A 144179-nucleotide genomic window follows, 5' to 3' on the forward strand; every position below is an offset into this window, starting at 1 on the left:
AGAGTCTCAGAGTCATTACTGTGCAATAACATCCTGCTCTCCACACCTTTTAAAAATGTGTCTACACTGTTTGTACTACTATGTGTCCTCTCTGCATCCATTGCAGCCTTGTCATCCTGGATAAGGGACCTTCCCATCTGTGGTCTCTTCTCAAGGTTTCTCATTTCCCCTAGCTGGAGTTTTGAGTTTTCCTTGCCCTTTTGGGAGTTTAAGATCAGGGGATGTTTGAGAATATTTGCCATTTTCACATGTCCTGAGTGTTGTTAGTCACCTAAATGTTGAACAGAGGGTGTGATTTACCGAAGTCAAATTCCTTGTTTGGCACGCTCAAACATGGTGAATAAAAAAAATCTTGAATCTTGAATTTCAGCTTGGAGCTGCTTCACTTTATCAGCGCGGTTACTCCCTGTTAGCTTGTCGTATGTGTCAGCATGTTTAGTCTACTAGTGTCTCTTTAGGTTGAAATCCTTAAACAAGGCAACGGTCTCTTTAGAAATTAGACAAACACAATTGCCTTGATTTTCAGCGAAGAAGTATTGTAATTCCCATTTCTCTTGAAAGCGACGGCCCTCAATGTCAACTGTCCTCGTTTTCTTTGCAGTCGCCATGGCAGAAATGAGCGGCGAGGGGTGGTGCTGCCACCCTTTGGTAATAGGAGGAATTACAGGTTCAAGTTTCATTTTTTTTTTTTATATATTCAGTTTGACAGTGCAGGCGGCCCATAAATAATACATTATAAGACCGAAGCTGCGGGCCATATGAAATCTGATCGGGGGCCGGATTTGGCCCGCGGGCCGGACTTTGGACATGGCTGGGCTAAACGATAGGTATGCTAACGTGACATAAACACAAACGAAGAGCTGAGAACGGGCCTGACGTAACATTCAGAGTTATTCAAATAACTATTACATAAATAACACGTTTATAAAACCACTCCAATTCATTAAATCCATCGATCGTCCTTTATGGAAACGATGCCGCGTATGCGCCGCGCCGCTGACGTCTAAATATTCTAAATATTCCACAGAGACCCATATAACGATATATAAAGTATATATCAAATAACTATCACATAAACAACAATATTATCAAACCATCTGTGTCACTCCAAATCATTAAGTCCATCGATCAAATTCCTCGTCCGCTGACGTCACTTGAAATTCAAATACAGTAATCCCTTGCTACATCGCGGTTCGTTTATCGCAGTTTAACTTTTTTATTTTTTTTTATTTTGAAAATTTGTGAAAAAATTCACGTATAAGTCGCCCCCCCACCCAAACTATGAAAAAAACCGCAAATCCGAAAATTACGGTACACAGCAGTTTTTTTTAAACTTCATCCACGAATGAACTGGACCGACTCTTTTTTCCTTTTGTTTTCCACTCATCTCTTACAGTCTGACAGGTACATGATACATAAGAATAGTTTTGTAGTTCGTGCATTTACAAACAATTACAGTAATTTACACTTGCATGTATCCATGAATATGTGACTGATAGCTTTGTGTTGCACTGGCTATACTGTGCATATATTAGGATGATTAATGGGCTGGTGGCTTTCAAAAAAGGCGCTTGGTAGTGACACGCGATGATGCTGCTGAAGCCGCGCACTCGCGGTGAGAGAGCAGGACATGCATCTCAAGCACGCAGTCAATCCGGCCACGCTCTTGCGTGCAAACTCGTCCGATTTTGCCCCCAGATGAGCGATTAGGAAGGAAGCAAGACGGTGAGGAGGAGGAGGAGGAGGAGAAGGGGGAGGAGCGAGCAGCATCTGCGAACAAACTGGATCTTTTGGTCCATTGCCTCTTTTGGGAGGCTGGCTGCGGCCTGTGGATTGTCAACGGAAGCCTCGAGCTGGATTGGAAATGTCACAACAGCGACGTGCTAGCTGGTGAGTCTGCACGAGCTGCTGTGCTTGTGCACACAGCAGACGTAGAAGCTGGCTTGTGACCAACGAGACAATTCAGGCACATTTGCACAGACTTGTTGGAGCTGATTGCTGACGGTGATGACTGGCTAATCAATCATCTGGAGCGCGATATGCTACTCCACTAGTTGTGATGATGCTTTTGAACCCATAGCTCCATTCCACAGCTGCTTTGTGACGGTAAAAAAAAATATCCAACAGTTAAATGCAAGCGTACGACGGTTGCTTTTGCATGTCATGAAATGGAGCTGCGACGTTGGATTCATTTGATCTGCAGCCATCACGCAGCGCCGCTTGCACGGCAATGCCACATCGCTGAACCAGGAGCAAAACAAAACATGACATTTATTTCATGTCATTGCCAAGTTTCAACTTAAATTTGTAGTTTAGCAACAGTTTTGTAGCTAGTGATTCTAATGGAGGGAATGCTTTTATGTGACCTAACGATAATACGTAAGGTTTCCTTTGATAGACAGTCATGCAGGTTTATTGTGGGGGGCATTTGCCGCCCGCCGTCCACTTTTTAGCGGCTGGCAATATTCTCAAAAAATAGGTAGCCGTAGAAAATGTCGAGATGTGAAAAATAAAGACTATCATGACTAGTACTAATAAAGTTTTATAGATAAGCAACACACTATTACAGGACTCGATGTATCAGTTTTTCAAAATGAATAAATTCAATGTATAATTGCTTGCTTGATTAATTAACTTTAATTAAAGTCAAACAAATTGGCTCCAGTTCACCTAATCCAAATATCATGAAAAGCCTGTTCTTCCTTGTGTTTTCTTAGTGAGACCAAGAGGTGATGGCAGTCCAGACTGAGCTTCACCACGACGATCATCTGTCCCCGATGATGGTCGCCCTCCCTGCACACACCTGAGCCTTCACTCTATGCTTTCCCTCCATCCCCTCCTCCCGTACCTCCTTTCCTTGCCCCTCCTCCTCCAATAACTTAACTCATCCTGCTTCTGTGTGTTCAATCACCCTCCTTGATTATGGCCTGCTGCGGGCGCTCTCTGGGTTCCCCGTGCACACTGGCCTTGCTGGTGGGCTTCCAGTTTGCCTTTGTGCTCTATTTCTCCCTTGGGGGCTTCAAAGGTTTGGTGTCCGTCTTGGTGCACACCACAGAGCAAGAGTTTGACTATTCGCGACCCCACGACGTCTACACCAACCTCAGTCATCTGAGAGCACCGCCTCCCCCACCTCGCAATGCTGGCACTGGACCTCCTGTGACGGGGCCACCGCTAGCAAGCTGCCAGATTGTGTCCCCGCTGTTAGGTGAGGAAGCAAATATACCAAACATGCCTTGAGATACGACGAGTTATACGACTTAAGTGTTTGTTGTGATATAAGCAGATGATTGGACAGTTTTTTGCTTTGACCTGCAAACTTGAGAAACATGCGCTGTATAGTGGCAGGCACTTGCAGAGCTAGAGGGGGATCACGAGGGCACTGCCCCCCTCCTCCCAAAATATGCTTGGAGGATCATATGTCACTTTATGAAACTTTTCCTATCCCCACAGTTGGGCCCGTATCTGTCCATCTTTCCTCACCTCTGACATTGGAGGAGATCAGAATAAAGAACCCATTGGTGTTGCCAGGCGGACACTACCGTCCACCAGACTGTGCACCCCGGCACCACACTGCCATCGTGGTCCCATACCGAAACCGGCAGACACACCTCCGTGCTCTCCTCTACCACCTCCATCCTTTCCTGCAGAGGCAACAAATCCACTACAGCATCTACATCGTACATCAGGTCAGGAGAATGACTTTGCGATGCATATTGTTAAATGAAATCATTGCATCATTAATTGAAGGTTATTCTGCACATCTTTGAAATCATGTTTTGATTGCTTTTGATAGAATTTGAACTATTATGTCTGTTTCTGTCTTGCAGTGGGGGAATGGTACATTCAACCGAGCCAAGCTGCTGAATGTCGGTGTGCGGGAAGCCCTTCGAGATGAGGAATGGAGCTGCATTTTCCTCCATGATGTTGACCTGCTGCCTGAGAACGACCACAATACCTACACTTGCCACAAGCAGTTTCCAACACACCTGTCTGTGGCCATGGACAAGTTCAAATACAGGTAGGCACAGTCCATTTGCCCACCATGCATAAATATTTGCAAGAAATGATTTTCAAGTCGTTATCGTGAGGAACTCGGAGGGTAATTATTTAGTCTCCGTCTTGCTACAATCTCCACAAATGCATCCGAATGACAGACTGATACAAAATTTGGCCGCAGGCCACATCTGGCCTTTCTACAGTCTGACAGTTGATCAAAGTCAAACTAAACTGGAAAAGATTACAGGGCTTTTTTTTAATTTTGAAACCTTTTGAGGAGCTACAACTGTCTGCAGTTGTTGCCAACTTGGTAACTTTTGTGATCTGACCCCATTTTTTTAATGAGTCTAGTGACATTGATTGATTAATTCAGGAGTCCTGATAAAGAATGGCTAATGAGTTGGTGGCTCAAAATATCAGCGCACATTAAATGTACAAAATAATTCAGCACGTTGTAGACATGATTTTGTAAATGATGATAAAAAAGTGACAATGTTCTTTCACAAGTAAGCTACTTTTAATGACTACCGTATTTTCCGGACTATAAGTTGCTCCAGAAGTACAAGTCGAACCAGCCATAAAATGCATAATAAAGAAGAAAAAAACATATAAGTCGCACCGGAGTACAAATCACATTTTTGGGGGAACTTTATTTGACAAAATCCAACACCAAGAACAGACATTAAAAGGCAACAACAGGCTAAACGATACGGTATGCTAACATTACATAAACACAAACGAGGAACTGAGAACGTGCCTGACGTAACATACTAACAGTTATTCAAATAACTATAACATAAATAACTCCGGAAGCACATGCGGCGCTGACGTCGGACTCATCGACGGTGTTATTTGTTTTGTTTTGTTTTGTTTTTTTCTTTTTTGTTTTGGATGTTCGAAATAAAGATATCAATCAATCAATCAATCAATCAATCAATCAATCAATCAATCAATCAATCGTCAGTTGCCGTTCCAGTTATTTCACAGGTTATATAACTACATAAACTATATATCAAATAACTATAACATAAATAACAATTTTATCGAACCGTCCGTGTCACTCCAAATCATTAAATCCATTGAAATCTTCGTCCTCTGTGTCACTTAAAAAAACGCAGCTGCTGACTCCGGAAGTACATGTGGTGCTGACGTCAGACTCATCGTTAGTTATGGTTCCAATTATTCCACAGACCTATATAACTACATATAAACTATATATCAAATAACTATAACATAAATAACATCTATATAATAACATTTATTATCAAACCATCCGTGTCACTCCAAATGATTAAATCCATCGAAATCTTTGTCCTCCGTTTCACTTATAAACAATGCCGCTGCTGACTCCGGAAGTACATTGGCGCTGACGTCGGACTCATCGTCAGTTGCGGTCCCAATTATTCCACAGACCTACCGTATTGGCCCGCATATAAGACAACCCTGATTATAAGACGACCCCCTCTTTTTCAAGACTCAAGGTTGAAAAAAGACTTTTTGAACATGAAATTAAATTTTTATACAGAAAATGATTACATCTGAAACAAATGATTATAACAATATATTCGAGAGAAAAAGCAGGTTATTTTGCCTCATTCAAATCATGCAAAAACTGTCTATCACATATTAATATCTGAACATTTAAATATGTAAACTAAAGTGCAATCACATTTGTAAATTAATGGCCTCTGGTTTTTGAAATGTAAATAAACCAATCTACTGTGATAAAACAACAAAATTGCAATAACTGCATTAACCATCAAAGTGAAGTCCAACTGTAACTGTAGTCTTGAAACAAATCTGAATAAGGAAAAACAGTAAAATAATGCAAACTGCTACTGCTATTATTGGGGAGCCTGAGGACTGTATAAGGGATTGGCTCGGATGGTTATGCTCTTTTTGCCCCCGGGTGTCGGTCAGAACACGGGAGGGAAGATGTGGTTCAGTTTTGATTGCTTTCCTGAATTATTGGCAAAAAAGTAACAGGCACTGTGGCTCATAGGGGCATACAGGCAAACTGGCAAAAGGGTATAGGGACACGTTTGGTCATCAGGATGTGAGAGCAGGTATGTATAGTGTACATGGCTGAGTCTTTGGGTGTGTGAATGTGATTCTTGTGTGTGTGATTATTGTATGAAGCGTGTGAAGGGTGTGTGGGGTGTGTGTGTGTGTGTGTGTGTGTGTGTGGTTCTGCAACAGACAGAAATACAGCATGTAAGTCAACGCTCAACTTCTGACGTCACACAACACTAGTAGCCGGCACACATTACATAACTTACTGCGCGTAACGGTTCCGCCATACTAAATAACCATAAATGAAATACTCTCGGCAACACACCAAACATAAGTCATTGAGACAACAAAATACATTTGCTGGCGACCGTTAGTCGCCGTGCCGCTGCATAACGGCTACTCGTACGATGCGAGGCAAACTTTAAGGAGCGCGACGGAGCTGTCAATCAAATGGCGCGCACACGAAGCAAACCGCGATCGGACAAACGGCACAACAGTGGACAGTAGTAACAATTAAATGTATATACCAGGGGTCGGCAACCCATGGCTCCGGCTCCCTGTGACTTTGGAAAATAATGAGTATTTTATAAAAAATTAAATTTTATTTTAGTTTGTTCATTTTAAAATATAATTCTGAATTCGAAGATTATGGTAAACTTGTAACATTAAAATTAAACATTTTTAATATTTTTACCGCCCAAAATATGCGTCACATCCGCCGATGTGCGACATTCGAATTCCTGGCGTCCCTCACGTCTGGCAGCCGGCGTTTTTCCAGCACACTACCAGCGTGATAACTATATATTAAGTGAAGTAGTCCTTTTTTTTTAATTCAGGAGGACAACTGGCTGCACACGCGACGGGACAGAAGCAGACTGCGCATTTTTTTGGTTTGCATTGTTCGTTCCGTGCTGGTGGATAATATTTGGATAAGTTTGGATTTTTATCTCATAAATAAGAGGACAGGTGACTGCAGGCTGTTTGCATTTTTTGTTCAGTGGGTTGGGTAAGTTTGGATTTTTATTTCTTAAATACGAGGACTCAAACAGACACCGGGTATTTTATTTGAAATTAAGCATCAACCAAGTGTAAAATGCTTTTTATTACATGCAGAAATAAAATTCTGTGTTCTCTGCAGCAGTTCGTTGATTTCATTTTCATAAATGCAATAGTTTTTTGTACATAGCATAATATATACGTACATGCATAATATATATAATGATGTCAAAATGGGTTGTGGCTCCGGGTGCTTTCTTTTCATTGGGGGGCGGTCCCAAATGGCTCTTTGAGTAAAAAAGGTTGCCGACCCCTGGTATATACTCACTTTGTGTCAAAGACGCACACGATCACTGCAACATACTCAGTCGATACCAGCAACCTTTAACTTACCGCTGCACACAAGTGAATGGGTATAATGTCTAGACCCCGAATGTAAGACGACCCCCACTTTTTCAGTATTATTTCAATGCAAAAAACATCATCTTATATTCGGGCCAACACGGTAGATAACTATATATAAATTACATATGAAATAACTATAACATAAATAACAATTTTATCAAACCATCCCTGTCACTCCAAATCATTAAATCCATCGAAATCTTCGTCCTCCCTGTCACTTATAAACAATGCCGCTGCTGACTCCAGAAGTACATGAGGCGCTGACGTCAGACTCATTGTCTCTTGCGTTTCCAATTATTCCACAGGCCTAGTGCGCCCTTATGTGGTTTAAAGTGAAAATAACATGTGAAGTGATCAACTAAGGCAGTAATGTGTTAATGATCAAGTAATAATGCGTTAATAATTTCACATATAAGTCGCTCCTGATTATAAGTCGCACCCCCGGACAAACTGAAAAAAAAATCGTGATTTATAGTCCGGAAAATACGGTACTTGTAATTTTGTTTATTGATATTTTTTCTTTCAGTACAGTACTTTTTAAAATTATAAGAATATACTTTTATGTGTGAAAAGCATAAAAATACAATCTTCTCTAGGATTTCAACAACTTGGCCCTGAGGTGTTCTAACTAAGCTCTTGTGTGACCCTCCCAGGCTACCATACCCACAGTATTTCGGTGGGGTTTCTGCAGTGACTCCAGACCAGTACATGAAGATGAACGGCTTCCCCAATCAATATTGGGGCTGGGGGGGAGAGGATGACGATATCGCGGCAAGGTAAAAGTGTGCTCCATCCATCATGAGCTTCTTGTCACTCATCACAGTCTTCTGTTTTCTACTTGCACTTCTGCATCTTTCTTGGTTTGCATGTTTCATTTTTTCATTCTCTCATCTTCACATCACCTAGCACTGCTGCGGCTTTGATGGGCGCAGTGAGTAAGTTTGCATGGACAAGCTCCCTTCCACTAATTCCTGTTAGGAGACACGCTGAATGCGTCACATCCAAACGTACGGTGGTCGCTAGGCAAGAGCAGCCAAGTGTCAGCGGGCAAACGTTTCTAGGCAGTTGATAAAACCAGCCTAGCTTTTCAATCTTACATAATAGCACAAGCACAAAGACTGAATGACAGTCGGCAATAAATCCAACTAAGAACAAACCAAATAACAGTTGGCAGAAAATGAGGGCAGCTGGAGAGCAAATCTACCAAAACTAAATATCTGAATCCAAAACTGTAAATATCAACAATTCATGTGGGACCACCAGAAGCCTCGCATCTTTGATTGCAGTTGCAAATTTGATCAGTCTTCATATTGACCACGCTGAAACAGAACAATACAGAACCCCACATGAGATAGCAATTTGGCCTCGAATTAAATAAAAACAACTGATCTTTAACAGGAAGTACCATGAACCTGAGAGTTAGTGCCCAGAGAAATGTAGGGAGATGTCACAATAGCAAATAGTGCACTTAGATATTGTGGTGCCAATAGTAGAGATAGCAGCTATTGAGGAATTTATTTTCAAACTTATTGACTGATTTTCCACGAGTGTTCATTTTCTGTCTTTTTCGATTGTCTGCTGCTCAACCAGAGTGCGTCTGTCTGGCATGAAAATTGTGCGCCCCCCAGTGGCCGTTGGTCATTACAAAATGATCAGGCATAGAGGAGACCAAGGGAATGAGCAAAACCCACACAGGTACGTGAGTACATACGGCTGCAGTAGTCTGGTCTTTATCAGCATAAAAAATGCCTCATCATGAAAATGTTGCGGGATAATCAATCTGTGAATTTTAAGTTGCCATATATTTGCACACATTCCAGTGAAATTTTATTTTACGCCTTTGTTTTTAATATGACATATGTGATTTTAGCATGAGCTAGACCAGTGGTGTCAAACACGACCCGCAGGCGGAAACCGGCCCGCAAGGAGGTTCGATCAGGCCCGCGTTCGATCAGGCCCGTAGGATAATTCGAATTATTTATTCGTGGAGTTGATGAGACATTGACTGTTACTGAATAGTTTCTTAAGTTGGTGCCAATGATGGACACCACAACAGCCGAAGACATGCAGATTGGGGTACCCTACTACCAGGGTACCCCAAATTAACAGCCCTGGCTGCTAAAGGCTAAAGGCATGTTTGGGACAACCTACCTCTGTGAACAAATTTTCTCAGTAATGAATATCAATAAAACAAAAATGCGTTCAAGGCTCACAAACAAGCACTTAAATGACATTCTGAAAGTGACAGCTAGTCAGGACATGGCACCTGGTATTGATGCACTTGTACAGGCCAAAAGATGCCAAGTATCGGGAACAAAAACAAGTCTAGACTAGTCTAATGCCTTTAAAATGCTGCCTTAGATACTGTTTGCATTGAAAAAATACAGCTCTGTGAAGATGAATCCTTACTGTGGTGATTAAAAAAGTGTGCAGTTTAATCTTAGTCAGGAACTTCACTACAAAAAAGTATGGTGGATTTCTACTGTTCATGCAACTCTATGAATGTTCAATATGTATTGTATGTGTATGTGTGTTTCATGTATGAAGTTTCCACATTTACAGGACATGTGAATCCTTTCTTCTTTACACATTTAATAGCACTCTTCTTAGTTTGTAAGGTGTAGGCAGGGATTAAATTTTGATTTTATATGGACATGTGTAAATGGTTTAAAAATTATTTTCTTTATAAATCTCGTTCAATCTTAAAGTGCATTACTGTTAATGTTTTAAGTTATGTTAATGTAATGTTTTGTAAAAGGAATGTTCATTAAATTTCAAAATTTTCCTAATGTTCTTGTGCTTCTTTACACCCAAAAAAAATAAATAAAAAGGAAAGATATATTTTGGTTATTTATAGCAGAGTATGGTATAATATTAACGGTCCGGCCCACTTGACATCTACCGAGGCCGTATGTGGCCCACAATGTGAAATGAGTTTGACACCCCTGAGCTAGACTATGTGGAAGTGGTTAAATCATTGCATGGTTTTAATGTCCAAAAGTCACTTTAATAATGTAGCAAATGTTCTATCTTTTTATCATATTGAACATTTTGCATGTGTCCCATCTATTGATATTGAAATATCAATTAATTTATGATAAATATTTTTTCATATTTTCATAAATTCAAAATATATTTGTCAAACAGTATAATTTCAGCTTTCTAACTGAAATGTATGCTCATAAAATGCTAATATTAGCCAAAAATGTTCACCATGTCAGCAAGTTCACTTATTCTCTTTACATATATTCTCTGCTTGCATTTATTTTGTTTCAAAGTGTCAGAACATTGCTTGTGTGCATTTCTAACAGTATCGAGTTAATACAGAACCGACTCAGTTGTATTCCAACCCTTGCAAACCTCATTATTGCTTTTCTATTTAAACATTCTAGATTTGACCTCCTGAAAAGGACCAGACTCAACTGGCGCTCTGACGGCTTCAACTCCCTGACTTATGAACTCCTCTCTAAAGAGGAGGAACCTCTCTACACTAACCTCACTGTCAACATCGGAGAAGAGCCCCACCACCCTCAGGGGAAAACGGCCACCCCTGTGCATCTACGTAGCGCCTCCAAGACGGAAGCCACAGATAATCGGGAGCCCAAGACTCCAGAGAGTAAAAGACCTGTGGTCCTAAATGTCACTGTAACAAGACCTGATGGCATGAAGGCAGAAGCGCCTCAGACAAAGGCAGCTATTGAAATGACCCAGGAGAAAACAAAAGTGCATGCGTCTCACCTGTAGCACTGAATGGCTTTTTTCTTCGTGGCTTTTCGTGGGAATGCTTGCAGGATGCCACTTGGTTTTCACTTTGGACTTTCACGAACGAGACTGGGTTCAACAAGTCAAATCTACCACGAGTGAATAACCCACAACTTCATTCGGTGTGCTGCGAATAAACTTGTGCCTTCTCTTATAACGCGCTTTTATAAACTAATATCAACCTGAGATTTATTTGACCTCTCCCACCTTATGGCAAATGTTCAAAAGCAGGGAGGCGCAATTTCAAAGATTACATATCACTGGCGGAGCTAGAAGGGGGGGGCCGCAGGGGCACTGGCCCCTTTGAAATATGGTTGGACCCCAATTTTCAAGGAATTTTTATCCACATTACCACCCATTCCCCGTTGGGAACATATACTCAATCTTTGTCAGCATTTTCTGAAGAATACTTTGGGTTTGTAAAATAAATGTTTTGCAAACCCTTTGAGATACGCCCCCCCCCACCCCACCCCCCCAAGGAAAAAAAAAACTAGCTCCTCCAGTGCTACATATTTGTTCCAGGATTCCTGTTTTCTATCAATGTGCATCAAGGTCACTACAGATTATATTTATATAGAGAAACATTTTTATTTGTTTACCAGTTTCTATTTTCTTTGTTTGGTGCCTCTCTCTTTGAGTTTTGTTTTCTAGACAATCAAACCACGTAAATACATAGTTTATGGAAACAGATCTTTATTGGATGACTCGGCATATAATAGCTATCATGACTGTCAGATAATCATATGTTGAGCATGATGCTGTAATTGTTATTGATTCTACTCCTGTTACACGGAGTAATGATCTTTGATATTGTAGTGTTCTTCTATTACCGGGAATGAAAAAAAGAAACCAACCTTGCAGATAATATTTAAGGTGTATCACTACCTGGTGTCTATAGTGTGAAGTGGCTATAGTGACAATTAAACACTGTATAAACTCAGATTAATTCGTAGAGAGAAACTGTTATATTATAATTAACCAGAAGCATCTAATTGTGTAGATGAGTTTACGATTGTTTTCATTCATTCATTGAAATGGAGGACATTTTAGAAGGAAGATATTGTACTCAGAGGATAGAATTTTATATTTTAATTCAGCCATTTTGAATGTATCTCAGCAGTTTGACGAGGGGACGTGAACTATACGTGTGTGCGTGTGTGTGAGGGGGTGTGAATTGAATGTGCTTGTTGCATCTATTGCTGCTCTAAATAGTGATTTACATCAAGATATCAGTTAAAATATGCTTTTATTTAAAATGTGCAGTTAAGAATATAATACAGATAGAAATTTGAATGTAATTGTTTATCAGTCGCTCATGAGCTAAATGGTTTGTTTGATGGTAGACTATGTCTGTATCTCATTGTGCCTACGTCCATCGCTCTCGTCGTGCGAAACTCAAAGGCGCGCCGATGGCACAGTGCCGAGCGAAGCCGAGGAATGAATGAAAGTGCGGTGTGTGTGACTTGAATGTTAAGTATTAATGTTCACCATTCACAGGAGTCAGCCAATCAAAGGTGCGCATTGCTCTGCCTGGAGGGTTTCTCAGATCCTGACAGTTTAAAGGCGCGCATCTTCATTTTGCAACAGGCTAGACATCAGATAATCAGTGGATGTAATTGCATAAAAGAGAGATGTTTATTGAGTAGTATCTATTTAAAAGCAGAGACCATTACATAGTGTTATATAAAATACTCATTTCTCAGCCTTTACCAACATAATGATTTTAGTTACATAATGTTTAATAATACAGAAGGCATTTATTGTAGGATGTCAATAAATCTCAGCAGTGCTATTTGCAAATTTTCAGTTTATGTTGGAATTGTCCTATTAACAAGTGTGATTTCTTTTACATCATGTAGAACTTGCTATGAAGCTCACCGGCTAGAACATTAAGTACACCTGCACTGTTTAATAAAAGCCATTGATGGAAATTGTGATTAAGACTATGCTTGGACCATATAGTATGTTTCTATTTGTGGTTAGTTTGTAGTGGAGGACCCACTTTACTGCATCATACTGAGAATTAGTTCTCCCCTTTTGCTCCGTTACCTGTACAAAATATCAGAAACAGCTTTCATGAGTTCTACCGACCTGCAGACAATGTAAAGTACGCAAACCCATAATAATAAAACTCGTCAACAGCACATTGTAATTAGAGATGGCTTTATGCATTTTATAAATTTTTTCCTTAGCACATCAGGTTTTACAATATTAGGATGCGCTGATAAAAACGTTCCACCTAAATTTAATTAATTAATGTTATAAATATTTAAATATGTACATTATATTATTTTCACTGTATTATATTCATTATTATTATTTATTTTTTCTTTAGCACAACAGGTTTTACGAAATTACGATGCGCTGTAAAAAATTCCACCTAACATTAATTCATAAATGTTGTAAATATACGAATATTTAAATATATACCTTATATTATTTCTGCCGTATTATATTTATTGTTATATTATTATTATCATTATGAAAATCAAGTAAAAGACAAGGGCAGATTTGGAATCATCGTCCAAGTGATTCGTCAAAAAAAAACTATGCGCATCTCCGACTTCAAAAATATGGTAAAAATTTCTTGACCGACTGGTGTAAATATCAATCTGTTGAATCTCTGACAGTGATCTGACAGCATTATGATTCTTTTATCCAGCTGTTGAATTGACACTGCAAAGCGGAGCAAATAAATAGTAATTCTATTCTAAAAGTACGTGCAGTGTGTGCGTGTCATCACAAGAACATCTAAAGCAATGTCACTTTGTCACCCTTCACATTCACCCACACTTATAGCCTCATTGTTGCACATGGGCAGCGAAAGGCACCGAACCTCCCACACCAACCGAGTGTGAACGTTGATGACGACAAATGGTCATTAGAAGATTAGCAGTCACGTATTAATAACACATTGCTGTGAAACGGCACAAACCTGTTATATCACCACTAGCACGAGTGTTGTGTGTGGGTATGAAGAGCGGGATTAAAAAAAAAAAAAAGTTGGATATGAGATCATACCTATAAATAGACAGTGACCCCCCTCGGCCTTTTATGTTCGATCTGTTTCATAATCACGAATGCTGCATGATTCATTGAGACAAGGCCAAATACAAAGTTGGGTGAACAAAAGTAGAAGCTAGGTGCAACATAAACAAATAGCAAAATGGGAACGCAAAGCAAATGTAAGCGTTTTGTTTGTGGGGGAATATTCCGGTTCCACCTGGATGTTTTCAAGCGTGCTTCCTGTCGATCTGCGCTGACAGCGGTGACGGTCTGCTTTACACGTAGCAGACTGACACCGTGGCCGGTTGAAGTGACTGCGGCAGGCTGAGACAGCCTTTAGTCACTTCCTGTTACTGTGAGCCCTGCGAGACACAGATGACCCGTCTTGGCCTGTGCGACATCTCCAGCCTCAAATTTTTTAGCCTATATGTTATCGTTTGACAGTTTTGAAATTGCGGTTTCTTCAACTGTGTCGATAATGGATGTTATTATGTCACGAAATGTGAATGGACTTTAAATTGTAGTTTAAGTGAAGAAGTGATTCTGATGACTTTTGATTTTGTCACCGGAATGACGCTCAGGAGAGTCCAGAAGTTGAAATCCTAAATTGGCTGAGTACCAAATTTTATATGCACTGATTTGTTCTTAAGGATTCATCATCATGTTTTTATTTCTCCCGAGTGAGCTTGATGGACTCACAAATGACACAGAAATCAATCTGCTATTTTCTTTTTAACTTCAAAGTGGGGATCTTGTAAGCTGAAATGTGGAATCATTTTTAGGCAGTCAAACGGTATTAGCGGTTCTTTTTTTGTAGTCTTCAAGGAAAACACAGATGATGTGTTGTGGCTTTTCTGACTGAGTATTGCGAATTCCTTCTATTGTTTCTACAATATTTCACGTAAATTAATCTGAAAACTTTTCTTCTGTGTGGAGCCGCATAGTATTTGAATGCCTGGCAGAATTTTCTTATTTTTTTTATTTTAGGCAGCTGGCTCCTTCCTCAACAGCACTGAACACTAATTTATTCACTTTGGCTTTTGACTCAGCATGATACTTGGTTTTATTTATTGTTTTGATAATATCTGACCATTGCATATCTTTATTCAAAGGATGAAGAAGCACTACTCTTGTGAGAGAAAAACGACAGACGGTGTGACTCACTTGCCATGCATCGATGAGGAAAATCTCCCACAATAGTAGGTCAACATTTTTCTTATATAACCACTCTTGCTATTACACTCATTGCATATGGAAATGCAAGTGAGATCTTAGCAACCTCAAGACAGATGAGCACCTAGGCGGAAATTGAAACACCGGTCGGGGTCACCGGGGGTCCGACCTTTCCTCCTGTCTCGTCCCACCGCTGCTCAGCTGCTGCTGTCATCCATATTTGCAGCCTCAGTGGACAATTTCCTCCGCTGCGGGCTCGCAACAACGCATAGATCAAGTGAATTAATTCTGCTTTTGTGGCAGCACACTGGAGATCTAGGTCATGCAGTCGTGGCTCTGCCCCCCCACCCCCCTTGTCAACATCCTCCCATCTCCCTCTGTGATCTGACCTTGACTTTCACAGGTTTTTGCGTGTGTGCCCTCTCTTACGACTCCGTATGTGTGTGGTTGTGTGTGCGCAAACGTTGACGATGACATTGGAGACAGCAAAAGTATGATGGGATGGGAAATACAGCGAGATGCTTCCTAAATGTGGGACTGGCCTGCAGCTACCTGTGTATATGCCAGAGGCAGAGTGGATGGAGAGCACAGGAGTGGAGGTGGGAGGGTGGCAGAGGAAGAAGAGAGGGAGGGGGGTGCAGCGAGGGAACTGTGACGCACGCCGATGCTCTGTGCCGGCCGCTGATTGGCCGCGGCGAGTGCCGCTCACAAGAACTGGGAGCCAGGCGGCCGCTTGGAGAGCAGATTATGAAGCGGCGCTCCAGCAGCGGCAGTCTCCTCTCATTGTCTCAATGGCTGCACACGCATTCCTCCTGTGCTCCATCGCTTTGCTGTCTGCTCTCAGCCGGCCTGCTCTGACTCTGTCCGATGAAGAGCTGCAGCCAGGGCTCACCTACGATGAAGTGCCTGATATCTTGGACAGAAGGTAAAGACATTCTCTTCTCCATCGCTATGACCACAAGAGGTGTGTGTGTGTGTGTGTTTGTGTAGTGGGAAAGCAAGGTTCATTCTATCTTTTGTATTCCTCCCCTTTGTCTTGCTTCACCTTGGCGGTCTCGTAAATACCGAAGCTTGTCCGCATGTGTTTGGAGAGGGCTGCACCGCAAGCCTTTGTTTGCCTCACTGTTGGGGACTGCATCAGACGCCACTCATCGATCACAGATGAGGCTGTTGTCTATATTAGAGTAGTGTCGGTCCGAAACGAGGACACCGAATAAGGCTAGGGATGGGGGGGGCGTTCAAGTGGGTTGATGAGGACATAGAATGGGAGAGTGGGACATGGAGGGAAGGTAAACAAGGATGGGACAGGGAGGAGAGGATGCATCACTGGTGGTCTGCTGGAGTCAATTTACTGATGCAGTCATTGAGAGAGAGCGGGCGGGCAGGAGGGAGGGAGGGAGGGAGGAGGAGTGGCGGAGGGGGTGACAAAATGAGAGAGGGGGAGATTGGGGAAGGGAATTGTAGCCAGACGTGTCTGCATGTTGCAGTCCTGCAGGTCAAATTTGGATCAAGCATTCAGGGGCCATGGAAAGAAGCACTCACAACAAACAGTGTTACGAGGGCGAGACTGAGCCGGCAGCTATAGGCCTCGCTTGCTCATACTCATCACAGACACCACCAATAGTATTGAACCAAAGCCATGTTAGGCTTCAAAAACTATGTCACGCTATGCATGATGTCCGACAACTATTCTGATCTGTAGTCTTGAGCTTTGGAAGTAGAGGGTCATGGTCTGAGTCCCCCCTGTGGACCCAAAAACTGCAACTCCTGGTGTTGCGCTTCAAATTGCTGACAGGCTAGTGTGAGATGAATTCCCAGTCAATGCTTTTTCATATCGTTGCTTACTTGCGATTAAATCCTGGAAACTTTAAAATATGAATGAGTCACATTCATGACGACATTGTTAGTTAGGTTGGTTTCAAAACAATTTGCTGGAGTGTTTGTACTTCTATTTTTAAGTTGGGGGTTAAAATAAGAGAAAGGTAGTCCTCTTTACTCATATTTCTTTGTTGTGAAATGCGGGAAAGCCAGTTTTCACAGCAGCAAAACTTAAAATATTTTATTGACTTGCCTGACCTAAATTTGATCAAAATTCTGCTGTCTTGAAGATTTGAGTTCACCCAGCTTTTTTTTTTTTTTTTTTTTGATTGACTCACAAATGCAAAAAAACAACAAGGACTTGAAGGACTAATGTAGAAATGGGATTTTATTTATTCATTTATTTGTTTATTTATGTATTCGTTTTATTTATTTGGGCATCATAAATTTAATGACTAATAATTGCCCTTTTCGATTGGTTGTGAGAAATGATGAATTTTTCTGCACTGCTCTAATTACGCCTCCAGCTAATCTGTTTTTAACTTTCACATCCATCCACTATGATAGAAAAGGGTCTGCCTTACTTCCATCTGATCCCATTTGGTCAGGATCAAACTTTATACATAACCTACTAAGTAATGTGAGAGCTCATTGTCAGCTCCCCAAGTTGGAGCATCATTTTCAGCTCTGACACACTCACCATGTTGTTATGTAAGAGCAGCCTTTTATGGCTGGCTTTTTCTAAAAACTTCCAAATAGCATCTCATTGGCTGAAAGAGGAGATGGGGCAAAACAACTTTCACTATTATGCAGAATGCCTCTTGAACTATAACCATCCAATATGTGACAAATAATGTAATTGCACGTATAGTCAATCAATCCAAATTATTCATCGCATGGCATAAAAAGTACTAATATAAACAGATTAAACTTTTCAAATTTAATTGAGTATGTTACCACATACACCTGTACACATACAACTATACTTTCTGAACACAAATGCAATACTAAAGTATAATGTAAGCAAAATAAGTTAACTAGTACTACTACTACAAATATTGGGTTTCTCATATACATATATTACGGCAATCCCCCAGAGGAAAGTGATGAGCCAAAGAACTTTGTGTGACATGACTTGCAAATGCAGACTTCTTCATGCATGCCCTTGTTGCAAAGGAACAAAGTGACGCTGCGTCAGGATTAAGGGCTCCACTGTCATGACTAGGGCAAGTCTGTCACAAGATGCAGTCCAAGTGTGCGCATAGTGGGACTTTTTTTTTCTTTTGGCGTTTTCCTAGACAGGAGCCGTTTGAAATGGACATTTGTGCCGTTGTAGGACTGAACACAGCCATTTTAACTCCTCCCCCATATTTCCACCAGTGGATGGGAATGTCAAAATGGGCTTAAATATATCCTTGAATTTTTGAAACACTTTGAGCTAAATATAGAAATTGATTATGAGCAAAATATCTTGGAAGAGAAGATTAATCAAGGATGAACGTAAACAACATTCATAAGAGCAAATAATCTGTTTATATTAAATTCTTACTCTACGGATCTAAAAACTAATGAGTCATGCGTTTAAAATCCAAAATTTCATTTGATCTCTGAAGCATATGATGTTCTCATCAGTTTCGACACTTGACCAGCAGTTAAATTAGAAGCTGTAATCAAACCTCCACAAAAATGGCAACAGGGACGGACGGGCAACACCTCAGATCAATCTGCTCGAAGGAATCTATTCATAGGCCTGCCTGCATCTACTCAGCGTGGGATTGAGTCAGATTTTCTTTCACCAATTATTTATTCCGAATGATGCCTCTAACCACAGGATTGTCTTTTATATGATACATGCTGATTATTTTATCAACATAGTAATCGATTATTGTTAAAATAAAGTGTATTGCAGTAAACTTTATTGCAATTGGGAATTCTTACAGTGAATGCTTTGAACTCCTGTTTCAATGCCAGTGTTTTATGAAGCAAAAAAGTGTCACCCACAACAGTTGCGGCTCACCTGGGTACTTCGTGCACGTCGTTGCACTTCCCGTAGGTGTCCTCAGTTTATGATGACCTACGACCTTTTAAGATTGCGAGCTAGTTTGTGCACCAGTGTTCAGCGTTATTGTCCTACTTGCAACTTTTTATTTACAATTATTTACAATTATTTTATTATTATTTTATTATTGGTTTACACTAGAATTTTCTTTCCTACATTTTACATCAATGATAGACAATGGCAACAAATTTGGATTACGTAATTGTTTTTGTTTTTTATAGAATCCCATGTCTACATTTTTACAGTTTAATGTTTTAATGTCATTATAGTGATATTTGGAGAGCCAAATATTTTCTTGAGCTGGTGCATAGTGAAAAATACCCCACTACAATAGACTGACTCAATTGTTTCCGCCTTCTGATCTCCACCTGTGTGACAAAAGCCAGTCGTGTGTTAAATGTGATGTTTTGTGAATATGCACACTTGTACTGTATTCATACAACATGAACGTGCACGCTATGAGACTATGCAGTCCCTCAGAGTGCTTTGTGCTCAAATCATAACATCCTCATGACATCAGGTGGCACATTGGCGGGCGGGCGTGATCAAATTTATGAGACATATCAAGAGGGAGTGAGGTGAGCCAAAAGGGCTCCATTATACAGGTCCATTATATAAAAAGGCATGTTCAGCACTCGGGCACCCGTGTGACAGGCTCAGCCAATGACGCGGCCTCAGCAGTCCCGGGTTGCTGACCTCACCAAATTGGCACAGGAACAAACGCCAGGGCTTTAGCTAGCACTTGCGCACTCCTCTGGTCCTTTTCGACCAGATGAGGCCTAGTTAGCTACAATAGATGGAGCATGTGCAAGATATTATTCTTTTCTTTCTTCAAGTCAGCACTGTTCATCATGCTGCAGAATCTGACTCGATTAATCTCATCATTTGTGCTTGTGGCCTTTGTCTCCACGCGGTCAGACTCCAGCCGACCTGTGTTCGCCGCTAATCCTAATCCACCTGGCACCAAACCACATAACATTGTCCAGGTAGAAACTGCACCAGATGGGTGGATAGCAGCTCCAGACAGCTGAAACTCTTACATAAATACATTGGCAACCTGCAGTACTGTTTACAGTTCTTTCAGAAGGGCAGCCATGCCTGATGTCAATTATGAACAGAAGCAAAAAAACTTCAGGCTTCTGCTCACAAACATATTTTTTCTTAAATCAACTCTTACACAAAGAAAATAAATAACGACGTCGAGAAATGTATAAAATCATGAAGCCCAGTCCTTTTGATCTATTCTATGGTTAAATATCAACTCTCCCTATCCCAGAATGAAATACTGAGATTTATTTAGTGTGTTGGGCGGGCGCCAATCATGTAAACCGTGTCTGTGCAATTGTGCACAGCACTTGGATGCAAGAGCCAGGAAAAACAAGCCTTTGGGCAACAACTACCACCTGAAAGAATAGGCTGAACATCTCACTGACGTCAAGACTTTCTCCTCCATGAATGTGGCTCCAGCCCAACCCAACTGCTTCAAATTTTCAGCTTGACTGGCTCATAGCAATGCATGAATGGAGAAAGTAACTGCACCAAAAATATTTTTAGGATGTAGCATATGCTTGTTCTCTGAACAGCAGGATGACTATTAATTAAACGCTTGAACTGGACATGGATATTTATTCCACGGAGTTTAAGCAATGCATCCCGACAAGTAGAACGGGCCCATCCGCCGCTGCCCAGTAAGCCAATTTCCTCTGTATGACGTCTTTTATTGGACAGTTAAAAGGAGCAGCAGTTAGCTTGACTGCAGCGGCGCAGGATTGCCCAAGAGGGAGTGCGGAGCAGCTGCTGGCTCGGGTCTCACACGTGAAGGAAATGCGTGTCCAATATATGGGTCAATACCACATCAGTGATTCACATTCCACCAGAGACTCAGGGGCTAACTGTGCACATGGCTGATTACAGAGCATTATTTTCAACTACAATGTGTGATTTCTTGCCGTAAGCTTTTGAGCTCACGTTGTCTTGTCTTTTCTTTTTCTCCACAGCAGAGAGAACCCCAAACAAGCCACAAGAGTCACATCAAGTAAGTGAGTGACAAACATGGCATGATGGAAGGCCTGATTCAATCAAGCTGACCATGCTGACATGCATTTTGCTCCTGACCCACATCTTTTCTTCACTCTTATGCAAAGACAAGTGGGATCCTGGTTTTTTTTTGCACTGCAAATCTGACAGATGTGCGGATATGTTTAGATGGGTTTACAAAAAAAAAAAAGACAGATAATCACTGCTCCGATTTAGAGGATGTTGTGATGCAATGTAATGTGGGATGTTTGTAAATACTAATGAATGGTGTTACTGCAAATACAAAATAAAAACGCTGATGAGTCAGTCACAGGGATGACGCAAAACTACTGGAAATAGAAAGGATCTTGAGCGCGGAGGTGTAGGCAGGATCTATTTGTGCATGTGTGTGTCAGAAGCGTGTGTGCATGCATGTGTGTGTGTGTGTGTGTGTGTGTGTGTTTGTGCGAAAGGGGGCTGAACTTTTATGATTACATTGCAATCTCCGCAGCAGTATCGGGATCAGCTTAATGTGTATGCTGATGTAACCTTTCCCTACCAAACGCAACTGTACATTTTTAGGTCAGGATGGAGAATACGGCTTAGAAAGCGAAGAGGTTATTTTAACGCCTGAAGATGAAAACCCACTCAGGAGAATCCTGCAGGTACGCACGTGCACTTTTGCTTCTCCATTGACATTGTGTCTTCAGCTGCACATTACACTTGTGCATACACGTCGTGTGTGCGGATGAAAACCAAACGAGGCACTCTGCCGCTGTGCGTGACCTTGGATGTGGGAATATTCTGGTGTCACATTCACCAGAGGAAATCACACACACACATGCACACACACACTCACACACACGCAGCACCATTCTATATATTACACATCTGTGTGACCATATGCTACAGATGCAGTCAGACATGCTTCAATCTGTTTCATTTAGATTAAAGTATCCTATGTCCTCTCTGCTTCTTTTTCAAATTGTGGCTATTCCAGGCATGGAGAAAAACGGTATAAGCCATATATGTCAACCACTAGTGGGTTATAAATGATGACCCAAAAAAAAAAAAAGTCACTCAGAGTAAATGTCTTGTAATACATTGCTGGATTAGCACAAATGCCTTCCAATGTGATGTAGTCTCAGAGCAAAGAGATTAAAAAGATGGAGGAGCTCCTGGTATAGACTACTGTACATCATCTTGTCCTCAAAGCGCACATCTGCCACTGACTGACTCAAATTCAACTCGGGCTACATCACTCTTGCAACAATTTTAGAACAGGGGTGACAATTACTAAAGACACAAAGGTTGTACGTCATGAAATTGTAAATTGCAAATATGGTTTTAGTGTTTGTTGTGGTTTCACCTACTGTCTCCCTCTAGTGGACAAAGTGTGGTCAGACAGTGTTTCTGCTTGCCAGAGCCATTACGACGCGTAACTTTTTCTTTTTTTTTTTTCATTCTGCAAATGTCTTTTTTTCCCCTGCCAGCCTTTCAAGTGGCATCATGCCGGGATCTCTCACAGCAAGAGGAAGCTACTTCAGTCGCTGATGGGACCATACGGCCCCTTGAGTGTGTCCTACAACGGCAAGACGTGCATTCTATTCAAAGCAAAGCGGCTGGCTATCCGCTACCGGAACCACACCTTCATTGATCTAACTGAGAAAGTATTCAACGCCAACTCACCTGTAGATACCAAAGGCTCCGTTTGCACCAAGGAGAAGGCCACGTAAGTAACAACATCTTGAAACATCTTGGAGCGCCACTCATTGCACAGCAGACTATCCAAATTTAGTTGAATAAATCTATCACCAGGTTTTAACTATGGAAAAACAACATTTTCTAAACAGTCCTGTGCTGTACTTAGTAACATTTTAAATTTTAAATTAACATTTTAATGTTCTTCTACAGGCTTTCGTTAAAGTTTGGTGATGTAGAAGACTTGCGAGGTCTAGTAATCAGGTAATTTTGGTGTTCTTTCTTGGAATGTGTTCAACAATCAGCACCTTTTACATTATTACATTTTATGTATATAAAAATACACAGCACTAACAAACTCACATGCACAGGAGGTATGTGGTCCAATGTGAGCCCCAGGTAGCACTGAAAAACATTTTTATAATCTAAATTGCCCATTCCTGACATAGCATGTCTCCTACTGATATAGTCCAATTGTGTCACATAGCCTCACAGAATCCAAAGCAGAATCCACAACAAAACTATGGTCTTCTCCGCCAGGCTTCAGATGTCCAACACCTTCTACGAGGCAGCAGGTCAAAACTGGTTCACCCTGGACAGTGTGCACATCCACTACAACTGGACTCAGGAGGCCACGTTCAACGCCAGCGAGGTTTACGCTCCCGCTACGTCGTCCTATCACTGCCAGCACGTCAGCAGTCTGCACAAATACGACACTCTCCTGGTGCCCAGTTCCCACACTGACACGTCCGCCAACTGGCACATCACTTTCACCGATTTCCAGGTACAGTCTCTAAAAGGTGTAGTAACCTCCGGCTACTTCCAGTGTCTGTCAATGACAGCAGTTATTATTTATTTTGTCACGTAGCGGAGGCTGCGCTTGCTGATACAGCTCATTCAAATTACAGAAAAGTCATCATTTTATCTGCTTGGCTTAAGGATTTTTGTCCTGGGGGCAGGTATCAGCATGAGGAGGGAGGGTTCCATTATTTATTTATTTATTTATTTATTTATTTATTCACAAATCCCAAACATTCTTGAGAAAACATTGACAAACATTGCTGGCCTAGCACATGGGAGGGAGTCCAATCATATTTCAAGTGGGCAATGCCCCCGCGACTCCGTTGTAGCGCCGCTGGTGCTTTGATCCATATCATGACTCATTTTGTATATTTGTGTTGATAAGCAATTCAAATGTGATAAAAAAAAATCGGCATTGTTATTTTCAGGGATATGACTTTACTTTTCATGGTCTTGCCTCGTTAATATCATAAAATCCCTATTTCACAATAACACTGCTCCTTTTTTTTCATTCCATTTTTACTTGGGTGCATGTCCTTGTTTGCCAGCCATTTCTTTTAGTGTGCCATCAGTCTGTTATAGCGTATGTTTGCCAGTCTGTTGGCCTGTCTGTACTCTGTGTGCTTGGCCATCTGCTAGGCTGTCTCAACCTGTGTGTGCTAAACCCAGTAAGAGCTACTTGTCCTCTTTAATTCTGCCTAATCTCTGCTTCCTGACTTCCTTTTCAGATTCAAGCCTTCAATGTGCAGTCGGACAAGTTTGCGTCGGCCAGTGACTGTGCCACTTTCCTGACGCCGGCCATTCTTATGGGCTTGGTGACGTCTCTGATCCTGCTCCTGGTCCTGGCCTACGCACTGCACATGGTGGTTCACCTCAAGCACATCGACCGCTATGAAGAGCACAAGGCGACCGTCTACTTCCCCCGGAGTCCAGAGGCTGAACTGCCGGACAAGAATAGCCTGTGAGCAAAGAGGACGGGCAGAGAGAGAGAAAAAGCAAGGCAGCGGCAGAAAGCAAGTCACGGAAAAAGTATCCTCCACAATGTACTTCTTTAACAAAATGCCTGTTCACGTGAATACCTTGTAAATCACTCGTACCTAAATGCAGGATACTTTTTCCTCATTGACTTGTATCTTGGCATCCGGTGCCTGGATGCGCAAGCCTCTCCTGGGCCTACAGTTCATGATCCAAATGTCAAAAAGGTTAAGGACAGCAGTCCTGAGGCCCTGAGGGGCGACAAGCGGCCTTTACCCCAGCCAGCCATGAGTCCCTTATCAGGCTATCCGTCACTGACGCAGCTAACATCAGATGCTCTCGATTAAATGTAAGTAGTACATGGGTCACTCACAAGTGTCATATCACAAGCTTCCGTCACTCATCATCTTTCCAGCTTTCTCGAAGATATCCTTTGTCCTACTTGCTGCAACAACTATACGCTTCAAAAAGCCAGTTTTAACACTGGAATAGTCGTGTTAGCTGCATGCCATTAAAAAAAAAAAACAAGCTGGTCAATCTGAGCTCGTGCAGTGTTTCCTGATCATCAGAAAGTGTTGCATGAAGTGCAGTTTAAAATAAGCAAGTGAGGCACACACGAAAAAAAGAAAAAAGCTTCAGAGCCAGAGCGAACGGGAACATAAGGAAACTCTGGTCTCGCATCTGGCTGGAGTGAACGGCCCTTCTGAGCCTTCCATGTCTCTCACCCCGTCCGGAAAACAAGACTGCTGCTTGGGATTTAACTGTGAAATGGCCTTTTATGGACCCACTGGATGAAGACGAGTGGAGAGGGGTTCTACAAACTAGCACAACATTGGTTAGTCGCAAAAGCACTGACCACCAGACTTTAAAAACTATACGAGGAACAATGGTGCAAACGACGACCCGCCTGAGGGTGACACGGAAGTGCATCGCTCTGATGAAATGACTCTCAGAGAGTCAAGATTTTGGACAAGGGAGGCCGTGGGACCTCCCGCCGAGACACTGGGTGTGACTGCCAAAGTTGAAGCTTCAAAAGGTGTTGCCATAAAATATGGTGAGTGACATATTGTGAAGAAGAGCTAACCGTTTCAGCTACAGTATGTGCAAAACAAATACATGTACAGAAGTCTCACTCTGCAGAGGTCTTTTTTTCTTTGTCTTTTTTTACATAGTACAGGACAACGATAACTGCTCATCTTCATAATAACAAACGTTTTCGCTACATCCGGCTCTCTTTCCAACATCAATTTACTTCAAATATAAGAAGCATAATTACAATACATTGTGTAGTAAGATGAGGTCTAGTGATATGATTTGCGTCCCCTTCAAAAAATGTCGACTTGTTTTAAAATCGGGTCTGATGAAGTCAAGTCCAGTCAAACAAACAGTAAATCCAATTTCCAACCATAGAGGGACAATACTAGGATTTATGGATGCCATTATTATGCCAGAAGCCACCCTAGCAGCAGTGACAGCATCAGTCAGTCATCACCACTGAAAAGAAAAAGAGTCAGCATGACAATAAGTAGATATCTTAACATTCGATATGGCAGTTCTGTCAATCTGTAGCAGTGTCAAATGTGTTCTTTGGTCATAAGTGTATCCTACAAACTATAAAATGAGTGCGGGGAGTTTGTCCAAGGACCAACTGACTGAACAATAAATGATATTTAGAGGAGAATGTGTGCTGTGTTGATATGTGGAGGAGCGCTGTTACTATTCAGCAAAGGTTATACGATTATCTTAAAATCCCACCAATGTAAAACGGAGAATACAGAGTGATATTCGTATTTAATTGGCACGAATAAATGATAAATACTTCAAAAAAAATATTTTCGTCTTTGATTAACCCTACACAAAAAAACAAAGTGTAATTTCATAGCATAACCAGGAGAAGGCAGAATACGAACGTCTCGCAATGGAAGACAAAAGATGCTCTTGCAGTCAAATTATTTGTGGTTATCTATTGTCAACTTTTTTAGTGCCACAATCACGTCAAATAGCCCAGTTAGCATTCGAATACGTTTGGAATAACCAACCATTTGCCGATTAATGGTGTGATACAATATTACAGCCTCTAGATAGCAGTGTTTGATTTTCTTGGAATCGTCTGCCATTGGTTCTGCCAGGCCAATGGAGAACTCAAATGCCTACAATATAACAATGACTCAAAGAGTGACAAAAAGATTAATTAGGAAATGCAAGTCAACAAATATTCCAGGAAGACTACTAATGATTCATCAGCGCTTCTTACAGCCGGGCAGAGATTCTTTATGATGACCTCAAACATCAATCAGTGAGTCCTAAATAAGCTGCTTTGCATTGTGGGAGCTCATGAGATCAGCAGGACGGTTCCTCGGGTTCGTCTTCACATTATTTCAAATGTCGGCTTTATTAAAAAAAAAAAAAAAAAAAGCAATTGCTGAAGTTCTCTCTTCCTCTTGTCTAAGATAACATCGTTCACACTAACTGCTGTTATACTGCCAATTATTGTTTTGCTCTAATGGCGTTTTTTTTAATGGCTGTTGAGACTTGGTGAGTCAACTTTTGATTGGACTTTGCAGTCAAGACAACCGCGGACTCCAAATTTCTGCTCCCCTATCAGCATAGCCAGCATGGAGGACCTAATTTTAGCCCTTAGGCATGTTATTATTGCAAATGAGGTGCTAATCAACAAGCCTGTGGGCCAGCGGCGAATATGAATTCCATGGCTGGAACATGGTGTTCTGCATATGCTGCTCCACACTCAGAAATATAAATATTTTTGTAGGCATTGTAGAACAAAGTTATTAATGAAATGCTTGAGATGTTTCATATGTGACATAATCAGATGAAAGTGGATGGGAGAAAAATAAGTGAGGCAAAAATAATGAGGTGAGAGGCAAACGAAAGAGTTGAATTGAAAATGGAACTGGAAATGATTTGTGCGGAATAAGGAGTCCTTGTGAACAGAAGAAAATACAAAGGGAATTAATAAGTTGCCTGCTTGTTATTGCTTCCCATGATAACGACACAGCTCTCCCGCATATTGGTTTCTTTCACACCATTTGATGGAGCATTTAGTTTTGCTGACTAAACTTTGTATTGCCCCAACCAAATCCATTTTAAAGTCCCACGAAGACGTGGGCCAGCACTAGTACGTTTATTGTTTATTCTTTGGGCAGCTATGGCAGGGGCTTCAATCTTAAGGAAATAGCGACATCTAGTGGATACTGCAATCAATGCATCCAATCTGACAAAATGAATTGTCTGCAAAATTAATTTAATTTCAACCTTCTATGTATGCTTGATATTGTTTGTACGATAATAAAATACCGTTTTATTAACAGCACATGGTCAATGGGTTTAATGTATGTCTGCATGAACTATTTAGTTGCTGCTGTTTAGTACTATTGATAACTCTTCGTGTCATCGTTACAGCTTGACACGAGTGGAAAAAGCTCAAGCGGAACAACATGTATTTTTTGAAGGCATAATAAATCGTCTTGATTTAACTTGTATGAAACTTGGTTGTGACAAAAAACTGGAAATGGACGGGTGAGCCAAGTAGAGATCTCTAAACACACAAAAAAGATGCTTAGAACCAAAATCACCCAAAAAGATTCAATTAAGCTTCACTGTCAAATAAACTACTTGCAGCCATGGCTAGCTTTGTTGTTTGGCCAAGATCAGAGATCAAATGGATGGTTCAAGGGCACGATCCACTTCTGGAGCAAAGCCCAATAAATGTTCTCCTGATCAATTACACAAACAAGTGACAATGAGGAAACTATTGGCTGCTTTAAAGACTTCATGAACACAATGACCACTCTGATGATCAAATCAGTACACCTAATTATGTTTTAAAGTTGTTGAAAGTCTGCAATATGGTTTGACATGAATGAATGAGAATTCATCGATGTAAATCATTGGATCAGCATTCTGTCAAGGCAACCTCCCCCTTGTGGTTTTTTTGTTTCATCTAAGTTGACCTTGATGCTAATGAACAGCTGGGAAAAAAAGAAGAGCACAACACAAGGCAAAGTCGACATTTGGACATGTTTTTTTTCCCTTTTACTTATTTTATTTCATTTTACTTTACGATATTTGTCCGTGAGCATAACATTATTGATATTTTCCTCTGATCATCATAATTATGGAATCCAATCGCTGGCCGGATTGGACAATTGATGATCCTTGCTCTACAGGGCCCTGCAGTGTGCAGATATTCACTTCTGCTGATCCCTTCACAGAACATTACCAGAATCATTGCAGCTCCAAGAGAAATTCGAGCTGTCACATGGGATACGTCGCCGGAAGGCTTCTCATCATCTTTCACCCACCATATGCTCACACGTTGCTAGTGCCACGTCGCCCGAAAGGGGGACTTGGGTGCAACAAAAATGTCATGTCATCACCCATCTACCAGAAAGCTGGACAATACAAAACCTCTTTTTATATGCAGCCACTCCAGTCTTTTTCATCAGCACTTTGTCAGTAATCTGCTTCAGTGAACTGCCATATAGTGCATGACTTGATGTGACATGAAAGCTTAAGGACAGCTATTAAAGCCCTGTAATAAAGATTGTGTGTGTGCTTGTGCGTGCGTATGCGTGAGAACGTGTGTGTGTGTGTGTGTGGGGGGGGGGGGGGACTTGGGTCAGAAGTATGGCGTAATTCAACAACAGCATCCTCTGTAGCCAATCCTAAAATGCCGTGAGAGCGAGCGAGCGAGCGAGGGAGAGGAAGAGAGGGAGTGCGTTTTTTCGGCACCACCTGAAAGCCACTCCTCATTCTTCTCCTCCGTTGCTCAGAACTGTCAATAACGCAAAGGCAGCGGACTTTTCGTTCCGGTGATGTGCAAGCTCGACTTTCACATCCTAGACGTGTGACAGAACCGGCGTCGCACTTTCGACTTGTCCCGCTGCGTTTGCGCGTCGCCACACATATTGTCCACCATGCATCAAGCCAGGAAGCTTGGTTAATTTTCCCGATTTTTATTTATTTTTTGTTCATTGTTAATTCTCTGGAGGGGGGTCCACAGTGGCTGCGTAAATCCAACAAGCACGGTGCGTCGGAAACGACCAAAATGCAGGTTGATCGGAGCAAGGTCCGTGCTTGGAGCGCATGTTTTTTATTACTTTCTTCAACTCTAAGTTACGGCATAATCGAGGTTGGAGGATTTCATCAAAGCATCCCTCCGTCAGTGTGAGTAAATGCTTTCCATTTTTGTAACGGTACTTCTGTCAGAGAAAGTTGACGATTTGTAACCCTTGTTAACAATCACATTTGCTAAGATATGTAAGTTTTTTTCAATTCTAAAATTATGCCTTTACAATCATACATTTGAACCTGCAGAGTGAAGCTATGGGCTTCAGCATTTGGTGGGGAGATGAAGTCAATCTCTGCAAAGTACTCAGGCTCCCAGCTGCTGCAGAAGGTTAGTCGGCATCAGATGCACTTTTTCAAATGTTACCCCCATTGTTGCTGTACAATTCAGGGGTGTCAAACTCATTTTTTCCGCGGGCCGCATTGTAGTCATAGCTTCTTTCGGAGGGCCATTATGACTGTCAACCCAAATAAATGTATGAGCACCTCATATTATAAACAGTAAAAGCTATAAAACAAACCGACAAATAACTCCTTTTCAAATCAGACGAGTAAAAACTGGTCAAATATTAAAAAAAAAAAAAAGATATTAAAAGTGAAGGCAATTTGCAATTCTAGTAATGACACACGAATTTGATGCACAATTTGTCTTCACGGGCCACATAAAATGATGTGGCGGGCCGTATCTGGCCCCCGGGCCTTGAGTTTGACACCTGTGCTGTACATTAACTTATGTTGTTTGCCTCATTTGTAGCTACACGATTTAGCTAATGAGAATAATGTACTTCTCAGTATATACAGACACGGCTTCCAACTACAATATAATGTTGTGGAACATGCATGGCTGGAACATGTGCTTTTTATTTTTTTAGTCATCTAATGAAGGTATATTGGGATAACTACTTATAGAACACAATTTCAAAGCATATTCTGAAAATGCATTCAGTCAGGATGCAACTTTCTGTACATCCATTTGTCTTAAAACATTTCTTATTTGAAGTCTTAAAAAATAATTTAAAATTCAATACAAGCAATGTGTATATTACATTATGTAACAACTTAATAGATTTAAATTTATAAATTTCTAGCTTATCGTCCACTAAACCAAACAATAAATGTGTGAATGGTTTGAGAAAGCGGCTAAATGTTTTCAGTGCATATTTCATGTGTGTGTAGCTTGACAATTTGTAGAGTACATCGTTTCAGGGGTTAGTACTTGTGTAAGTCCTTTTACCGAAGCAGTGAGGCTCAAGTTATAGCCATCCTCGGAAATTGTACTTCGACATATAGGGTTCTTTATTTATCCATAATGCTTGACAGCTAACTTTTGACTTTGCTCTACTGCTATTTCCCATTTCTATATTTCATCATTTGCACCCTGCAAATTAAAAGCCATTACCTCAAGAACAAAACACATTTCTTCACATCAGTCTTCCTCTGCATTTGTAGCATTTTCGAAAGTGGTGAAATGCAAATCCTCCCCAAAGAGGGTCAGGCAATGAGCAAAGAATAAAAGCTGTTGAATACATATCGGGGGATTGTTCAGGGTCGCACGGTCAGACCCACCGGTGTCGCGTTGCTGCCGCCGGTTGCGGTGCGTGAACACGACGGCACACCGTATATTCACATGCGCAATCACGCATATCCACTGTACGCCTCAGGCGTGGATTTCATCATCCGCTGATAAGCCTGAGTCAGGGTGTTATCTTTCTGACAGGATAAAAACTCTTCCCCCTTCTCATCTTTTGCCACCCCCAACGAGGAGATAACCCTCCTCACAGAGTGACGACCTCCTTCTAAAATGCAAATGAAGGCCACAGGGTTAACTGAGCAAAGAGGAGATTGCAGTCATTGCTGGAAAAAATGTATCGTGTAACACCAACTGGAAGCATTGAGTGGTGCTCACCTTTCCCGCTGAATGCAGAGCTTTGTTTGATTTGCGCTTTTTGTCTTCTGGCTTTGACGCCGCGTAAAACATGGAACGATGAAGACCAACAATGAATTCCTTGAAGACCAATGTAGATGTGGACAAAATTGTCTGTTAAAGAATAGTGACCAGAATATTTTGATGAGACGGGAATTTGGCGAAATGCATATTGGAAAGCCTGGAGGCTTCTCCAAGAATGTCCTTTAGATAGATGAGATAAAAGTGGAGGATTTTTTTTTTTGTGTGTGTGTCACATCTGATCCATGATTACACACACCAATTTGGCAACCCTAGCAATGATGTCCACCATTACGCCTGGGCCACAGACAAGGGAGTTTCATCAATGATAAATACATTTGGATTCAAGGATGATTTTTTTGATGAATCTGCAAAAGAGATATGATTGAAAATGAAAGATAAGGCACACAAAAACTCCTTCAAATTTAGGTAAAAAACAACAACAACACATTCTTCTAAATGTGTATTCATTTCAGACGTATAAATTGTTGCTTATTTTTTAGAGATGTAAACGATGAGATCATGTACTTCTTTCATTGTATGAGCAGTGTAAAAATATTTTAATCAACAATGTGTAACTGAGCAAGATATTATGACTTGATCTAACCAAGTAATGACTTAACTCCTCTTGCTTGAAATTTGGTGGTGACTTGACCTGACTGATTGCCCCCCCCCCCCCCCCCCCCACTCACACACACATACTCACAATAACTTGGGGTAACCAGTTGCGACTTATGGGAAATTCATAGGATTCCTGTAAAAACTCAATCTCTCTTCCATATTTTGACGCAGCTGAAAGAATCCTCAATCTCGAAACCATCGTGTCCCCTTTCACTCTGTCCTTATTTGCCCCCCTTCTCCAGTTCCTGCCTCCATCTCACAGCTCGCATTTCAAGGTTATATTAATAAAGGAATATGTGTGTGTGAGTTCCTGTACAATAACACCCCGATCAATAACTTTTTTTTTTCACTGCATACAGTGCGTCACATTCAAACTGCAGCTTATAGATTTTCAAATCATTAAACATCACCCACTGATTGTCACAATGAGCTCTGTGTATTTTACCCCCTTCACCGCTAGTCTGCTGAATTCTTTAATTTCATGAATCATTGAACAAAGTTGTCTCTAGTCTATGTGTGTGTGAACTGGTTTTCAGCTCACTGACATTACAACCAATCACAATAGTGGGACATTTTTCCACAGTGCAATAATTTTAAGCCCCCCTCGTGATGAAAGGTACACTTCAAATTACCACACTAGAAAGCCAAAGCTCTGTAATGACCAAGGGACTTTGTCAAATGAATGCATACAAATATGGACAAAAGTATTGATACACTATTGACGAGGGTTGGCTGTGGTTTGGATAAAAATGCTACATATTTGTATCGCATCTGTACAAATGGTAATAAGTACCTTGTATGGTTGTTTGGGTACATATATGCAATTTGAGCGATGTTATTTTGCTAACAATATACAACAAAAATATTTTCAATATTTACAAATTATATTTTCATTGCCTCCATATGGCATGTTTTTTCAACTATTAACATGCACTGTCAAAGAGTGCAAGCCCTTTGATTGGTCAAAAATGTCTAAAAATAACACTCGTGTGGATTGGCTAATATAGATTTGATGAGAATTATGGATAATGCATAGTATACACTAGAGGTGTCCAAACGTTTTGCAAGGAAGGCCAGATTTGATAAAGTGATGGGGCCCGGGGGCCAATAGTTTTTCGGACATTTTTTAACTACAAAAATTTCATGCAAATACACACCGTTATCAAACAATTTTCATTGTCACAATTCTATTTATTTTTCAAATGACAAAATAAAGAAATATAAGTCATGTGAACGACTCTAAAAACACAAATTCTGCCTTTCATTCATATCTGAAGAGTCGGATAACATTGAACAAACAGTATGAAATACCTTAAATTTACATGAGTTTAAACATATTTTTGCCTCATGAACATTTTAAACAAGAATTAGAAGTAATGCAAAGTTGTCTGTTATTATTAAAACTTAAAACAAGTGATAAACAAGTGAAAAACCATTTTCATAAAACAGTCTGATAAATGTTCCTTCAGTAAAAGGTTTGCCATGTTTAGCTATTAACATGGCCACTTTGTAGCTTGCTTTAGTAATATTTACTTTTGACTCACAGCCCCGCGTGAAGAATCGCTGTTGTGATGCCAGTTCAGCTTGGAGCTGCTTCACTTTATCAGCACGGTCATTCCCTGTTAGCTTGTCGTATGTGTTAGCTGCATGTTTAGTCTGGTAGTGTCTCTTTAGGTTGAAAACCTTAAACAAGGCAACCGTCTCTTTACAAATTAGACAAACACAATTACCTTGATTTTCAGTGAAGAAGTATTGTAATTCCCATTTCTCTTGAAAGCAACGGCCCTCAATGTCAACTTTCCTCGTTTTGTTTGCAGTCGGCATGACAGAAATGAGCGGAGAGGGGTTCGGGGCATGGATGCAGACTGATATTATTAAAGTGGTGCTGCCACCTTTCGGTAGAATGAGGAATTACAGTTTCAAGTTTCGTGATTTGTTTTTATTATTCAGTTTGACAGTGCAGGGGGACCATAAATAAAACATTATAAGACCGAAGCTGCGAGCCGTATGAAATCTGACCGAGGGCCGGACTTGGCCCACGGGCCGGACTTTGGACATGCCTGGTATACACTAACATGCATACAACTATCCATCCATTTTCTATTTCGCTTGTCCCCACGGGGGTCACGGGCGTGCTGGAGCCTATCCCAGCAGTCATTGGGCAGTGGGCGGGGGACACCCTGAACCAGTTGCCAGCCAATCGCAGGGCACACAGAGACGAACAACCATCCGCACAAGATTTTACTCGTGAGCAGCATCGTGTTGTAACGTTTGTTGTTTTTATGTCTTAAGACTCTCAGGATTGTGTTATTTTCATAAAATTTTTGTTCTGGTTACAAAGTGTCTGCACCTACGGGCAATTTGGAGTGCTCAATTGGGCTAGCAAGCATGTTTTTTATTGAGATGTGGGAGGAAACTGGAGTGCCAGGAAAAAACCCACGCGGGCATGAGAACATGCAAACTCCACACAGGGAGGGCCGGAGGTGGAATCGAACCTGTACCCTCCTCCTAACTCTGAGGCCGACGTGCTAACCAGTGGTCCACCTATACATACAACTAGTTACACAAATTTATATTATATGAGGAAGTGTTCACCTTACTGCCTTCACTCCCTGATGTCATCGTCCTTCTTAATGAGTTTCAGTAATTCAGTAATCCTGCTGGCACTAATGTCAGAGATTTCCAACTTCTTGTTACACTCATTAAAGAATCTGAACTTCATCATCAAGAAAATCTTCCTTTTTGAACACAGCCTCAATGTTGCAACATTATTTTTTCTCAATGTCCTCAATAATTGTCCCTGTTGCTTTTAATGGCCCTCATACTAATTTTGTGCATTATTGTGTGAGAGTTTGTTCATCGACAAGGCTTTTCTCATACACACGGGGGAGCATTAGAGAGCAAAAGGCAAGGGGACGATGAGAAGGTGTAATGATGTGTGACAGCTATGCAGGAATCCATTTGGCTGAATATCGTATTTTTCGGACTATAAGCCGCGGTTTTTTTCCATAGTTTGGGTGGGGGGGCGATTTATACTGAGGAGCGACTTATACGTGATTTTTTTCACAAATTTTCAAAATTAAAAAAAAAAAAGTGAAACCGCGATAAACGAACCGCGATGTAGCAAGGGATTACTGTAGTTTGAACTGCAAGTGACGTCAGCGGCGCGGCGGTTGTATACATAAAGGACAAAGGATTCGATCATGGGATGACGAAGATGACGAAGGGCTCCACGTACTACCGGCATCATTAGCGGCTTTGTTTGTAAGTGACACGGAGGACGAAGAGTTTGAAGGATTTAATGATTTGGAGTGACACAGAAGGCTTGAAAAACTATTATGGCTTTTACGCACGCCTGGTCCTACTCTACGGAGCTCTCTTTCACCTCCGTGGATGGAAGTCGGAGGCCAGCGCTCGGCCGGGTGGCTGTCCGGGGATGGTGGATGGGGGTCGGACATGGCTTTTACGCACGCCCGGTCCTATTCTATGGAGCTCTCTTCCACCTCTGTGACTGGAAGTGCCACCTCCGGGGATGGAAGTCCACGCCGCCACACGCCTGGAAGTCGACGCCGGTGCTTGGGGCCGTGTGGCGGTGAACTATTTATGTTATAGTTATTTGATATATTTTATTTTGTGTAGCAACTTGTATATGTTTTTATCGTTACAGTTCAGTAGTTGTTGGCTCGTTGAACTCTTGTTTTGTTAAATAAAGAGACGTTTACCAAACCCACGTCTTTCCTGGTACTTTGTTAACGCTACAATTAGTTTAGTTTAGTTTAGTTTATTGTTTAGCACATATTATTATAACAAATAACAGTGCAGGGAGGGAGACGAAGCCTAGGGCTTGTAAGGAGCTCCACTCCTGTATAATCAAAGTGCACAACAAACAAAGTGCTGTGACATCAAATATTATTCAAGTGTTTAAGAAAGAAAAAAAATAATAATAATATATATATATATATATAAATGAATAAACATCAATGAATAAACACAAGCATAACTAGCTAAATATTAAATCGTCATATTTATATATGCATATATACGAAAGTGAACGTATACATACATAAACAAATACACTATACAAAATGAGAAACAAGAGAAACAAAATTTGACACTTTAGTGATGTTGAAACAATCAAAAAACACCAGGTAAGAAAATAGCTGAGCGGAAGCAGAAGAACTGCAAACAGAAAATAACAAAACAAGGAAGAATCAGGGTATAAATAGTGGTTTAAGTTGATGTTCTTAGTATGGATCAGCTGAGTGCGGTGGAGTAATTTTGGACTGGTAGGATCATGAGTGGAGAAGGTGGTGTTTCAGGTGCTTTCTAAAAGCAACCTGTGAAGATATGGATCGAATATGGATTGGTAGCTCATTCCAGAGTGAGGGCCCTCTAAAATGGATATTGTATTGATGGCGTGATGTTCGACAGGACGGTGGGTGGAGATTGTCCCCCTGTCTTGTAGGATAAGAATGTAATTCCGATACAAATGCGAAGAAATTATGAAAAGTGGCTGGAAGACAGTGTTTCCTGTATATATATTTATGGGTGAGTAGACAGGTTTGATGAATATTTACTTTATCAATTGGCAGTAATGAATAGTTTCTAAACAATGGTGCCGATGGTTCATATCTATTTGAAAAAGAGATCATTTTTAGGAACTTCTTTTGTATGATGAGTAATTTGCTGAGGTATGTTGGATATGTAGCTGCCCAGACTATGTTGCAGTAATTGAGTAAAGGAAAGAGGAAACTATAATACAGAGTGAGATGAGCAGACGGATGGACCAAGGGACAAACTTTTCGTAAGATACCTAGCGTTTTCATGGATCTTTTGCAAACCAAATCAATGTGTTCAGACCAGTTTAAGTGTTTATCTACTATAACTCCTAGGAATTTAGTGCTAGTAACTTGATGGATTTCGTTATTATTTATGTAAATTTTGGCCTGTTCTTTGGGGTAAGATTTATTTATATTGCAGAAGATCATGAAGTTACATTTGTTTATATTGAGTGACAACTTATTTATTTTGAACCATTTTGTAACAGCGTGCAACTCAGTATTCACACGTGCAATGAGGAAATTAAAATCCTCGTGGGTGGCAATGAGATTGGTATCATCCGCAAATAACAAAGGAAGAAAATTTGAACAAGACATGGAAAAATCATTTATGTACACCAAAAATAATAGAGGACCCAATATTGAGCCCTGCGGGACCCCAAATAGTATTTTAGATCTGTTGGAAGAACAACCATTTATATATACATATTGTTCTCTGTTGGCGAGATAGTTTGTGAACCATTTCAGGGCAGAATCGTTCACTCCATATCTCTCTAGCTTAGCGATGAGGATCTTATGGTCGACAGTATCAAATGCTTTGCTTAAATCTAGAAAGACACCAAGAGCGAATTTCTTATTGTCAAGAGCCGTTGAGATGTGGTTGGCAAGCTGAAGCAGTGCATGCTCAGTAGAAAACTTTTGCGGAAACCGTATTGATGTTTATAGAGAATATTGTTTGTTTCTAGGTGCTTTGCCAATCTTGAGTAAACCAGTTTTTCTAGAATCTTGGAGAAGCAAGGAAGTACGGATATAGGTCGATAATTACCATATTCATTAGTCTCACCAGCTTTGAAGATAGGAATGACTTTAGCAATTTTTAATTCTTGGGGTACAATGCCAAATTTTAAAGATAAGGAGAAAATGTGTGTTAGTGGAATTATTATTGAATGAATAATTTTCTTAATAAGTATGCTTCTGATCTCATCATGGCCAGGGGCCGAGTTTTTCAAGCTCATGACGATGTTGTAAACTTCCTCAACACTAGGAGGGTCAAGAATGGAGAGTGAAGGAAACTGCCCTTTAATAAGGCAACAGGGGCTTGTATCAGAGGTTGAGAAGCTAGATGCCAAGGTAGCGCCAACATTTACAAAGAAATCATTGAAACCATTAGAAATATCTATTGGGTTTGAATGAGCTCTATTCTTCCCCAGCATCTCATTTGGGGTCGATGTTTTTGATTTCTTGCGATGTAATAAATGGTTGATAAGATTCCACGTTGTTTTGATGTCACCGGAGGCTTGTGTAAATTTATCAGCATAGTAAGTTTGTTTGGTTTTCCTTAGTAAAGCTGTAAATCTGTTTTTATATTTCTTGTATGTTTCTATATTTATAGGGATGGGATTTGCAATAGATTTTCTATATAGTTTATTTTTTTTACGTGAAGATTTTTTTAGTTCATCCGTTATCCATGGTTTCCCCTTAGAGTTATTTTTACGACTAGAAGTTAAAGGAAAGGAGAACTCTAATGCATTTGTGAGTATTGTTAGAAGGGAGTGATAGGCTTTGTTGACATCTTGCAACAGGATAACCTCATCCCATGACACAGAGCTGATGATAGATATAAAAGATACCATGTTTTTCTCAGTAAATTTGCGGAATTTCATTTGATCTCCAATATGATCTTTGATTTCAGGACTACTATCATTGTGGATGAGATGGAAGACAGGTAGATGGTCGGATACATCACAGATCAAAAGGCCAGATGTTATCTTGTAGTCTAGAGAATTAAATAGGATATTGTCTATGAGAGTGGCCGTTGAGCTTGTGATCCTGGAGGGTTTGTTGATAAGAGGGAAAAAGTTTCTGGAATATAATGTATTAAGGAAGTCTGCTGTATGTGACTGCTTAGATTCAAGCAAATTAATATTATAGTCACCAAGTAAGACACATAATTTGTTTTCTTTGTTTATAATTTCTAGAGTAGAGTCGAGGGCTTCATTGAAGGTGATTTTATCAGAGTCTGGTGGTCTATATATACATCCAATTATCACATTTTTGTTGTTTATAAGTGAGCAAGAGGAGAGTTCTATAAACACAGATTCTACTACAGTCATGTCAAAATTGACACTTAAATCCTTTCTGGGAGAGAAATTTAAGTTATCAATCACATACAGTGAGACTCCTCCACCTTGCTTGTTTGGTCTACAGGAATGTATAGGAGTGTAGTGAGAGAGAGGATAGCTAGATGTATTATCAACCATCCAAGTTTCAGTAAGAGCTATTACTGAAAAAGAATGTGTTAAGGTTGATAAATAGGTTTTTAGACCATCATAATTTTTAGAGATACTCCGTACATTGAAGTGGACAGTGGAGAATACATTTGTTTGGCAGTGGCCAGGAGGAGTATTGCACAGTTTGTTAAACATATCTTCAGAAAAATATTCACATGACATTTCAACAGATTTTAAGGGAGTGTAATTTGTATCTGGGTTAAGGAAGGACTCATAGATACCAGCATTAGCATTCTCTAGGTCAAATGAATTAAATAGTAAAGAGTCAAGATTCGGTGGGACAGAAATTCCTGCATTTGTGAGAATGTCACTGGATGGCATGAAAAGTGTAGGGGAACTGTCTACCTGAGATGGATGTCCTCCCTGCCAGTCTCTGTTTGCCTTGTTGTACTTCGCTGTAATCCATTATTTTCGTCCGGAGGGTCCATAGGTACCAGTTAATGGTCATTAGTTCAGCCATTGTAAATGTTTGGTTCCCCCACCACCAGGCCACATTTCTTCAGTTCCTCCAGTTCACTCACAACGAGAGTTTTGACATCTTCTGGTGTTGCTCCGTTTGTTTTAATCCATATTTTACAGTTCCTGACCCACGTTGCGAGAATCTTGTTTTCCTTCTTCAGTTTGCGTGCGTTCCAGGCTATCTCAGCATTCTTCTTAGTGAGGTGCTCATTTAGGTAAACACCCGTTCCTTGTAGCTTCCTCCCTTGCTTCAAAAGATCCACTTTATGTTTCCTATTTGCGAACCGAATGATAATTTTCGGAGGATCCAGTGGTCGTTTTCGGTTTCTTGGGAGTGTGTGACAAGCGGCAATGTTTCCTTTCTGGAGTTCCATGTGCTTACTCTCGAAAAACTGTACTACCTGATCTTCGAGCGTTGACAGCTCGTCCGATGGAGAGTCATCTGTCGAGGGATCCGAAGGACCCGCCGCCCTGGCGTAGGAGCGGTGAGATGTTTTTAGACCCGTGATTATGAGGTCTTCTTGTCGGGAGTACTGCTCCAGTGCATCTACTCTCCGTTCAAGCGACAGGATTTTCTCGTCTTTCTCCTTCGATAAGTTCTTAAGCTCCGTTAGCTCAGACGTTAGCTGGAGCAGGGTGGCTTGCTGCTCTAAAAGTGTGGTAATGTCTTGCCGTATCAGGTCAATGGATGATTTAAGTTCATCGTAACCCTCATTTTTTTTGGAGGGCGGCATAGCGTAAAGTTCGAAAAAGTTAGGCTCTATAAAGTTCAGTTATCAAAACAATTCGGTCACCCGAAGTAGTGCAAAAGTTTCCCTCCATAACAATATTGTTATATACTAGATATGTGGAACAACGACGAGGCTGACGTCAGCGGCGCACGCGCGGCGTTGTTGTTTGTACGATAGTTATTTGATATATACTTTATACATCGTTATATGGGTCTGTGGAATACTTAGAATATTTGGACGTCAGTGGCGCGGCGCATCGTTTCCATAAAGGACGATGATGGATTTAATGAATTGGAGTGACACAGATAGTTTGATAAACGTGTTATTTATGTAATAGTTATTTGAATAACTCTGACTGTTACGTCAGGCCCGTTCTCAGCTCTTCGTTTGTGTTTATGTCACGTTAGCATACCTATCATTTACCCTGTTGTTGCTCATTCATGTCTGTTCTTGATGTTGGATTTTGTCGAATAAATTTCCCCCAAAATGCGACTTATACTCCGGAGCGACTGATATATGTTTTTTTTTCACTTTATTGTGCATTTTATGGCTAATGCGACGTATATTCCGGAGCGACTTTTAGTCCGGAAAATACGGTAGTACTGAAGAAGAGCATTTGTGTATAGTTTAACACGTATAAACGGTATGCTCTTTGTATGATATATAGTATGTATATATATCTGGCCGAATTAATAATGAGCTTTGTCTGCCGAAATTACAAACCTGATGCTCATTTTACTCAGTGAGTGATTTAACAGCATCGAAAGGTACTGTCGTCCACTGAGAGCTGTTTTTATACATGTTTATACATCTTCCTTTAAGGAATCAACACTTCAGATGTTCAAGTGTGAAAAATGCCGGCCAATTGCTCTCAGTTTGTGTGAAAACAGTGAACAGCAGACTATTTTACACCTATGAAGTATTTTGTTTTTATACCTTTTTCTCTTTGCCTTCTATAGAGTGAGATGACTTAGTGTGAGTGTGGGATGTGTGATGATGCCAATCTGCTGCCGATGATGGGTGACGTTTGAGGCGTTCCACCGTTGCTCGGTGTCAGCACAGGGGAGACAGCCGCAGATTAGATTTAGTTTTGGGGAAATTGACTTGCTGTCAGGTGCCGTTCAGCCTGACTGATGATGAGTTGAGGCGAAAGTGTGTGTAATGATGTGTATTGCCCTTCTCTTACCTAAAACACTCACTCACTTGTTCTCATCCACCAAAAAATTATCTTGCAGAATTTTTACCGCTTTTTGTCTGTGTGTAAATGAGACACAAAGAGCAAAGTGCAATGTCGAGTTAATTACAAAGTCAGCCGGAAGGAGTACAGTAATCCCTCGTTTATCGCGGATAATTGGTTCCAAGACCACCCGCGACAGGTGAAAATCTGCGATGGAGAGAAAATATATTGCTACAATATCCATAAGAGACTTTTATGAACCTTTATTGTATTTTATTGTATTTTTAAACACTGTACTTTGTACTTTTGAATGTTTTTTGTAGTCTTAAAAACTTTAGTAAACATTTTAAAGTCAAACTGATTTTCATAAACATTCTTTATTGAAATAAATAGAGAAATAAAGAAAACAAATAAGAATAAATATATACAACATCCACACAAGACTTTTATGAACCTTTATTGTAGTTTTATACAGTTTATTGTTTTTTTAAAATTATTTCTGTATTTTTAAACACTTTTGTAAATTTTTTAAAGTCAAACTGACCTGCAGAAACATTCTTATTTGTTTAAATAAATGAGGAAAATAATATGAGTAAATATATTGTTACAATACAGAGATGGGACCAAGTCACACATGTGCAAGTCTCAAGTGAGTCTCAAGTCTTAACCTTCAAGTCTCAAGTAAGTCCCAAGTCATTTTTTTCTTGGGCAAGTCAAGTCAAGTCAAGTCCTTAAATAGGTCAAGTCAAGTCCTTAAATAGGTCAAGTCAAGTCCAAGTCAAGTCACCTTATTATTGCAATTTTACCTGCAGAATCTGATCTTAGTAATGTGAAAAGACAAGATATAAGTAACTTTAAGTAACCATCATTGTCTAATGTGTCTAACCTGTTTAAAAAATATGACAATAATTTGGATTTGCACTGTAATTACTGATATTCAGTAAAATACACCATGGGATCAAACAAAAAAGAAATTACCTCCTACAATGATTGACAGCTCAATCTAAACAAATGAACGTCTGCCGACAGTGTCTGACACATTTGAGTTGCAAATATGAAAAAATAATCTGAAAAAAATCTGAAAGAAGAAACACATTAAAGAGCATTGGAAACATTTTATGTTTCATCTGTAACATCTGGAGACACCAGAGCTCTATAAACTTCAAACGGACAAGTCGTCTGGCTGTCTGAAATGTTTCTGTTGCATATCTTGCACTGTGCTGTCCGTCTTTTGCCGTCATAAGGTAATTACGATAGCCGAAGGTACCGCTCCCGCTGACATGTTTGTGCATGTCTGATATAAAAGGCCGTGATTCTCCAATAAAAATGTTAGGTATGTAGAGAAGGCACGACTGATTGATTGACAGGGTAGCGATCCAATCATGACAACGCCATTCTCAGCCCGCGCTCCTACCGTGTTATCGATATTACTTTTTTAAAAGTATTATTAATTTTATATTCAAACTGAAAACATAAACTAAATAACACGGAAGTCATTCAAGTCATCGTGTCTCAAGTCAAGTAAAGTCCCGAGTCTTTAACTTCCAAGTCGAAGTCGAGTCTCAAGTTTTTTTATTTTCATGTTTTTTTATGTCAAGTCACAAGTCATCAAAACAGCGACTCGAGTCGACTCGAGTCCAAGTCACAGTGACTCGAGTCCCCATCCCTGTTACAATATACACACAAGACTTTTATGAACCTTTTTTGAAGTGTAAACGTGTCTGGCTCCTCTCTGCTCTTGCGTGCTGGCTGGCTGACGCGCCCCCGCGGCCCAGCGCGAGCGCATCCGCGCAAGACTTTTATGATTTTATTTTTATACACTATTGTACTTTTAGATACGTTATTGTATTAAAAACACTTTTTAAAACATTTTAAAGTGTCACGCATCCTCTCTGCTCTTGCGTGCTGGCCGACTGACACACCCCCGCGGCCCAGCGCTAGCGCATCCGCAGAAGACTTTTTTATAATTTTATTTTTAAACAGTTTATTGTATTTTTTAAACATTTTAAAGTGTAAATGTGTCATGGCTCCGCTTTGCTCTTGTAGTGGTGACCGGCTGACACACCCCGGCAGCCCAGCGCGAGGGCATCCACACATTGCTCAGCGGCACGCCCTGCACGTAATGCTCATTGCCGGCCGCTGTCCCAAATCCTGGACGACAGTGCTTTTTTTCTACATGCGCGGTTACGCTCACTGCCGTTGTCCTGACTGTTTCGGCACGGTGGTGCATTTTTCCTTTGTCCTTTCCGCTCTCGCCCTGCTGGCCTATGGCATCACGCGATAGGCGTGAGTCGCCAATACGGAACTGCTAATCGTCAGTCCTCACAGTTTTGTCTGTTTTGACACGCACGCCTAGCACCTGATTCTCGTGTGCCTGACCCGCTGTGATACGAGATGCCTGCACGACACGAGCTCGCTGACCGGCTCGTCATTTTAAAATGTAAACGTGCAATGACTCCGCTCTGCTCATGCCATGCTGACCAGCTGTCGCGCCCCCACTGCCCAGCGCGAGGGCATCCGTGCAAGACTTTTTAGAATTTTATGACGGGCAAACAGGACGATCCGATCAGGAGTGACAAGCAGACAAACAGTTTTACTCCGGTTGGCAATCGAGGAGCGGAAACGTGATAGTATGTGTGTAATGAAGTGCAAATCTGAGGTGCTGCTGATATGTTGATGCAGACGGAGTGAATAAAGTGCGGGAGGCTGAGATAAAATGTTGTTAGAACTGCTAAGCCAAACCACTGCAAGGACACAGATCAACAAGTCCCCAATGCCCATTAGTGTCATATGGGCAGACAAAGCCCCACCATCGGTGGTGTAGTAATCCACGATAGAGTGAGGCCGCGATAGGTGAAGCGTGAAGTAGCGAGGGATTACTGTATGGCCTGTGCCATGCCGCTTTTAACGTTTGAGCAAGGCAGCTTTGTTAACGCAACAGCCTACTCATAATGTAATTAGTGCTTTGTTTGTGAGAAAAGCCACCGCGAATCAAACGCCGCACGGCCTTTGGCCACCGGATTAAAGTATTTCGATCGCATGCGCTGACGCTGTATTTGTGTACTTGGAAATATCAATCACTTTTGATGCCTTGTTCTGCTGTGTGCCTCTTTGATTTACTGCCAGTTTCTCTGTCAAAGCGTGAAGTGTTTGTTTTAGTGGCTAATTTGTTTTTGTATGGTGTTTTTTCCCCCATTCACATCCACAGTTAATCTTTTTTTTTTTTTGCAAACCAGGCATGCAAGCAAAACTTGGCATGCAGTCTCGTCTTACACAGACACAAAAGACGAATTTACTCTGTTGTCAGGCATCGGCAACTCAGGTGTGCCTCAGATGGCCGGCAGATAAAGTGCATGTCAACTTGCAGCAGCACAGGTCACCAGGCACATTTTTACTATCACACACACACATACATAAGCACCTTTGATCTATCACATTAAGTTTCTGTGATGATGACGAATAGCTCACTGTCATTGTTCCAGCAGCACAGTAAACAATGGCCAGCTTTGTAAATGGAGGGACTTGAAGTACTGAATATGTGCAGCTTGGTGTGAAGGACTGTCAGTGACTTGCTGCTTCTCAGATCCATCATACTCAAGTTTTTAGAAAACGTCTTGCAAGTAAAGGTGGATCGGCAACTGACAGCAAGTGGCACAATGTGTTTTTAAAATAATAATGATCAAATTAATCAAATAAATATCGCTTTAATTCTTGAAAGAGAAAAGGTAAAACTTTGCTCTGGCTGCTACCTTGATTTGAAATGTTCAGCATTGTCCAATTATTTGACTACTTTTCAAAATGCCTCCTCTTCCCACGCCATCACTTTGTTTTAATAATAGATAGTGTGCAGCTCTGGCACTAAAGAATACATGGAAGGGGATCTGGGGACAGGATTGCACAGGTACACACAGAGGCCTCGCTAAACTGTCATCGTGCTGGGCCAGCACAATATGGCGTCACTCTCACGGGGGTCACAATAAGTCAACCGCTACGTCGTTGTCATGCACATCGACACCAATGCTTTTATTTTGACTCTGCTTCACTCCGCCTCTTTTGCACATCACTTGGCAGCGGAGAGAGCTTCCAGATGAGTGGACGACTGCTGCTTTCTGCTCACGACCTTCACCCGTACTTGCTTGCGTCTCGCATTAACAACACATTCTGAACTTGTGCTACAGTGGCCGTGAAGGACCGGAGATTTTTTTCTCTCCTAGAGTAATAAACTGGTTGACTGTAATATTGACTGTGGGAAGATCTTATGAGAGAATTATTGAATCTTTAATGACAGGAAGATGAAGCTCCATTTGAGAGAAGAGGAGAAAAAAAATTCTACCAGACAAGCTTGTTTTATTATCTAGACATTGTTTTTCTATTGATAACATTGCTGATGGGTATTATGAGTGACACTCGACTAGTTTTGTCCAAAGTAATAACAATGATAGCCTCATCAGTTTAGTTAACCCCCCCCTTTTTTGTTTTGTTTTCTCGCATACATAAAGTTTCCAAAGCCATCAGGAGATGAGGAGCCATTATGATCTCATTGCATGTGAAGACATGGCAGCCATTAGAGAGAGCAAGAATTTGGCTTCGGCTCTTACGGGCAATGGTGCATACCTAACAGACGCCGTGCACACTGGGAAACATTCCGAGCTCCTTTGAGCAGCCATGCTATAAGGCCTTCCACGAACGGTGCATGCTCATGTTAGTCTACAGCTGTTATTCTACGCTTCCACTCAATAAGCCTCAGGCGACATTTAAATCGACAGTAACACACACAGGAGGTCTGGGTGACTTTGCAGCCTAATGGATATTGGGGCATATTTGGGAAATTATAAAAAACAAGAGCAGTATGGGTTTGAGCAGCCTGGATTGTAGTTTCTGTTCAGGTCTGCTGCTGCTGTTAATGTTAACATGTGATTTATCCGTCATATAGTCCAGGGGTCACCACTCAACGACCTTTTTGAAACTGAAAGCTGCAGTGAGACGCTTCTGAAATAACACATGTGCTCAAAATTCCTTTAATTACTGTTTATGTTAACATGAATAAATGATATGAATCTATTTCAAGATTTGAACAATAATGATCAAACATGTTTTAATTAGGTAGGGAACAGAAATGTCAATATGAAACACTATACCTATAAATCTCTGTGTTTGGATTTTGAAATGACTGATTACTCCTGAAATTTAGGAAGTCATCAGAGATGAGGGACACGAGTAAAATAAATTGACTTGAGTCGGACTCAAATTGCTATTTTCAGGCTTCATGACTTGCTTGGATGTTTAAACATTGGGGTGTCGATATGTCCATTTGGCGACAACAAGACACCCAAGGCCACATTTTAATGATCGACTTTGTAGTCGCGTCATCAAATTTGCGGCTGCATGTCTTGGACACTTGGCAAAAAGAGGGGCGGAGTTATCAATCGAACACTTCCTGTTTGGCTTCAATATTACACCCTCAATGTTACACCCTCCTGACCCTGTGGCCTGGAAGAAAATGTAGGATCATAATAATAATAATATTAATAATAATAAAAAAATAAAATGAGTAAATCAATAAAATAAAAAAGTAAACATAAAAAATAAAAATGTATTGGTTCATTATGGTTCAATGCTGATTTTTAGATTTTTGTCGAGGTACCGTTTCAGTACCGGTATTGCAGATATAGTACCAAAGTCAAAAAGTTAGTACCGTGACAACACTAGTTTTCAGAATGTGTGTTAAGTTAAATGTGATGCCCGTGTAAGGGATTTCTACACAATCCTCCATCTCTGTGGCAGCAGATACGAACTCGGACCAACCTGCTTTTGAGGCAGCCTGGACAAGCGTGAAATTAATTGTTCCACTTCGTCTCCGGTCAGCGCTCTTCTTTTGAGGGACCAATTTGTCGCCTGGCGCACAAGGGAACCTATGAAAGAAGGAGGGCAGAGCAATGATTTGCTATTTTGGAGAGTTTCCGTCATACGGGAGTGGTTTCCCTGGCGTGGCTTCTGCCCACCAACTTTCATAGGAATACAACATTAGTTGATGTGTAGTTGTGGTCACCCTCTCAGACACAATTATTCACGGAAAAATGTGACAAAACCAAATCAACCTGAACCAAGAGATGCCTTTGGGTCTTAATCATCATCTCATGTTCCCCGCTCCTGCCAGCTACTGGAAGTTTTTTCCCCTCCATTAAGCACTTTATCATCAAACCCCAAGAGGCTAATGGACATTGTCACAAATGCATATGATGCAACTGCCTTGTCTATGCGCTAACACGCCACATTGAATAGAACAAAAGGGGGGGAACAGATCTCAAATTCCAAATCATGTCCTTTCTTATTGGAAGATGCAGCCTGTGAGTTTGAACACAATATTTATATTATAAATATATTATATATTTATATATAATTCAATTTGTTCAGATTTTGAATCTATTAAAACATGACCACACTCTGGTATAGATAATACAATATAAACTTGTTTTCAACAGTTATGCAATGTGGCCAACTAAATGTAGTTTTCTGGCTTCCCAATGACTATTTATGCTAGCTGACTGTAGCTATCCGATTAATTATCAAAATAGGTTAACTCCACAATTGCATTTTTCTTCCTACCATTAAATTTCTCTTAGCTGATGTCATAACCAACATTCTTCCACAAATGTTAGCGCTAAGTTTTGCGCTTCTTAAATTATCTTCTAACCTTTGCAAATACTGACAATTAAGCATTGAAAAGAAACATGGCTTTGTTTTGGTCCAACCGGTGTTTCCGAGGCCCAATATCATTTTGTGCCACACTCCTCAGCAGGACATCTTGCTTGACTGCTCAAAATGAACAGATGCTCCATTTTAACTCAAGATACTACAGCCAAAGTATAGATGTGTGTACTTAATGACTAATAATATTAAACTCATTTTACGCGACACTAGTGAGGACAAGCGGATCGGAAAATAGATGATTGAATAAATTATAACACTACGGGCTTGTAAAAAAATATATAAAATACTTTATATTGGTGTTACTAATGTGACCTCACATGATGTTATTGTAGGTATGATTGTAACAAAAAAAGACAAAACAAGTGCTTTGTTTTGAACTGGACCTTATAGAAGAAACCTGAAACCCCAAAACATGACTTGACAGCCTCGCTCCCAGCACCCCCACTCCCCCACCTCCCTCCCCCACTCAGTTGTGAAGTGTTGCAGTCGTCACCTGGTAAAAGGGATTATTGCCATGATTTCATGAGGATGAAGCTGCCACAATTTTGCCTGCTGAATCACCAGTCACAATGTGTCTGAAAATGCATGTATATATTTTATAGGACAAGTGTTTGTGATGGAAAAAAGAGCAGCCCATTTTGAAGAGCTTTTTACGCTTTCTCACTTGTGCACTTTTTGAATCTTACTAGAAGGAATTGGAATTATAGTCAGCAAAACATAATTCGACAGGTATCACCATCAGTGCCTTTCAAAGCCTTTATTTTGTCCTTTGAAGAGGCAATGCCTTGCGGCAATACTACGGCGATAATGACAGAAATCCTTTGACATGAACATTTACAAACACTGGGGTTTTATTCGCCTTCCGTCATACTGCAAGTTGCAAAGTGCCCTAAGGAATTCAACTCACTTTCCTTTAATCTCGGTAATTGCTCTAAAATTCTTATCTACTTTGGAAACTTTAATTGATTTAATAGTCTGTTCTCAGGCCCGCATACTGTCTGAACATTGATGCTATTGGTTTATGTAGCTGTCTGCCTGTATTTCTGTCCGTCCGTCTGTCTAAATGCCTTAACTGTCTCTTTCCATAGTGCTGCTTTACACCGCCCGACTAAATTCATCCGAGCACAATCTGCTCCCTCTCACCCAATTACTTAAACCTCAAAACCTGCTAGACCATTTCCTTCCCTCCCATGAACTTGTCTCTCCCGTCACCTTGCTCTTTTGTCTGGTACCGTGCAGGAGCAGCTAAGAGCATGTGCCCAGAAGAGGCGAGGGCACACCATATGATATGACCGTAATCTCCCGTATAATCCCCTCAAGAGTGAAAAATCTCTACCAGGAGCTTTACACAAATTTTAGAAAAACGTAAAAACTATACTCCCTTGCTTAAATCACCTGTGTGCTTGTGTGTATAAAAATGTGATCAGGTATTCCTTATATTATGGGGACATGGATCTGTCGGTATGGTTCTTGGAATTAACCAGACTTAATGTCGGCGTCCCGAGTTAAGGTGCGACTAATGGCAAGCATGTGTGAATGGATTTATAGTGAGATAATAGGATTTCACGTGTGGAAGTGAGCGAGGGAAGTCATGTGTCACTGCCACTTCCTGTGTGGTTGCTAAAATGTGAAGGTGGCTCACAAATGTCATAGCTTAAGCTCCTTGGTTTTGTACATTTGCGTACTTGTAGATCAAGGTGAAGAATTAAAACTGGATATCGCAAACGCTACAGAAATACAGTTTTAGTTTTAGGTACTCCCTGTCTTACCCACCTGCCCACAAAAAAGTTTCAAATGATTAATCATTCCTTAAAAAGATATTAAAATACTGTGTGATAAATCATATTATCTAGCTCATTTGTCTGATATAAATAAAATATTAACAGTGACGACATTGCAAATGTTCTCCTAATGGTGTTAATGGTGCACCATTTTCTCCCCCCTGCAGAAATACAAGGAGTTCGACAGGGCCGTGCGTGTGGAGGAGATTGATGGGCTGCGTCTCGTGAAAAAACTGGCTGAGAACATGGAGGAGATGTTTCACAAGAAAGCCCAAGCAATGAAGGTACGACACAGACTGGAGCAGATGATGGCTATATTATACAGTAAATTAATTCCACCCCTACTATGTCCAGTCACATCCTGGCATTTGCACAATTCCAAGTGTGTCAGGCGGAAGGTGACAGAGTGTAAAGGTTGTTTCACTTTATTGATCTAAAAGTACACTGAGCAAGCATCAGTATCTTAATGGGTCCTTCAGGACTCATCTTATGTGATTTTCTGTGGAGTAGTGGCAGTACTTTATTACAGTAATAAATATCACTTTATCTACTGTGGAATATAGACAAGGCTTGCTGATACTTGAGGCATACTAGATACATTCAGCAGAAGTTGTCTGGAGTCAGTCCAACGTTCCAGGAAACCTTCAAGTTTCAATACTTCCTGGAGCAAAATCTTCTGCCCAGTGTCGCAATTCTCCGAACTGGCCTTAAATTAGGACCGATAAGTGGATGAAAATAAATAAATAAATAAATAAATAAATAAATAAATAAATAAATGGATGGATGGATGGATGGATGGATGGATGGATGGATGGATGGATGGATGGATGAATAAATAAATAAACAAATAAATAAATATAATTTTCAAATGCTTTCACTATCTTTTTTTTATCAGTGACATGCATTTTGAGTCTGTTGCCACTGGGAGATAAATGTGCCTTGTGACAAGCATCATTTTCTTTTAACTCAATGATAAGATGCATTGACTTCACTAATATACTGTGAGTCTCTTTGTGTGTCATCTCCCGGAGAGTGCGTTAAAGCCCCGAAGATATAAGGACTTTGTGGGCTAATAGCTCCTCTCATGACCTCTTCTTGAATGCAGAATGCCTCATAATTGTTCATTGTGAATGTGACGTACGTGTTCCATCCATGTCAGAAGATTCACACAGGGACATTGATTAGGTTATTCATATGGCACCAGAACAAAGGTTTACACTGGAGTTCCATTTATTTTTTTTAAATCCAACCTGGGCCACTTTCATATATGGTCTTGATATTTTGCACCATTATGGACGTTGACTCGAAAAACGAATAGAAGAAAAGGTAATGGAAGGCTATATGACCTAAATGGATGGAGAATTTACTCCTTATCAGAAGCTATCATTTTTCCACTTCATTGCCACCTTTTTCATTTCTTCACCTTTGGCTGACTTATTAGTCAGGAACGTACAATGGAAGTCCCCTCTCTTCATCTCACTTTCAATCCAATTTCCCTCTGCCTATATTAGCCAAACTCTCGTGTCAGGCCAAGCGTGCACACTCGCAGCTGTCCTCAAAAATCCCTCTCTCTTTTGTCTGCTTCATCTCTCTCTCTTCTTTCTCGCCAAGCCACCTCTCCCATCTCTGCTGTTTCCTTTTTTTTTGTATGCGGCACTCCAGAGATTCAATTTCCGTGCAGGCGCTCAGCCCTGTCCGTCATCGTGGTTTTATCTCCCAGTGTCTGTGTCAGTTCCCCCTCTTTATCGCTCGCTGCCACCTGCTGAGAAGCAAGAGCTGCACCTGTAAATATACTTCTTTTAAAGTCTCTTTAGGTCAAACAAAGAGGTTTGATTTTGTGTTACAGTTATGTAGAATACAAATCAACTGTTCATATATTTATGCAAACGCATGCTTAGAAGGAACCAGCGACTGTTCTGTTATTCAAGTTAAAATGGAGCTGTTGCAACTCGCTTTGAAGTTGAGCTTTTCACGATGCACTTCAAAAGCCTTCAAATTTTCGCTCTGTTTCTCCGTTAATGGCACATTTTCTTCACCGAGTCCTCACCTGCTGATATCGCTTTACCTGTGGCAGTCGCTGCTCTGTAGTTGGGAATGCGCGGCGATATGTGAAAAATAAAAGCACACGCAACTACTTCAAATGCAATTTTGCTTTCTGTGCACTTAAGTTTCCAATTATTGCAGCGGGGGCAAAGAACATTTTTTTAACTATTGTATCATCACCTGCAGGCTAATATTTGAATACAGTTTGTAAATAAACTGTAGTCTATTTGCAAATTCAGACTATTAATGTGCTTGGACTCATCACCTCCTACACCCAAAGCTATGTACATTCTGCTTGTTCTGTCAGTACCCACCAAATTCTTCTGACAGGCCCAAAACACCTTTTAAATTTTCCAGCACACCACCAGGTGTTGACAGCTTTGCTCTTCTCTTTATGAGTGTTCAAGACATGCAAGTCCAATGACATGGCCTCAAAACTGATCATCAAACTGCGCCCTCGGCTGTCCTGGTCCCAAGTGGGACACCTTTGTGTTTGTTATGGAGGATCCGTGATCAGAACGTAAGTCCAATAACGTACCACTCTGGTTCAGATTGGGGGAGTTACCATTCTTCCCAATTGCACCCTTTCAGGTCTCACGGCCATTGCTCAGATGAGAATCGGAGTACCCCAGAATGTGGCTGTGGGTCCTCAGTAACAGCCAATCCAATCCAATCCCCCAAGATGAATGGAATTTTCTTGAAGAATCAAAAGTAGATGCATTCATGTATGAACATGATGCATGGAAAATACAGAAATCAACATGAGTCAAAATGTATTGTGAACTTTGAAAGGCAAATGATGAAATGCAGGACCTGCTGTTTGGCTTTCTCGTTCCCTTTATTACTGGCTCACCACCGTAGTTTTGTCCATGTGGCTGTGAGCCAGCGCCAATGAGCCAAGCACAGACAGCAAGGTGTCACTGAGCCCTTTTCCGTTTTGTTGAGGCTGCAACTCTCCCCCTGTATCGCTGGCAATGGTAATTGCTGTCCTATTGACCAGCTGATGTGAGCCGACCCCCGGTGCAGCTCAGCCCGTAAGCCAAACATCAAATTTGAGGCAAAAGACCTTGAGGACCAAGCCTGATCCATCTTAGCTTGCTTTTGTTTTTCTCGGGGTGGCAGAGCATCCGTGTCTTGAAAACAATCAGCCAATCAAGTTGACGGCTCAAAACGGGAGTCTCATTTGAATTTCAAAAGTGTGTCCAATCAAAGGCCTTGATCAGACAAATTGTAATCGCAGGTTGTCACACAATCAAAGGCCCAAATGAGTGCAACATGTCAGAGGAATTTACTTGGTTTTGTGGTAAGGGTGACATAAAAATGATGCAATGGGAAATATGTTTCATTGAAGGGCAAATAATGGCTTCAGGTTAGAAAATTGTATAGTATTGTGCAATAATTATGCATGTCAATGATGGATCTGTTTTCAAATAAGATATTTTTACTTGTTGTACTAAGTTCATTTTGTCTTCACTTATGTCAACTAAAAGATATTTTTACTTTGGGAAACAATGACCATCAATCCTACTGGTATGATATTTGTTCCTCGGTTGTTTTTTAATCACTAAACAACACTGAACAAAATAATGAAATAAAATAAATAAATAACAATAATAATAAAGTAATTGTTTAATAATCACTAATCAGGAAAAAATATTTTAATACTTTTTATTGCAAATAAAATTCCATCTGATTATTCGATTAATCGATAGAATATTAGATTCAGAAAATATTTGATGATGACAGCCCTAGTGTGAAGTTTGAGCCTTCGCTAAATAACTGATGATAGTTTTTCTCTCATTTACATTTCGCAAATTATACAATGTGTAAGGACTGCAATTTAAAAAGACCACAAAGTCTGCTCGCTACCAGTAATACACGGGGACACGCAACACACAACTCCGTCCACCCACAACAAGTCAGCACACACTTAAAGACTAACACATCAGAAGTGCTCGTCCTTTTAATGTAGTGGGAATGAAATTCACAGAAGTGAAGAGCACTTAGAGAACCAACTGCTCATCTGTTTTTTCCAACCTCCTCCTTCTTTGCAAATTATTTCACTCCCTCGGTTTAAAAAACATTGTACATTTTATTTTGTATCTATTTTATCAAACAATTCCTGTCAAACTGGTTGCATACATATCGTGACATTTGCAAGAAAAAAATGGCCACAGTACAGAGAATAGTTGAAAAAAGCCTTAAAATGTTCCAAAATGAAAAACACAATAAGACACGTTCAATCTATCAGCCACTCAAACCTCCAAACGTCTTGAAAAGTGTTTGTTTTGACATCGACTTCTCACGTGGTGCCTGACATTTTGCTGGGAGTGTGAAGTTAAGTGTTCAGACCTTTTGAGAAAGCGACTTTCTTATTCCATTCTCATCCTCTCCTCGCTCTACTGTCCTGGTCTTTGTTTGTTCCAAAGCCATTCTTTTCCAGCTCTCAGGCAGATGCACAAGCTACCTCTCCATGTCCTTTTGCACAAGTGTTTAGTGTGTGATTTTAGAGTTTAAAATAGAAAAGGGGAAGTTTTAGATGGTCAGAAGCACAGCAGACTGAATGCAGAAATTAATAAATAACCTTTTGGGACCAACTGCAGCATATAATGCAGCAATATTCAATAGCCAGGTGGGTTGCTGTGGTTAAAAAAAAAACGGCCAGAATTCACTTAGCATGCTTGCATCCCAAATCACTCGATGAGCAATAGCAAACAGACATAGCACAGGTGAAGATTGCGCTAGCTTTACCAATGAAATCATTTGGATGGAAATGGAATGAAAGTCAGTCACCAGCTGTGATCCATGGACAGCCAGGCCAGTGTGTGTATGTGTGTAATCCCTCAGTCGCCCATAAGTAGACATTAGCAACCAGTAGCCGATGCTAGTGCGAGAGTGGATGTCGCAAAGACACGTGTAAAACAACACCCGGCGATGATTGAGTTTGTTTTTATGGGGGTCCACTGACTCCGACTTTGCTCTTACCTCCGCTGTCGAACCATTTAGGAAAATAGCCTCTTTTCACAAGATGGCCAAAATGGCTGCCAGCTTTATGCTTGTCCTGAGGGCTTTTTCTATTGATCGAGCACTAACAGCTGTGAAGATTTGTAAAGTGACTTTTTGCACGTTGTTAAGATGTCATTAAATGATATCCAAAATGGCAAAGAGAGATGAAGTCAAAGTACATGTTTACACTGCCCATCTTGTGGTAGGAATAGAAAATACTGCCTTGCTGTGGTATTTGATCCACAATGTTTGCCGCGAGTGGGGGTCAAGGTCACTTTTAGTATTGATTACTTTGTATACTCAGCATCCCTGACTCTGCCGCTATTGTACACATAACAATCAAGGTTAATCTGGTTGCTGCACGTATACATAATCTGCATATTTTTCAGTTTCTTGGCCGATTATATTCTGCTTTAACACTGGCTCGTTGTCTTCCACTTTACCAGAGACTTGTAGTGGCAGCAGAGGAAGCCCACCTACAGCACGAGGAGGATCCAGACCTGCTGGTGAGCAAGCCCGCTTCCTGCCATCACCGCACAGTTTTTATTAAATATTTTATTCAACATTGAAAGTATAACATCAAAGATTACATTTTGTTCCGTATTTAGCCTCCAACTCGTACAAATGCTAGCCTCATTTTCGACTTTTTGAGAAAGTCACTGTGCTCTTTACCTAAGATTGAACTACACGTGGGAGGAAAGTCATCAATTTTCTCACAGGAGAATAAATTAATGGGAACATTATTTGCTGATAAAATTTACATGAATCATGAATTAATAACAATTTGACATCCCTGTCATGTAAATTCTCAAAGACGTAACCAAACCGCTTCCTCCCCTCTCACCGTTGTGGCCCAAATCGATTTGAGCAGCTTTAACTTATAGCGCTATCATGCTTCATGAATGCGTGTACTTTGTATGTGCAAATGCCGGCAGGAGCAAGACAACATGGTGCGGGTGGTTGTCTGGCTCTTTTTTGACTTAGCGAACATCTCAGACTGGAGTTTCGAAAAGTAGGAGGAGACACAGCAGGAAGTTGACTTTTAAATGGGAATGTGATGCAAAGCCGACTTGGGAGGAATCGCTACTCAGCTAGTTTTTGAATCCGGGGAAGTTACAGTGAATTTGTGTCGTGATGCTGTCAGCTTTGGAAGGTATCAGAGTCAGTGCACTGGTAGTATTTTATGCTCATGCTGGTAGTTGTGCTGTTCTGAATTTCTCTTACGTGTATTCACTCTGTTGTAAAGATTTATAGGCATGTTGTTTTTAAACATTTATTTATTTGAAATAGGCCTGTGCAATTAATCGAAATTCAATTACGATTCACCACAATGACCAATTATGGATAATTGTAAGAAAAGCGATTATTAATATACATTATATCCTTTGTACAATGTTTGTTGATACCAGGAAACTATTCTTGAATTTATACAGTGCATTTGCAATGTTATAAAAAATGTTGGGTCCATTAAGGACCTTACATAATTATTGTGTTTCAAAGAAATTTGTCTTAATCTTTTTTTTTGTACCAAAAAATAAACATAATATGCACTTTTCGATCTCTTGCAAGCACACCAGTTTGTCCATTTACACTTCCGCCACGTCCACATGTCTATTCTGCGCCGATTATAAAAGGAATGAGAGAAAATGCTTCCATTAGGCAGGAAGCAAGTCGATGTGTTCGCTCCCACTACAGTGCAAACGTCCGTTTTTTTACAAGAATACCAAAAGAGGGAAAATTCCAGTTTGGATTAAGTCATGAAATTGTATAGACAAAATATTTTGATTTGATTCAAGTCAATAGTTTTACTAATAGAATGGTAGTCATTTCATTTGAGAAGAACTGCTGAACCCTGATACTTTCTATTTTTGCTGTATTTCCACAACCTGCAAAGGTTTGAATTTTTGTGTCACACAGCTCCGACGGTGTTAGTTCTGATTTTGCTTTTTATTACAGACCACGTTGAATAATACACGGTAATTATCAGTGGCTGGGTTAAAAATACCCATCCACCCTGTAGGGTGAAACCTCCTCCATCACTATTCAGGGTGTATTTGTGTTTTTTTGGCGGGGGACTACTGGATACATATTTGGCTGGCAGGGGTTTGCTTGGAATTTCCTTATCTATCCATTCCAGAGCTCTTCTGCTTCCAAGAGAAATTGGCACGGTAATCTGCTCCGATTTGCCTCCCTCGCTCTTTTACCCGCATTGCTCACGCACTGTAAATAGGAAAGCAGGGCGCAGTCTCCCATGCCCTCTGCAGCCGGTGAAGACCATCCACGGAGAATGGCAAAGCCCAATGCTGCTTCCAGAAAATGTAATCCCGCTCAGAGGTGGGGGGAAAAACTCCTGGTGTTTTTGTGCTTCCGTGATCATATCTCGGCTGTGCACAGAAGAGGCCTCGTGCTTGTAGATTTGCCAGTTTGTTTGTTTTTCTTTATCAAAGCATATTTGACCTGCTGACTGCATAATCAGTTCATCTTCTGCTTCACTGGCCTGTCTAGGTGCACACAATTTCTATGAAAATGATTACGTGTTGCATTCTGAGACTGTGCTTTCAGTATAATGCTGTGTGCAACACCGCAGTTTGTGTTTTCTACGCAAGTAACTTTTAGCTTGATGCAAAGTAAATAATATTTTACCATACATAAAATTCGGCAAGGAAATTCAGCTTTATTTATATATTCATACACAAGCTAACTAACTCTGTATGCTTCATATAATTAAAAGTATAATTTATACACCAAGGTATTAAGGTCATCTTGAAGCAAATTAAAAAAAATAAAAAGTCTAATAAAAATTACTAAAATGTTATAAACAAAAATGTAAGAGCAAGATTATTTTGAAAATGGCCTCCGTGATAAGGGAAAAAAATGGTCTATTGATTACTTAGTAAAACATACTACAAAAAATGCTCACTAATACTCGAAAGAAATCCATGTGAATAAAATGTTCAAGCTCTATTTACAATTGTGCAATCTCATACCATGTCTTTTTAGATATGTTTGGACAAGTACTGCTTGTTACCTGGCCTGACATGCCTTGTTGCCGGTACATTTCCTCTTCACAGCTCAGTCTTGAGTCAAGAGAGCATCTGGGGAGATAATTATCCACTAATTAAGTACATTACTAATTTCCTGTGGACGGAACATGAGATGCTGAAAGATGATGATGATGAGTAATAATGACGTTTACCTCTATGTAACTAGATCTGTTTGCTAATGTTCCCAATCTTGGTGTCACAGTGTAATTGATGTCATACTATTCATATAAATATTCAACATTAGTTGTGCACACTTCAGGAGTTCCAAGACTTTCAAATTAGTAAACCCATGTTGGACCTACCCACTACCCAGTCTTGGAAATAAATAAATAAAAAATAGTCTAACCACTGATGCAGTCACAGTATTTTTCACAATTTTTTTTCACTGAAGCCTACCTTTTAAAACTTTTTTTTTGCACAATGAAGTGTTGAGTACAACTCTTGGCTCCCCCCTTCGGGTTATTTCTTACACTGTTGTGTTTACCCCCAAATTACCTGTATCCATGCCCCCAGTTGTTTTCCAGTCTTATTTCCACACCCGGAGAGTGATGAAAGTTGAAAGTGAACTCCAGAGGGTTGAAGCGTCACGGTTCTTTTTGGTGCGCTATCGCCTTCCTCCTTGTGGCTGTGACTCAATTTTATGCTTTTGTGTGTGTGTGTGTGTGTGTGTGTGTGCACGCGCGCGTGTGTGTGTGTGTGTGTGCGTGCGTGCGTGCGTGTGTGTGTGTGTGTGTGTGTGTGTGTGTGAAACCATTAGCAAGAGTTGTATGCTTGTATAAAATGTGCGCATTCAACTTGTGTGTTTCTTAAAAGAGGGAATATGAACTTTTTTGTCTTTGAACTGTGAAGTCTTTTCGGATATCTAGCCACATTCTATTACATATTTTTTGGGCCATAGGCAAACCGGCACATAATTGTGCCACATAACAAATAGAGAAGTGACAGGGACAACCTTTCTGCTTGTGTTTACAATTTGACGCAATATCAAATACTTCAATCAACAGCCAGTGTGATGAATCTTTTCGACAATATTAATGACATATACGAATTTCACACTATCAACTGACATAACACACAACTCGCATTTTGGACGAGTATGACAACCTCATTTTCGAAAAGGGGAACTAAGATATGCTGCTCTACCTACTTGCTCTCGTAGCCCTCCTCATCCTCTCGTCTTCTCTCGAGCCCACACTGAGTGGGTGCTGATGGTGCAAACGCGGTCTTTCGGCATAAAGATCAGCTTGTGAACACCGTGATCAGGGACTGCATTAGTGGCACTGGGCACTCCTTTTGTGAGTGTACTACTGGAATTACATAATTGACTTAACACACACACCTACACGTGTGCTTTAACACAGATGCACAGGACCTTGCACAGATGCAAAGGCACACATTTACACGCCCACATGCACTCCAAAAGTGCTGGAACTCTCAGGCTAATGGGTGCAATTTTAATCAAAATTGAAGCCCACATGCTGTGAATTTAAATAGCTAAGTCATTAACCACTGTTTTGTTGTATTTCTTTCATCTAACTGTCACCTCGCTATCCAATATTTTATACAGTATTGTTTAATTTTACATTTATTGGGAGTTAGGATGCACTGGATTATATTCATTGCATTTTCATTTATATGCGCATATTTTACACTAACTAACTAACTAACTAACTAACTAACTAACTAACTAACTAACTAACTAACTAACTAACTAACTAACTATTCCGGAAGACCATGTACATCGACAAGTCCTACAAAGGAAGAAAGAGTACTTGAAAGTCTGTGTGAACAGTTCCATCATTCGAGTGATGGTAACTCGTGTTGGTGGTTCTTTATGAAACATCCTCGTAAATTGTCTTTGCACTTCTACTGCGATTTCATGCTTCGAGTAACATTTCAGAATAAATTTTCTTTCTTCAGAGTTTAGTCTGGCTGCCATCATTTGGATCGATGGGTTTAATCTGCAAAGAAAAAACGAACTTTTGAGTTATCAGCTGCTAAAAGGTGTATACATCTTTTTGGGACACCCTGTATTGACAGACATTTGCATATCAGAGGTCATCTGCACAGGAAAAAAATGAAAAGGTTTTTGTTTGAATTTGCTAAATTTTATTTTGTCAAGGGTTTGCATAAAATAAAGTAATTTACCAATTTTAAGTCGATGTGTATTCAGTGAATGTAACATCATTTGTCCATTAGCAGTGAAGCCAGTGTTTGTGAAAGGAAAAACAACAGAAGAGCAATCCAATTTCAAGATCGTCATTTTAAATTCAGAATGGTTTGAATTTAACCAAGCAATACTCAAATCAAATGTGAGTTAAAACTACATTGAATTAAATGGAGTTTTAAAATGAGAACACTTGTCTCCTGCACAGCAAACTTTAAAAGACAGTCCAGTAATAATGTCTGTGCTGCACTAATTAATTTCATCATGATGAAATGGAAAAAAAAGTTTGCGACACAAAACTGGGGATAGTACGGAAGAGGATTAGGGCCAGTGAAGAAAAAAAAAAACGAAGGGTGACAGGATTCTGACTTTTTTTCTCAGAATTCTGACTTTATTCTCAGAATTCTGACTTTATTCTCAGAATTCTGACTTTAAAGTCAGAATTCCCACTTTAAAGTCAGAATTCTGAGAATAAAGTCAGAATTCCCAATTTCTGACTTTAAACTCAGAATTCTGACTTTATTCTCAGAATTCTGAGTTTAAAGTCGGAATTCTGACTTTATTCTCAGAATTCTGACTTTAAAGTCGGAATTCTGACTTTAAAGTCAGAATTCTGAGAATAAAGTCAGAATTCTGACTTTATGGCGTGGGGTGGCGGAGGGAAAGTCAGTGTGGTGTGGTTTTGACCAGAGAGGTACGGAAGAGAATTAGGGCCAGTGAAGAAAAAAAAAACGATAGGATAGGGAAAGTTTATTTTTTATTTTTTTTAATTAAATATTTTACTATGCTGTCTATGCCAAACAAGCGTTGTAACCACCATTGCACTTTGCTGCCTATGTAATCCTGGGAATGTTCATGCGATGATCTTGTATTTTATTGTGAAATATTTTTTCATTTCCAGCCATCCTAGGTGTTCTTATCTGTGTGATCGCTCCCCCCAGGCCTCAGCCATGGGTGGTATCTTGGCTTGGGGGTTGCAGGGATCCATGTGTTCTATATTTATCTTGCACCATCATTTATTAATAGTCTTTCCAGTATATGCGGCACTAAAAATACAGCCAAGGCAGGGCACCGCATGCAGTGTGGGGATAGGAAAAGGAGTGCGAGGGAAGAATTCCTACCTCAGCATTTTATCACACATCATGTATGATGATTCAGAGATTCACATTACATCAGCATCTATAATACTCTCTGACGCAGCACTTGCATGACCGAGACATTGTGGTTTGAAGTATATTCATTTGTGTCTCTCTCTCTTGTCCCCAGTATGAATACTTCAATGCGGTGCTGATCAATGAAGTGGATGAGGAGGGCAACAATGTGGAGCTGGGAGGAGAATTCATCCTACAACCTAATGACCACTTTAACAACCTGTCAGTCAACCTTAGCCTCAGCGTGGTCCAGGTGCCCACTAACATGTACAACAAGGGTATGTTTGTTTATTTTGCCTTGTACATTATCTATTATGTTAGTTTTGTTACCCACAAAGAAACAAGAGTGACATTCTAAGTTATATGCAACAACAAGATAGTCGTTCATCAAATTTGTATCTTCAGTAGGTTTGATCCATTAATTCACTAGCTGATCATTTGTGATCTGTTCGTCTACTTCCATTTTTTTTTGTCCAAGTGTCCTAATTAGTTATTTTATTCAAGTGTCCTAATTAGTTTTCCTGAGAGTTTTTATGTCCTTTCCAGTCTTGAATGTTCCGTTTTTTTTTTTTAGATTTCTTATTTTCTTGAGTTCTCTGGGGAGAAAAAATTACTGTGCATATTTGCAGGAGGGAATAATTGTATATTGAATAATTCATATGAACTTTGCTTTCTGCTCACGGTGTCTGCATTTACATTTATGAAATGTAACACTTTGGATTATTTCAGTCACATGCTAATTGTTCAAAAGTCAAACACTCGTCTAATTCACCGTTCACACAGCCAATGAAGTCTTGGCCTTTGAACACTGCTTAGTAGACAGACTACATGTCGCGAGGGCTTAAATCAGCTACCCGAGGCGGAATTATATTCGGGGTGCGTAAAAGGGAAGAAAGTAGGTTAAGTCAAACTGATGGAAGGTCCGAGCAATACTTTAATTATTGCAAGGTGATGGGAGAGGGGGGAATCAAATGATAGTGACAGAAGGGGACTGATTGAAATGGAAAGGAAGTGAATGAAAATTCTATGAGAGTGCGGCTGGAAGGCTAATGCAAGGAGAGGAAGCGTAATCTTGATTTGATTCCCTGCCAAATGAATGGAACGGGGCACAGACAGCGAGGGAAAGAGCTCGGAGAATTTTTTTTTTTAAATCCTCCGGCTTTGTTTGCTGGGAGTGAGAACGTTTGCTGGGACTGCAAGGAGCTTGTTTGGTGGGCAACAACTCGCCCTACTGCAAAAAGTACTAAGAGGCTCGGATTAGAGGAAAGAATGCTTCTCTGAACGTTTTCATTTTAGCACTTGTGCTTTGATGTCAGAGTTTGCATGGCTCCAAGATCCAGACCACTTTTTGCGCAATGGACGTCTCATTCTGTTGCATTTGGGTATGATGTGACACATGCAAACTACAACGCCAATGTACTTATTATTATTATATACTATTATACGTACCTACAAATAATCCAAAATTTTGTGTTACGCAGTTGTGATTTAATGGATTGCATCTGGAACTGTGAAGGACTTTGCATTGTGCAGATTAGTCTTGCGAATTGTTAATTCTGACTGCAAATTGTCTTGGTATTGTTGTGCAAATGGTTCCCATCCAAATATCGCTCCCCTCCAATCCGCGTTGCATATCAAGCTTGCTTCCAAAAGACTAACACATTCATGGTTTATTGGCATGAGTGATGACAGTGCAACAATGGTGCCGGCTTTGGAGATGATGAGGAACATCTCATCTGCTTTTCTGTCTCCATTTCACATCTGCACTACTTTTGCCCACCTCTCCATCTACATTTTTTTTGTATGTCAGGTTTTGATGTACAGTGTAAAACATTTTACTGTATAAATTAGAGTACTTTACTGGCGGCAGTAATCCAGTTAAATACTGTTATCGTACGTTGTATGTTACCGCATCTTTCTAATGTACAATACAGTACTGTGAATTTATATTCAGTCAATTACTGTCATTTACTGAATCACTGCTACCAGCAAAAATACTATAATATATATTTTTATATTTTTCTATGATAAATATATGTATTTTGAGAGTATATTGACTATTACAATTATTCTAATATTTTGAATAAAATGTATTTTTCCCCCAAAATTTTCAAAATAAAAATCCCAAATTAAGATTGTCTTATTACCTTTAATGTGATGCCTTGCCATCGCCAGTTTTGGTTTTGTTCTCTGGGTAGATGCAAAAATCCAAATTTTAGGTGACACATGATGTTAAGTGTTGTGATTTTTTTCTATTGTTTTCATTTTTGTACTTTTTATTGTAATTTTTTTTCCTTTACAGTAAAGACCTCTGAGAAAAATACAGTATACGAATGGCAGATTTTATCGCATGTGTCCTGTTCTTACAGCAAAGTCGTAGAATCACGACAGCCTTGAGTTTCAACTTATTTTGCTTCTAGTCTTGTTTGCCTCCTAATGAGACAACAAGTAAAATGAGTGCTGGAAAAACATTCAATTTGGATTGTGATTACGGCTGACAAAATCTTCCATTCAAGCACTCTCGTGTTGTTTCTGTGAAACTTTCTATTGTCAGGCTGACCCACATGTGATTGTAGCACGTTGCGTACCAGGCAGTCGTCATCATCTTCTCATTAAAGTACAAATTAGTTGGCAATACATGCCAGAATGAGCTTCGTACAGCAGTTTGACTGAAAGCACAAAACCACTTTGTACTAATGTCAGCACTGGTCTTAATCTACTTCTGGTTGATTTTTTTTTAATTTATTGTATTTTTCTTCTATAACTGAAATTGTTCTATTTTCTACCTCTTCCCCATCTGCCATGACTCATTAGACTCTGCCATCGTTAATGGAGTGTACTGGTCAGAAGCCTTGAACAAAGTATTTGTGGATAACTTTGAGAGAGACCCATCGCTCATTTGGCAGTACTTTGGCAGTGCCAAAGGCTTTTTCAGACAGTACCCAGGTAAGCATGTGTTTGTTTTGCTCTCTTGTGTGTTTTGTCTCCATCTTCTTGAAATGTGGCTAATGGTGTATGTGAATGTTCAGTTACTCTCAGGCAGCCTGTCGCTGAGTGAGCATGAACAGAAGTGGCATCATTAAATAGCTATGAATACATTTAATATTTGATTGCTTCTGCTTTTTAGACTAAGCGGGACAATAAGAAAAATTGCTTTCAATTTCTTTTGCGCTCTGGAATCGTACATGTTATTGTTTGGTACTGTGGTCACTCATTCATCTATTTCCACTATCCAAGGGATTAAATGGAAACCGGATGAACACGGCGTCATCGCTTTTGACTGCCGTAACAGGAAGTGGTACATCCAGGCTGCCACCTCTCCAAAGAATGTGGTGATTCTTGTCGATGTCAGCGGAAGCATGAAAGGTCTCAGACTGACTATTGCCAGGCAAACTGTCTCCTCCATACTGGATACTCTTGGGGATGATGACTTCTTCAACATCATTGCTGTAAGTTCACACAGTTACCATCCGGATAGAGAATTCAATACAGACCTTGCTTTTGGATTTGTGTACAAGTCAGGATGCACGCTTGCTAAGTTCTGAAGAAATGCAGAAATCAGCTTTCTCTCTTGTCACGCTCTCAGCCAATTAAAGGGCTGCTAAATGAAGATTTGAAACGCAGAAAAGACAGTTGATTATTGGCTGCTGCCTCAGGCATCCAAACCATTGTTACTGCGTGTAAGTGTGTGTGCGTGTGTGTGCGTGTGTGTGTGTGTGTCACCACGCACACGTCTGTGTCTGATGCTATTTCACATCAAAACGTAGCCTGTCACATTGCCAGCCCACATTCTGTCTCGCCATAGAACAAAGTTGTCAGAATCATTTCATAGCCTAATCATGATGTTTAGATAAATCTTTTAGAAAAATCAAGACTGATTGGGGAAATATGTTTCGTAATCCATTTGGCTCGTTGGCTCGTTTTCCTATTGTTGTTTTACTTGTAGTTGTCACACTTGACTCATAATTACCGTATTTTCCGCCCTAAAAGGCGCACCGGGTTATAAGGCGCACCTTCAATGAACGGCCCATTTTAAAACTTTGTCCATATATAAGGCGCACCGGATTATAAGGCGCATAAAATAGAAGCTATACTGCATCAAACTGAGGTTGACTAGGGTTGCGGTATGCATCCACTAGCCAATAACCAACGAGCCCTCTGTAAACAATCGCGTTTCTCAAACGATCTCCTATAAAATGATCAGAACTGACTAAAGTTCGATCTAACGCATTGGTACTACTTACCTATGTTTCCCTTCCATATCGATCCGTAGATTTACTCGAAACATTAACAGAGCAGCCTATTTTGACATGAAATAGCCTGGTACGTATAGCAGCTATCGCAATAGCATTACCCATCCGCAAAGTCTCACGAGCCTCAGTTCGCAATCTCCCATGAGCCTCAGCAAAGTGTAAACAATCGCGTTTCTCAAACGATCTCCTATAAAATGATCGGAACTGACTAAAGTTCGATCTAACGCATTGGTACTACTTACCTATGTTTCCCTTCCATATCGATCCGTAGATTTACTCGAAACATTAACAGAGCAGCCTATTTTGACATGAAATAGCCTGGTACGTATAGCAGCTATCGCAATAGCATTAGCCATCCGCAAAGTCTCACGAGCCTCAGCTCGCAATCTCCCATGAGCCTCAGCAAAGTGTAAACAATCGCGTTTCTCAAACGATCTCCTATAAAATGATCGGAACTGACTAAAGTTCGATCTAACGCATTGGTACTACTTACCTATGTTTCCCTTCCATATCGATCCGTAGATTTACTCGAAACATTAACAGAGCAGCCTATTTTGACATGAAATAGCCTGGTACGTATAGCAGCTATCGCAATAGCATTAGCCATCCGCAAAGTCTCACGAGCCTCAGCTCGCAATCTCCCATGAGCCTCAGCAAAGTGTAAACAATCGCGTTTCTCAAACGATCTCCTATAAAATGATCGGAACTGACTAAAGTTTGATCTAACGCATTGGTACTACTTACCTATGTTTCCCTTCCATATCGATCCGTAGATTTACTTGAAACATTAACAGAGCAGCCTATTTTGACATGAAATAGCCTGGTACGTATAGCAGCTATCGCAATAGCATTAGCCATCCGCAAAGTCTCACGAGCCTCAGCTCGCAATCTCCCATGAGCCTCAGCAAAGTGTAAACAATCGCGTTTCTCAAACGATCTCCTATAAAATGATCGGAACTGACTAAAGTTCGATCTAACGCATTGGTACTACTTACCTATGTTTCCCTTCCATATCGATCAGTAGATTTACTCGAAACATTAACAGAGCAGCCTATTTTGACATGAAATAGCCTCGCGGGTACAACAGCTATTCGGTGACGCCCCCTGACTACAGTTGCCGTAATGCTGGGAAGCGATGCGACCTTGTAATTTACTAGTCGTACTAAAACGTACTGAAACATTTTGGCAGAGCACTGTGTACAACCAGTATGGATCAACAAATTCATCAGTTGATCCATATATAAGGCGCACTGGCCTATAAGGCGCACTGTCGGCTTTTGAGAAAATTTTAGGTTTTTAGGTGCGCCTTTTAGGGCGGAAAATACGGTACGTCAAAAAACTTTCAAAGCCCTGAGTAATATTATTTTCATAGCAGAGATTATCGTTTTGTTGTGAAATAATTTTAGTCTCTTTTGTAGCTACTTTATGTGTAAATAAATTGGGGAGGGGTGAGAACGTTAGCCTACATCTCTTTTCTTTCATGCACTTTTAATTATCACTTTGTGGCAGGCGTTTCAGTTCATGGATAGTCACGTCCTCACATCAGCCACTAAATTAAACAAACGTTCTGTACATTTTGGAAAAACTAATAATAACTTACTGATTCCATTTGTATTGTTTCAGTACAATGAGGAACTGCATTATGTGGAGCCGTGCCTGAATGGAACGCTGGTCCAAGCTGATGTCGCCAACAAAGATGTGAGCCCTCTTTCACTCTCCTATTATTCCCATCTGTCAAAAGACAGACACTTCTAAGAAAATTCAAAAGTGTCAAATTAATTCATTTGCTGAAATTAATTAGGGATGGTTTTAAAGCCATACGCTCATCAGGTTAATGCTTTTGTCTGATTTACGCTACCTCAAATTACTTAACAATTGAATCGTGCTCATATAAGGAAATTAGTGATTGTCCAAAGCAATTGCTGGTAAGAAAGTTAAAAAAAAAAAACACCCCCCAAGCCCTTCAGTTGAAAAAGGTATTTATTGAAACTGCAGCAGTGCATGTAAAAAAGAAACTGAAAGTCATTATTTTAATTCACTCAATATTAATACAGACGTAAATATCACTGTCATCGATTTTTGTCATTGCGATCTTCAATATGGCTGCAGGGTGATGTCACGCAAAGTGGCTCATGCAACCATTATACTGTATATATACCCCATACCATTTATTAAGCAGTGCTCAGGTATTAATAATGATTACTTCAGAACTGGCTGTAGTGCAAATTAATATGCGCACAAGCTAGCACATCCTCCCACGGACGCACTGCTGCGATACGGATTAACTGTCCCACTGTGTTGGGGCACTTATAGGAAATCCGAATCTACAAACATAAAGAACCAATTCTTCCCCGTGGTCACACTCAAATGCAGCAGGTAATATTTGCCGTGCTCTGGGGTGCAACCATTTGCTGGAACTGATTAACCTTTTTTCCACGCTAAAGGAAAGGTTGTGCCTTTTGCCATTTGCAGTCAGATCGGTGATGCCGAAAGCTGTTTTGATGCAATTACTGTATATGTTACTGATGTGCGTGTGTGGGCGCTGCACGTTTGCGTTCACCCAAACTTAAATGAGCAGACCTCGATAGAGACTCCATATAGCTTTGGTCTCCCGCTGAGTGTGGAGAACCTGCTCTCCTCCCAATGGAACCAAAGACCCTCCAGGTGATAAATAAAGAAGGGAGTGGAAAGGGTAGGGAGGGAGAAATAATTGAAAGAGAACGTTGATGCCAAAAAGTGAAAATGTGTAAAAACAGATTCAAAATATTTTAGTTTGCACACATCCCCAATTTTTGCCAAGCCAGAGAAGCAAAACACACTTTCAGTTTTTTTCCTTTTGTCACCATGTTAGTAAACCCGATTCCCCTCGATTATATTTTTCCAGCATTTCCGGGAGCACCTTGACAAGCTGTTTGCTCAAGGCATTGGAATGTTAAACATTGCTTTAAGTGAGGCTTTCAATCTTCTCAATGAGGTAAGTATCACGCAATTGCATCATCACTTGACACGTACACTTCGATCAGGGGTCTCAAACCCTAGGTCCGGGGGCCATTTGCTGGATGGGATTTTGCGACACGCTACTTGACCTGAAAGTCCAACGTCCAACTTTTTTGTCATTGCTTTGGGCTTTTTGTGTGTAAAGAAAATAAAACATAAGTAAATTTTGGGCCTACCATTGCTCTGCCTTGTGACAGTTTGGGGCGAAATGTGATTCTGAAGTGACACCAAGTGGAAAGCAAACATATCCTGTCACCCAGTCCCAATCATGTCTTTTTCAAAACTTGCCTTGAAGAGGCAGGTTGGCGATGAGAAAAGCCAATTTCAAGAAAAACAATGCACAGCCAAAGTTGCGGTGCCGGGAATCAGCTGTCATTCCTCAACTAGACATGCTGAGGAGAATGCAAAGTAACAGGCAGATAGGAAAGCGTTAAGAGTTCGAGACCCCTGACTTAAATATTCTGCTAATAGTTATAATGTGTTTCTGTTTGATTAGTAAATAAAAGCTGATTAAAGCTGTTTTTCCTTTTGCAAAGGGAATCATATTTAGAGCTAGATTTCACATGTTCATTTTCAACCGTTTTGCATTGTGGTGCTGTTTCTGCTATCCTCAAGTAACTCTGCCCTCATTTTGTCACGCGCTCTCTGTCTTGGCAGTTCAATGAGACCGGTAGAGGCAGTGAGTGTAGCCAAGCCATTATGTTGGTTACAGATGGAGCGGTGGATACATACGACGCCATCTTTGCCAAGTTCAACTGGCCAGACAGGAAGGTAGCGTATTAGAATATGCACATAACACATTCTTGTCAGTATTATGTTGAAGGGCAATTTTATATTGCGGTCACCAACAGCAGACTATGAATAAGTTTTACATTTTAAAAAGTATTGTGAATCATAGATAAATATAATTCATTGAGTTTTTGGTGGCAATGTAAAAGTGTCTGGGTCTTGAAATAGGGATTGGGAGGGGCAGCAATGGAAAAGGCTTTGTCCAAACGAGTTCTTAAGCTGGTACCATGTGGCACCTTTGAATTGGATGTGTTGAGGACGTTGGAGCCAGTGGGCAAAACATTGACCAAAATCAACAAATCCCTCTCTCAACCTGCCAATACCTGATTGTTCTGTTGTCAACACAGTGTTTGAAAATCACTGGTTTGTAAAGCAACTATTGAGTCATTCCCCCTTGTTACATACATCAAGACAATTTTGTCGCTCTTACTTTTCCAATAAATCTTGAAGGAGGAGATGGATGCAATTTTTTCATCGACAGTCATTTACAGATTTGTGTGTTTGTGTGCACGCGCATGCTATGCTCTATAGGTGCAACAATTAATCGATGAATCGACCTCTAATCGCTAATCAAATTGAATGACAATCAGTTTTATAATCGATTAATCATTTCAAACTCTCGACAATACATATTCTCAGATCTCTTTAGTCCTGAAATAATGACAGCAGACTGTTGTTGTCATTAATCACACTAAGACATTAACAAATGTCTTCAACATTTTACCCTATTTTCTGACGTGTCCAAATCAGTAACACAATCATAAAAATATGTTAGTGCATTTTCTGCGCAGTCAATTTGAAATTATGCCTGGTTTTTGAATAAAGGGATGTAAAGGACATGCTTTCCAAAATCAGATTAATTAATAAATTGACAAAATAATTGACAGATTAATAAGTTAATAAAAATAATCATCAGTTGCAGCCCCACAGCACATCATAATTACACCCAATTATCGCAGATAAAAATGAAGGCGCTCAAGTTATTCCCATGTGGCTTTTGGTAGGCCACCTTGTGAACTCCCTCACCGACTTCCGACTGCTACCTCAAGGCTGAAGATCAAGTGACAAGTAGTTCCTATAGTTCAATTTATAAAATGCTCTGCTGATAATAGAAGTCTTTAGTCACTGTCGCCGTGCACAGATTCTCTCCCTCTTCTGCTGTCACTTTTCTTCAACCGCAGCTTCACAATCAAACCAAGTTGCTTTGTATCAGAATGGAAATGACTTTTTAATAGTGTTCGCTCCAGTAAATCCAAATTGTAATCATGAAGTCTTCTCATAAATCACATCTCTGAACTTCAAGTAAACAAATATACTTTCTTGCATCCATGTTTTAAATATTTGAAAGGGAATTCTTTATATTCACATGTGCATTCAGGTAGGTTGAAGATTGCATGCGGCGGCTGCTTGTTTGTACTTCTGCAGCATTTTGCGCTGCAGTCGGTTACTTTCATATTTGATAAGCAGTCGCCTGTAGTTTGACCTCACAACAACCACTAAAGTGCAATTCTGAGAATTTTATTTTCTATCGGCTTCCGTGGATCAGCTCTAAGCATACTGACATAGACTGTCACATTGATGATTCAAATGCTCCAAGTTTGTATTTGTATAAATGTGTCTTGTCCGCATAGTGTAATTGCATAGCAACTCTTATGATACACTTATTTTAAGTGCACTCTTTTAAAAAAGGATAAACACCTACTCGTTCAAATGTGCTGTGTCCCATTCAGTAGTCGCACGCACGCACGCACGCACGCACGCACGCACGCACGCACGCACGCACACACGCACGCACACACGCACGCACACACGCACGCACACACACGTATGCACATGCACACTCACACTGTCAAGAGTAGAAAAAAGCAATGCTATGACAGCTGGACTCCTGAAGCTTGCGTTTGCTCCAAGTACGTTCTGTATGCACATAGTACCTGCGGCAGGCGATTTTGTATTGAGGGTCTTCTGATTATTTTATACAAATATTTGACAAGGTGATGTTTTAACATTTTGTCAAACTTTTTTTCAAAAAACATTCATTTTGTGTCGTTATTCCTCACTGATCAATTTGTTCCTTCTTTGGGTTCACAATTTTCTTAATAATAATAATAATAATAATAATAATAATAATAATAATAATAATAGGGCAGCTCGGTGACGCACTGGATAGCACGTCCGCCTCACAGTTAGGAGGGTGTGGGTTCGATTCCACCTCCAGCCATCCCTGTGTGGAGTTTGGATGTTGTCCGCGTGGGTTTTCTCCGGGCACTCCGGTTTCCTCCCACATCCCCAAAAACATGCTTGGTAGGCCGATTGAGCACTCCAAATTGTCCCTAGGTGCGAGTGCAAATGGTTGTTTGTCTCTGTGTTATCTCCCCCTTGCTTGTGGGATGGGCCCTGTGGAAATATGATTAAGATGACTGACGGGTACTATCTGCTCTTTTTCCACAGGTCCGCATATTCCCTTACCTGATTGGCCGAGAGTCAGCCTTTGCAGATAATCTCAAATGGATGGCATGTGCTAACAAAGGTGAGATCAACATACTTTGCTCCCCCATTTAAATCATTTTTGTGCTCAGAGAACTTGCAATCTGTTACTTTGAGATACACAAAAACATCAGTCGATGGGATAATTGTTTGGGTATTGACCTGTGTGCAGTCCCTGAAGGTCTTCAAGAAGAGGATGAGCCTGTGTTTAAGTGTGTGCTATTTACCAAACAGTCTAGTTCTGTGTATTGTTGAATGCACACGAAGCAATGCTGGGCGATCCGGTGTATGGAGGCACACTTGACAATTTGCTGGCTGAAAGTGGAATGAACTTTACACCTACTGGAATCATGTCTCAGGCCCTTTCTTCATGCCCAGTGCAAGTCTAGCAGAAAGCTGTCATTCTTTTGGTATTTTTACATAGCTGCGTGCAGTGTTCATTTCCACAACGGCGCAAACTTAGTTGATTGGCTGCCTGGGAAGCATCTCTGATTTAAAATCAGTACAGGAGAAGGCACACTCAGTCTTTGACATTGCAGAAGAGGAAACTGACTCTCTGGAGCCATGCAGAAAATTGAAGTGAAGTAGTTTAATAAGGAACATCAAGATCTCTATTTGTGAATGTCAATGATCATTTATTATAGTTATTTTATTATTTTATCATTTTATCATAGCCAATTTGGTGTTAGACACTAACAGAAAGTTTTTTTTTTATAGTCTATGTCAGGGGTCACCAACCTTTCTTAAACCGAGAGGTACTTCCTGGGTACTGATTAAGTCAAAGGGCTACCAGTTTGACACACACTTCTGAAATAGCCAATTTTCTCAATTTGGCTTTCACTATGTGTTATTATTGTCATTTCCAGTTCACATGTAAGTGTGATTTGAACAAGAATAGCAAAAATACAGTCAAACCTTCGTTTTTGACCACAATCCATTCCAGAAGGCGGTTCGAGAAGCGAATCGGTCGAATTCCGAATCTATTTTTCCCATTGCAAATAATGGAAAAGATTTTAATCCGTTTCAAGAAAAAAAACCCCACCTTTTTTAAGCATTTTTTCATTTGCGCATATTTGTCCGATCGCGCAACTGCAGTGCACCGCCGAACACGCAACCGTAGAAGTGTCGCCCACCGCGCAACTGCACCGCGCTGGTCGCATTATTGTGACAGAGCCGTCGCTACATTTTAGAAAATATTTATAAAGTCCTGATGTACTTTCCAAAATTTAAGTGGACCTCAGTGAGCAGGGAGCTTAATTTGGTCCGATCGCGCAACCGCAGCGCGCCGGGCGCTCACTGTCGCATTGCTTTAAGAGCGTCTTTGTGTTTTAGGATGGCTTTACTACTCCTACTTGCTTTCTTTGGAGGCATGATTAGCGGTTAATACAATCGTCAAAGTAACGAAAATACAATAACAACGGAGTCAGTCGGCATCCGGGCCGCGCGGTCGGTTTTTCTCGGGTCCTCCCGGCTCATCTCGCGAGGTTCGACCTCCGAATTTTGTTCGACAACCGAAGCAAAAAAATCTCGAATTTTTTGTTCGAATTCCGATTTGTTCGAGAACCAGGACGTTCGAAAACCGAAGTTTGACTGTAAAATAAATAGATACAGCTCACTGACAAGTGCCGCTATTTGAGCTAATTTTAGAACAGTCCTGCGGGCGACTCATGCGGTCCTCACGGGCGACCTGGTGCCCGCGGTCACCGTGTTGGTGACCCCCGGCTTATGTACTTAAAAAGAAGGCCCACACAGAATTAAGACAACTCATGACATCCTTTGTCAACGTTTGTCATCACCTCGTGTGTATTCTTATCAGGTGCCACAAGAAGTCCATTAGAACATATACTAAATGCTTTCATCATGAACAAGTTCATACCGCTGCTCTCCTGGCCTGTACAATGACAGGTGCACTGTGTCACTGAAAGCAGGAGGATTCTTTTTCTTTTGCTCGCCAGCTCATCTCCCTCTCCCTCGTGGCTCAGCCCGAAGGACGCCCTTAGGCCTCCGGAGGGACCAGTCATTCTTCACTCAGCGCCTTGATAAACGATGCTGCTACACTAAGGCAGCTTGTTGTGTGCCTTATGTGAACCTCTTCAGTGTGTGTGTGTGTGTGTGTGTGTGTGTGTGCGATGTGTGCGTGTGTGTTCGCGCGCGTGTATTGTAAGTGACTATCTGGTGAAATTAAAGATGGATCCTGTTCTCTTGGTATGAAAAGAATATAGTAGTAATGCTATTTAATGCTGCTTTGAACCCTTTTATTTAAAATTTATTTACGGTTTTGTATTTTCTGGCTTTAAAGGGCTACGAGTTTTTGAGGATTTCCAGCAACGCACTAGTCGGTTGCCATTTTGGTGGGCTAGACCCACAACTAACAAATGCGTCATTTGTCTTTGGTCATGTACGCGTGTCAAAGTTCTAAACTGTACTGAAGGTACTTCCCCTGCCTGGGATTGTGTGGAATGTTAGTATTTTTAGCACAAAGGTCAAAGCCCCCCATTGCCTATTGTACATTTTGATTGACTGTTCCCCATCACACCTCACATTGGCGCTGTTATGCATTAATCTCGACCCCTTTGGCTCTGACCCCTTTCACCATGTGGAATAAAAGTCACCGCCTGACTCCCAAATCTATTTCCTCTAGCTATGATTTTCTCCTTGACTGCCTCATGGTGATGCTGCAAGTTTGCTTTCATATACGGGGGGGAATGTGGTTTAATTCCCTTTATTCTCCTTGTCACTTTTTTGTCCTTTCTGTCTGACTTGCTGCTTCCCTGATTTCTTCTGCCCCCTGTTGAGATAAGAGTGCATTCCCTCCTGCACATAAACTTGAGCATCACAATGCTGACAATATGGGAAATAGTGTCACATTTGGATGAAATGGCATAACATTCACATAAATAACTCTTAGTATATACTATATATCCCCAGGCCCATGCTGGTTTTCCTTTCACTTGTGCTTGGAATCATCAGTGAACATGTATCAAGTTTCATCTCAAAGTTGTCCGCTGCCTGCTAAACTGTATTTTGAAAAAAAGTAAAACGCAAGTGATGATTCTGAAAAGATTTTGATGCTTTTCTGGGATATTGACTGAGTTTTCTTTTTTTAAATAATTTGGAATGCGTATCTCTGAAGTCTGAGTGGTAGCTAAGTGAGAAGAAGCAGCCAGTTCAAACTATATTTCTTGAAATTCACGGAGTTTCTTTCTTTTTTTTAAACAACAGGTTACTTCACTCAAATATCCACCCTGGCAGATGTCCAGGAGAATGTGATGGAGTACCTCCATGTGCTGAGTCGTCCCAAGGTGATCGACAGGGAGCATGATACAGTTTGGACCGAGGCCTACATTGATAGCACGGTAAGTTGCTGAACTCAAGTTTACACAGTCTGTCGAAGAGTGATACCAACAATTTTTTTATTTTTGTTTTTTTCAAGTCTGCATTCACTTTTTTACTGAGCAGGGCAAAGAAGTGGTTTTAACACTCAATTTGATTGTGTCGCAACACATGCCTGTGTTGTGTGTATGACGCAGATGGAATGATGAGGCGAATGAGCTGCTTTTTGTGTTGTGGGGCTAAACCAATATTAGCGCTCTAAAGTTCTTTGGAGATGCTACAAAACAACTCTAATTATCCATTTCTCTGTCTCTTTACTCAACCTGTCACCCAAACACTTTACGGTATTGACCTCTGCCAAGGCTTAAGTGAGCAGCTACAATGTCAGAGCCAGATCCAGTACAACTAAAAGAATGCTAAATACCTTATAGTAGATTTAAATTTCAAATTGATTGCTAGTCTCAAAGTCCTGCACAAAACCTTTAAAATATTTCGAAAGTTTGGTGTACTTTTGTCGATAGTGTTTTTTTTTTTTTGTCACTCTTATGTCTCTATATTAAAAGTTTCAGTTGTGTAGCATTTTGGACACTATTGAGTGGGCATAATTTCTGTCGCCAATCAAAAAAAAAAAAAAAAAAGCAGTGACTTTTCCTGTCCTCTACCTCTTTTCCCACTTGAACTGGTCCTAGCTCCCTCAAGCACAAAAGGTAAATAAAAATTCAGCTTTGAGATTGTTGCTGTTTTGTGATGTGTTGTGTTGATGCTTGGTGGTGTATGTGATTTTGTTGTCAGATTCCACAACAATAGGCAACATAATTGAAGGAAACAACTATCACATAACTGTGGCTTTTTTGTAGGCTGTGGTTTCAAAGCATCCAATGTGCTTGTTGTTGGTAGTGTCTCTCTTGCATGACTGGTCAAATATGCCAACACATCTATACACAGTAAATGTTTAACTTTCATTCATCAGTGGTGATGCAGTAACAGCCATGCATGACACAATTTTCAGTACTGGCAGCAGTGTGATCATAATTGAGTCAACATTTTTTATTTATTTATTTTTTTTAATGTGAAAGCGAGCACGTCATTGGTATTTGTCTTGATCGTATTTTCGGAATTAACTTTTATTTCCATAGTCTAAATGGAAATTCAGCATCCTATAATGACTAGTGGGATGATCTGCACTGATGCTTTTGTTTCTTTAAGCCTTTTCAGTGTTATATTTGATTACACAATTAATATGAACAGAGAGTGCAGCCGCATGAGGCGGTTGGCAGACATTTCACACTGTTGGAGTGCTAGACACCAGAGCAGCTTAGCAGAAATCACAAATAGATACAGTATTGTCTCGCAATTGTGGCTATGATTAACTCTACAGTATTTATTTGCCTGCTATCTTCCCAATACAGCTCTGGCCATGGTGCTTATTTGCGTAAATAAAAGTGAAGCCCATATATAGTGTGTGGGTGGGGAGCGTTTTGGAGTGGGGTGGCAGTTCAATATCATTTAGTCTATGACTAAGGGCATAGCATTACCAAAGTGTCAATAATGTATGTGTAATGATTTCAAGTGTTGAGTTATCTTGAGAGCCTTTTATGAAGGAGCCTACCTGGGCTGCCACACCACCATTGAGCTCAGTCGCCAAGGAAACAAAGGTCACTTCATCCATAAGCATTTGCATTTGTCACATGAAGCTACTTTACAAGGCGTCCCCTGGGACATTAAATTTAAGGCATGGGAGTGTATTTGGATTTTTAGAGGTGCGTTGCAATGTTTGTTTACTTGTGTCTCCAAGAGGATTTTTTTTAGCCTATGTCCTGTCAGAAAAAAGGGCATCAATTTCTGGCCTATCTATTGTGTAGAACGATTTTATTCTGTCCAACCGAGTGTTCTTTTTTGAGGTCAAAGGGTGTGGTCACAAGCTGTTAGTAAAGTGTGAAGTGAACAAAAACATTCTCTGTAGTGAGCATGTTATTTGAGAGCATTAGAAAAAAAAAATCAGTAAGGAATGGGCCTTAAGGCAAATCCAGATAACAGGTCCAATTCTAGAACTTGGGCAACATATTGGTGGGTCCCATTAAGTATTAACGGAGGGTTCTCCGTCTTCTTTGAGATTATGACAATGCAAATTCTTTCACCGTCAAGGCAAGTAAAAGCTCCGCTTTCACAGTGATTTTGACATTTAAATATGTTGCCCGTTTTCTGTCCCCGTGCTGCTCCTTTTATCTACTTATTACACTTTTTCATCTCCCACCATAGCAGAACAAGCCACCAAACGAATTAGGATTCAAGCGCAACGTGGTAGCCAGTGAATGGCAACTATTGAGGAAAATCCCCAACAACTCCAAGCTCATGTTTTCAGATCTGTGATATATGATCCAATATTTGGTACCTGAGCTTGGAAATAGATTTTTTTTATTTTTAGATGAGGTCCCACTCATTGCCTTCTGTCCTTTGATCGATACCATTTTTCCAGCAGCAAGGTTGTCCATCGTTACAGCACTAGTACTTAGGTGTACTTTTTCCTCCCTTTGATGTCCAATACTGTGTCCTTAGTCGCTATTATCATCTGTCAAAGCTCAGGTCACTGCTTCCTTTTTCGCTCTGTGTCTGATAGAGACGCGATGGATGCTAGTAGTTTCCTGTCATTACCTGTTATCGCTGGCGGTGAAATTGAGGTGATGTTTGGAGGATGTGCAATATTTTCTGTAACACAATAGTTGTAAGCTGATTGCTGCTGCAGAAATGGAGAAACAAAACCATAGCTGGATCAATATCACTATGCCTTTGGTGTTCTCATCATAATCACTCAGTCGCAGAATAATGGAACTCTGAGATCTTATGACAAATGATCAAACATCTGCACTCATACCAGTAGAATGTCTCTTAAAATGATTCATCAATATCAATTTATTGTCCACAACAAATTGAGTCATTTTCATAACATGTATATTCTATTTTTATAATCACAACAAACATTTTGCACATGTCCCTGTAACTGCTGTCCACCCTGTCATCATTATGGGCTGAATTCCTCCTTAAGGGACCCTCTGTCCATTGGCACGACCTGCATTTTTCTTGGGCTAGTGGCTCGTTGCAGAGTCGATATTTATGCTTATGTTTTTTAATTTTTAATCATATTACGTGTGCTGTCGGATGTTTTCAGGCTTAACATGTCCACTCTGTCATCGTGAAATTGATATAAAAAAAACTTTGATAACTTCAAATTGTATTTATTGAACCACACACTAACTGCTTGCTCACGGAATCATATCGATAAGTGAAGGTCCATCATGTGTTCTTTAAACGCTAACATTCGCCAAAAATGTCCACCCTGTCATAATCCACCCTGTCAATAGTGTTGGATCTTGTCTAATGTGATTTTTAATAATCATCTTAATCACTGGTGAAATGAGGACGTCTCAAAGACACCTTATGGTGACATTGTCTGTTGTTTTCTTCCATTGTTTCAGTGAGTGAGTGAGTGAGTGAGTGAGTGAGTGAGTGAGTGAGTGAGTGAGTGAGTGAGTGAGTGAGTGAGTGAGTGAGTGAGTGAGTGAGTGAGTGAGTGAGTTAGTTAGTTAGTTAGTTAGTTAGTTAGCTAGTTAGTTAGTTAGTTAGCTAGTTAGTTAGTTAGTTACAATACAAAGACTAAAATGACACCGGCATGTTTCCAAATGTTGAAGGGTTAACAAGCACAAGTGTTGATATTGCATATCTACAGAGGTAGAATATTTCAAAATATGCGTGCTTTCTGAGCGGAAAACCATGTAACAGATTGTGAGCAGTCTCCACAACACAACGCCGTCAAGCTTTCATCAAAAAATCGAAGTCACAAGCGTAGGCAGGCAGCCTCTGGAAAGATAAATATCTTAATTATTCCAACAGTCTTGAGGGAGGAAAGATACTCACATCCCAGCTAAAAGCACTGCCTGCTTATTCTGAAGGAGATCAAAGACAGGCTGTGATTGAACACATTTTAAGTCAAATGCGGAACATGAATAAAACATGTCATATAAGTTGGGTGTAGCCTGAAGAAGATAATTGAGAATGACCCGGTCTGACGCACAATTACTCACATGTCCGCTATTTAGGGAAAGATCTGAAAAAAACTGTCACAAGGCCGTTTCACACAAAGTGCGTGATGATCTTTATTGCTTCCCTCTTTTCCCCTCCTCCTTCTGTCTTTTTGTTGCGTCCTGATATCTATTTAGCTGGATGACGGTCAAGGTCCAGTTCTGATGACCACCGTGGCAATGCCTGTGTTCAGTACCAAGAATGAGACTGTAAGTATCAGCACCATTATTTCATTATGACTCCGCTGCCAGGTTCTAAGAAATGTGAAATAACGTTTCTTTGACTGCTTACTTTTTGAATGAAGGATTGACTTGAAAGGCCCACTTAATCTTGAATTATAGGAATCTTTCAAAGAGCGCTTAGCCTTTGTAAACTTGTCGAGAAAATCAGTTTGAAATTGTTCAGACTACTTTCAACAATTGGTCCTTATAGTACATTTGTCTGGCGCGGCACCTCAATTAACATGTCAATCCAGGAGCTCACTGTAATAGATTAGTACAAAGTTTTAAATCAACGTGTGGATTACCTTCCAAGTGTGCTCTGCATGAAATCTTTTCAAATAATTCTCAAATGTTTTTTTTTTGTATTTTATTTTGTGTTTTTAGCGGAACCATGGCATTTTGCTTGGGGTGGTAGGAACTGATGTCCCTGTCTCAGAGCTCCTCAAGACTATTCCTAAATACAAGGTATACGATGCTATTATTATTTGTACAAAGGCCCATTATAATTATACAGACTTCATGCGAACATGGACTCGGTAATTGGAGTTGCAAATTGTGGCGAGGATAAAGAAAAGATTTTTCATATAGTGGTTTGATGCTTATTGTTCTTGCCTTCTTGCTCCAATGCAATAATCAAAGAATCAAGTTAATTATATAGCATGGACAGCAGTGCTACTTGATGCTTGTGTTCCCTGTTGTTTTTTTTTTATGTATTATATAGAGACAAGGTTTTTTCTTTCCTTTAAATTCAATAACAATTTAAATTAAAAGATAAATAAATATATACATTTTGTTGCTTTTCTTTTTCATTATTGTAGTTAGTAGTGTGTCATTAAGCTGTACATCATAGCCATTCTCCTGTCATCTAATCATAATTTGGAGAAAAACACGGTAATCCAAACTATTCCAAATCATTTTTAATAAATAATGAACGTCAGCATGAAGAAGCACATTTCCAAAATAACTATAACAACAATGCTAGCATTTTTACATTGAGACCCTTTATGGCAGTCTGTGAAGTTACTTAGCTAAATTTAGATATTTATTGAATAATCTATCTTTACGTTGTGTGTGTATTTTCTCTTAGTTGGGCATTCATGGCTATGCCTTTGCAATCACCAACAACGGCTACATTCTTACCCATCCAGATCTGCGGCCACTTGTAAGTACTTGTTGCTAAACTAATTTTGGACCGCTCTATTTTAGCCACCCTATATAAATTGCATAGGTTATTGTTGAAAAATATTGCTCAATAGAAATTAGTCATTAGTCGTGAGTTCATGTCAAGTAAAAACATTTTTTGCTGTCACATCAGGATGTCAATGGGCACATACAGTAAAAATAGACATTTGTGATTTGTAGTTAAGGAAAGTGTGACCCGGTCCTCCACTTCAAAGATACAATGTCTAAATGGTTATGATTAACGCTATTGTGTTAATTGAGCAAGAAGAGTGAAGTAGAAGGGAGGCTGTAAAAATGCAGCAATAATGGAGGGATGAGATGAGATGAGAAAAGATGAGGAGGAGGAGAAGAAGACAAAACAGTTGGTGAGACAGTCGGACAGATGGTTTAATAGTGGTCTAATTAAAGATGTTAATGAGGAGTACTAATGAGGGTTGGGAGGCTATATTCGCTGATAGATGAACACGAACGAGACTTCCTCGTACGCACATTCAGTACCGCTGCACAAAAACATGTTGACACACAGATGGGTAACAAATTGAAATAGAGGATAAAACACAACATAATGTGTATTGCAAGCTGTTGGCATTGTGCCGCTCATCTGTCGGAATGTGACACACTTGAACCAATTAAAAAAACATTTTTGGACACGTATGATGAAATCATCCCATCATAATTTCTTTCCCGCCTGACCAGTATGGCGATGGCAAAAAGCGAAGGAAGCCAAACTACAGCAGTGTAGATCTGTCTGAGGTCGAATGGGAGGACAAAGATGACACGGTGAGACTTTGCTGTTATTCTAACACCATTATGAAACCCATGTTGGACTCTCACCACTGTCTTTTGTGCTTATAGCTGAGAAACGCAATGGTCAACAGAAAGACGGGGACCTTCTCAATGGAAGTGAAAAAGAGTATCGACAAAGGGGTGAGCAACCCCCCCCCCCCCCCCCCCCACTCTCCTTTTTGCAAACAAAACCATTTTCTAAAGCTTCTGAATGGAATTTCAAAAGCAGCACTTAGCAGAGAAAGACCACTTTGCCAAGAGGTTATACAGCGGTATACACTATTGACTGGGGAATTTGAGTCTGATTTGGTTTGTTCTGCATGCACGAGTGTGTCTGCCTCAGTGTGTGAGCCCTTTATCTCCGACAAGCACATGTTGCTGAATACAAGAGTCAGCAGCCTGATGTGTCTTTTGGAGAGAAAGAGTGTGTGTGTGTGTGTGTGCGTGTGTGTGCGTGTGGGCGTGTGTGTACGTCTGGCTTCGCATTGCACTTTTAAAGCTTTGTAGAGAACGTTGTACTTTCAGCTGATTAATAAGCATTCAATATGCAAATACATATCTTCAAATACAGTATACACATTCATGCACACACAGCACTCATTCATATTCACAATTTTAATTAAAACAAATTCACAGTGCACAACTGTATAGTCCCATCACCACTAGATGGAGCCATGCTGCAGCAAATTGTATAATACTCAACTGCTGTATGTTAGTGCTGTGGCTATGAAGACTGGCACAATAGATTGTTCATGTCCGTTTTGTTACAGAAGCGCGTGCTGGTGTTGCAAAATGATTACTACTACACAGATATCCAGGGTACTCCTTTCAGGTGAGAAACATTTGGACATTTATTTTTGCACAATGAAGATTAAAAGAGGAGGGATTTGTTTTATTGCTAGTCTTGGAGTAGCTCTTTCCAGAGGCCACGGCAAGTTCTTCTTCGCAGGGAACGTGACTGTGGAAGAAGGTATGACATGCACAGTAGTTTTGTTGTTATTGTCATATGATTTTATGTAGTGGGTATAAAAAGTGTACATACGTCAATTCAACTTTATATTATTATTATTATTATTATTATTATTATTATCATCAATCAAACTATGACTTGTACAACTCAACTGGGGAAAAAAATAATCTTTTCATGAGGGAGGTTAAAGTAATCATATTGATTAATGTGGTTGGGGTAGTGTTTCAAAATCGGGTCACAGTTCATAACAGTGGCTATAAAGATACTGGTTCCAAAATTCAGCTGTCAGAGTTTGTGACTTCAAGTTTTCGTAGGGTCTAGTGTTTCACAGTTAAGGTTGGGGTTTCAAAATAGTGCTTCAAAGTAGGCTTGGGGTTTTCAAAGTAGGATTTCAAATAAGAGTGTGGGTTCCAATGTATGGTTTCCCGTCATTTCATATTCCACATCTTTCCATATCATTCAATATTTTTCAATACCATTCCTCATCATTCATTCGTTCGTTCGTTCGTTCGTTCGTTCGTTCATTTATTCATTCATTCATTCATTCATTTATTCATTCATTCATCTTCCAAACCGCTTGTCCTCACCAGGCTTGCAAGCGTGCTGGAGCCATATTTTTCCATATAATTCAGTAATTTTTATTATCAATCGTTGTCATTCCCGGTTGTTGCATAGCATTCCACATCATTCAATATCTTTCAACATTGTTACATACAAGTCAATATCAAATGTTTATCATCCAACATTCACACGCAGTTTCTCCAAAAAAGTGCATTCGGTAGTCATCCTATTGATTCGTTCATATTTTTTTTCACTGTGAGTTATTTATCTCTCGTGCTGCAATGTGTGCATCGTTCTAAAAACATTGGTGTTACCACTGACAATTTGTGTTTTGAATGCAACAAAACTCCTCATAGGTTGTTGAATAAGTTGCTTAAAGTTGCCAAGTCACTCCTCACAATTTGTAGAAGTCATCATAGATCGTAAAATTCCACTTCTCACGGTGAAGTAGTAGATGTAACATAAAACCCTCAAAGTTTAATATTTCTTTGGTGACTCTTTGACTATATCTTGATAGATGCTTATGTCAACCACAGTGTCTAACTTCCATCTCCAGGCTCATGCATGTAAATATTCATGTCACGGTGGTCTCTTTGTAACTCCAAACATATCCATCATTGGGAGCACTCTGAGCATGACTTGGCTCTTCCTGATCCAATCAGTCCTGCCAAAACCAGACACCAAATACATTTTTCACACTTGCTGCATGTATTTGCCAAGATCAGACTTAAACACCTTCTCTGGCTTAACTAAATGTTATTCAAATCATCTATTTTCCTTTATTATTTTTTTTTTTTTTACAGGTCTTCATGACTTAGAGCACCCTGATGTAGCCCTTGCAGATGAATGGTAAGAGTAAAAAAGACTAAAACATTGTTTGGGTTGTTTCAGTCAACATTATGAAAAAAAAAATATTTCTTAGTCATGAGATGTTGAGTTCACATTTTATTTTTTTTTAGCAAGTAGTGTTGTTAAAGTTAATACTTTGAATTCAGACACATTGTTGAGCTTCTATCCAGTCAGAAAAAGGAAACCTGAAATAAATATATAATGCTACTGATCCTGAATGATGAGTTATGCTTTAAATATAAAGACAATACCCTGTTGCGACATTGCAGCCAGTCTTCCATAAATATTTACCGTATGTTTTGGAGTATAAGTTGCACCGGACTGTAAGTCGTACCAGCCATAAAATGCACAATAAAGGGGAAAAAACATATAAGTCGCACCTGAGTATTAGGGAAATTTATTTGACAAAATCCAACACCAAGAACAGACATTAATAGGCAACAGTCTGAACGGTACGGTATGCTAACGTTACATAAACACATAAAAGAGAAACTGAGAATGTGCCTGATGTAACATATTAAGAGTTATTCAAATAACTATAACATAAATAACAAGTTTATCGAACCATCCGTGTCACTCCAAATCATTAAATCCATCGAAATGTTTGTCCACTGTCACAACTCAGCTGACTCCGGAAGTAGATGCGGTGCTGACGTCAGACTCATCATCAGTTGCAGTTCCAATTATTCCACAGGCCTAGAGCGCCCTTATGCGATTTAGTGTAAAAATAACATGTGAAGTGATATACTAGTAAGTAAGTAATATGTTAATGATCAAGTAATAATGTGTTAATAATTTCACATATCGTCGCTCCTGAGTATAAGACGTACCCCCAGCCAAACTATAAAAAAAACTGCGACTTATAGTCCGGAAAATACGGCAGTTGGTCTTTAATTTGGGGAATTTTCTTTAAACTGTAATGCTCCATATTCAAAACATCTGTCATCAGATACCATCAGATATGAATAAAAAATAAAATTATTTTCATTTACATATATTCATCTGTCTTGAAACAGGACATACTGCAATACAGATGATCACCCAGAGCACCGCTACCTGACCCAGATAGAGGCAATCAAACGCTACCTCAGTGGACATGAACCCCAACTACGATGTTTGTAAAATTTATGAACAATTTATCTTATTTGTGGTATTTTTCCGGCTTCAATTTATGCATGTTTTTCTCTCTCTCAGGTGATAAGGATTTGGTTCAAGAGGTGCTTTTTGATGCAGTGGTAACTGCCCCACTAGAGGCATATTGGACCAGCTTGGTGCTCAATAAGTCTGAGTATGACACACACACACACACACACACACACACACACACACACACACACACACACACACACACATACACGCACGCGCACACACACGCATATATGCTTACACAAACACACGCTAATGTGCTAATGTGGCTTTACTCGTCTCGAGACAGCATTTATTAACCATTTTAAAACACAGGAACTCTGACAAAGGAGTTGAGATCGCCTATCTTGGCACAAGGACCGGCCTGTCCAGAATCAACCTGTTTGTTGTACCTAACAAACTTACTAGTCAGTAAGTAAACATTTCAATTTGGTTACTTCACTTAGTAAAAATAGAAAATCCAACTTTCCTTAGGTTTTTGATGGAAGAAATTCTGGCCTATGAATTAATATTTATTTTTAAACGTGCATGGATCATCTCTGTCATTTCCGTCTGTTTCAAGAGACTTCCTGACTGCTGAGGATAAAGAAGGCGTGTTCAATGCCGATCATTTCCCCTTGTGGTACAAAAGGGCAGCAGAACAAGTTCCTGGCACCTTTGTCTACTCCCTTCCCTTCAACACAGGTTAGTAAATCAGGATATGTGGAACATTTCTGAATTTCTGTCACTTAATACCAACACACGAGTGTCCTTACAATTTGTCATTTGTGCTGAGTCATTGTTTTTGATATCAGGTAGGAGCTACCTGATAATTGTTTTGCTACCTAAGAAATATTTCTGGTGGTCAAAGATAGCACTGCCGTCTGTTTGAATTGGAATGAGAGATGCTAGCTGTCTCGTGCATGTGTTAATATTAAAGATAAGGTTCTACTGACAAGCTTGTTGCCCATAAACATTGTAACCTCTTATCAGTATGGTTTTAATCTGAATTGCAAAAAATAGTTTGTTCAATAACCTCAAAACATTCCTCTTTTGCTGTGGCTCAACATTTAATTAACCTTGATCAGATTTGATGGTTTAATCACGAGTGTTATTTCTTCTTCATAAATGTTAAAATGAAATTGCGTTAAAATGTACAAAACAGTGAAATTGGCATTCCTACACCTATTATTGTGAGAAATGTTCAGTTGTAATGACTTGCTAGACTTTAAGGAGTGGTTATCAAAAATAATACGCTTAAAAAAAATGAACACAAGGTAAATTTAGGTTTACAATGTTGACCTATTCTTCACACACACATTTGGTCGTCTTCTTGAGTCATGCCCCCCCCCCCCCATTAATTCTGTGATATGCCCTTGCGGACAGGTCTGATTGCTTTGGGCTGAAATCAGATATGGTCGGAATAGGTCCAGCCCTTTCCATAGTGACTTGGCCAGAACACAAACACACACGCACGCACGCATGCACGCACGCACACACACACACACACACACACACACACACACACACACACACACACACACACACACACACACACACACACACGGACACACGGACACAGTTCAACTTTTTTTCTCCTCCAAAGAAGGAACTTGTTTTTATCTGTCCACAGCCTCGGGCTTTAGTCTCAGCTAATACAAGTGATCCGAAAGCCTCTTATTTACTGGCAATGACTCGCCTTGGATTCACTCACTCATGGCAGGAATCTGCTGCCGTGGAATAATATTCTTCTGCCGTTTATCTTTAGTGCATCCCTCGCCACTCACTTCAGAACTGATAAAAAGAATTTGGAAAAGATTCATGATGGGTGTTTGTGTGCTTGTAGGCTCAGAAAACAAGAGTGTCGTCTTAGCCAGCACAGCCATTCAGCTCCTGGATGAGAGGAAATCACCCATAGCTGCGGGTGAGTAGGTGATGGCTGCTTCCACCCTGCCCCCCCCCCCCCACACACACACACTCACCTCTAAAAATGTGCTTGCTGTTATATGAATGTACACTCCAAAAAAGTTTCAAAATGAACAGTCTTGCATCAATTAGCAATTAGCACAATTCATGTCTTACACAATGATTAAGCAAAGGCCAGACAGTGTTGCAATTATATTATGAAACCTATTTTCTCTTAACAATGGTGATAATGAGAATGCGCGTTCATCAAGCAGATGTCGAGGGTGCTACCCCTTTCCTTGAATGAGAGAAAATACATAATGGACACTCAATGCAGATGAATGCAAATTGCCATCTAGTATTTTTTTGCCATTCCTCTCTGTCTAATGTTACCGTGATTCTTCAAGAATAACACACACTTGTATTTTAAGCGCTCACCAAAAATTGCTTATAAAAGCTGATTTGTACTCTATTTTTTATTCATTATTTATTTATTTTATTTATTTATTTTATATTTATTATTTTCATTTATTATTAGTGTATTATTTCACCAATTTGCCACGCTCAAAAATTATCCACATTGTAATTTGATAATTTAGGATCTCTTGTGTTATTTTTTGTGTAAAGAGAAGTTAGCATTTTTGGTTGTCAACATTTGAGCCTTCGTCATGAAACCGAAGAACAGCTGATAGTTCCAAAGATGCGCCGATTGTTGGCGATGTTTACCGTGTGTATCAGAGGCAGACTCGCTTTGGAACAAAATTTGTCAGGGAAATCTAACTTTTTACAAAAAATGACACTGCGGGTAAGACATGTTTGTTTTTATTCTTGGTTGTTTTGTTTTTCTTCACCCTAACCTGCTTGGGGACAAATCCACTTGTGAGGCCATCATGGATCTTTTAGCACAGCAAAAATTACGTTATTATAGACACATTTTTAATGTTACATAGTATCGTATTGAAATGAAAATAAACCTTTTTCCAACCCTCTAGATCTATGCATTGTGACACATTTTCTCAATTTCACATATACTCATGTATAATACGTACCCTCAATTTATTATTTTATTTGAGGGTCGCTGAAAACTTTTTTTAGAAAATAACATTAATAAATTTATTAATTTATTATTTATAATTTAAATTTAATAAATTTTAACATATAGTACAGTGATGCACAGATGATTCTACCCGCACCAAAACACCAGGACATCGCTGTATCTCGGCAGAGGGAGCAACCACCCGGTTGGGGAATAACCATTGGTAAGACAAGGGAGGCAACGGAGAAGGACAGGAAAAGAGAAACATTTTCACGGTGCCTGACTGCCTTGACATGAGAGCAGTGCATTGTGGGTGCTATAGGCCTGAGGGAAACCATTGGAGCAGAAGGACAGAGATGAGAGAGTCTGTGTGGTGCCACAGCTCTCGCTCGCTCACACAAGCACACACACACACACACACACACACACACACACGCACACACACACACACACACACGCACACACACACATGCACACACACACACACACACATCCTCACAGATACTACGTCAGAGCAGCCCACCGTGTTATTTTGTTTGTATTTTTCTCAGGTGGCGTCCTTGTGTCAGATCTGTGAAGCTGCATTCCAAATGAGTATACTTGCTGTAACAAGGAGAAAGAACCATGACAAAAGGCTTCTGATGTACACTAATGATGATCATTGCTGTCAGGTTGGGGGATGTCTGTAAGAATGATTTTATGTAAGAGAGTCAGATGGGAGGGGATATGTAGGCTGGAATGCAAATTTAGCGTAGGCCGGTTAGGGCCAGTTTTCACTGGCCTGCGTTCCAATGGGCTGTAGACTCAGGAATACGCTACGAGACTAACTTGACAGGACAGGCTGATGACATCACATGCCACGGGACCCCCATGGGCCTATCGCACCCCTCACCCACCCCTCTGCGCCCCCCAGACATCTCTTGAGTCACAATGATGGCCAATGCACGCACACACATGTGAATGCCAGCATATCTGTGAGTGTGTCTGCGCGCGTGACACATCCTGCGCCACGTGCGGTGGCTTTGCTGGCATAACGCACAACGCCATAAATGTCAGGTCAGCCGTTAAGGCCGAAAGCATCTGTGTATTTACTGTACATGCTTCAGCAAGCTCGAATTCAGTGTGTGCTGTTTTATCATTTTATAGCAAATGACACTGGCAAATGGCAAAATGGATAGATTTTTTTTATCTAGTTATATTATATTATATTATATTATATTATTTTTTTTTGCCCAAATGTTTGCCTTCTGTAGGAAAGGCTCTTTTTGGTGCCACCCATGTGCTCTTGTTATAAAAATCTCCAAATAGACATTGATGAAAGCTTATATTGATTTTGTTCTCTTCATCTGAGAGTGTCTGACAGGGATCGATTTTTCTGTCTTGGCTTCTGTTAAGGAATTTGCTGAAAGATTGCTTTGCAGTTGAAGTTACAAATTTTTCGTTGTTTCACAATCGTGCAGATTTCCCCACTTGAGAATGTCCACCTGCTCACCGGTCAAAACAAATACAGTTGACGGTTAAAATGTTTCCATTTATTTTCTATACTGAACGATTTTCAGCCTGACTCACAAACTCCTCACTTGACTTTCCAGTAAAAGGTTGCATTTTGTTTGTTTGTGATTTTGTGCAGCAGTACAATAATGGTCAATAATCTATTTGTACCCGTAAATTTGTTATTGCTTCAAAGAAGTTTCTGACATCCCTTCAAGGGTTGTCTGAAAAATATCTTTCATAAAACATATTTTCTCTGCAAAACTATATCACATTATTAGGCACAAACAATGAAATTCTCTACAAATACACAATGTGCATTCAGTACATACAGCATACACACACACCCAACTGTCACACAATCACCCATTTTTTTTCTCATCACAAAGAAATAAAAACATTACTGAGACCAGCTGCCTACTATGAATGTCAAAATTAATTTGATATTCGACAACAAAACTCAAATCAACAGCTGACAGATAACCACATCAGAAATAAATTCCAAATACCAGAGCTCTACTAAGACCTACAAATATTAATATTAACAAGAGCGACCTCACAGTGGTCACTGCTGAGGCCCTAAATATAGCAGTTTGCATCTACTTTATCTGTGATATGTGTTTCTCAGAAAAAATGGAATATATTCATTTTACCTTTTTTTTTGGACTATAAGTAATGCCGCTTCTAACCCCTAAAAATGGAAATATCCCCGAATCGGCCTGTTCATTGAGAATGGGCCTTATAACCCGGTGCACCTTGTAATCCAAAAAAATACGGTAATACTTTCTTTGGCTTGCCCCCTTAGAGTCACATAGTTCCAGTTCTTTTCAGTGCATAGTCAAATACCTGTGGAATTGAATTAGCTACCCAAGTTTCATAAAATGTCAAGTCACACGAACAGGATTAATTTCACACACTTCTTCTCTCCCCCCACAGCACATACACACAAATATGTCATCCAAAGACGATTAGGTTAAAGGGTTGAGGCCCAAGTTTGAAGTTCTTTTTTTGTTGTTATCATCTCCTAGGCAATGGCATTCTCCAGCGGTTCCTTCTCATCTATCCTGGCATGATCGGCCGCACGAGCCGCTGCCAATTCCTCGTTTTTCTTAAGCTCCCGTTGATATTTGGCCATGATGGCGGCATAGGCGCAACCATATACCGCTGCAGCCAGCATCATCAGACACACGATGCCACACACAACACCGGTGATGATCACCGTGGCGATAGCGTGGCGTAAATTGACTGGTCGGTGCCTCTGCTTCGGCTCACACTCTGGGATATTACCCCCTCCGCCGGCAAATCCCTCCCCCATCCCCATGGGGACATGGAGCGCGTGGCTTGAAGGATGAGCGTGGTTGCCGTGCATGTGGCCTCGCAGCAGCCTCTCCGATTCCAGATGATGTATGTTGGCAAACAAGTAATGGTAGCTTGTGGTCATGCAGGCATGGAAGAGCTGGTAAGGGACCTTCTGCAGATCTCTGTCTCGCATCTCGATGGGCTGGCTGCAAAGCACCTCATCCACCATGCCACCTTGGGAGCAGAGATATACATCACCAGTTGTGTTATAATCCTTTTGGCATCACATTATAGAGATGACCTCAGTCATAGCTCAGCCTCAACCGGTTCATGGGCTCATAATGAATCTAGCCTATAATGCCTTTCTTGAATGGAGTGTATTATGATTAATGCTAGGACTTCAGCAGCTGCCCTCTCTATTGCCCCTGTAACTTAGTATTTTATTTGTCTCACTGTCAGCTGACTTTTTTTTAGCTCTCCAGATAATCACTGGTCTTCTCTTAGCTGCACGTTCTTCGATCAAGGTCCATTGTTCTGTTGTGCAGCACGAGTAATTTGCAGCTTTTAAAGCAGGCAGCCAAGGGAGTATGACCTCCTTTATTGCTTTTAACACACAATGGTTATTTTATATATGCAATACATCGACTGTACATTTCTCTCTCTCTCTACACAATTGTGGCACTTCTCCAATACATTGTGTAAGTTTAAGGCGCCTCTAATTCTCTCAAAACCGTGACAAGCAAGCAGCAGATTGCCTGCTATGACCACTAAGTTGCCTAACCGGGCCTTCGAGCACAGCCGAATAGAGTCCTGAAGTTGGTATGGGTAAAAAATGGTGGTGCAGTCATGGACTGACAAACATCTTGCCATGTGTCAATTTTGGAAGAAATACGTATATTTGCAAAATTTGCAGAGCCTAAGGTGTCAAATGCAGCCTCTGTTTGAATGATACCTAAAAATAATTGTACTAAAAAGCAATTGCAAGTGATTTTTGGGAAACTCTGTACGTAGGAAGTTTTATTTACACACAAAAAAAACCCTTACACTAAAATGTAATCACAGTTTTGTAAACAATGTATAAATTGTATTCATCCTGGTTTAGGCCCGTCGAGTTCCGTTATTGAGCTTCTGTCTTGGCTTCTGTCTGAGTTTTATAACCCTATCGATATATTCTATTAATATGGAAAGAACGTTGAGTTCACGCACCTTTATAGAGGTAGGTCTCAAGCCACAGTTTGAGGCCTATAAGGTGGCAGTCACACCTCCAGGGGTTGCCTCGGAGCGTGATACTGTCCAAGCGGGTCAAGGCCTCCAACAGCGAACGGTCTAATCGTGTTAGCCTGTTGTGGGCGAGCCCCAGGTGGCTCAGGTTTCTCAGATGTTCTCCCATGGCTCCGGATAAACCCCACAAGCTTAGCGAAAGCACAAACCAAGAATACAACATGAAATCCGAGAAGCAAAATGATTAAAATTCCATCACGGTCCAATCGTGGCAATTGTCTAACCTGTTGTGTGAAAGGTCGAGATGTGAAAGTGAGTGAATGGGTCCAAACAACCGCTTATCAAGCTCCCTCAGGCTGTTGTAGGCGAGACTGAGATGCTGCAGAGTTCGGAGCCCCAGAAGAGCAGTCGGCGAAACAGTTGTTATGGAATTATTGGATAGATCGAGAACGCGAACAAAGGGTATTTCTCGAAAAGCCATGGATCCCAGGCCTCTGATTCGGTTGTCTTGGAGATATAATTCTTGTGTGTCTGGATGCAATCGACGGGGAATGTCATATAGGCCTCGACCCCTGCAGTCCACAGCTTTGGTGTTTGTGTTGCAGCTGCACTCTTTCGGACAGGCACGTGAAAGAGAGAGGAGGGAGAGAAGGCAACACGCCAGTATCACTGCAGGGACAGAAAGTAGTAATTATAAATTAGACATGTTGAATTTTAAAATTAGGCTTTGAAAATAAATTGAAGGTGTGTGTTGTCAACATGCATTGGAAAGGTAAATCTCAAAATAATAGCCTTGTACTCTATATTACCAGTCTAGTTGGGGCACACCTTTACATTCAAGCCTTTTTTAAGTTTGTCCAAACTTTCTACTGTTTGGATGATACTAGCGCAGATAAGAACCACTATGAGAGAAACACAGCTTTCCTATAAGTGGCACTATTTTCTTGGAACTTCCAACATGCCGAACAATTAAATGCATCTTACTAGCGAGCTACTTTGAGAACAGTCCACAAGCAACTTGTTTGATCCCTGGGGGAGCTATCTGGTAGTGATGGGTAAATGAAGCTTCACATTTGTTTCATGAACCAGTTGTTACATTTTTTGACTCCTCTAGATGGCACTGTTTGCTTTAAATGTCAAGTTGTTTCAGCCCAATGTTGAACAGAAAGTGCCATCAAAAAGAGTAGAAAGAAAATACAAGAAATAGTTCAAGAAGCAGGCGGCTCAGTGGCGCACTGGTTAGCACGTCCGCCTCAGAGTTAGGAGGGTGCCGGTTCGATTCCACCTCCGACCCTCCCTGTGTGGAGTTTGCATGTTCTCCCCGTGCCCGCGTGGGTTTTCTCCGGGCACTCCGGTTTCCTCCCACATCCCAAAAACATGCAGATAGGCCGATTGAGCACTCCAAATTGCCCCTAGGTGTGAGTGCGAATGCGGATGGTTGTTCATCTCTGTGTGCCCTGTGATTGGCTGGCAACCGGTTCAGGGTGTCCCCCGCCTACTGCCCGATGACTGCTGGGATAGGCTCCATCACCCGTGGGGACAAAGCGGTACAGAAAATGGATGGATGGATGGTTCAAGAAGCAAATTTAAGGCTTCATTTCCCCATCACCACTATCTGTTGCCCAGGAATCCATGTTGGCGACCCCCACGTAAAAGTCTTCAAACTTATGATTTTCATGGCATCAGCAGACCATAAGATTAATTAAATTAAAGATTAAAGTCCCAATGATTGTCACACACACATCTGGGTGTGGTGAAATTTGTCCTCTGCATTTAACCCATCCCCATGTGATTTTAATCCATCCCCTGGGGGAGAGGGGAGCAGTGAGCAGCAGCGGTGCCGCGCTCGGGAATCATTTGGCGATCTAACCCCCCAATTCCAACCCTTAATGCTGAGTGCCAAGCAGGGAGGCAATGGGTCCCATTTTTATAGTCTTTGGTATGACCCGGCCGGGGTTTGAACCCACAACCTTCAAACCGCAGGGCGGACACTCTACCACTAGGCCACTGAGCTGGCTAAGCTTATTTGGGGAAATGTTCGCACCTGGGATCGAACCAAGTTCTTGTCACTAACCAGTCGGCTATTTCGACCTAAAGCTTACAGCACCTGGTATTCCCAGGCGGTCTCCCACCCAAGTACTAACCAGGCCCGACCCTGCTTAGCTTCCGAGATCGGACGAGATCGGGCGTTCTCAGGGTAGTATGGCCGTATACTAGTTTGAATAGTTGAACATGTTTTTCAAGATTACTTGAATGCAGCAAAAGTGAGTATGATGCATCAGAATGATGCTCACTCCCACCTCTCCGACCCGCTTAGACATGGGCCCTCTCTGACGTCAAAATCTTCAAACCGCAACCCCTCACCCACTCGCTACCCACACACAAATCCATACATAGCAGATATTGGGTGTCTGATTCCTTTTGAGTTGACTTCACATGTCCATTCCTCTTGGAACATCACTGCATTATTTATAGCATTGGCTGGACTAGCTTGAGGCTAAATGAAATGCAGTTCAGGCCCAAGCCTGGGAATGTAGCTAACTAATTCTAGTCTATTTACAGTTGCTGAATTGATTGGTAGGCTATGCAACAGTTTGCTATTCAAACCCAACAACATTACAGTTAAACAGTTTAGAAAGCATGAGGGAAGTCCAGCAGCTTTAATAATTTTGTATTTTCACAATGTCAAAAGGATTTAAAAACAGTTTAAATAAAAAAAAATACCAAAAAAGCGAGCAAGACCTAATTTGTGATCACATCCACTATCGGTCAACAGACACACAATGAGTTCAATAGAAGCACAACTTACTGTAAAATCAATTAAAATGTTATTAGGTGTTGTTCTTATCAACACTTCAATTGAAAATTCCAAAAAGTAGTGAACCTATAAACATACATTTCCATGTATATCCCTTTATAAACCTTCATAACTTGGGAAGAATATATCAATATATAGTATGATTCTATAGATACACAAACGTTCCTTGAAAGAGTGCGCTGACACATGTGCGCTTTGCATGGCCACACATAAACAGAGCATCAGCTTAGTGAAGCATTGTGGCTCTAGAACGAGGTCAACACTGGAGAATGGTTCCGTGCTCTCATGTGTCCCTTCAGCCTCAAGTGCATGCACGGAGGCTTGTAATGATGTGCACACGCAGCCCACAGCAAGTGGCTAACACTTGAAATCAGCCTCGCACCAATGCCTTGCCTTTTTGGAACAGAAAGCTATAAGACTTGATGCAGAATAACAATCAATCCAGCAAAGACCATTATTTATTATTATTATTATTATTATTATTATTATTATTATTATTATTAGTATTAGTATTATTATTGCAGTTGTTGCTGTGTTGTTAAGCCATTGGTAAGAGAACTTGCTGGGAATAAAAATCCCATGTTAATGCACAATGAATTTTTAACCCAAATATTATTGAACTGCTCTCCTACCTCTCATATCTGCCAGGCGTCCTTTGACCGCTTGAGTTCGCTGTGCTTTTTTTTATCTCTCCTTTTGGGTGCTAGTGACTGACCCGTGTTGAGGCTCCATTAGCTGTCATTGATGAGTTGAGATATCCTTATTTTCATTTTGCTGGCTTGAGCATTTTTAAAAAAAAAATGAGGCTTGGAAACCCGTCTTGCTTTCCGAATCGTCAACACTGCGCCGACAAGCATGAAACCCCATCAGAGGGGCAGGATCAGAACACAGAGCTTACTGCCAGTGTGAGAATCACTGAAACTAACTCTCTCTCTCGCTCTCTCTTGCTTTCTCTCTCTCGCTCCCTGCCCCCTCTCGCTTGCAGCTTGTTTCTTTCTGTCTCTTTTATTTTCCATCACTGTTTTTGTGCTTCAACATGTTTTTCTCTCCCTTCCTCTGCCTTTGTAATTTTTTTTTCAAAATTTAGTGTCTCCTTGCTTGAATGCTTACTCCCCCTGTCAGAAGTTATATCAGTAAAGTGTCATATCCCGGCGGACAGCTGCGCCTCTTAAATCTTCGGGTCCACATGCTCCATGACATTGACCACCGCTCCTATTTCTATGGCAAAAGCTTAAAGTTGAATTTGCAGTGTTATACTCAAATAATGAAACGTGCAAGAACACACTTGGCGAGAATGCCCAGTGTGGTCGCATGCTCTAATGCTAATATGCATGAGACATGGGCAGAGGCGATGGCTGAACAAGCTCCGAGCAGCACAGTGTTAAAAAAAAAGAAAAAAGAAAAGAAATTACCAATGAACACTCGTATGCAGAGCAGGATGTTAAGCTGTTGCCATAAAGTGACATTGAATTATTTTTGCTAAGCTCTCTTGGGCTCTTGGGTCAATTAAAGGAGAGTCAAAAATGGACAAAGGATGAGGCAGATTAATGAGGGACTCGTTTATTTGAATGCTTATTACTATTTTCAAGCTCTGAAAGTGACCTTGGATCATGGCTTCTGTGTTCGTGAACTCCATGTCCATCCATATTGCCATCCTATTTATGGCTGAATGATTTTCTTTCTCCCTGACATATAAAACTGTCATTTATGTCAGATGCTTATGTGCATTATATTGGCAATCCAATTTTATACGACGACCCAGCTCAGGATCATCCCAGGGCTCAATTACTACACACATTAGAATATTTTATAACACAATAGCTCAGTGCACACACACACACACACACACACACACACACACACACACACACACACACACACACACACACACACACATACACACACACACACACACACACACACACACACACACACACACACACACACACACACAGCACACACTGACAAGTATTTGATATCATGGATTTGTCTGTCAACCAGTTCACTTTATCCCCAGGAAGCACCAGAGAGTTTGTCAAAATCAAAATCAATATATTGACCACATTCTTTAACGAACTAAAGGAAATTGTTTCCGGTTGTTTGTTTCACTCTGGTGCTATTACTGAGACAAAAATGAACAATAAAATAGGAAATTGAGATTGGTCATTATTGCACAGCCCCAGAAAAGCTTAGACTGATAGACAAACATACGATTCCTAGCTGTTCAGGAAGATTTAAAGTATGTTGTCAAACTTGCTATGTACTGTACATCTAAAACAATAATAATAATAATCATAATAATAATAATAATCATAATAATAATAATAATAATAATAATAATAATAATAATAATAATAATAATAATAATAATAATAATAATAAAGACTTTATTACATTGAGCAAAGCAGCATAAAAATGATGGAGGGGAATAACCATCGCTTCAAACATGAAATGAGCAGTCCATATCCTGCAGCCTGATTGCACTGCCCAAATGTCACCTCAACTGCCTTAGTAACTATTTTGATTCTTCCAATTGGGCTTGTGTCAAGTCACACAAATACACAATTCGCTCACATTTGCCTCGGCTATATAAATAGTCCATGAAGTCACGTGCTCACTGAAATGTCTTTAGGTTTTGCGGTCCTTAGTAGAATTCCAATTAGATGTGGGCATTAAGCCGGTTGTCGGATTGTGCTGATGGGATATTGCCCATGGGTGGATTTGAAGTGGATTTTATGACTCTTCATCTTTGGATTCATAAACCCAGCTCAGAGTATAATACTGGACACCCGACACGTGTGTAAATAATACCTAGGCAAATTTAATTCTTCCGACAGCGCAGAAACTTCAGCATGGCAGATCCAAGTCCTTTTGTCTTTTTACACTGAGCATCCAAACTAGAATACGATTTGACTGTTTCTGTAAAGCACTTTGACACATTTCCATTCATTCTGCATGAGAATTGAACGTTTCCCACCCTTGTTATTTTTATTCTGCACAGTCACTATTTCAGCTGTCTGGTTTTTTTTCGGGGAATAAAAATCATACAGTATCTGTTTTGGCATCATGAGCTAGGCTTTCTTTCCATTGCCCAGCGTCTTAAATTAGCTTTTTCTCTTGGGTTTTCCAAGTGGGTGTAGAAATGGTGGGCTGCTGAAGGGATCTGGCAAAGCTTATGATGAGATAATCTGCACCTGTTCCTCTGGGCGGCAGCTAAAACAGGCTGCAGCGCCACACCACTGCCCTTAACAATTGCGCAAACATACACAAAAGCAAAGCTACAAATCCCTCTGATCAAATTAACACAGGAAAGTTCACGACAGTGGCTTTTTATAGTACGGACTACACCATGGAGTGCTCACTGGTTACAGCACTTCGAACTTTTAATAGCGATTTCAGTTTAGGCTTCTCTGGATTTTAAAAACAATATAATCAAATAAAAATTATTTAAGTTGTCCATAAAAGTAAACACAATAAAAAAATACACACATTGTATATTTAATGCTTTGTTTTAAAAGCATTGCTAATGCTAAAGTCAATGTAAAATCCTGTTGAAATGCTAACGGGAAATTAGCATGGACAGGGAAATGTAGCCTGAAATGGAAGTGGACGTTTGCTTTGTGCCACTCAAACACATACATCGTGAAGTACCACATCTATAATTAGCTGACTGTAATTCAGATATGTATTCATTTTAATTCTAAGCAAAGCCTTTTCTGATGTCACATCTTACTAGCAGTGTTTTGTGTTTTCCAGCTGTTGGCATCCAAATGAAACTAGACTTCTTTCAGAGGAAATTCTGGACAGCCAGCCGACAGGTACTCAATGACAAAGACATACACGTCAATTTAGAAAGATCAGCACAATACTTTTTGGAACACGTTTAAATTTCTACTTCAGGCAATGGTTGTGAATGTTTACAAAATGTCATTGTCATTTTACTTTCAAGACTTCTTTTCAAAGGATCATGAATCAGCTCATTAAATGTCTTCATTTTAAAATTTGGAGTTTTACAAGATAATAAAGGTTAGCACCTGGCAGAGGTCTTTATGTTTGAAGCCTTCGCTAATATTGCACTGCACTTCATCCTCTCTACAGTGTGCTGCCCTCGATGGGAAATGCTCCATAAGTTGCGACGATGAGGTTTGTTCCTTTCTCGCTTGTCACATTCTTACACATAAACTTGAACGTGATCTTTTTTTTTTTTTTTATTTCAACAGGATATTAACTGCTACCTCATTGACAACAACGGCTTCATTCTGGTGGCAGAGGACTATACTCTGGTACGACACGCATACTAAAATTATATTTATAAAGTCACAAACCTTCGTAGTGCACTGGACAAATGTGAATGTTTTGTGGTATTTTTTCAACATGAACCGTTTTAGCATTTTAGCGTATTCAATATATTTATCATTAGATCATCGTTTTCATTAAAGATAGTGAGACAGCAAAAAGAAAAACAAGTCATTTGGATAGTAAGCATCAGCTTTAGAGAATAAATATCAATTTGTGAGTAAGCATCAGCTTTAGAGAATAAATATCAATTTGTAACATGCCTAATAGGAATATATTCCACTGACCTATCAATACTGCCCCCAAGTGGTTTAGATGATAATGATTCGGGTGTAAGGTTTATTTTTTCTATTTGCGCCTTCTCTTCAACTCAAACCTTTGTCCCCATGTAGGAAAGAGAATCACAAGTAAATGAACTCTGAATTCTGCTTTAACATTATGAAGATCCTCATTACAAGTTAACTGTACCAGCTACAGTACGGTGACAAATTTAGCATTTTTAGGGTTAAGGTTTCAATTTAGGGTTAGGGTTTCAAAGTAATGTTTAAAATTAAATTAGGCTTTCAAACTAGGGTTTCAAATTAAAATTAGGGTTTCAAACTAGGGTTAGGGTTAGGTTTGTCTGGTTGGAGATTTCTCCCATGAAAATATGTTTTTTCTTTCCTCTGTATCCAAAGTGTTTGCTTACGTGCGGTTCAGTTAGTGTTGTTTCTGTACCGTATGTATGACGAACACATTTCTCGACCTGCTTGAGCCTTGAGATAGCTTGTTGGTGAGAGTTGGAGATGCGCAGTTAAAACGGGCTCGCCTGATGATTGTCTTTCCTTTCAGACAGGAAAGTTTTTTGGAGAAGCCGAAGGGGCTGTAATGAGTAAGCTCCTGCAGATGGGCTCTTTCAAGAGGTAAGTCTTATTCTCTGTGGGCGTACCAGGGCAAAGTGTGTATGCGTGTGTGTTTGTGTGTGCGTGTTAGAAAATCCACACATAATATCATGGCATACAGACGGGGCCGCAGAATGAGAGCATGTCTCCAACGGCGCTGACAGCTCTTAACTTGGCCAATCATGTTGAGCTATTAAGTGGCGAACTCCGACCCTTTGCGAAACGTTCTTCGTTTGGGGATTACCGCAAATCTTTTGCTGAAATGCAGAAGAAACTGGAAATCACAGACACGCACAAAATTTGCACACATTTGGACGTCCGAAGCTTGTTGTCGAGCTGTTGCTGAAAAAATATTTCACGTACAGTCTTACTGTGACAATATAATTCACATTTCAGTATTTTGTTCATCCTGCACGATGAAATAAGTCAGGATCATCACAATTCTTATCACGTGTCGAGAGTACAAGTTGTCGAAGAGACCCACGAGAGCATTCAGAGAATCTTCAGGGTTGGATGATGAGGATTAAGTTTGAAATTGAGCATGACGTAATGCGCGTCGACCCTTTCCAACCATCTGTGCAGAATCAATGCGCGAACGTGAACAGTTTTGATTTGGATTAATCCTTAACGCAAGCTGCCCACTTATTTGTCAAGATCAACTAAGGTTTTGTTTTCAGCTCATTTCGGTGATTAAACGTGACAGTGATTTCCTAATGCGAGCATTAGAAAATCAAATTGATGAGAAATTCCAGTTTGCAGGCAAAATAACATGTATGATGTATACTCGCATGTATCACGTTGGGACATGAGTACAGGTTTGCCGCTTACAACATAATGGGACCTGGCTTAGTGCTAATTGGTTCCTGGTGGTGCGTTGCAGCTGCGTCCTGGGTCCTGTGACTGAGGTTTTCATCTGACCCGAGGCTGCGGATTAACCCGGTCCCCTCAGACTAACAAAATGGTCTTGTCAAATATACCATTAGATGAGAAAGTGTTTAACTGCAAATGTGTTTGTACATAGAACGTCATATGAGGTGCAGTCAGGGCAGCCAGCGCCAGCCAGAAGGTTTTATACTTCTCACATCATGTCTGCGAGTACAACTGGCTATGTGGTTCCTCATTTTTTCCGTATAATTTGCATAGCATGTCAAAAGCAGCGTAAGCCTGCTCTCAAATGGCTCTTTTGCAAAACAGTTTTAAGTTGCACTTTTTCCAAAGGAATGACACAAACCTTGGCGAATTTTCTTCGCTGTTTAGATGTGATATCGTTCAAACAACGACATTACATATTTGTGTTTATAAAGCGGCGAGAGAGTGCTAGATGACAGACAGTGGATAAAAAAAAAAAGTCTACACACCCCTGGTCAAATACTTACATTTTAAATAGATATAGAATGTGGAGAACCTTTAAAAATCTTCCCGCCACTAATGTGATTACCGTAATTTTCGGACTATAAGTCGCGGTTTTTTTCATAGTTTGGGTGGGGGGGCGACTTATACTCAGGAGCGACTTATATACATATATATGTTTTTTTTCACTTTTTTGGGCATTTTATGGCTGGTGCGACTTATACTCCGGTGCGACTTATAGTCCGAAAATTACGGTAATAATCTGTACAATAATAAAAAAATCTCTTAAGGACGAAAATAGCCATATTGATATGGTTGCTTAAGTGTGCACACCCTTTAACGACCAGGGTTTTGGCTGTGTTCGCAATTAACCAGTCACATTCAAAATCATGTTAAATGAGTCACCACACCTTTGCCATCATTGAATGTGGCTCTGATAAACACCTGGATAAAGTTCAGCTGTTCACTTGTGCAACCACTTGATCTCTCTAACTACTTTTTGTGATCACGTATCCAATTATGAAGAGGCGTAAAGTAACGATTTTCTTCTATGTATTTCAATGTCTTAATTTACCAAATCAGTGGTACTTGTTATAAGTAACAGCAAAAAAAAAAAAAAAAAAAAGGAAATGAATTTATTTTGACAATATTGTGCTCACAATTAATCTGTCATCTAATTTGGGTGTTTCTTGTGTCTACGCAGGGTAACTCTTTATGACTACCAGGCTCTGTGTTGGGTGTATTCCGAGAGCAGCGATAGTGGAAACGCACTGTTTGATGTAAGTTTTTCACTGGTCAACCTAATCTTTGGATTAAGCCACATCAAGATTTGAGATTTATCTCGCTTGTGGTAAGGGAACATGTATTTGTTCTTTTCTCTCCTTCAGCCTTACTTTGCCTTCCTCTCAGCTGTCAAGTGGCTCCTTACGGAGCTTGTCATGTAAGACTTGTGATGTGGGACTGCAAAGTCTGCTTGTAATAGAAATAGTCTTCAAGTTGCCTTTGTCTTGAAGTAATCGATCATGTTGATGTGTTTTTCTGTAGCGTCTGCATATTTGTTTATAAGCTTCCACTCACGCATGTTGATGTGGTCACCAGTCATTGCTGCCTGCTGTTTCCCGCCTAGCCAATGCATACCTATCGTGCCACATTGTGGCGGCAGAATGTTCTTGGGTGGTCTGTTGTCACCGCACCGCACTGCTTCATGAGAGCAGGCAGTGTGAATATTCATGCTTTGGCCATGTTTTCATTGAAATATTATCTCTTCAGTTTAGCCAGTTAGCTTCCAACAGTGTTCGACTTTCTGGTCAATAAAAAAAAAAAAAGCCCAGATGTACTACTACGCCCCCCACCCCTCCGTCCTTGTCTTGCACTTTAAACTTTATTTGTATATGATAATGTCTTGCAAAATTGTTGAATGTGTTATAACCATTTGGATTGGAGACTTCAGTTCAGTCTGTTGCAATTTGTATTGAATTACAATTCACATGTTTTTTTACGCTCCGTGTTCTTTTTATGTAATAGATTTTTGGTCGAGTTCAACCTGTACAGCTGGTGGCAGTCTGACCTCACCGCAAAAGGTACTCACACGCACACGCACGCGCGCGCGCGCACACACACATGCACACACACGCACACACACACACACACACACACACGCGATTATAGCAAATGGTTTTATTAAACAGATTTTAACTTGCATTGATACTTCCTGCGTTCATATAGTAGTTTCAACAATTATTGATTTAGGTTTTTCCTCTTGAAAGTGTATCTTTCTCTTTAAATGTGACATTTTTTCATGTAAGCCAAGCACCCGATATCAAAAATTAAATAATTTCCACACTTTAGACTTACAAGTGTAGTTAAGAAAAAATAGTGTCGGCAGGTCCTCAAAGCATTATTTTAATTGAACAGTATTGTGGTTTCAATCTAAATGAGAATAAATTTAAAAAAAAAAGATGATAAAAATCAGGCTCTCTACTATATGAATATAAAAATGAACATTGTTCGTTCCATTTAAACCTAAATAACTATTTTTCCATCTGGAAAGGCCTATCCACAGACGAAAATGTAACCTGATCCACAAACTGTTGGAACAAAAGTGAGTGAAAGAAGACTGGTCCTGTATTTGACTTCATACGTCAGCTTGACCACGGAAAAACAGAACAGAAAAGGCTTCAATCCAAAAGAGCAAAAATAAAAGCGGCAAAAACATGAGATTGCCGCAAGCGACATGAGCCCTGGTGTTTATCTGTCAGCACACACATTTGGTTTTATTTTTTTTATTTCGCCCCCAAAAAATCACATATATGTGACCGCCAAAACTCTGCATTATGTTGGAACTTGCGGTAAGCAATGTCCAATATGGACTTTTTATTTGCTTTGTTGGTTTCCTCCACATGAACGCACATTCGATCCGATTTTTTTAAACATCGTGTGATGCCTTTGTGGCGTAGTAAATCTTAAATGCCTGTCTGGGATAAAAAATGTGTTCTGATGAACGCTAATATTTTATATTTGGATGGAAAAGAAAAGGGAGAAAGTCAACACTTTCCACACGTGCTTATCGTGAATAAAAGGAAGCTGAGCACGGCTTCTTACCAAGCAAGTCGGGACAATTTCACAGCTGGCTGCCCTCGGGTTTTAGGCGCACTCTTTCCAGCGTTTTACAATGCAATACATGGGGCAGATGGCAGCACGCACCAATGTCTCCGCCTGTAAAGCAATCTGCAACACCAACCAAGTTGAACTAAACCCGCGTCGTCTTTGTACACATATGCGCACATTATGGGCGAGTAATTAAACGAGCCCATTGAAATTACAAACATAATCCACCTTCCCTTGAAGTCTTGCTTGGGAAAATGTGTTGAGAGTTCATGAAAGTTAATGTTCAAATGTTTATTTCTGACATGCAAAGTAGGATTAGCAGCTGTTTTAATAAGGCTGTCTTGAAACGTTGACCCGGATAGAACGTTTCAATGTTTTTCGCTGTATTTCCCGTTTAGGCCTCTGGGTGGCAGGAAAGTTCAACATCAGCCTCTTGGCTTGGGCTCAAGATGACCGTGTGCTTAAGAGCTCTGCTTCACAAAAGTTGTTTTCTCCCAAGCGTGTATATTTACTAGGATGTGGTGTGTCTAACTGTTTGCTTGCATTTTATTTGCACACCTATTTCGGCAGTTTGGGTTCCAGGAACTCCTCACAGGCGACTTTACTTCTTTCTTCCATTCCTCATAATTTCCCTCTCCTCTTCTCTTGTTCAGCTCAGAGGACGGGCCGCGCCATGCAAGTACCATGCGACACCGAGTACCCGGCCTTTGTCTCAGAGAGAACCATCAAAGAAAACACCGGCAACATCGACTGTGACGGCTGCATCAAGTATGAACGCACATGCATGTTATACTCCCAACCAGGTTACGCATTTCATAATCCGTAAATTCATTGAGGCGAGATTATCCTTATGTACTTTTTATGACATTTTTCTTTGGCGGTAGGCCGTGATATTTTGAAATGTGAATTAAGTGCCTTAATAATAAATGTTGGAAAACAGTTATCGAGAGCAGCAGCAGCAGGTTGGAAATTCCATAAGGTTTTGCAATACTCAGATGAAATCAGAAAACCTCAGAGAGCTCATTAAAACAAGCTCCAGCATCTATAAAGGCATTTTTAATATATGATCCCTATAAGTCATTTGTCTGCTAACACATGCTTGCAGTTTGGTATGTGAGGCATTTTGAGAGGGGAAAGGAGAGGTGAAAAAAGGGCTTCCTTTTAAAAATGGGAAAATGAGTGTGGTCCCCATTAACAATTTGCACTTTTCTGTCAGGCAATTGTGGGGTGTTCTCCGGAACCTCCAATGGGCCCTTCATTGCTCCCAGCTGTGGAACTGCCAGGGAAATATGTGTGTGTGCAGTCCTCATGCATCTCTTTTCACAATCGCACAGCAGGGATGCAACAACAACTCCGTTTTAATTGACATTGTCATTTTTATAATGTTATGTTTATTGTGATTGAACTCGGGTTTCACTCGGGCACCTAATGAAGAAACTTTGCATTATCATCTGCAAGTTCAAGTGGACTGTCTTGTCTTGTGTCACTACTAAAAAAAACACAGCTATCTGGGCTCTGCAGCTCGTCGCATCATTTTACTCTGAATTCTAGTGTAGTATCAAAGTGGATTTCATTACCATAAACATATTTTGCTAGTGTGTCAGGAAAAAAAAAATCTTCGTTATTATTTTATGGTAATGTGTGAAGCACTCAAAGCATCACAGCCAGCAAAACCTCACTGAATTAATATGTTTTGAACCACATACAGTAATAATGATCATATTTCTCTACCATGATGACAGATGAAAAACCACACATGCATTTATGGAAAATTAGAATTGGAAAATATGAAGCCACACACTCATTAAGCCAAAAGTGAGCAAATAAGGTGCATGACACTTTGCTTGGTCCGTAGCAAAGCCTGAGAAATGAATAGAATCGACCACAATTTTCACTCACATTGTCATAGCCGTTGCTGTAAATGTTATTTTGTGCTATTTTGATCACGTCTTAAGGGGCTGAGACTTCGTGTGTCTTTTTACGTCGCCCGTGTGTGTGTGTGTGCGTGCGTGTAGCGGTGTCTTGGGTACAGTATGTTCAAGGCCATCGGGCGTGTAGTCAGCGAATATTTCCCTCCAAGGGCAGCAGATTAAACATCAGCACGTCCACTTCAGTGTGAGCGGGACAGTCCCGGCCTGTCCGCCGCTTTGGTCTGTCATGCCGCGACGACTGTGCGACGCCGCAACTGAAGGCTCTTTGCGGTTGGTCGACTTGGCCGTGCCATTACATTAGAATATTCCTGTCGTTTTGAGGTCATTTTTCTTCCTTGTTGCAAGTTCAGTTCAATTGTGTTTTATTTAAGTACTGAAATAATAAAAGTATAACCTTAAGACATTATTTTTGGGAGGGGGGGGCGTACTGAGTCTTGTGGGGAGGATGTCTGACTCAACATTCCAGGTCCAAAGACAGATGAGATAGAGGATAAAGCTATGTAGCTGTGGGAAAGGAGAGCAATGCAGATAGTTATATCATTTGTGATTTCATTGCCGTCTCCATTTAGCACACCTACACGATGTAATCTGACCCAGAACCGTATCAAACAAATTTGCTTTTACAAAAACACTGTTCACTTTTGTGAAAGGGAACATGAGATGGCGTGCACAAAGACCAAGCAGTATTATCTTATTTGTACAGCTTCTCTTTTTTAATTAGTGACTCTCGTAATCTCTAATCTCTAAACTTTTTCGGTGTCTTCAGTAAATTAACTACCACAAAAAAAAAGGAGGGAGCGAGGCGAGGGAGAAAGACAAAAAGAGAAGATGACAAAGAGATGATCCGTCTGATTTGCTTGCTGAGGCAAGCCGGCCAGTCGGTAAAAAGGGAGCCATGAAGCAATGAGCAAGTGTTCAATCTCCTTCAATATGTTTTATGTTATTGCAACGCACCTTGGATTGAGTAAAAGAGAAAAGTAGAAGAGGATAAATCGAGGATAATGATGTGTCCTCCCGTCTCTGCATTTTGATCGACAGCTGGCAATGAATGTTGCATCCAGTCGAATCGCTCTTCTACGCCAGAAGAGAATTTTAACGCCATAGACGCATATTCCATTCCCGTGAAATTGCAGCCCGACTCTCACCAGTGCGATTATTTCTGAGGGTTATGTCTCTGTCTGTGATTGGCAGGTCCTTTGTAATTCAGCAGATCCCCAGCAGTAATCTCTTCATGGTGGTGGTGGACAATAAGTGCGATTGCAGCATGTTTGAGCCAATCACCATGGATCCTGTTGAAATCATGTATATCCTTTATTAACAAGTCTGGGCTGTAAGCACTAGGCTCTGGGTCATTATTTGACAAAAAATAATTATATATATTTTTTTAAGTTGTGTGTTTCTTCAACAATCATAATGAATAAATAATTACTTTTAAATGTCCATTTTTGGGGCACTGGCAGAGCTGGGGGGGGGGGGGGGGGAGGCACAAGTATGCCCCAGTGATAACTTCACTTTTGAGTATTTTCAGATTTTTCTGGGATTTGCTTTTAACATTTCCACATATCCCCCTTAAATAAATATAGTGAAACTTTATCAGCATTTTCTGAAGATTTATGTGGGTTTGTATTTTTTTTATTTTATGTTTGGCGAACCCTCTGAGATATCCTTGCCCACCCTCCCACGGCCTTTTTGTCGGTTACACTGCTCAGTGTTCCCGTACCATGTCAAGTTCCTCCAAAACAAAACAAAACATGGAACACCCTGAATGAAGCACCTTAACTTTTCCCTCACATAACGAGTCTCTGAAATGTGAGAGACTTAAGATGCAAAAGGACAGGAGGCGCCCAGATACCTGTCACCCGTTCCACCCTGAGGTATAGAACCGTCCGTATGTTAGCTGAGCCAGCATGTGGGTCGTATTAAAACGTTCCATATCTGTGCTACATCATCGTGTTTGTCTGGCTTCTTTCGGCAGGAGAACTCAATGGAGTGTGGAGGAGCTCACACTCTCACACCGTCGTTTTCCGCAACACTGCTCTGCGTTCTCCTGGCGCTCTTCCCCAGGTGACCAAAGCTGGCTTCATCGACGTATCCATCCAGAACATTCTGTCGAATCGACCTGGCATGCAAAACTATCACAAAGAAATCACACAAAAGAAACTGAAAAAAAAACATCCCACCTCACCTTTCAACACCATTAAAGGTCACTTTCCCTAGTTAACTGCTGACGACAAATATTCATGAAAGGACTGAGAGCTCTAATGCAGTGTGATCAGTCAGGTGCTATAGCAATATCACATCCGCAAAAGCTTTTAGTTTCTACGTCCCACGGACACTCCAAAGTGGGCATTCAAGCCACGGACAACCCATTAGCAGCGAGACTAGGGCACTTTTCTTCTGGTACCGACTTTTGTTTTCATGGACAACTATCATTTGAAAGATTTCAGAACAATGAAGGTAATAATATAGTTGGGTCTTTTTTTAAAAAACAATATTTAAGCGTCTCACGTTTTGTAAAAAAAAAAAAAAAAAAATCAAATTGGCCGTTTTTGTTAATAATATGTATATGTTCTATATGTACAGTATATATGTCTAAAGAGTTTAATATTTCATGAACAAGTGGTACCCCTAAACTGTGACTACAAAATTTTGAGTCCTCTGATGTGAGTAGTTGTTAAAATTTAAGCTTTGCCTTATTCATTGATATTGGTCCTGTTTGTGAACTTTTTTCTTTTTAATAAAACATATAAAAGGGGATAAAAAGCTTTCATATTGAGTTTGAGTTCCTAAATTGCAGACAGATTTGGGTTTTGACGCATTTTGATCTCTTTGTTCTTTCAGTACTGGTTTGGATGTCGACAGAAATGTGGCAGTTTTGTGTCTATGTGTGTGTGCGCACATGTACTATAAGCGTGTGCGTGTGTACATCTGTTGTTTTACCCTTCCGTCCTTTTGTGTACACTGTACACCTTTGACCAAGAGCTCTTTCATCGACCGAGAGACACATAAAAGCGATTAAATTCAACAGCATCACACATCTGCAAACGCTCAGCAAATAGACACAAACAATCCTTTGATATTCCTTTTCAGGCCATATGCCTACATGCATGCAAAAGGATTTGATGGCATGTTGGGTCAATCTTTTTGTGTTTGTGAAAACAAACGACTACAAGAAATAATAAACCGCAACAGTTCTATGAGAGTATCCCAGGCGCCTCATCTGTGGCTGTCAACTCGAAGGTCCCCGTGATCAAATGCTTCCCTCTTCTTTGGCTTCTCTGACCCAGTCGCCTTTGCGAGCTACCCCGGTTTGATAAAGTAAAGCTCACTGTTGGAGCAAGTTAGATTTTTCTTGTACCGTTTCGACAGTTTGGTCCCTTGAGTCGAGCTGTGTGACTGTAATCACTCCCAGTTCATCCTGTTCTTCCTCCCTCAATGCCGCTAGGTCATTTATCACTCTAAAATGGGCTGAGAGCTGTTTGGGGTCATCACACATTGAATCCGGTCTGTCATTCCTTCCTGGTTGCCAGATGAGTGAGACCAATGTGTGTTGCGACACAACATCGGCGTTTAGGCAGACACATGGGTAAGTGAACTTCTCCATGGGGATCCGCCACAATTGCAGCCCTGCTGCTACCCTCAGATTGAGAGAGAGAGAGAGAGAGGAGGAGAGAGAAATATGCTTGTCACTATTTCGTTCATGCTAGAACGCATTCTTCGTATACTGGTGATAATCCCACTAATGTCCAGGCAAAGAGCAAGTTTTGGGACATCAGAAAGTAAAGCAGGAGGAAGTAGCTTTTCATTCAGAAAGACACAGTGATGACGAGTCTTTCAAAGGATATTGGATGGGGTATAAAATGCATATTTTAAAGAGAGAAAAACAAAGCTAGTACTACTTAGCCCCCTAGTGCAGCGTTGTAGAATGTGTACTATATATATTTATCTTGACAGAGCAGTCTCGGATCATAATTCTGTGGCAAGACAGACACACCCAGAAAATGTCCATCAAAAGGCAGAAAAATATTTCTGAATGTAGTTTATGGTTTAGCAACCACATTCCTGATGTACGGGACACTGTTGTTTGTGGTGGCTTGGGGCGAGACAAAAAATATCGTCAAAAGGGCCTGTGCACAATTCATCAACAAAACATTTTATGCGTTATCTTGACTACATGAAATGATTGTTTGAAGTATTGAAGATGAATCAGATGTTCAAGTTTTCATACAGAAAGTACTTAAATCCAAACAGGCATTCTCACACTTACTGTGCGTTAAGTGGTCACCAGTCAAAAGACTACAGTGGTGAACTTCATAGTCGTAATCCTGAGAATAATGTTATATTAATCCAGTGAAGTAAAAACTTCACAGTCGTGATTTTAACCTTATGGTTGGGCCGTTACTATAGTTTTAGAATTGATTATTCCATAGATTATTCAAATACTCGGATAAATTGTATTTGCATTGATGTGTATTGAAAAAACATCATTTCCATGATTACTTTATTTACCAATAATTTTGTAGTTTATTTAGTATTATTTAGTGATTAAAAAAACAATGAAACAACAGTTAAGCAAAATCGCACACAAGATTGGTCATCATTGTTCTCCAAAGTAAAAACAAATGTTTGCAAATGTCTCATTTTAAGTAAACACAAAAAATAAATAAATCTGCTGTCATTATGGACAACAAAAAAAGAGCTTTATTAGAAGTTTTGAGAACCCAAAATCAGAAGATTTGGACAATCGTTAGTCAAAAACACCCCTAAACGATTACTCGATTATTAAAGTATGAGGCGTCACTTGGGTTAAACTATTTTTGTGTGCGGATAAAGTGTAGTTCAATATCTAAGACTTTTTTTAAAAAACTTTTTTAAACATTAAAATAACTAAAACTATAATCAAAACTAGCCACTTTCAAAAAGGATTTTTGACTCAAATAATATTGTACGAGGTGACTAACTGCTAGTAAAGGGATTTTTTAAATACTCGTACATTTACTCAAGTATCACTTTCAGGTACCAGATTTCTTGAGGACCACAGATAAATGATTCTGACGCGCTGAACCATGCAAAGACCACACACAGGCTTATAGGGGAAAGCACGGCATGGTGAAGGCAAGCTGGGAAAACACACATCGGCATTCCACTTGGTTAAAGCTTAAAGCTCCACTGTCGCCATGTTTAATGACAATTATTTTTAAAAAAGTGTTTTGCATCTTGTCTTTCAAGAATGCTCTCGGCTGTCTATCAGACATTCCTCATTGTGTAGATTGTGCGTTACAAGCATAATTGTCATGCAATGCATTTTTTGTTGACACGGGAGATTTAGCTTTTATCCCTTGGCCTCTAAGCATCTTTGACAGCTCCTTTCTTCTCTGTCTTCTTTGACCTAATCCTTTTTGCTTTGGCCACATCCATCACGCACACTTGTTGGCTGCAGTTGTGATAATGAGCAGGCAGACACACACACACACAGAAAGAAAATCCCAAAATTCAATATGATCTCGCAGGTGTTATAGCTGTCAGGGGAGAGACGCCAGTTTTCAGATACCATCCAAAAAGAGTCACTGATGTGGCCACAAAACTGCGGCCATTTTGGTGACCGTAAGGAGGTGAAAACAATAACAGGAGGTGAAAACAGTCACAGAAGGTTTCTGTAACCAGTCAAGTTTTTATTAGATTTACCAGAATGGGGAAGAGAATGTGCTAGCAAAATGTGGCTTCTGTTTCTCAATTTGAAAATGTATTAATTTTTTTAAATATTGCGTTGTCAACAATTAATCAAAACAAATTGATTATCAAATTAATCAAAGACTACCGTATTTTTCGCACTATTAGGCGCACTTAAAAACTAAAAATGTACTCAAAAAAACACAGTGGGCCTTATAATGCAGAGCACCTTATATATGGATCAATTAATAAATTTGTTGAGCCATACTGGTTGTACATAGCGCTCTGTCAAAATGTTTCAGTACGTTTTAGTAAGACTAGTAAATTACAAGACCGCATCGCTTCCCAGCATTACAGCAACCGTGGTCAGGGGGCGTCACTGAATAGTAGCTGCTATACGCACGAAGCTCTTTCATTTCAAAATAGGCTGCTCCGTTAATGTTTCGAGTAAATTTACGGATCGATATGGAATGGAAACATAAGTGAGCAGTACCAATGTGTTAGATCAAACTTTAGTCAGTTCCGATCACTTTTATAGGAGATAGTTTGAGAAACGCGATTATTTACTGAGGGCTCATTGGTTATTGTGCAATTTTTGTATATAAAGTTTGACTGAATACCTCATTGACTGGTTTAATGCGATACAAATTAAATGAGAGAAAGTTTATGACCATAAAAAATGAGTGGGATTGCTGGACTAAGAAGTCAAAGTGTATCATTTTCATATAGAAAGGGAGTTGGACTTTACCTCATTGACTGGGTTGACATTCCCTTTAGCACAGCACCATCTAGTGCAGGGGTGGGCAATTAATTTTTACAAGGGCCCACATTAAAAACCTGAGTTGTGTCAGAGGGCCACACCAACAATAACTTAAACCTGCTCAATTTTCTTCCATTGTAAGATGCACTAAAATGATTTCTTTTAAATAGCTGGTACTGGTAATTAGATGAATACAATTATTCAGTTTATATTTATATTAAGCTATGTGAAATTGTGGTGTATAGGTCAAATAAAAAAAATCATTAATCAGTACAATTTATTCTTAACTTCTTTAACTTTTCCTCAAACTGTGAATTACAACACATTTATAGAAACACATCAACGTGTCAACCCGCCTTGTTACGGTACGTCGGGAGAGTGACACATTCTCAAATGCGCTCTTTTTCTCCGGGCATATCAGTGCAACAGAGTCCAATAAGCACTCCTTTAATAAACTCTCCGTCAGTAAACGGCTTACTTTTTCTGGCAATTTTGCGGGAAATGACAAAACTTGACCTCACCACTGCTTCTCTGTGGGTGTGAAGTTTGATAAAAAGTCCTTGTTGGGCTTGCAGTTTTGCTAGCAATGCATCAGCCACTGTTGCGCGCTCTTTGTTAGACAGATTTCTGTATTTTTCCTCATGCTTGGTCGTGTAGTGGCGACTCAAATTATATTATTTAAACACAACGACCTGTGTACCACAAATCAGACACACGGCTTTAGATTTCATTTCTCCAAAGAAATACTTTGCGCTTCATGTCTTGTTGAAAACACCGCACTCCTTGTCAATTTTTCTTTTCTTAACGTCAACACACATTTTGAGGGCAGCATTACTTCACGCTGTTCACCTTCACGCACAGCTCACATACATGTGCGCTACACGGAAGCCTTTCAAAATAAAAGCAGAACAGTTGTAATGCACGCACAACACAGATTTTTTTTTTAAGATTAAGTTGTAATCAAATGTAATTTATGATTGGCCTCATGCAGGCCGGAGAGAGACGCGTATTATGCCTAGATCTGAGCTAGTGGATGCATACTGCAACCCTAGTCAACCTTAGTTTGATGCAGTATAGCTTCTATTTTATGCACCTTTTAATCCGGTGCACCCTATATATGAAATAATTTCTAAAATAAAAAATTCAATGAGGGTGCACCTTATAATCCAGTGCACCTTATAGTGCGAAAAATTCAGTACCGTAATAATCGAGTAATCGTTTACAGCCACTTTTTTATTTTAAAATGGTCTCAACGGTAAATACTCTCAGATTTCTGGCGTCGTAAATGAAAAATAAACCCAGTGCCGCCTATCGGAGTTTGTGCAAAGAAGCAAAAGGAGACTTTTCACCACGAATAAATTGCAGCCACCCTTTGAAGTTGTAATGTATGCTCGTCACGTCGAAAAGCCTCGTTCGATTAGTGAGCAGAACAATGGCCTGACCAAGTGGCCAAGCGCATTGGCTTGCTCAAGCAGGAAATGGCTGAATGGAGACCGAGCAGTCCATCTTGTAGTATTCTGCCTCTGTCACTCAATTTCATGTTGGCTGTTTTTAGAGCACAGGCTTGCAAAGAAAGAAAAGCTCATAGGAATCAGGGGAAGACGTTAAAGTTGAGCCCGGAGTTCAGGGAGCCAATGGAGGAAACGGCAATGGACTACGTTTTCTTCACTGTATAACTGCTTGCAGCAAACAACGTTATTGCCCTTTGGCCTTTGTTTGCCTCCTGGCTGCTTTGGTACCACGTATATTTCAGCGTTATCTCAGGCCGAAGGCCATCGTATGTTAGAAGATGGAAATCCCAGCACGTGATGATGGATCGGGTTGTTTTTGTTACATGGTCCTTCTGGCCTTAGTGTGGTTATGTTCTGCTTTTACAAAAGTCTATTTGTGCACGCACGGCTGTGTGTGGGTTCATGTCCGTCTGTCATGTTTGATTTGTATCTTTATACCTCAACCGGAGAGCTGCCGCAGCCAATCCTCTATGAGGTCAGTGTGGACACGACTAAATTTTTTGGCACATTCGCATGCATGTATGGACACGCGTGTCTTACACTGGCACACGGACACACGACACCACCCGTATCTTGTTCAAGTGTAGAAGGGAATTGAGCCACTCTTGACGGGCAGAGTCGTGAAAGCAGCTGTGGTTGAGATCAGGGACGCACAAGTGTGTTTCTGCCCTGCTCTCTCTCAGCGTAACAGGCGGCACATTTAGGCGTCGTGACATCACAGCAGACTGACGTGTGATTTGCAACTCGCGATAGCGTTTGCCTTTGGAGCTCCGCAGTCTGCTGGGAGGCCGGTGGAGCCAGTTAATTAGCGGTCTCGTTTGTGTAGCACTTACACAGTTCACGGTCAGGTTGTAATTAAAATATTCAGGGCGGCCAAGGTTTAAAGTCGTACTGTATTTTTTTGTTTCCGTCTCGCGTGCTTGATTGCAAGTCTGCGGCTCTCGTCGGAGAGTTTGGGATTCATATGTCCTTATTAGAGAGGTTATTTTTAATGAGGTGTGTAATCTGAGGGATCTATTCGTCATTGTTGGGTCAGGAAAAAGACCACAAGCTCACAACCTGATCTACGAGAGTGAGTGCCAGGAATAGAGACGGAGATTGCAAAAAGCAATGATACAGTTTATAATAGATATTCAGCATACAGTTCACTTGTAAATATGATAAATCAGCATTCTTGAAGCATTAATCCATACGTGAAGCTTTATGAAGACTTTAATTAGCATTTAGGTTAAGTGAAGGTTTACCTCGGGCAGTTAGTGGTTAGGGCAAGTCCCCAGCAAATGAATGGAAGCCAATTTAATTCTTTTTCAAATAAAAACACAGCTCCAAACCCACAAAAGACACGCACAAAGAGAGGGTTTAAGAAAGAAGAAGAGTCACCCCACCACACCCCCACCTCCCACAGAAAATTGTATCATTATTGCTTCTTCATACGGGGCTCATGCACCGCGTCATTGTGATGTCAACCAAACGTCGTTATTCACCATTTTGGAGGTTGCGTCCAATGCAAAGAAAAGCGTTCTGTAAAGGCTGCAAATTGTCAAATTTATTCGCAACTAATTTTTGGAAAAGAAAAAAATTTATAATGTCAGTCTCGTGTAGGACTGTGCAATTAATCGAATTTCAATTATAATTATTACACTTCAAAATTACAAAAACAAATAGGATAAAAAACAATTATTAATATGCATTAATGTCCAATGTTTGTTAATACAAAGTACAAGGAAACCATATTTGAATTTATACATTTGTACTTTTCTTTAATTTTAAAATAGTGTCATTAAAAAAAAAGTGTTTTGTCCAAAAGGAACTGTCATTTAATCATAGTGTTTTAAAGATTTCTCTATATTAATATTTTTTGCATTTATAATTTTTTGTTTAGCGATCGTGATTTCATTTCACTGATTACCAAAATTATTGAAAATATTTTTTTCGTTATTGAGCATCACTAAAAATAATTAATTGAAATTTTACACATATACCAAACATTTCTTTAACACGCTGCTGAATCATTATATTTAATTCTTATTCAACAACCCCATTATTAAATATAGTACTGCTGTCATATATTCGTACAAAAAAAGTTTAGCTCTACTTACCATGACCCTACAGACCCCAATCGTCTTCTGAATGAATCGCTCTATGAATATTATTTTCTATCAATCTAGCCAGCTTCCCACTTGAGTTCCATGGTGGCGTTTTAAAAAAAAAATCGTTCCCGTTGCTTGACAGTCTCCTCGACTCCCATGAATCTCTATCCACGTGAGGCGTGTGTGTCTACATGCTACACACTTGTGGTTACGAGTCTACATGCTTGTGTCCATGTAGGAGAGCCATTTGTGTTGTCTTCAAGCCAAAGGCTCTGCAGAGCAGCCATATATTACAAGTGGACAGAAGAACCGCATTCTCCTCCCATGTCTGTAACAACGTTTTCTTCTCTTTGCCCAAAATTATCTATGGTTCAAGGCGTGCACTGTGGTTGAAATATTGCTACAAGTGTGTTATGTTTTCTGAGCTTTACAGCAAGGGCAGGAAGCATTTGATGGCGCTCTGACTTTATAGCATCCATGGGGAAACAGTAAATCTCGCAACATTAACGCCAAATCTGACCGAAATAAAAAGGCCATATATGAACAGTTAAAAGGCCTCTGTGAGTTGCAGTTGGTTAATCTCTCCGGAGCGCCGCTGCAGAGGTAAAAGTCTAAAAGGACCATCAGTCTCTTAAAACCCTTTGGGGTAAGGACTAAGAAACCACAGTTTGACTGAAAACACCTGCACCTTCACAGTGCAGTGTACAGAGAGAGCTTCAATAGCTTCATCCGACACTTTCACGTAAACACACGTGTGGGTTAAACACACATGCATCTACGACGACATACAAGAACATTTCTAAAAATCAAGCAAGGTCACAGAAGAGTTGAGCAGTTTATAATTCATGTCTTGTTTTCCGTGACGACTTAGCCCTTTCTACCCTCGCTCACATTTTTAGAATCGTTTCCCTCAATAGGTACAGTGCAATGAAATACAATCCAATGTTATGGAGATGGCCTCGACCCAAAAATGCTCGACACTCCCTCTGAATTCTGGGGGACATGGTGGGGGGTGTCTCATCTGGAGACAGTGAGCTATTTGTACGGTTCTGTTGCATATCTCGGCTTGCACCGTTGCAAGTATGGATGATTGGTTGCACTGCTCTGCCTCTTTCAGGAACGGAATTCATAAAACTTCATAATCAGAAGACATTAGTAACGGAAACAGTTTTCAATCATAAATAATCCTTGCTCAGGATCTTACAACTTAACATGATGTTTCATTGATAATAGTTCATCAAGGCTCTACTCTAAACCCCTTCACATTCTGCTGCATGAGCCAAAATCAAATGAATTCATTGATAAATAATATCATTTAATAACATCAAACTACTTGAGGGAAACATAATCTTGTCACTCTGTGAAGGCTGCCTAGTAACTGTCAGTTCTGAAATGTATAAACTCACTTCATCAACTTTGTTTAATTTCTTTTAACTTCATGATTTTACTGACTGAAAAGCTTTCCAATTCAATGTTCTTTGAAATAATCACTTTGGTTGGTTTTCCACCTTGATGGTTTAGTTCCATAGCAGGGTAATCTGGATCATGAATGTGAAGCATAAATAAATCATGATTAGCAAACAGGATTTTGCACATGTGACGCCGTGGATGTCCTTACGGGCCACATTACACCAGAAGAAAGAGGCTGAGGAGCTGCAGCCAAGGACACGCATACTCCTTTCACTTCCATTGTTGAGCTTTTGCATAAACAAGAACTCTAAAAAAAATAAATAAAAGAAAGTAGCGCCACGAGGGATGACATTGGACTTGTGCCAGAGCGAAAAGTGAAAGTTTCATAATACCCAGGAGCTATTGGAGTCTAATAATTGGTAGTTGTGAGACAGGGCTGAAGATGTTTTGTCCAGTGTCCAGTTTTGCTTCAGTATGTCACAACTTTTCCTTTTTGCCTGACCTGACTTTTCACCTCCAAGGCAATTTTGACACACTAGCTTTCTTTCTCACAGAAATATTGAGACCAAAATGTAAATCAAGACCATTGTTCCGTTGCAAAAAGTTATATATACAAACAATGTACAAAAAAATAAATAAAAATAAAACACACACTCTGTTAGCCAATATATCTGTAGAGCCAAACCAGAAATTTAAGTTTAGTAATTCATGCTCCATGGACTCGAGCACATTATTATTATTATTATTATCATTATTATTTTATTATTATTATTTTTCCCACCCTTCTATGTTATGCATGCATTCACACACACACACACACGCACACACACGCACACACACACGCACACACACACACAAAGAGGCACACACACGCACATAGACATGCTTTGCTTGTGCCAGAACACATTCATCAGGTCCTCATAGCTGGGTCCTGTCATGCTTCAGCCTCAGGCCTGTAGGCCCGAAGCCAGAGACTGCAGCATCAGGCTCTCCGCCAGTCTGTCATGACGCCGGGCCATGATCCAAACTTCCTTCAGCTTTCATGTGAGTTGGACGTCAAAATGGCAGTAAAGGGGGTGGCCCCTCACTGCAGCAGTACAATGCGCAGGTCAGTGAGCAATCATTGAGAAACCTTGAACAGGTTACACACAAACACACAATGTCATGTCAGACATCTGTTAAGTGTGGTGTTAAAATAGTTTGTGTAGTAATATAATAAAGTGGAGTTGCTTAATTGTTTAATTTGGAGGCTTTATAGAACTCTACTAAACATTGTGGTAAATACTTGTTTTTATTGCGCCGCATGCTAAGCTGTAATTTGTCAAATAATCATGTCGAAGAGTGAATCATTGCATTTTATTACACCTGCTGTTTGATTATATTCGAGGAGAGCAGAAAAATGGCAACGGAGTGCTGAATTATGTCCTGTTTTAAAGTCTTGTGCCAACTCCAACGAGAAAAATAAATTCCCGTCCCGCTCACAAGATGTAGCTGCAGGCAGTGATGTGCAGCGAGCGCTCCAAAGTCTTCCTTGAACTCTGTAGCACTGATTTGAACCTCAGATTGTGCAACGCAAACAATTGTGGTCATCTACTAGCGACATCCAACAAACTTGTGTTGATTGACGGTTGTTGGTCATGTTTTAATGTGACTTAAATTATGAAGTGAATATTAATATGAAACATACGTTTCTAACCATTTCCTGGACTTGATATTGTTAGGGAAGGAAATGAGTTCACAAAAATACACGACTAAACCATCAACTCATGTTTCTGGCTCCTTTTTTCCCCCTCCCCAAAGTCTGGACTTTGCTCTTTGTCAATATCACTTTTTCCCAGTATTCTTTTTTTCATTTTCTTTCTGTTTGATATTTAGAAAAAGAGTTTGCGTATTGATAATGTAAAAACGGATCAGTTACTCTCTACGGTCCCCCAGGTCTGATGGGCTCCTGGATTCATCCAAAACCACACTCATCTGCATTCATGAAGCCATAAACTCCAGTCAGCCCTGAAGCAATCTAAAAAAAAAGCTAAAAATCCCCCTTTAAAAGTGCAGTTGGAACTCAGTCAGTTCCAGGGAAGACGTGCAATTATTATTTTTTTTTTAGCTGCATGTTGAAATGTATTTAGTCCTCGTCAAAGTAAACAAACACAAAGCCAATAACGCCCCACCTGGAAGTCAACGAGGAAGCGTAAATATTTCATTACAGGTTTCTTGCCCTCGGAGGGCTTTGTGGTTTATTGGATCTAGTGCGACATTACCTTGGTATCCTGTCATTTTCCCATCTGCAGTGTGTGCATTCATTAATCACAAAGACCTCAGTGTACAACCCCCCTATTTAAACACCTTATTTCAAGTTTTTAATGGTGGCTCACACTTGCCAAGGTGTCAGTCAGATGAAAAAAGACAGGCAAAACCGTTGGAAGGGGGGCAAGTTGGGGTATGGAAAAATATCCTGTGGTTGGTTAATTTTTTTTCCCCCCTCAAACATTACGAGCGAATGTGTCTTCTTCTCTGCAGGCTGTGCGACCTTTTTGGATGAACGGAAATCCTTCATAATAACTCTGGCAATGACATCGTTCCCCCGTTGCACAACTGCATGACTAAATGGCCATGATGTCTTTGGGAAATAATTTACTCTGTTTATTTTCAACACAGTTGGCCTAAGTAAGGCGTTTTCTTTTGTTTTGATCAAGTGGACATGTTTCCTCTGAAGTTTGGCCACTTAAAATAACAACAATGTGAAGTCATATTTACCATTACAATCCCGGATCACCCACATTAGTCAGACAGTAATATGTTTGTGTTAGCACTGTTGCAAAAGAACAAATATTATAACACAGATGTCATAACACAAACAAATTTTAGTAAAATGGCGAGGCTTGTCATGTGCTTTAACATTAAATGTGATCATTGATGTTCAGTAACTTTCTCAATAGTGAGTTATTGATAAAAAAAAGAGGGTTCTTCCGTTTATCAGAAGCTTTTTCCACACATGTGGAATATGCTCCGCCCCCCCAACGTGCCAGGCCACACTTTAGAGCATTTTCTGATTTTTCCAAGAATGTTTTACCTCCTCCGTAGAAAACATATAATAAATGTTTCTCAGCATTTTTGAGCTGAAGAATGTTTGGGGGTTGTAAAAAAAAATATTTTGCGGACCCCCTCAGATAATCATGCCCCACCCCATGGCCCCCCCTAGTGAAAAAAATTCTATCTCCGCCAGTGTTTCCACATGTCAGAAAAGAATCTGAATCAATAAATCCAGAGGGTTGCTTTAATGATCTAAGCAGAAAGACAGATTGTTGTTCTTGTTATTGTTGCCATCTTATCTCCGTTGCAAGTTAATAGAGAGGAACTGAGAAGTGTCTCGCTGCTGATGGATTGGCCCCAGAAGCCAAACTCTCCGAGTTCCCCGTATACCCGAACTTCAACACTTCACTTGCTATGCTTCATTAATGCAAACATTGACTTCATGTGAGACACCCAAAGAGCATCCGTCAATGTCAAATTTCTTCCTCTGCCGTTTCCTCCTAGTGGAGAAAAATGTGCTTTGACATATTTAACCCGTAATGGAATGACAGTGTTCGTTTATTTCCAAAATTAAATTAAGCAGCAACTTTGTTTTGGAATTACTATAATAGACTTTTAAGCCTCAGTGGGGGAAAACCATGCAAATGTGCAATGGTTGCCAAGAAACTGAAGAACTGAAATGGAAATAAAGTAGATGTTCCCATAAGTAGGCGCATGCGGAAGTAAATAGCCCGTTGCATTATGGGAAAAAATGCCCAATGTAAATTGTGCGTTGCAGCCACAATAAAACCATAATATTATGAATAAACAATTTCAATCAGTTCATTTTTTAACATAATGTAGGCCAAAAGCAAATTGCTTTTTTACTCGCACATTATGGGAAAAATTTGTAGCGTTTAGCTCCAAGTACGTATTTATTCACGAGCTACTGAATTTCTGGCTGTCAACACGTTGGCATTTAACTGGCACAATGTGGATAGAAAAGGAGGCTCAATAACTACACTAACAAATAATGTTAACCATAACTTGGAACGGGCGGCCACTTTGGTGTAACCCACCAAAGTTTCACATGCAGTCTGACAGAATCAATCAGCTGACCTGGTGCTTAGATCTCCACAAAATTACGCTGACAAAAGAATCCCCAGGCGAACCACAAACAAGTGAGTTTGTCAATGTCTCGTTGCATAATGAGTAAGTACACATGGAAGGGACGACAAAGTGTAGGTTTGATACAGGAAATATGTAACCAAGAAGAAAAAATGAAATGAAACAATGGCATTGTAAAAGAAAGATATTTGATTGTAAAGATTTTATGCTAATGTTTTCAGTTTTGTGGCGTTAAGTCAGAAAGTAAATGTCTTAAGTCTACTCCACCGTGTGAAAAGAGAAGATCAAGTGTCTGAATGTTGAGAATGCTCCACTGTCAATGTTTACTTTGGTCATACAAGTTCTGTAAATTCAATTAGAGAACACCTTGAAAGAAAAATGTCACTTGACAGAACGGTCATCCAGACATTTAATATGGAATAACAGATTGAAATCCTCCCCGATGAATGTGATTATCTTTCCACATCTGTGTGCAATAAAGTGAGATGAGCTGCGACACTGCTGTTTCGGTTTAACACACACACACGCGCACACACACACACACACACACACGCACACACACACACACACACACACACACACGCACACACACACACACACACACACACACACACACACACACACACACACACACGTACGCACGTACGCAGGCAGCTATTCTGCTCGTTGACATTTCCACTTTGCAATTACCTCATCGAATATCGTTTGTTCTGCTTTGTAGTTGGACTGACAAGTGTGCACTCTAACAATTGTGCGTATTGGAGGGTAACTAGGGGTAAGCAGTTTGACCCACAATAAGATTAACTGAGTTCTTGCAAAAAAATATTTGGCCGAGCTGAGAACAATTATGAAACTGACGTTGATTTACAAAAGTAATTATTTTTCCTTTGCTGTCACATGCTATGCATTTAAGGACAAAAGCCTCAGTCATGGCACATTGAGAAACTGTGACCTCTTTGTGTAACCTTTCTATTTTCAGCCGGCGTTGTGCCCTGTTGAAACAACTTGTGGTGCAAGTGGTTTTTGGGGGGACACTGGGTTAGAAACTGGCAGCCAGGCAAGCAAGAGTTGGCAGCTGTGTGGCACCGGCCCGTCCCTCTGATCCAATCCAGACTGTTTGCAACGTCATGGTGTGGCGTTCTGCCCTTCTTTAAAACACACAACCACAATCCCAAATAGTTCTAAATGGAGCACTGCGGGGCGCACTTATTTTGGCCCGATTGTAGCTACGCGACTTTTACTGTAAGAACCTTGGAATGGAGCAATCTGAGCTTTGGCTTGGAAGGCTGAGCTTTGCCAGAGCTGCTCAACCTGACAGCTCATGGATTCACTTTTCGAAGCAAAAGGTGCCCAGATCAATAGTAAGTGTGTATTTATATGGCGTTGCCTTGGCTCTGGCCAATGACACTTGACTGTGCACAATGTAGCCGTGATTTGATGTGGCAACATAAGCAGTAACTAAGAAGAGTCGTATGGACCTTAAGAATGCACCCCGCCATTCTATGGCCTATTTAAATTTAAAAAAAAAAGGTCATAGCGGTTTCGTTTCGCAGATGCTACACTGTGGTGAAAATTAGTTGTTACCATTGCATGAACGCAAGTCAAATCATTTATTAAGATTAAGCAGCAGTGGTCAGCAAAGGCATGTAGCTTTACATTAAGCAGCCGCGTGGTTTTAAGAAAACACAAGTCGTCACGTAATCATCCTTAAAAACGTTTTAGGGATGGAATTTTAATGTGCCTGAAGAAGAACTGAGCTCTTGACCGATCTGTGTGGGTTTCAGCCAGGTGTTCTGGCTCCCTACCACAGTCAACACAGACTCTTTAGGTGTTAAAGTTGCCACCATGTGGGTTTGTTATTAATACAACCTGCAACCTTGAACAGAATAAGCAGCAGATCTTGACTGGTGGTTTAATGGAGGGAAAGTACTTGCAATATATGATTTTAAGTTAATTTGCATGGAGAACAGGAAGAAGCAATAGAAACTGTTCAACAGTCTGGATTTTCCTGGGTAAACAGTTCTGTGTTAAAAAGTTCCAAGTAGGAATATTTGCTTGTTCTGTGGATGTGTGCTTACGCTTGCGGTTAACTTTAAAACTAGGGTCAGGGTTTCAAACTAAGCTTTCAAACTAGGGTTTCTAACTAGGGTTAGAGTTTCAAATTAGGGTTTCTAACTAGGGTTAGGGTTTCAAACGAGGGTTAGGGTTTCAAACTAGGTTAGGGTTTCAAAATAGGGTTTCAAACTAGGGATAAGGTTTTAATTATGTGTACGATTCCCAAATAACAATCCTTGACTCCGTGACCACAACCTGCAGTGTTGTTCTGCATGGAGGCAGGCAGAAAAATATTTTCACAGCCGCGCACATTCTCACTCCAACCCTGAAAGAAAAAGGTGGCGAAGCTGAGCAAAGTGGCTACTTGGGCACCTGCAGGTATTAAGTTTCCTCCACTGTCAGATCACGGTGCACCTGGAGTTTGTTGTGCCATTCCGAGTCATGCTGGCTTGAAGCATTTCAAGGAGCCTTGTGCATCACGTGCGTGCCGTCCCTGACGGTCACATGCAGATGGAAGTTTGAGGGAGATAACACACACTTCTAAGCCACAAGTGACAGAATTACGCATGCTCATTATCGTTATGATGGTCACCAAACAAAGCTTCAAATCTACTTCAAGAAGCAGTTTTTTTTTTTTTTAACTCTATTTCGCACTCTGTTCAACTTTGGTATGAAAGCACAATGACTTATGTGGCATTGCTTAAACCCCTTTCTTCAAACCAACAGTGTAATTTACAGTAGTCAGAAAATATAACTAGTTCATGAAGCAATCTTGAAGCTTCATTTTCACGTCACGAGGTGATACTTGAACATCAAGAAATAATTCCGTTGATTAAGATTAAAGATTAAAGTCCCAATGATCGTCACACACACACCTGGGTGTGGTGAAATTTGTCCTCTGCATTTAACCCATCCCCGTGTGATTTTAATCCATCCCCTGGGGGAGAGGGGAGCAGTGAGCAGCAGCGGTGCCGCGCTCGGGAATCAGTTGGTGATCTAACCCCCCAATTCCAACCCTTAATGCTGAGTGCCAAGCAGGGAGGCAATGGGTCCCATTTTTATAGTCTTTGGTATGACCCGGCCAGGGTTTGAACCCTCAACCTTCCAGTCTCAGGGCGGACACTCTACCACTAGGCCACTGAGCTATGTTCTCGTTTATGTGGAGCGCTGCCATCACAATGTGAAGCTGTCCCTAATAAAGTGTGTAGAATGAGCATGTCACACCAGACTGACTTTGAAATGCCACACCACCACCAGCAACTGTCAAGCCACTTTGTATTAGTTCTTTAACTGCACATTCATTCAACCACATTATCTGCAGCTCCTCTCACGTTTCTCCCGTTCGTGTAATCCCTCGTTTCTTATTACCTAATCTTCTCGACTGTTCTCCTTTTGACAAGGCCCAGTCTTTTTCCAAGCGGTCCCAGTCCGTCTGCCCACACTGAAAATCCCCATCTTCCGACAACAATATGATTAATGGTTCCATTTACTGACCCACTGTCAGCGGACTGTTGAGCCCTGCATATAATATAACCACAACTAAGATGCCTTGGAGGCAACCCATCTCTAGGTCACGAGCAAGCGCTTTCTTGCCGCACAGCTGAAACAGCTGTCATTTCATAACGTTTGGACTGTCTGTCACATCTGACCGAAGATGAGGAGACCAACTGAATGGAAGCTGCCTTAGAACTTGAGGAATGAAGAGCTTCCTACTTTGTCACATAGACGAGTGTGCCGAGTCAAAAAAAGACAACTTGTCAAAGACGATCTGAGTAAATATTCTGGTTTTATATGTTTATTGAAACAAAGTAGAGCATTTAGCCAATTTGTAAAAAGTAACAAAATACTTGCTATTACACATGAAGTTTAACAAACCTCAAACTGACAAAGGAAGCTTATAAATATACATAAATCTAGGTGGGCTGCTGGAGATGCTTTGCTTTGAGTGGTATTGAAAATATACTACTACTGTGAATTGGACCATCTGATGTGTCGAACACCAACAGTGGACATGAATGAGAAGAAAAACACGAGTGGACAAATAAGGTGCATTTCCCTTTACATAAAAAAAAAAAAAAAAAAAAATGTGAAGAGCCGCCAAAGTGAGTGATAACTTTAAAAGTGACTTCCACATCCAGAGTGTCCAACGAAAGGATTTATGTTTTGCTGCTATAATGGTGGATCTGGCAAAAGAAAAATAAATACATTTTACTGATCGGTTGGATAGACATACTATATACACGCACACACGACATTGACTATTTCACCAATGTAATCAAAACTGCCCATATATATTCAAACCAGGTTATGTGTTGTAGACTATGGTAAATGTATAATCGGAATTAATATGGAAAACAGTGTTGGCTATAATATTGATATATTAACTGATGCACTGCAGTTAAAAACAAAACAAAACAGCTGAACAGGCACACACAGACAGGAAAGGCCTCTGTATAAAAGTGCATAATGGTGGGGGGCTTCTGCAGAACCTGCCGATTGCTCAGGCTTCTGGGAAAGCTTAATAAATAGCCCAGCCCCCAAAACCGTCCTCTGTCTGAACCCATTTTTCCCTCAATAGACTCACACAAACCAACAAGCGCTCCCCGAGTTGAGCGAGGAGAAGTTGGGATTGGGGATGTGAGAGCTGGCTTGGGAAAGGGGCCCATGAAAATACATCCATCCATACGACACACAAGCATTCTCCTGTCAACGCGGCCCTACAACAAAGCAGGAGCTTGAAGTCAACTGTGCGTCAAGTATCACACTACTTTTTCTTAGAAAAGGGAGGAACGGTCCAATTTTTGCTATCCATGAGACGGATCTCACAAAAGAAATATTTTCGACTTGTTGGGATGAGGTGAAGGTGTTTCCAGCCATTTTGGGCACTTGCTGGGGGTTTAAAAAAAATCAGCTGGGCCAAAATAAAACAATCTCAAAATAAATATTTCATGATACTCTCAGTTCCTGAAGATGTGATTTGTTAGGGGGGGGGGTGTCAAGTCTTTTTGCAATGGCATAATTGTTTAACTCTATAAATATAATTTATATAGTTTCTCTCTTCCATTCTCTCTGGGTCTTGGACTGCTTCACTCGCCATCGTCTGCAACTCTCCTCTAGTCTCACTTGCAGACAAATTGGTCTACTATTTTGGTGCAACGCTTGCACTTGACGTAGCAGCACCAGTGGAACTTGCAGTGGCAACGCTCCACTAACTGGGCCTTGAACTGGTCGTAGCCGCGACCGCAACACATCAGCTCGCAGCCATCCATCCCCTCCGAGGTCTTGTTGCAAAGGCGTCCCACTGTGCCCAGTGAGCCAGTGCTTTGGTTCTTCAGGCAGTAGTCTGGACTGGACTCGATGTACACCAGGTCATGACTTGTCGGGGGGTTGAACTTGTTGTTCATCTGCACCAGCTTCCCACGCGAGTTGAGCTTCATGGCTGCGGCGCTGTCGTACTTCTCCTTCAACGCGTCGCCCACCTCGCGGAAGTTAGCCAGCTGTAGCCAGCAGGTCTTGAGGCTGCACGAGCCCGAGACCCCGTGGCACTTACACGACACGTGTGCGAGGTCGGACACGGTCTGAGGGAGAAGGAAGGAGACCACCAATGAATGAAAGCGAGTAAATCATGGGTCATCTTAATTATCTATACTACAGTCTAAATTTAATTGGACAACTGGGTCATTCTGTGCCAAATCAACCAAGCGGTGTTTGATTTGAATGAAACTTGGTGAACTTTGAAACGAAACGAAACGAAACGAAACTTGTTCATAGTGACGGTGCAAGAGAAAATCTTAAATTTTAGGTCAATCCAAGAAAGGATTTGGGAGCTACCCCTGGCCGAATGTTGACATGTTGGGCAAAAAAAGGTCACGGCCACCTTGCTTTGAAGATGAATCATTAAAAATCCGAGAGTAGCTGCTCTTTACTGCTGCAATTAGAAGAAAAAATAAAAATAATCTCTGAAACATGTGTTGTGGTTTAGAGATCATGTGCGAGATTTCAGGAAAAATGGATCCACAGGGTAAATTTGAAGGGCAAACAGTCAAGTTCCTAAAATATGCAGCAATCTTTTAAATGATTGTAAACTTGAAATCTTTGTTGATTTCCCTTTCCGATACCAGTTTTGTGAACGTCGACCAAGTTGTTGCTGAGATATAAAGGAAGGTGGCCATGGCCCCTTTTTGCCGAAAATCTCAAAATTTGCCGAGCCGTAGATCCCAAACCCCAGCTTCAATTTATCTAAAATTTGACACACTGTGTTGTGTCATCACTATAGACGGGTACATCAAGTTCCATTCAAATCAACCCACTGGGTGATTTGGAATAGAACAACCCAGCTGTCCTGATCCTACACATTTGTGCAATGCAAAATAGAACAAAACAGTCTACTCTTCGAAAGACAACCGCCTGGCTAGAGATATTTTGGCTCCACGTTTGCTTTGAGGTGGTTTCAAGATGTTTGGGGAGGAAAATGAAACCCCAGAACTGTCAGAGTGATGCTATCTGCCCCTCAGATCTCAGCACCGGCGGGGGAGAGCGGACAGAGCTGTTGAATCTGATTGACCCGTGTTGTCTCATTTCCAGCTTAGGCTTTTTTCAAAGCAGGCAGAAAGGCCAAAGCACGTGGATTTATAACTCACAACTGTTCAGAACCATAAAGAGCTTTAAACGCGTGTCTGTGCACGTACCCTTCTTCCAGCCTCATTGTTGTGCAGATTCATCATAAGCCTCGCACTGTCCTGCGAGCCTTTGGGGTAGCTCTTCTCCCTCTCGCGAGCATCCACAAACTCCTTGGAGAATCTGTAGCCATAGTTGAGGTTGTCTCCACAACCGCCCCACAGCCAGTCTCGCGGCAGGTCTTTGGGCCGAGCGGCACGGCTGCAGCCGCAGCTGGAGAGCTCCCCCTCTCTGCAGGCGCGGCTCACTGCGTTGACAACCCCCGCTGCGCTGATGGCGTAGGTGAAGGCCGTCTCTCGACTGCCTGTGCGCAAACAATTACAAAAGGCACCTGATTCAGTTCTGCAGGCTTTTAGTCAAACATGTTGAAAAATGCTTTGCTATGACTGGGCTTGAGCCAGAGAGTGGATAGTGCCCTCCAGTGACAAAGAACTCAGCCCACAAACAGCTGAGTTTTCCCAAATGGAAAACCACAACTTCTCTTTCACATTGTCTGTCACGGCTGACGGATTCAGGGTTTTTTTTGCCCGCGAACCCCACCCTACCTCATTATTTCTCAAAAAGAGAGAAACTCAAAATGCACCTCAGCAGTTTGGAACACACCATTCTCACCAAAGAGCAAAACTGAGGAGAAATGTAGACAATGTGTCTGATACAAAATGGAACAGAACATCATCTCACAGAGTTTTGCAGCCCAAAAGCAAATCCAAAAATGAAAAAGCAGATGGACAAAGACAGAGAAAGGAGAAAATAAAAAGATTTGTCAAGACACGAATAGGAAAAGACGCCTCTCGAAAATCAAAAGTGAGGCATCAAAAACAGCAAGAAGCAGTTTGGGTAAGGAAGCCTGCTAAAAAGTTTGATCTATAACCAGCTGGGATATCCTGGAAGGAGCTGAGTCGACAAGGGAGGATTTATTAACTGCTTGATTTTTTTTTTTAATTCATCCTTTGAATATTGCCGTCGTGTCACACTTGCCGACAGTCTCGAGTGTCTACCCCTTCCCCGCTGCCGCGCCTTTAAACCACGCTAAAGAAATCCAGAAATGCAAAGTAGCTGTACTCCGAGGTCGTTTTTAAATCAAAAGCAGCGTCCTCAGACAGCGGGCAGACAGTCAGACTAGTCGACCAACATGGAGAGGAGAGCATGTTTGAAAATTACGATAGTGGAGGATCACCAGCAGGCGACGTAAACCGCACCGATAAAGAAATTCTAGAACAGACCTCTGCTATTATCCGCATATTTGCTATCTGATTCAAATCACTCAAGCAGAAGATTTCAGACATCCCAATTCAATGGAGGTTAACCACATTCTGTTTCTCCGGATCATCCACACCTTCAGTTGCCTTATTTTCTTGTGCAATGAAATGTGCATTATCCAGCATAAAAGAAACTCAAAGGCTCCACTGTTGCAAAGTGGTTGAAGAAAAAAAAAAAAAAGTACTACAAAGTAAATTCCATTCTCCAAAATGGGGTGGCAGCAGAGACGTACAGTATTTCAAACCTTTAAACATGACAGACAAAACTACGAAATATCTCCACAAAGTCAAAACTGCAGCAACATATTGACTGGATTCCTTAGAATCCATGTGGAAGATTATGATCAACAAAACTTGATGTCAACTTTTTTTCCTCCCTTTTCCTGAGATGCAGGCACATAGCCAAAGAAAACATTTAGCGGTTTAATCCAAGCTTGTTTCGTAAACAGAGGGATCAAAGACCCACAAGTTCATTTTCAAACTTCGCATCCACTCGAGAAACGCTCAAAACTGAACCGAGGTAACCTTCGCTTCTGTACGCGTCACTTTCCAAATGTCTTCGTCTCGCTTACCTATTTGCATGACCCGTCCAAAGACAGAAGAGTTGTCCACCGTGCTGCAGTTCCAGCGCCGATGCCTGAACTGGTACTGGCATTCTTTGATGCCCGTCTTTGCGCCTTCGCCGATGTACTGCATGTGGTCCTGGTAGAGCTGGCACAGTTTCTTCTGGCCCTGCGAGAGGCCCGCCAACTGGCTGCACAGCGGCTGGGCACTGATGATGTAGGCCTCTGGGATCAGCACAGGGTTCATGGCTAAAGACCTGCATGAAAAAAGGGGAGTGGACTCAACGCAGGTGGTTTCAATCAAGGACCATCACAAGCCAAAAATGAGAAGCCACAAAAAAAGCGAGAAAAAAAAAAGAAAACGATAATCAACGGCTGATTGGTTTTCTGCCTTTCAGACTTGGAACATTTTTATTGCGCGGCCGAATCCTCAGAACAGCTTTAAATCTTAATGACATTGCATTGAAAAGTTATGCGATAGGCAGGGCCAAGCACGCAAGTGGCGGGCAGAAAAGAAGTGCACAGTAGGAAAGAAGGAAATGAGGAGGAACAATGAGAAGTCAAACACTTATTTGAGGCTCTACACCAGGTTAAATAAAGAAATGCTCAACTCCTCGCATGTTGAAGAAGTTGAGCTGGGAGCGGTTCAACTAAAGAACCAATGTCCCATGACTGAGTGTTTCTTTTTTGTTCCTTTTTACAGCCTTTGGAAGGCTTTACTTTTCTAAGACACCTCCCCTCTCCCCACCCAAAAAACCCAACATATACATTAGCCCTGAGCAGGATTTCTCCACGACTAAAACTTAGCATACTTTTGAGCCATCCCCATTGGTTAGTTCAGGTCCATTTCCCTTAAGCGCTCAAACTGCCCCCGATTTTCTCACGCAGTTGATATTGCACATTTTCACAGCCCGACTTGTGAAATAACGATTTAAAGAGGGATATTAAGAAATAGCAGCACTACTCGGTGCATCATCTGGTTCCAGGCCACAGGACAATCCGAGCGGCCCATCCCTCAGCCCCTCGAGAGAGACAATTAGCCTCTCGTGTAACTTGATCGACTGGGGGAACTGCAACGGAACACACACACACACACACACACACACAACAGGAAAATATAGTCTACATAGACACTATGCAGACATGCTACCCCACTACATCATTTACCCCTGACGTTTTCTCAAAGAGGAAACTCAGAGAGTTTGTACTTTTCGGTCAGCTTGCCAGTGGGCCTTTGACTCGATACTCAACTTGTACAGTATCGACACGCTAAAAATAAAAACTATGTTTTGCTTATTGTCACATCATGGTTGATGCCTTCACTTGATCAGTCGAAGCAAATTTTAATTCAATTTTCTTTGTGAGCCGAGTTGTGATAATAAAGTGTACAAACAAGTGTGTCGTGAGAGATCATCAAGGATGTTGTGAGAATTTATCTGATTTGTCCAAAAATGCCTGTGATGTGTATTATGACAGGCGAAGTCAATTTAATTTATCTTTTAATACGAATAATTCTTGTGACTTGTTACTTTCAAGTGTAAAATGGTGTGGTGGTTTTAAAAGCAGCGGGCACAGATTTTCCGTTTTTCCTTTGAAGAGCATCACGCCATGCATGTCAAACATGGGGATGCTTACACACATTTTGACTGAGATCAATGGAAAACCACAAATTCTGCATTTATATATTATTTATAATTTTCGCTTGGCAAAAAATGAAAAATGAAAACGGGGGAGAAAGAAAGGTTTCCCTGAAATGTTCATGTGAACATGTGGTAAAACTGAAGCCAAGTAGCCTTGCAAAAACATCTGAGTTTTGTAAAAAAATAAAAAAATAAAATAAAAAAAAGCAAAATGGGCTTGCATGGTTACAAATTTGAAAATGTCACACTGCACAGACGGGCAAACACATACCACCATGAGTTGGCCTCCACCACCACCTGCATGAGGAGTATAAGCAGTGTGAGTGCAAAGACGCAGTGTCTGGAGTCCAAAAGTCTTCCTAGAGGCCAGCAGGTCGGCCGACACGCACAATCCAGTCCCAACTTCATCGTCATGCCAATCTGAGGGATGACAGAGCAACATGTCACTCACGCTTACACACGCACACACACACACACACACACACACACACACACACACACGAGTGCACTGTTTCTTGTGCATGCTGCAGGAAATACTTTCATGAACGCTTTCATACGCACAACTGCTTCGAGTGTTGTACTAAGATGAATATTTGCAGCTGCTGAGTGTGAATCACATGATAGACATGGAAGCCAACAAGGACAATGGGCCTGAAACCTCAGACTTAAGCATTCCTGCCCATTTATTTTACTTGCAGAAATTTCAGTTTGGTTTTCATGCACAGAAGACAAACATGTTCAATGGAGGTTATATCATGAATGAGTTATGTACTAAAATTATATTTTTAATTGTATGCAGCCAATACTCATACATGTACATAAAAATGGAAAACAACTAAAAGTGTACATGTGCTCAATACTCAATTAAATTAAAAATAACAAAATGCTACATATTATTAACTTTCAAAACAGATAAGTGCTATTTTATACAAATTGTATTTAATGGTAAAGTCAAAGTAGAATAGAATGGCCACGAGGTGGGGGGGGGGGGGGGGGGTACGTAAGCGGGTGATGCTGAGGCCTGTGATGTTCAGCATTTTATTTTATTTTTTAAATAAATAGGACTAAAAAAAATGCTGATACACATCTGACTGCCCGAAATGGAGCAGCAAGAGGGTTTATTTTATCACGCGGCGAGATTTTCTACATGATTACCAGACAAACACGAAGAGCCCCCACTCTACGCGGAACAAAGTCTCAGGTGCAGTGACGTAAATTTGCAGCCAATCAAATTATTATATTTGCATAAAAATTACAAAAAATAATTCTACCTGTATTAGAGTATATTTAAAACATGTAGTGAGTTGCGCGCTTGCGAATTAGAGGCGCTGCGGGCTTCTGAAGTCGGTGAACCCCCCACCCCTCCCCCCTTGGAAAACATTTGACCCCAACAAAAGTGGCCCTGCTCGTTGACCTGTTGACTGATAACTAGCACACCCATTTGTGGAGCTAAAAGTGGCATCGAATTGAGCGCACTTCCGTTAGAGATCAATCAGAGGAACGTCGTCAAAAATGATCAGAGTGACGGTAGAGTCAAGTAATTTGAATTCAGAACATTTCCACAGGTCATAAGGAAATTGTTTTAATCTCTGTCAATTTTGTTTTTCCATCTCAAAACTATTTAAATATTAAGAAGCACTAAGACAACATGGGCCAGGGCCAAAATAAAGTTATTACGTATTACGTACATTCGTGGTTATTATTTATTTTATTTCATTGACGGAACACCCATTTAAACCCTTAAATGAACTCCGCGCGGTTTTATATATTTAGCTAATTTTCTCTTGTCTTTGTTTCTCCGTACTGATGTTCAAACCAGGAGAGGGAGCCAATTACTGCGCTTTGATTTATAGCAGCGCGGAGAAACGATAATAAAACTAATAAAAAATGTCATTTTAACATTTCTTTCAGATCATATATCACTTTATTCGTTCTTTATTAAATTGGTCGTTTGATTAACATAGGGCAAAAATAAAAACACAATTATACAAATTAAAATTAAATACAAAAATAACGAAACGAGGTTTTCCACATGCAAAAAGGCGCACTTGTAAAATAAAGACCAGTAACGCTATACTCACCGGAGAGCTGGAAGATGTAGTCCAATTTCTACAGACGATGTCAAACCGATAATCCCAGTACGGGCAGTTCGATAATTTACTTCCTTTCTCTCGCTGTTTTATCCCAATCTGTCGCACACGCTTGTTGGAGATAAAGTTGAAAGTCCTTCAGTTTTGGAGACCCCCCAACAATCACAATAAAATATGCAGACCTGGATGCGCTCCGTGCGCCGAACCAGGGAGTAAGGAGCGAAACTTGACCAAAGACTTTAATCAGGCAATTAATGAGTCAAAGAGAGGAGTTCTTTCAAAAATGTGTCACACTGGATTGACGCGACAAATGTCAGTGGCCGTTCGAAATCACTTTTAACGGGGGGGACCGTTTGAACAGATTCTACTTGAAGGGCATCCAGTAATAATAAAAAATAAATAAATCCCAGTCGCGCACGCTCTCAAGTCATTGAGCGTTTTACCAGAGAAAAGATCCACGCGTTGCTCCACGCCACGAGCGACTTGTCAATTTAGCTCCCATTCTGCGCTAGGACGTCTCTGCCAATCCCCGAGTCCAAACCGTGGCAACCAGTCATCCGCCTCGCGACAGTGCGGGGGTCAGCTCCAAACAAACTCTTCCAAAAATATCAAATAAAAACTAGGTTCCAAACGGTGCGGCTTGGCGCGCGCACGCTGCAACGAGGAGCAAACACAAACAAGCAAACAAATAAAAGAAGAAACAGCCGCGACGTTTGCCGAGGCTCCCGGGTGTCGTCCTCCTCCGCCGCGTGTGTGTGCTCAAGTGCAGCAGACTGGAGACGACTTGTGCTTCCTCTCTCTTGAGTTCTTTGCCTCTCTCACCTGCTGGTGTGGCCTCCTCCCACAATGCATCGTGAACGCGCAAGGAGGCCTCCACATAGCGCATGCGCAGTCTCTCCCACGCCACAGACAGAATTGAGATGGAGAAAGGCGAGGGTGGGACAGGCTGTAACAAAACAAACCTCTCTATTACCTAAAATAAACTTGAAAAAGCACCTGAGGCTATTACCTTATCCATTCCAGAGCAGAGTGAGGATTTTCCCCTTCAGCAGATTGAGTTTCGTCCCAGCAAAATGGTATCGTGTGCTTTTACAGGCTGCTCTCATCACCTTCGGGCCTTTCCAGGATAGCGGCCTATACTGTAATTATTATTCCACGCTACATGATCTACAAACATAAAGCAGAGATCCACAAGCTTACACCTCAAATATTATTCCGTGAACCAGACGACCGGTGTCGAAGGTCAGAGTGTTTTGTTCATTTCACAACAGCATGACGCTGTAAATTGCTTAAATTGACGCCAGCTAAAAATAAATATTTCAAGTAGGATGTGCTCAAACAAATAATTGCTGAAACATGGCGGACAACAATCAGACTTAAATAAATGATAGGGTGTACAGTTTGGCCAAAGGACAGAAAGTTTGATGACACACACTTTTCTAGATTCTAGTTTTTGCAAGTCAGCTGTTGGCAGGCTTGCGTGCCAAGGTGCATCCAGCAGCTGGTCTTACCCGAATATCTCAGCCGCATTTGCGATCCCGCCCTGCTCCGCCCGCACCAGTGTCTCAGCACCCGCCCTCCTCCGTCACCTCCGCACCCACCCCCATTCTCTCAGGAAGAAAAGCCAGGCAACATCAGTTTATGAGAGCGGGAAAGAATTGGTAGACCATGAAAACTGGGAAAAACTTCAAGTCTATTGTTGAAAGTGCTATTAGCGGTGGTGAAATTGTAATCTTGTGAAAATAGCCATTACTGCGCTCCCTTTGGCCAGCAAATACCGCCAATGTCAATGTTATTGACATGATTTCGCATAAAAGACACCTTGTTGTTCCTGTGAAAGCAAAGTTTATTAAAACAACAGGAAACACGCTGACCACTGCAAAACACTGTGGGACAAGTCAAGGGTGACGACTGTGAGCGCCCTCAAACAAACATTCAGAGTCATGCTGAAAGCAGATCTAACGCCACCCACACGCATAAGCAGTATTAAAAAAAAAAAAAAAAACGGTATACATTGTTCCACTGTAGCAAACAAATAATTTTAGAATTGGATAAAAACAATGTGCTCCGTGCTGATATTGTCATGAATTCAAGAAACCCAAAGTCCTTGTTTTCTCTTTTACAGTTGTAAATAGCCAGTTGTGCAAGTATCAATTTTCTTTTTTTTTTTCTCGAATGTATTGTTTACTTAATCTTTGGAATTGTGTTTAAGAAAAATCAAATGGTGAGAGTGGGAAGATTCGCACTTAATATATTTTGTTTTGAAGGTTTTATGATCCCATTGTTCACCTTACAAGTTGCTTCCTGGTGAATAACATGCACTACACAAAATAAATATACAAACAAAAATAAATGTCACTTTTCAAAAACAAAAGTAGTGGCACTAGGAGATGAAATGAATGTAAAAAAACCAACAAGAATACATGATAGTGTTTCATCAAACAAATGCACAGCAGGCTCAACAGAGATATTATTCCTGTTTATACATTCCATTTTTTTACGGACCATTAGGCACACCGTATTAATTAATGGGTCTATTAAAAAAAAATCAAATTAAACTTTGTCGATTTTGGAGAAAATGAAAAGTTTTTAAGTGCGCCTTATGGTCCGAAAAATACGGTAATTGTAATAATATCCTTTCCGATTCAAGTGTCATTCAAACTGATTTGGGAGAATTTCAGCCTCTCCCACAAAGCAAACAGGAGAAAGTCCATTAAACTCGGTTCAGTTTGCAGTTCCGCTTTAGAACATGTAAGATTCTGATCCGGTTTCATATCAGAAGAATGTGTCTGTCTCCATTGGCACCATACATAGTAGAGAAGGTCTTGGTGGATCTGAGGGTGAGGTCCATGTTGTGAAAAGTCCAAAAAATCAGTGCAGTGGCAGAAGATGACACAATATCGCTGCACCAAAAGTTGATAGGTAATTCTACTGGTTTGGCTACATTCATATGAAAAGTGCCTCAATTGTCCGAAAGCCAGAACCCAAAAGAAAATATTTCAGCCTGCCCACAATCCTCCACACCTAGCAAACAGGGGATATAAAGGCAGGGGGCACATTCAAGCAAGAGCCCAACATTGCTGACCACTCCCCCTCCCCTACATTAAGGTCATGGCATATGTCAGCAAAGAAGAAGACGACATTCTGAGCTTATCAGAAGTTATAGGTCCATGTCACATCTGGTGGTAATGTCGTGCTCATCTGAATGCATCGCTGGACCTCTTGGTAGCCGGTTGTCCAAGCAGCTGTTGACAGAAACAGGATGAAAAAAAGTCTTTGTGTGAGAGGTCAAATACCAAGAAAAAAAACAACAACAAAAATCAACAGTAATATGAAGATTCATCATGTAGCATGTGGTTTTAAAGGTAATTTGTCATATCGTAAAATGCTACAAAAACATTGCTCGGTAGTGGACAAATAAAAGCTTATCAGGTTTTCCATTTCTTTACCGCTTTGTTTTCCGAAATGTCAGGCGAGCCTGTAGAACTCCTTAAGAATGTTCTAAACGCAGTTGGCAGCGGCTCAAACATCAAGTGCTCATTAATTAAAAAAAATAAGAAAAGGGGGGGGCTGAGGGGGGGGAACTCGATTAGGAACCTGTCTGTTATTCAGGCAGCACAGCAGTCAGGAAAAAAAATCACTACTTTCCTGAGGGTTGATGAAAAAAAGTGTCTATCATGATGAGGGCGGCTCAGCCCACATGCCCCCAAATATTATTTGGTGTCTGACATTAATATTGTGGGTCACACACATTTGATCAGGTGATCATCATTATGATTGCCGAGAAAAAATAAGAGCTTAGTGTATTGGCCTTAAAAATGGATCACATGGAATGTGCTATTCACACCGATTGGCTTTTTGGATGACCATCCGTTACAACCAGGAGTAAATACGCAGACGGTGCAATGAAAGGTGCAATGAAAGTGCCATCATTTGTCATGCAAAAACGTCCATGTACGAACCCAGATGTGAGTTTGTCTAAATTTGTGACTCAAGTTTCTCTGCTGTCGTCTGCACTTAGAATAGAATCAATAAATACTGGTAGAGCATAATAGAGATCATAATAGAGAGCGTGACCTGTTGATGTGCTCAAAGAGCACGCCGCTTTCTTTTCTGTCAACACCTCTCTAACACCACACAGCAGATGCATTCACTACATAAACTCAAGCCAGTGGCCGCATTCACAATGAGGGAAGGCGTGGCAATGTAGCCATGCTTGTGTTCATGCTTGTTGGGCTGCAATATTAAGATGAACTATTAAATGAAGCCCCCCCACCCACCACCACATAATTTTCATTTGGCACCCTTTGGTTCATCAGTTTGAGGATTTATTTTCAAAATATTTTTCAAATTATTTTATATTTATATAAAATGTTTTTTTCAGATATTCAAAATGTATCTAAAATATATTTTGTATTTATTCATTCAATTTATTTATTGTGGTTCATTATTCAAGGAATCGGTAAAGTAATCGATAGAATAATTGATTCTAAGACGATTCGAAGCCCTAAAATCAGCCTAAATATTTATTACAGAGAACTTTAGCGATAGAAACATTACCTACATGACATCACAAATGCCCGGGAATAATAATTAACATTTAATGTGGAACAAATAAAGCAACACATAAAACAGATTTTAAAAACTAAGGCCTACAGCGTGTCATCTCAGGAGTCGAATGCATCTCCTCCGAAGCAAAAGCCTCAAGACTTTACTCAAGCTGTTTTTTCTTCATTTCTCATTTTCCTACCCTTTCTTTTTTCTTCCCGACTTTTACAACTTCCTCCTAGATGGGGCTGCAGCTCTAACCCAAACAAAACCCAATTTTTTAGTTATTGGCCCTCATGGCATGTAATGGAGAATCAAGCTAATTATCCCTACAGCTGTTTTCACTTGCTTTTTATGTAAGCAATACCTGGCTGATCCAGAGAGCAACAGTGAGGCCCTTCTTAGCGCCGCAGGCCTCCAGGCTGTCTGGAATTAGAGTGCAAAATGCCAGATTTGCGCCACCCCCCCCATGCTGCCCATATGTACCCCAGCACCCATCTCCCAGCATTTTCTAACTATAGCCAGACCAACACACGCCATTAACATCAAAATGTTGCTTTTGACAACCCCCCTTCACACAACCCTCCATTCCCCCTTTTAATGTTCAACAAAGTCAATCATTAAAAATGGACTCTTATGACAAGTGCTCATTTTCTGCCACTTAGTCACTATTATGCCCCTTTTTAATGAAGGAGGTGAGTGAGGATATGGCTCTGACTAAATTGGAACCATCTCCTGCTGTCACAGAAGCAGGACGAGAAGGTATGTGGGAATGGCAAAAGAGGATAGAGGCAGAGGGGTAAAGGCGGAAAGTGGCATTTCTAAGATGGTGGCTGGTGGGGGGCAGAGGGAGGGCTGAAAAGTGAATGAAAACAATCCCTAATTGCATAATTTCCTTCGTCTGAGCAAACATGCAAGAGTGAGTAAGCTTCAGATACGTCAGACTGCGGCGTGCTGACGAGACCTGCGTGCACACAAACCGCTGTGAATGCTTTTGAGGACTGGACACGAGCTTGAATATGCACTTCCAGTGTTAAAAAAATTCTACAGCCATTTAATTTTTTATGAAGGCAAACAACTGTGCAGTTTAGATTCCACTAGGTGGTGTTGACTGCTGATGAGAAAGCAGAGTGTCCTCAAAAAGCAGAGACAGTGGACTGGTGAATCTTAACCTATTCACTGCCATTGACAACTATAAACGTCAAATGTCTATTTTAACTGGGCTGGCACTGACTCGTGAATCTTAACTCATTCACTGCTATTGACGACTATACACGTATTTTAACTGTGCTGGCACTGAATAAATTAAGAAGAAAAAGACCTCGACCACAAAGAAGAAGCAACCTGCCGATATATCCAGTGAGCAAAGAAAAACAAACACAATCATAGATTGTGATGTCATTTGCTCAGTAGTCTGATGGTGTGTGTGTCGAAGCTCTTTTTAAATCTTGCATACCGACAGACAGAGAATGACATAGACTACTAAAGACAACCAGCTCCTAATGAAAAGAGAACAACCTCCCCCTTTACCTTTTTCTATCTCTAATCCTGTGAGGAATGATGGAGGCCTGCGTGGAATGGTAGGGAGCTTCGCAGCCAAGGTGTGTCTAGGTACTAATGATAGCGGTGGAATTCACAGAACCTGCACCTAATGAAAGGGTTTCGGTTTCATACATTTTGCACACATACACTTCCCTGAGAATGTGTTTGCATCATGCAGTCCAAAACCTCAGGACAAAAGTACCTACAACTGCATCTGCACCAGACAGGAAAACAGGAAAAAGTGCTATAAGCACAACATCCTCATTTATTGCTGAAAATGCCCCGAGGCAGATCATAAATAGTATAGTGTTCATACAGGTCCTAAATACAGGTTTGTGCAGCGACAATAAAAGGTGCTAAAAGGTGCAAGGAATTCTACCTCTTCACTCCCAAATTCCTCTCTCCTCCTCCCCCCACCCGCGTCTCTCTTAATTTCTCTCTTCCAAGTTCATCTCAGACGAATCTCTCATTCACTCCTATAAGCTTCTAAATCACAAGCTTGCCTTCCTTGTCCATTCTTTTGTTCTGAGCGCATTTTAAGAGGCAGTCTTTCCGCTACTGTGAGAGATGTCAGGAGCTCAACTAGCTGAAGCGGAGTCGGAGACAATGTCAGAGGAATGCCTGCAGGGCTGCTTCTACTGTATATTGGATCTATTTCACAATCAACAGTGGAAGTAACCTCAGACATCAGGTGACAGCAACACAAAAACTACTCAGCTTGAATTCCATTCACAGTTGCAGGTGGCAAATATTTTCCAAGCGGCATTTTTATTGCTATTCCCTTTAGTCGCATGGAAGTGACCATTTGGGTGTAAAGCCGTCAGGCCTTGTCCTACTTTGGGCTACAGCTGGATGGCAAACATGACTGTCGGGAGAAGCAGGAAGCGACCGAGTGGGCTTTGACATCTGAAGGAAACTCCTACAAATCTTACCAGTCTGTGGTTGCCACGCTTCTTTCCTTGGCTGCGGTATGCCGGCGGCATCAGGCAGAGACGCAATGCGGCCGGACAAGACGGTCAGCTGGCACTGTGGCTGGCATGAAGTTGTTCTCTGCGGTGGCAGTGACAGAGAGCGGGACCCTGTGCAACGTCATAGACAACGGCAGGCTTTGCACTTTGCTATAATAAAGCAGGCGGGTATGTTCAGTGGTGAGCCACAGTCTCGGGGCTCCTGTATGGGTCAGAGCTTGCTATTATGAGAAGAATTACAGAACACACTGGACCTGATGCTCGGCGTCCTGCTTTTTGTTTACTTTGCTTTTCCTGCCTATGTAGCCGAGCAACTGTTTGCAACACCGAGAGTAAAACTTCTCAGAGGCTCTTCAAGTTTCTGACTGAGCCTTGAACATGCCTGAATGTACGTCTAGATCCCAGAACGAGTCCAGTTGATGGGGGTGTGGGCGGAGGGGACAAAGTGAAACCCGAGCCCACATTAAAGCACCTCCATCAGGTAGAAGATCAGGAGGAGGCACCCGTTCTCTCAGTGTCTGCGGGGGTCTGGGCTTCTGGAGCCCAATCTCACCTCCATCTGGAAAGAGAATCTGAGGGTAGTCTGATGGTTTGATAAGAGGCCATGCTGACTGACATGGTAACGGCCTCGAACCCCCATCTGAAAAAATAAATTTGGTGGATGCAAGCCTAGCAAAAGTGCTTTCTTATAAGGGTATGGGAGGGAAGGTTGAGGTATTAGGGTCGTTACACTACAATGTTTACTTTACTTTGAAAGTTTAGTACGCAAAACTGTGTGCACTGACACGATCACAGGGAGAAACTTGATAGACACATTTCATTCACCAAAAGCAACTCTTTTACACGTGCGTGTGTGTGTGTGTCAGACAAAATACGACCTTGCTAATTTCCTCCAGCAGCCCTTAGCCGTTTCCGGATGTGGTAATAGCCCCGTGGCTCCATCGTCTGCTTGATGTCTTCTCAAGATGGCACCAAAGCCAGCGACCCTTCAGTTCTCACTCCTAAACCAACGAGCCTCGTCCCCACTCTCAGGCCCACACGTTGAACATTTCTCCATCTGGTCTTTATTGCCCACAGTTCATGTTATGTCCTTTAACTGATTTGCCCTCATAACACACTTACTCAGCTGGGGGAGAAGCACCTTTTGCGAAAGTTATGTTTTTTTTTGTATTATTATTATTATTATTAAAGCATTGTAAGATGGAACAGAACTTGATTTGTCATACAACAGGCGGCAAAAGTCACAAAACATTTTACGATCATCTGCTTGAATAGCGTAAGACAAATTGATAATAAAGGCCTGGTTAGCGAACTTTACCGTGGAAATAGACATTTTGGAATGTGAGCCAAATGTTTAAGTAGACTCTGGAGAGGTCTTATTGTCTTTCTCCAAATTGGTCCAAAGGCAAAACATTTAGAACACTGCACTGCAAATGTGATTTAGTCTCACATCTTTAATTAGGACTCTGATTTTTTTCCATTAGCATGGCCTTTTTACACATGAACAAGCAAACCACATCGCTTCACCCGATTTAACCGAACGGACGAGTAGCTACAAACGGGATTGTTAGCTCTTGCTGTCAAGTGGACTGAGAGTGTTTGTTCTAGCGCAGCTGCAGCGTGATGCTTAATGCTAGCTAAGTCCGGTCTCAGGAAGAACCAATCATCTTGTTGGCCAGGGTCTGTTTGCCGCCCCCCCGGGTCAGAAGGAGCCCCGGGACATTAGACACATTGGATACACACTGGGGAAAAGAGCTTTTTACAATGCTTGGTGGTCTGCTACTGATCTCCACCTAATGCCAAGCAGCTAAGTGCCAATTCTGAGCAGTGCCAAATGAATCCAGTCTAGAGGGAGAGAAGGAAAAACAACAATGATGACTGGATCGTGGTTTTAATGATTCCTTAAAGAAATACGAAAGTCAGATCAAACACTGTGCATAGGGGAAGGGGGGGCGGGCATGTGTGGGATATTCTCCATGCTGTGGGATTCTACCGCCTCCAGGCATGAATCTGAGGGCAATGAAGCAAACAGGGAAAAGTGATCATCAAAAAAGACGGGTTTGGAGGGGAATGCCCACCTTTGGAGCCTCGGGGTGCGTTGGAGGGAGGTGGGCTGGTGGGGGGGGTTGTGACTGGGAGTGACATAGGAAAGACAGACAGACTTTTTTTTTCTTCCCAGCAGAGGAGGACCACATTTGATAAGCTATTGACGCAGTTATGACGGAATACTCTGAACTCTAAATTGCCTCTAGTGGGCTGTAAACTGATTCAGTAATAGCGTCTTGAACATTTAAACACTCCGTGGGATGCTCTGTAGAACATCATGGAAAGGGATCCGTAAGTAACGCTTAAATGACGATAGAGACCAGAGATGGGGACTCGAGTCACTGTGACTTGGACTCGAGTCGACTCGAGTCGCTGTTTTGATGACTTGTGACTTGACTTGACAAAAATAAAAAAACTTGAGACTCGACTTGGACTTGCAAGTTAAAGACTCGGGACTTGACTTGACTTGAGACACGATGACTTGAATGACATCCGTGTTATTTAGTTTATGTTTTCAGTTTGAATATAAAATTAATAATACATTTAAAAAAGTAATATCGATAACACGGTAGGAGCGCAGGCTGAGAATGGCGTTGTCATGATTGGATCGCTACCCTGTCAATCAATCAGTCGTGCCCTCTCTACCTACCGAACGAACGTGTTGATTGGAGAATCACGCCCCTTTATATCAGACATGCACAAACATGTCAGCGGGAGCGGTACCTTCGGCTATCGTAATTACCTTTATGACGGCAAAAGACGGACAGCACAGTTCAAGATATGCAACAGAAACATTTCAGACAGCCAGACGACTTTGTCCGTTTGAAGTTTATAGAGCTCTGGTTTCTCCAGATGTTACAGATGAAACATACAATGTTTCTAATGCTCTTTAATGTGTTTCTTCTTTCAGATTATTTCAGATTATTTTTTCATATTTGCAACTCACTGTCGGCAGACGTTCATTTGTTTAGATTGAGCTGTCAATCATTGTATGAGGTAATTTCTTTTTTGTTTGATTCCATGATGTATTT

At 40.7% G+C, this 144179-nt stretch overlaps 6 protein-coding genes, 1 long non-coding RNA gene and 1 other non-coding gene across 16 annotated transcripts in view; 3 read left to right on the forward strand and 5 right to left on the reverse strand.

Annotated features, from left to right (window-relative positions):
• Positions 1 to 1594: 1594 nt before the first annotated feature.
• Positions 1595 to 13113, forward strand: b4galt3 (UDP-Gal:betaGlcNAc beta 1,4- galactosyltransferase, polypeptide 3). Of its 2 annotated transcripts, XM_037241383.1 has the most exons (7): positions 1596 to 1890; positions 2718 to 3205; positions 3451 to 3686; positions 3828 to 4018; positions 8064 to 8186; positions 9001 to 9105; positions 10803 to 13113. In XM_037241383.1, the coding sequence occupies exons 2-7, from the start codon at positions 2923 to 2925 to the stop codon at positions 11152 to 11154; spliced, it is 1290 nt and encodes a 429-aa protein (XP_037097278.1). In that variant the 5' UTR covers positions 1596 to 1890; positions 2718 to 2922; the 3' UTR covers positions 11155 to 13113. The 2 variants fall into 2 exon arrangements, with proteins under 2 accessions (XP_037097286.1, XP_037097278.1); XM_037241391.1 differs by lacking the exon at positions 9001 to 9105 and having other exon boundaries at positions 1595 to 1890.
• Positions 13114 to 16059: 2946 nt separating this feature from the next.
• atp6ap1lb (ATPase H+ transporting accessory protein 1 like b) lies at positions 16060 to 26399 on the forward strand. The gene is made up of 7 exons (XM_037242996.1): positions 16060 to 16276; positions 21226 to 21263; positions 21827 to 21909; positions 22738 to 22976; positions 23159 to 23209; positions 23486 to 23729; positions 24475 to 26399. The coding sequence occupies exons 1-7, from the start codon at positions 16143 to 16145 to the stop codon at positions 24709 to 24711; spliced, it is 1026 nt and encodes a 341-aa protein (XP_037098891.1). The 5' UTR covers positions 16060 to 16142; the 3' UTR covers positions 24712 to 26399.
• Positions 26400 to 29465: 3066 nt separating this feature from the next.
• Positions 29466 to 120497, forward strand: LOC119135263 (voltage-dependent calcium channel subunit alpha-2/delta-3-like). 6 transcript variants are annotated; one of them, XM_037272764.1, is made up of 39 exons: positions 29466 to 29908; positions 30059 to 30140; positions 50471 to 50587; positions 55799 to 55858; positions 61830 to 61992; positions 64529 to 64660; positions 64952 to 65163; positions 67591 to 67665; positions 68852 to 68941; positions 69622 to 69735; positions 72205 to 72283; positions 75463 to 75596; positions 76263 to 76280; positions 79788 to 79859; positions 80256 to 80336; positions 80959 to 81033; positions 81750 to 81833; positions 81909 to 81980; positions 82610 to 82671; positions 82742 to 82809; positions 84174 to 84219; positions 85236 to 85333; positions 85414 to 85507; positions 85681 to 85776; positions 85928 to 86049; positions 87191 to 87268; positions 98871 to 98932; positions 99213 to 99257; positions 99335 to 99397; positions 100242 to 100312; positions 102345 to 102420; positions 102529 to 102581; positions 103166 to 103221; positions 104902 to 105016; positions 107371 to 107483; positions 107971 to 108053; positions 108155 to 108243; positions 109625 to 109765; positions 120141 to 120497. In XM_037272764.1, the coding sequence occupies exons 1-39, from the start codon at positions 29790 to 29792 to the stop codon at positions 120160 to 120162; spliced, it is 3432 nt and encodes a 1143-aa protein (XP_037128659.1). In that variant the 5' UTR covers positions 29466 to 29789; the 3' UTR covers positions 120163 to 120497. The 6 variants fall into 6 exon arrangements, 5 of the variants coding, with proteins under 5 accessions (XP_037128659.1, XP_037128673.1, XP_037128667.1 ...); XR_005100539.1 differs by lacking the exon at positions 109625 to 109765 and adding an exon at positions 118566 to 118728 and having other exon boundaries at positions 29790 to 29908; XM_037272778.1 differs by lacking the exon at positions 109625 to 109765 and having other exon boundaries at positions 29790 to 29908.
• On the reverse strand, positions 89796 to 96093 carry LOC119135314 (leucine-rich repeat and transmembrane domain-containing protein 1). Its single transcript, XM_037272781.1, has 4 exons — positions 95747 to 96093; positions 92581 to 92965; positions 92282 to 92487; positions 89796 to 91309 (listed from the first exon to the last, which is right to left on the reverse strand). Exons 1-4 carry the CDS (start codon positions 95751 to 95753, stop codon positions 90801 to 90803), a joined length of 1107 nt encoding a protein of 368 aa, XP_037128676.1. The 5' UTR covers positions 95754 to 96093; the 3' UTR covers positions 89796 to 90800.
• LOC119119852 lies at positions 94392 to 94510 on the reverse strand. Its single transcript, XR_005097414.1, has one exon. It is a non-coding gene; the product is annotated as a 5S ribosomal RNA (ribosomal RNA).
• LOC119135323 lies at positions 106982 to 108062 on the reverse strand. Its single transcript, XR_005100541.1, has 3 exons — positions 107976 to 108062; positions 107325 to 107488; positions 106982 to 107253 (listed from the first exon to the last, which is right to left on the reverse strand). It is a non-coding gene; the product is annotated as an uncharacterized LOC119135323 (long non-coding RNA).
• A 5087-nt stretch (positions 120498 to 125584) lies between the features above and the next one.
• On the reverse strand, positions 125585 to 134882 carry LOC119139870 (protein Wnt-5a-like). Of its 2 annotated transcripts, XM_037280923.1 has the most exons (5): positions 134036 to 134882; positions 132226 to 132374; positions 130324 to 130571; positions 128504 to 128796; positions 125585 to 127393 (listed from the first exon to the last, which is right to left on the reverse strand). In XM_037280923.1, exons 2-5 carry the CDS (start codon positions 132366 to 132368, stop codon positions 126935 to 126937), a joined length of 1143 nt encoding a protein of 380 aa, XP_037136818.1. In that variant the 5' UTR covers positions 132369 to 132374; positions 134036 to 134882; the 3' UTR covers positions 125585 to 126934. The 2 variants fall into 2 exon arrangements, with proteins under 2 accessions (XP_037136818.1, XP_037136826.1); XM_037280931.1 differs by lacking the exon at positions 134036 to 134882 and having other exon boundaries at positions 132226 to 132400.
• A 1417-nt stretch (positions 134883 to 136299) lies between these two features.
• LOC119116500 (ERC protein 2-like) overlaps positions 136300 to 144179 on the reverse strand; it is a 97752-nt gene continuing 89872 nt past the window's right edge. For both annotated transcript variants that reach the window (XM_037241938.1, XM_037241931.1), the window contains one exon: positions 136300 to 137289. The gene's annotated coding sequence lies outside the window, so the exon portion shown is untranslated. The remainder of the gene's footprint in view (positions 137290 to 144179) is intronic.

This window comes from Syngnathus acus, chromosome 2 (genome assembly GCF_901709675.1).
Source record: "Syngnathus acus chromosome 2, fSynAcu1.2, whole genome shotgun sequence".
Classification (NCBI taxonomy): Eukaryota; Metazoa; Chordata; class Actinopteri; order Syngnathiformes; family Syngnathidae; genus Syngnathus; species Syngnathus acus.

What these genes read in the sequence shown, in the direction of transcription:
- b4galt3 (XM_037241383.1), top strand. Translation starts at nt 2,923, where the DNA reads ATGGCCTGCTGCGGGCGCTCTCTGGGTTCCCCGTGCACACTGGCCTTG. An exon ending in ATGGACAAGTTCAAATACAG is followed by an intron (nt 4,019 to 8,063) that starts GTAGGCACAGTC and finishes TGACCCTCCCAG; the next exon opens with GCTACCATACCCACAGTATT. An exon ending in GATGACGATATCGCGGCAAG is followed by an intron (nt 8,187 to 9,000) that starts GTAAAAGTGTGC and finishes CTGCTCAACCAG; the next exon opens with AGTGCGTCTGTCTGGCATGA.
- atp6ap1lb (XM_037242996.1), top strand. Translation starts at nt 16,143, where the DNA reads ATGGCTGCACACGCATTCCTCCTGTGCTCCATCGCTTTGCTGTCTGCT. An exon ending in CCTGATATCTTGGACAGAAG is followed by an intron (nt 16,277 to 21,225) that starts GTAAAGACATTC and finishes TTTTCTCCACAG; the next exon opens with CAGAGAGAACCCCAAACAAG. An exon ending in TCACTTTCACCGATTTCCAG is followed by an intron (nt 23,730 to 24,474) that starts GTACAGTCTCTA and finishes CTTCCTTTTCAG; the next exon opens with ATTCAAGCCTTCAATGTGCA.
- LOC119135263 (XM_037272764.1), top strand. Translation starts at nt 29,790, where the DNA reads ATGCAGGTTGATCGGAGCAAGGTCCGTGCTTGGAGCGCATGTTTTTTA. An exon ending in CTGATGTCGCCAACAAAGAT is followed by an intron (nt 67,666 to 68,851) that starts GTGAGCCCTCTT and finishes ATATTTTTCCAG; the next exon opens with CATTTCCGGGAGCACCTTGA. An exon ending in GCGTTTAGGCAGACACATGG is followed by an intron (nt 109,766 to 120,140) that starts GTAAGTGAACTT and finishes TCTTCTCTGCAG; the next exon opens with GCTGTGCGACCTTTTTGGAT.
- LOC119135314 (XM_037272781.1), bottom strand. An exon ending in CTCGACCTTTCACACAACAG is followed by an intron (nt 92,488 to 92,580) that starts GTTAGACAATTG and finishes GCTTTCGCTAAG; the next exon opens with CTTGTGGGGTTTATCCGGAG. An exon ending in TGAGACCTACCTCTATAAAG is followed by an intron (nt 91,310 to 92,281) that starts GTGCGTGAACTC and finishes TCTGCTCCCAAG; the next exon opens with GTGGCATGGTGGATGAGGTG.
- LOC119139870 (XM_037280923.1), bottom strand. Translation starts at nt 132,368, where the DNA reads ATGACGATGAAGTTGGGACTGGATTGTGCGTGTCGGCCGACCTGCTGG. An exon ending in GTGGAGGCCAACTCATGGTG is followed by an intron (nt 130,572 to 132,225) that starts GTATGTGTTTGC and finishes TTTTTCATGCAG; the next exon opens with GTCTTTAGCCATGAACCCTG. An exon ending in TGGACGGGTCATGCAAATAG is followed by an intron (nt 128,797 to 130,323) that starts GTAAGCGAGACG and finishes GTTTGCGCACAG; the next exon opens with GCAGTCGAGAGACGGCCTTC.